This window comes from Trachurus trachurus (genome assembly GCF_905171665.1).
Source record: "Trachurus trachurus genome assembly, chromosome: 8".
NCBI classification, from domain to species: domain Eukaryota; kingdom Metazoa; phylum Chordata; class Actinopteri; order Carangiformes; family Carangidae; genus Trachurus; species Trachurus trachurus.
The window spans coordinates 28,050,271-28,194,449 of record NC_139905.1 but is presented as its reverse complement, the minus strand read 5'-3'; the positions used below and the strand labels follow the sequence as shown (position 1 = coordinate 28,194,449).

Sequence of the window (144,179 nt, the reverse complement as noted above, 5' to 3'; positions counted from 1 at the left end):
TTTTCCCTATGATTTCAACTGCACTGTCTAATTTTTTCATTTTCGTTTACTCCCCATTGTTCTTATTATGTCCTTGACTGTTTAGAAAGGCGTCTATAAATAAATGTATTATTATTATTATTATTAGTATACTACATGTCCATTCAGCTGGGACCTTTTACTTACATATTTTCACTTTGTCCTCTGTCGGTAACATGCACATACTGACTGTGCACACGTGGATACACATGAGCAATTAAATCAGAAAAGAGTAATTTGTTGCGAGACACTACAGGTGAGATTTTGGGCGATTTTTCTTCCTAAACATGTATTCTTTCAGAAAAGTCAAAAGAAATGGTAGAAAATCCACATGAAGGTTTTTATTTTACTTCATTTTGTCTCTTTGGTCAGTAGATTTCTCCCAAATTTACCAAAAGTTAACATGCTGTTGTTGTCTGACCCATGTCATGTCAGGTGTCATTGTAAAGCTCCAAAAATTGTAATTTCCTCCGTATCCGCAACCAATCGTAAAAGTATTATTTACATGAACAATCTAAGGAATTTTACAGTACAAGTCAAGGCTGTTTTCTCAAAAAGAGTTTTTCCTCAGACTCTGAGCTAGAAGTCTCCACTTCAGCAGCTTACAGACACCAAACCCTCCAGTTTTATTCCTGTCTATATTCTGAAGGTTGTTACAGAGGGGGAGCATACATCAGTCCGACTGCCCAAAAGTCAGAAGGCTCATTTCTCCGACTACCCATTCTACAGTGTTGAAGGTTAGGTTTAGGGTAAGGTTAAGGGTTAGGGCTACTTAAGTCAGAGAAGTGGGAGGTCGGACTAATGGACGCAAAAATAAAGAAATGTATGGTCGGAGAAATGGGTAGTCGGACAGACGCCATGCGCCCGTTACAGAGGGGATTGTTGATATATCATTCAATGCCTGATTTATACAACATTTTATTCCTAAAAACAGGGCATTTTTGGGGCTCTTGACAGTATTTTCTCATTTACAGAGTGATAAAAAGAGAGATCCAAAATCCCCCCTGTAGAAACTTCTGATTCTAATATGTCAACAAAATAAAACAAGAATTTTGAAAGGGGCTTTATCCATTGGTAAGATTAGCTTGGGAAGTTTCATGGTGGTGTGTTGGCTAAGTGTCTCCCCTTAATGGACAAAACTTAAAGCAGATATCAGCTTCACGGCCGTTTCGGCTAATGCTGCGTTCAAGGCAGGCTTTTGAAACCGTAAGTTACAGCTTCAAGTCACAACTACGACTTGGTAGCGTTCCAGGTAACCCGTAGCTCGTGTTTTTACCATCCTGTTGTCTGTGAAAGTTCCCTATAACGGCCACTCGTAACTTCCGACCCGTGAACTCGTACCAGATCGAACTGGTATGACTTCACAGGAAGGAAAAACACAAAGTACGAGTTTCTTTGAACGCACCATGAGTTAGCAGCCCCCGCCCTTGTCAGGCATCAATTGGTCCTCGTGCTACGTCACCACATTCACGCGCATCCCTTGGCTGCACACACAGCCCTTCATGCCGTTCTCTCTCCTCATTGGATAACACTTGTATCCCACAAGGAAAATTTTCTCCTCGGGTTACAGCAGAGCAGAGTGACGGAGAGACTCGTGTTTAGGCTGAAATACTTCATGTAAGTGATTGCTGACGGAAAATAGGACTATTTAGGACTTATATTAACAAAAACATTCCACTGATATCTGCTTTAACAGACAGGCAACAAGAATTTCAAGTCTTGCAGTTATAGGCAAAGCAAGGCAATTTTATTTGTATAGCCCATTTTTACAGTCTGTCTCAAATGGCTTTAGCCTACATAGCATCATAACAACATCATCTGCCCTTAGACCCTCACATCCACTGAGAAAAAACTGGCAAGAAAAAACAGGAGTAATCCCATTGTGATGATACTGTACAGGTGCATCTCAATAAAATAGAATATCATAGAAACGTTTATTTATTTCAGTTCAATTCAAATAGTGAAACTCATAGGTTATATTAAATAGACTCATACACATAGACTGAAATATTTCATGTCTTCATTTCTTTTAATTGTAGTGATTATGTCTTACAGTTAATGGAAACCCTAAATTCAGTAAATCAAAACATTTGAATATTGTGAAAAAGTTCACTATTGTAACCTGTTGATGTCACACTCTAATCAGCTGGTTAACTCCAAACACCTGAAAAGGTTTCCTGAGCCTTTAAATGGTCCCTTATGCCCTATTCGCACGGGATTAGTATTACCTGGGGACGTCTGGTAATTTGTAAATTACCCCCCCACGTCTGTGTTTCTTGCGGTGCATTCACACGGGATAAGTGATGTCTGTATTTTTACTCGAATTTACTGACATTAAGGCTCCGATATGACGTCAAAGCTGTGCACGTCGTAACATCCGCTGCTGCATGGACCGCGGAACGCATTTGGAGGGGGGGGCATAACTTCAAGTCAAGCGGGGAGAGGGGGGGGGTATCTTGTACCGGGGGTTATTGTTACCAAGGATACGGAAATAAAAGTAGCGAAGCTCCGGACAGAGTTGCGGTGATTGTATCCACTTTATGAAACATTATAAAAACACATGAGTCACAACAACAGATTTTCCGGGATCGATCAAATCCATTGGATCATCACGCTGATTATCCATACCAGAGGTAGACTGCCGGTTCTCACAGCCCGGACTTCTGACAATAGTTTTTTTTTTTTTTTGGAGGGTGTGTGTGTGTGTGTGTGCGCCGAGCGGACCCGTCTAGAGAGACACGCGTCTATACGTCTTTTATTTAATTTAGAACAAACCTTTATATGCTCAGCAAAGATGGAAATATAGGCTATAGTCTAATATAATAAAATGGTTCTGTTGCACTGTTTAAAAGAGTCAGAATATAAGGAAAGAATCGGATCCAGAGCAGCATCATTTACACTTTACAAGTTTAATCAGCACCAATTAAACTTCTTCTAAATAAACTCAAACTCAATAACTCGGGTCAGGTCGGACCATACGCATGCCGTATTGATAAACAATGCACTTGATAGGCTCACGAATTCAAATCGAAATGCAGCACTCAGTGACAGTTTTTATTTTATCGGCAGCAGTGAAGGTGTGTGTGGTGGTGACTTGGCTCTTAAAAACACATACAACAAAAAATGCCCCTCAATTACTGAGATGCAGATTCGCACGGGACTAGTTTTACCACGGGACGTCGGTCTTTGGTGAAATATAGTAGGTAATTTGCGGGGGAATTTTTACTTACTTTTTTACTGACATGGCGCATTCGCACGGGATTAAGATCACAGACTTCCTCCGCAATTATTACAAATTACCTGAGGTCCCCAGGTAAAACTAATCCCGTGCGAATAGGGCTTTAGTCTGGTTCAGTAGCTCCACTATCATGGAGAAGACTGTGACCTCCATATTCTGCTTTATTGAGATGTGCTTGTAATGAGCAGAGTACAGGGACACACACCCCCTCCACTAAGCCTTCTTCTCCCCCTGTAGTGGCAGCTCTGAACACCATATCACTCACTAGCTCCCCCCTATGCTGCCTCTGTCTCTGAGTCTTGGCATATGGACACTGGATATCACTGGACAAATAATGATGATTAGTGTCATATTTCTCCAAATGTAGTAAGTCAAGAAAACTGTGTTATTGTAAAGTGTGACAACTCTAATTCCATAAAGACTCCACTTCTCTTTCATGTAGCCATTGTTGTGGAGCTAACTGACTAATTAACTAATTAATTCATTTTTGTTTATTTTTCCGTTACCCTATGTTATAGACAGTGTCTGACACAATACCCAATTATTATTATTATTAGTTTGCAGCAGGCTGGTGTTGCTCCAGCATCGACTAAACAATTTTTATGAGAGCGTAGGGAAAAAAAATCTTTGGAAAATAAAACGTATTTCATGAATATTACATTTTTTGCATGTTTTGATGCTGATGCAGCCTTAGTTTGAGTGTTAGTCAGGGTTATATGCAGAATAATTTAGTCATGGAATGCTCACCTTTAACCTTTATTAATCACCTTACACAACTTCTCATGTTTTCTGTTCTCTGTCTGATCCAATAGATAAAGACATCTTGTGCACATTCTTAGTACCATCGCCTGATTCTAATTTTTGACGCCTGTTGCTGACCTTGGTGCATATTGTAATCTATTTCAGAAAGATAAACTCCACTTGTGGGGGGGGGGACACAATCCACAAAATATGCTTTGTTCCACTCCTTGAAGGCTGCAATACATTCTTTATAACTATGAGCCTTCTTTATCAAGGACAGCTCACACCAAAGCTTAAAGGATAATTACCGTTTGTTTTTACAATCTGGACCTTATTTCTAGCATAAAATAAAATACAATAATTTACTCACCCAGATAACTTTGGTGTCATAAGTCGTTCCAATGAAATTAGCTCCGCGTCTATCCATGTAATGTGAGTCTACAGAGCAGCGGAATGCAGCCAAAAAAATAACACATTATCCGCCGCGAAACTCGTTCATTTCACCAATATTTTGTTATGATGCGCTAGTGCTGTTCGCCTCCGAGCCCGTGGTGGCATGTTATCAACATCCGTGGTCTGTAGGTTGACCTAGCCTACTAACCTCTGATCTCCGACCGCTGCCCGGTGCACCTTGTTGCTACCGCTAATGCTATGGTTCGTTTCTGCATGTTTCTGACTTCCTCTCCACAACCTGGAAAGCTCTGGCTAGTTGCGCTAAAAATGGACCTGAAGCGGAATGATTATTATCAGAATGAGCCGGGCACATGATAATATAATACATCCATGGCCAGGCAGCGATAGGAGATGATGACATCATCCAGGTCAGAGGTTAGTAGGTCAACCTACAGACCCATGTAACCCCGGACTCAGAGGAGAATAGCACTAGCGTATCATAACAAAATATTGGTGAAATTAACGAGTTTCGCTGCGGATAATGTGTTATTTAGAGGCTGCATTGTGTGCCCCGTGTTCTTGCATTATACGGATATACGCGGCTCTCGGCTGGATCTACTTTCGTCGGAATGTAATGTAATGACACCAAAGTTATCTGGGTGAGTAAATGATTGTATTTTATGCTAGAAATAAGGTCCAGATTGTAAAAAACGGTAATTACCCTTTAACAGGGCCTTTAGCCCTGTAATATGACATGTGCTAAATGGATGCATACCATCATTAAATTTGTCCATTCATATTGGATTCCATTGACCAAAGTCTTTAAGTCAAACTTGGAAAACCAGGTGGCAGCACTAAACAAAAAGCAATACATTTAAGAATAAGACAACTGGTAATTTAAGATTCTTTAATAGGACGTTAAACATCAAACAGAGGCAACAGGAACTATGTTGTACGACTATTTGGCCAGGATTTTACACAAGACATAAAATGGCAAGGGGCCACAAACAGGAAACGTGTGTGTGTGTGTGTGTGTGTGTGTGTGTGTGTGTGTGTGTGTGTGTGTGTGTGTGTGTGTGTGTTTTCAAGGTTCAAGGTCAGTTACTGTCGTTCTTAAACATGCTTTCACATGAGGAGAACAAAACTCATATTCAGGTAACAGCAGCACGTGTTTTAGCATGTTCCATACAGTGTGTGTGTGCGTGTATGTGTTTATCAGATGTCTTTGATGAGCCTGAATTTATTCACACAGGCGTGATGGCTTTTACGTGTGCGCGTGTGTGGGGCAGAGAGAGACGTGACAGAGATGAAAGAAACAACAGACGAGGAAAGAGCGCAGAGATAATGGACAAAAAGAAAAATAAGTAGGACAGGGGAGTGGAGGAGGAGGAGGGGGGAAGGGGTGCAATTTAAATTACAGATACTGACAATCATACTGACAGAGAGAGGGAGACAGAGAGAGAGAAGAACAGTTATTACTCAGGTGCAAAAACAGCAGTCCAGGTCAAACAGTCCAAGTGGGTCAGAGTTACATCACCACATCAAAACAGCTAAACATGGTGGACTTGGAGGGACCCTGTGGGAAAACTGGGTTGTCACAAAACTGTAACACACACAAGATCAAGTCAAGCAAGAGTGGACAGCTAAACTCACTCCACTGTTCCATCATGTGACTGACCCCTGTCACGTTGCCAGTGATACATTTTCTTTATAGACACATAGGTTATATTAACTTAAAGGTTTGGAAATGGTAGGGGAGACCAGGGTAAGTTGAGCCACTTTTCATATTCAGGATCACTACATCAAGGCAATTAGTTTTGTTACTAACTAATATACCTGCATATACTGTATTTAAGGATGCTGTGCATCCCTAAAAACAAACAGAATGAGTGTAAATGTAACCGTTTTGATAATATAGCATGTCCCCAAAAAAAGTGATCTCGTGGCTCGACTTGCCCCCTACATGGGGTGGGGTGAGCATCCATCTCCCACCTTCCCTATTCAATATTCCACCTGTCCAGGTTGCAGGCTAATACAAACTGATGGGATCTCCTGCTGAGCCACCAACTCACTGAGCTTTGGGGAGTTTTGTGATTCCATTGCACCTCATCTTTCTCTTTGAAAGTAAAGTTTGGCCTCACCATAAACAACTTTACCTTTTCTCAGGTACTAACTTACTGTAATCATAAGCAACCAGAATCTTGATTTAATACTTATAATAGGCCTACTTATAATCTTCATATACAGACAAAATACACTTAGTGTATAGGGCAGGTGAATCAACTTACGCCAGAGCTACCATACTGACTTTGTTGCTAAAATGGTGCACCTTCATGCCTCATGTTGTAGCTCATAGATACCACAACTGATGTATAAAACAAATGTATATTATGTCTTTTGGTTTAAACACAATTCTCATGAAACTTCTGATCGACTGAATTCACCTTAGAGTGAAAAAAATCTTTTGGACATAATTGTCGAACCACTTTACTCTTTAAATGATGCCTTCCTCCTAAATATTTGGTCACATGCTCACAATTTTTTTTCTCAACAGTTTCCTAGTGTAACGGATGTGCACTCACTCCACCCATAAAAGACGTGCTGACCAACCTGCCAAGTGGTTGTTGTGCGGGAGGTCGTGGGATCGAACCCCACCTAGGGCAGGCCGTGAGAAACACAACGCAGAGGGCCAGATATGACATCGGCTACACTAGCAACAAGGGGTGGCTCAAGTTACCCCAGTCTCCCCTCATGAATTATCAAATGAAACCAGTGCTGGTAGAAAACAGGAAGCAGTGGTCTCCCATTTCAAACTCCCACCATTACAGTATGCTTCTTAAACATGCCTGGAAAAACAAAAGCAAGAACCACGTGTATAAACAGATCCACTGCAGTCAAACCTAGAGTCACACATGCTCGGACATGATAGCAAAAGGACACAACCATTGTGGAAATGTCACCCTAAAGAGGCACTATGTAAGTCTGGTCACTTTTCCTCTGTTTTGCTAACCCTCCTCTCAGCAATGTGCATTTGTTTACAAAGAAGCCAGCGAGAAATCAATCAGTAGAGCGGTAGATAATGTTATATATATATATATCATATACGATGTTACAACATGTATATTTGTGTAGTTTAATTAGTCATAAACAACAGGTTACAGGATACAGGCCGTGTTTGTGTCGCGGTGCGCAGAGAAAAGAGCTGGGTAGGTTGCCTTCAAGGTTGGTTTTCAGCCAAGAGACGCTAGGTGGAAGGCAGATGGCCTCCATTCTCCCTGCAACAAGTTAAGCCATTTATTAAACCATCACAATTACTTCATAGCTGTTTAATTACGATATAAATGTAGCATAGTTAAGCTACAACTCCTGCATAGTTCCTCTTTAATATTCTTTTTATGGTGGTCATTAGTCAGACCAGGTCATGAGAAACCAACAGCCTTTGTTGAACTGTCAGTGGATAGTGTGTTGTGTGTTATGTTTTTTTCATTTTTGTACCGGGAGAGACTTCAATGGAATTCAAATGGGATCGCCTGAAATGTCTAGTAGGCTAATTGATTAAAAAAACGACTGATAAAAATATTGTTTTAAAGAGGAACTATGCAGGATTTGTAGCTTAACTCTGCTCAATTTGTACTTTAATGAAGCAGCTTGAGAGTAATAGTGCTGGTTAAATAAATGACTTGTAAGGGAGAATGGAGGCTCTCTGCCTTCCACCTAGCGTCTCTTGGCTGAAAACCAACCTTGTAAGATCAGAGCCTCCGACCCGGTGTCCCAGCTCTCATCTCTGTGGCACCATGACACAAACGCGCCCTGTAACCTGTAATCTCTTGTTTATGACAGATAAAACTACACAAATATACACATGGTAACATCGTATGTGATAAAAAAAACACCTGCTTCGTTGAAAACAAACGCACATGGAGGAGAGGAGGGTTAGAGACACAGAGGAGAAGAGTCGGACTCAGATAGTTCCTCTTTAACTAATTATTATTCTTTTTAAAAATTAGGATTAAAAACACCACACACAATCTTAAACAACTGTCTGCTATACTTTCACTTTCTCAAATGTAAATCGAGTTCAAATAAAATGCAGCATATAAAAATATCTGAGCTGGCGCATCTTGATTGACAGCCAGTCACGTGACTGCACAAGTGTCTCTTGGGTCGCCAGAGATTGCGCCTGCCACAACTGGGGGGGGGGGCAATAACCAGTGGCACAACTCTTTGAAGACACATGCTGCCAAGGCCACAGCAAACACTGATAAATGGCTCAAACATCCAGTTACTGTTGCTCTGGGCTCAGGAGAGGGTTCAGGGGAGCTGAGCGCTACATGTTATGAATGTTAAAAGAGTGTAATAGAACAAAGGCAGGTTTATTATTATTATTTAGCCTATTTTTATTTATTTATCTTATTTTGAAAGCAGACAGATTTTTATTTATTGTTTAAAGGGACAACGAGGAGTTTTGGAAAAGCGAAGCATTTTCACACTACATTTATGAGCCTCCGTGCACCGTGAAATTCTTTGACCGGCGCAAGACAGACTCATGTTTTCATTCATCAAGAATTAAAGTCAGAGGTTCGAAGACGATCACATACCGTCGTAGTTCCGACCATAAACGGCGATTCGGTGGCGTTATTCTCATGCCTCGCCGAGCAGCGTCCGCGAAACCGAAAGTAAGGAAATGCTGGTCGGCTCGACCAGCATTTCCGCCACCACTAATAATAACAAAATAACGATAGAGACAAAACGATATATTTATCGAAAATGGGCCCATTAACAAGTGTGGGTAGCGTAGATTCATCCACATTAATATGAGACTTTTTTATTTTTCGTTCTGCCGATGGAGAAACTCCTCATTGTCCCTTTAATTGTCTAATTTGAGTTCAAAAGAACAGAAATAAAGGAGAATTATTATTTAAATTACAATACACTATAAGTGTATACTGTCTTACAATGTACATGTTGTACAAATGATTCATAATCAGTTGTGTTATGTTTCATATGACCACTTTTGGAGAATCATCAACACATGAGTGAGGGGGACTCGTATGACAAACAGGTTCAGGGGGTTCACAAGACAAAAAAAGTTTGGGAACCCCTAAGATACAGGACACACCTCCATGCTCGCCCTCTTAGGCTCTTCACCAGACTCTCTCCCTGGATGTCCTCCACCTCCTCCTGCAGTTTTTCTCTGACTCATCTCGTAGCCCTGAGCAGCAGAAGTGGAAGAGCAGCACAGCTTGAAAATTAAGAGGTGAGTTTGATACGCAGTAAATTTGGTCGTTGTTTATGCTCTTGGCTGTACGGGAGAAAATTTGGATGGTATTCTGTTTTCTCCCTCACTTGCTGTCTTTGGACAACTGTGGGACCTAAGATGATGCCCAGAGGACTACAGAGGACCCCAGCAACAGAGACAGGGCGGTATACAACTCCAAACCTGAATCAAACAGGGAGCAGAGGAGAATCAAAGGGCAGTTCCCAGTAACAAGTGTAATGAAATGGTGCAGCAGATATACTGTAGATAGATGAGAGAATTCAGCCTCAGAACTCAAAACTGCCTCTAGGTATTGTGCAGCTGGATATGGATATAGTGCTGTTGACATTGAATTATCTGAGAAAGCAGTGCAAGGTAAATTTGTACTTGTCTTTACACTGTCAGCTGATGACATGTGGTTTCACAGGTCCACCCTCATCACTCAGTCTGATATGAGAAAACACTACTGTGGCGTCTTTATCGCAAAGGTGTAGATTTGCATAGGGACGGCAAGGATGACCTCTATTTAACATACTGTATTTCATCCAAAAACAAGTGAATGTTATCAGACTCAGACCCACAAATGCAGACTTGGAGAAAGACAAAAAGTTCAGAGGTGGTCAGTTACAATTAGGCAGAGAGATCAGAATCACTTGGCTTAGGTCACCAGTCATTTAAAGTAACACAATGTAAGATTTAGTACTCTGGTTGAGAAGGGCAACTGTCTGCTGTGTTGTTCCCGGAGAAGCACAGTTCACAGTAGTGCATTTGTTGCCGGAGCTGCTGCCCATTGCCAGAGCTGGTGCCGTTGTCGGTACTTGGTTTGGCCTCGGTCTCTGGATCTTATGGCCCTTTTCCACTGGCGCGACTTGGCTCGGCTCGCAACGGCTCTACTTGATTTTTTTGCTTTTCCCCTAGCACCTGGTACCTGGTACTTTTTTGGTAAAGCCTCAACAGTTGGAGGCTCGAGGTCCGGCCACGAGCGCGACTGCAGCCGCACGGAGACCACACGCTGCTCAGACTCACGTGCGTATTCTTTCCGTGTCAGTCCCGACAGCGATCGACACGGTCCGCCGAGAAAAAATGCAGGTACCGACGTATTTTTCACGTGTCAGGATCGACTTGGTACTGACTAGGTATCAGTTCTCTCACCCTGCAAACCAGCGTTTAAGCACCACGGACAGCGGCTCCATGTCAACACTTATGTAACAGCCGGCCCTGACCTGGGCTCAAACCGCAACTCATCATGACTGACAGGTATCAAGGTGATTGGACAAATTATCATTTCCTCCTCCCATACTAGGCGCTCAGCATTACCTTACCTTACCGGCCCGCCCCAAGCTATTCCACTCACAAAACAGGGGCCTGTGGCAATTCTGGACAGCTGTTTTTTAAGAGTCGCGAGCGTAACTTTCAACACGAGAATCAAACCCACATTTTTTTTTAAACACCCCGGAAACAGCGCCCACTGATCTGAGACTGTTGTTAATCTTTCACCTGTGTTACAGTAAATGACTGTTGTGTAGGAAACCACACTGTGGTCTGTAATCAAGGTGCAGACGAGTGAGTTTGGAGCTGACAAGAGGATGGAAGAAAGAGAGCGAGCGATCTTATGGAGGAACCTTTACTCAATTTGCCACTTTCTTTTTTGTTTTCCTCTTCTTTTGACTTTATTTTTGTGGTGGATACATGCTTTTGGACCAACAACAACAACAATAGCCGCCAGTGTCTGGAATCTTAAAGATTACCTCTCTCTCCCTCCGCCTTTCTCTCCAGTGTAAATGTCTTTCTGCTCTTTACCCTGGCTAAGCTGCAGGGAGCTGCTGCTAAATGACTTTGGCTGATGATATTTGGCCGTGTTTGTTTGATGTGTGTGAATCTGTGTGTGCGTGTGCATGTGTGGTTTAGTTTTACTATATATGTGGGCTCCAGGACAAGGAAAAGTGGAGCGGAAGGAAGGAAAGGGAAGGAGGGATAAAGAGGAGAGAGGATCACAAGGAAGAAAAAAAAATTAGAGGAAATGTGATGATGGCAGGACTTGCCTGACACCACCCATGCTGAATTCTGTACTAAAAGCCAGGTTCCATTCATGGCACAATTCTAAAGGAGGGGGGTCTCTGTTACAGTTGCTACCTTTCTAAAGAAACAGCTGCAGCCCACATGATAAAGACACTACCACCATGTACACACTGTGTTGTGTGTGCGCGGTGGTTGTTCTTGTTTAAAAACTCTTAATGATTTCACACAACCATTAAAGGGATAGTTCACCCAAAATTGAAATTTCACTCATTATCTAGTCACCCTCATGTCGACTAAGGGCTGGGAGAAGTTTCAGAGTTATCTGTAGCTTCTCTGAGTTACGGGGGGTCTCGGCGTAGCAGTGCATGTCCATATGACGGTTGCAAATGGATACCAACTGTCTTCGTAACAAGAAGACACACCAAAAAACATCCAAATACCTCCATGCTGCTCGTATGTAATTTCCGTCTTGTATTGAAGCCCCGAAATGCGAAATTGTCCCGAAAAAAAATTAAATAAGTCAATTTTTCAAGCTTGTTTGTAGCGGAAGCTCCTCTTCCCGGTTCGTCAAATTTGGATGAACCAGGGTCTGTCCTCTTCCCAGTTCGTCCAAATTTGACGAACCGGGAAGAGGAGCTTCCAGAAGCTTCCGCTACAAAACAAGCTTGAAAAATAGACTCTTTTTTTTTCCCGGGACAGTTTCGCATTTCGGGGCTTCAATACAAGACGGACATTACATACGAGCAGCATGGAGGTATTTGGATGTTTTTTGGTGTGTCTTTTTGTTACGAAGACAGTTGCTATCCATTTGCAACCGTCATATGGACATGCACTGCTACACCGAGACCCCCTGTAACTCAGAGAAGCCACGGAGGACTCTGAAACTTTATTAGTCGACGTGAGGTTGAGTAGATAATGAGTGAAATTTCAATTTTGGGTGAACTATCCCTTTAAGAATAACATATCCAGGGCGCTGTTTAGGTCAGTGGGTAGAGCAGGCGCCCCATATGCAGAGGCTTGCTGCAGCTGGCTTCGGATCGAAACCCGACTTGGGTGGCCCTTTGCTGCGTGTCATTCTGCCTCCCCATTTCCTGTCCCCACATTGAGCACAATTACCACATTTATAATTTCCCTCGGGTATATCATTTAAAAATGTGTGTTTGCTGGTATAAAGGACCTCACTAGTTGATCCCTGGGGGGCTTGTTGAAGACCGTTTTAAGTTTTGGGTGGGTTTCGATTATATGCCAATGCTTTCTAACAATTTTTTTTCAATTCAAATCTCATGGGTGAGTATCTGGTAACACAGAAAGGAGAATCACTTTTATTAGTTTTTGTTTTAGATTTGACAAGACATTCTTCTTGAGTGAACTGAAGCGTTCAATAGCGGCATCCACCCACTTTTCCTTGTAAACATGTAACTTATGTCAATCATGTGCCTTCACGTGCTTTCGGCCACAGCAAAAATGAAGCAAGGAAAAAGGAGTTCTGTGTGGGACAATTTCGACCGAAAAGGAGATGAGGTTATTTGCAAAATATGCGGTACAGCACTGAAATATACAAGCAGTACCAGTACAATGCAGTACCACTTGTGAAGCAAACACACAGGATCAGATGATGGAGGACCATCACAGCTAACTTTGCCCTCCATGATGGCAGGGAGAGAAGATGCGACGCGTGGCGAGATAACACAGAAAATGTGTTCAATGGTAGAAAAAGACATTTTGCCTGTCAGTGTGGTCAGTGGCGACGGGTTTCAGGAGCTACTGGGGCTATATCGAGCCTAATTACCAAATTCCATCAAGACCCACCATTACCCGGTGTAGTGGCCTTCTTCAGTCCCAGTGATTGGAAGAAGGCCACGGTAGCTGGTCTGTGGCTGTTCGGACGCGTGCAATCAAACAAAAGTGCCCAAATCGAGAGTCCAATGGTAAAACAACAACATTTATTAACACAATACCTCGTTCATAGTGGCAGGCAGGACACAAGGCACATCAAACACGGTCAAAAGCTAAAAAAAAAAAAAAGGAAGGAGTTCCACCGCACACAAAGGGGTCGTATAAACACTGATTTATTTAAAAAGTCAAGCAGCAACGCGTTTCACCCATGTGGGCTTCATCAGGCTTGTGGCTCAGACACAACCACTGCCACTTGTAGGTTCTTACTGCAATCAGTGGAATAAGCCGCAGCCGGCCATGGGCTGGTCCAGCCTGTCTTCAACTGATCAACTCATCACAAATATACCACAGGTTCCGTAAGTAGGGGTGGGGGGGTCGGTGAAGGAAGGGGAGGGGCGGGGAAGTGCTGCTATTACTCCTCACTTGGTGGCTCATCTGAAAGTATAAGGAACAGATCATGAACTACCGACACAAATGGACCATATGAAGTTGCAAAAAACAAAGGACCTATACAAGTCAATAAACAACTGCATGAATATGCTGAAATAGTATTTTTTGAGAAATCATCACAAAAACATTCTATATACATCGTATGAACTAAAATACTCAACTATTCCCAGTTCCCAAAAAGGGAGAAGCGGTCTCTTGAATATACTACCTGTGTGAAAAGGAGGTAGGAAAATTTTCTAGAGTAAGGGACAACAACATCCAGAAAAACATCAAACAAAGTACATTCATAATTATAGATAAGAGCTTAGCCCTGAAGATTCATTCATGAGCGTTAAGAGTATGAATCCAGTATGCTTCCCTTAGGAGAAGCTTTCGGACTGGATTACCTCCCCTTGGATTGGGCAACACCCTTTCTATGCCAATAAATCTAAGGGAAGCAGCCGAGCCATGATTTCTCTCTCTATAGTGCCTCGCGATAGCATAATCCATATTACCGTTTCTAATGGCAGCTTTGTGCTCTGCTATTCTCGGTTTGAGGTTACGCGGTCAAAAGCTGTTTGCCTTGACCAGCAACACCTGGCACCGATTGCCCTACCTGTTTAAATGCACCCCGTGACCCGAAGTGTGTAACGCCACTTCCGGTGTCAACGGAAGTTATAACAATAAACTTGCCATGTACGAGACACCAAAATAAAAGCTAAAATATGGCTCCTACACCCGGTTAGAGGCTCGTTTTGAGGTGAGGAAAAAATAACTTTTTGTGGCTCGTGGCATGGACTACTGGACCACGCTCACAACAGAGACAATTACATGTCATTACATGGATGAGGACTGGAAAGTTAATTCTGCTGTCCTGTTAACGCAGAGTATGCCAGGTAGACCTCAACAGTCCTGTATTGAATTTGCCTGGGGTGCGCTCGCGCGATCACACGCGTGAACGTCAGAGCGCAATACAGGACACTTTACACGTGAAAAAAAAGTTGTGAGAAGTTTTTTGAGAATAATTTATTGAACTTATTAGGCAGCACTATACAACAGTATTCTATTTTTTCTTCTAGTTTAATAAGTTTATTTGTATCAGGGACAATGTACAAAATAACATTAGTCTTGAGATGAGGGAAGATGCTTTGTACCGGATTTAGCTTACTAGCTACTTTCCATCCATAGTCCCTGGTGAGTAAAATAATTCATTTGACTAAAACATGTAAATTTGGTTTAGAAAAATTCCTATCAACAACAAGCAAATTTATGTTTTGCATTTGGTTTCCTTACTGTACCGAAAATGAACCGAACCAAGACCTCAAAACAGAGGTACGTATCGAACTGTGATTTTTGTGTATCGTTACACCCCTACCAGTTAATAATGATCGACTATGAAGCAAAATGTTCCTTTTTCTTCATGACAAGGATCACAAATGAAGGACTAGTATGAGTCAACAACACCTGAACTCTTTATCATGGCTATAAAGTCAGAACTCTTCAGAGCTCGACTTTAATAATGTGATGGAGAGTTTTCAAGGAGAAAGACCAGAAAGAGGACCGTTGCACAAGGCCTTTCTACACATTGTGCACACAAAGGAGTTATTGTGATGTTACCTTTTACATTTTATGTTATGTTATATTTAGTTACACATTTGTATTGTTGATTCATCAATATTTGAATGTAGAATGTTTTGTGTTTGATATTGTTGGCCTCCTCCTCTGTGTCCTTGTCCTCCTCCTCTGTGCCGTTATGGAGACGTAGCCATGTCTGACATGTGACTTGTGTGTGACTGACAACACTCTCACTATGATATGTAACCTCCTGCAGAGAGCCCTGACATCTGGCACTGTAAGGGTAGCTGTAAATGAGAGATAGGGATGCTGCCCTTCATGGATGAGTGCACAGGGACATGACCTCTAGCATGAGTGTGTGTGGCTTCCTTTGTGTGTGTGCGTGCTATATTTCTCTCTGTTCTCCTCACCTCATAAAGTCTTTTCATTGCTTCATCTTAATGCGATCAGTCTCACCTCTGCGTGTGTGTTTGTGCATGAAGCAACATCAATGCTTATCTGTGTGTAAGCGCCAGTGTGTGTTTGTGTGCGTGAGATAAGTGAGTGTTCCGGTGTGGGACTGTGGCACAGTCTTTGTGTGTATCTCTGAATGCATTCATGAGACTGTGTATGCTTTCATTCATGTGTGTGTGTGTGTGTGCTTCCCCTGCATGGCTGCACACTTGTGTGCTAATGCTGCAGTGTGTGTGTGCACACTTCAGGCTCTTTCCTTTCCAGGATCTAATTCTTTTCACTTTTAATCTGCTTCCCTCAGAGACTGATGGACTCGCTCTTTGTCATGGAGCTGTTACAGTGAACTACCTTAACTTCATATACAGGGTTGGGAGGGGGTCACCCCTATGTTCCCCACTTTGTATGGGACTGGGGAACATAGGACCCTATTTTAGAAAAAGGGTCCTATGTTCCCCGCTTTTCCCCCAAAGGACCCGGGGAACATGCAATTTTTGTTCCCATACCTGGAAGTGGGGTTGTGACTTTGCAGATATTTGCCTTTTGAGTGAGAAGTTGAGTTGTGACTTTGAGCGAGAAGTGGAATTGTCCCATTGGTTGGGTTTAGGCAATGAAGAAAGGAGTTGGTTAAGTTTAGTAAAAAGACCAGGTAGAGGCTAGACAGGCTAGATAGATAAAGTCCAGATAAGTAGAGAGAGTCCATCGACCGGCAACAGTGGTGCCCCAGTATATGTATTGCGACCGGGGAACATTAGGACCCTTTTTCAAAAAGAGGGTATGCTCCCGTTGGGAGGGTTACTTTAAAAATGTATTCCAGTACAATTACAAGTTACCTGTTAAAAAATGTAATTAGTAACTTACTCTAAGTATCACAAAATTGAACGGATTAATTTTAGTTACTTTTGGATTACTTTAATACCAAACATGCAAATTAAGTCACGCAGCCATCACGCATCAATCCACGTAGACTAGATAACTCAGGAAACAGGAAATGAAACGCACCAAGCATCCGGCAAATTTTCAGAATAGTGGACCGTCGGAATGGGGGTCGCCCCCCTTGCTATCCAAGAAGGACGGTCTGGCTTGTTTGCCGACTGTCTACGGCAAAAGTTTTATCTATCAAGCTTGGCCCATAGTCTAAAGTGAGCTAGCGAGGCTGATCCGGTAATATTCTGTAAGTGCACCTTTGCTGTGGCACCGCCCGCAACGATTGTGATTGGTTGAAAGAAATCCAAACACAGCACAGCACACAACATAAAAAAGGTTACACCCCGCCTTTCCGAAAATACACTTCCATTTACGTATTGTAATAGCGAGGTTTTCTATTTTTTCTAAAGACCCCGCTATTCCGAAAAGGCTATTGGGGAAAACCCTCCATTCCGAAACCCCCCCACTCCGAACGGACAGACGGACGCAATCAGAAACCGAGGCTGTGCATTGATCCTTTTTTTCCTTTTTGGGATCAAACGGATCATGTTAACAGCAAAACAAGCACTTGACATATAACGCTCATTATGCTTCTGGCCTTCGGAACAGCTGTGTTTTGGGGGGACGTTAGGAACAGTGGGGTTTCGGAACCAGTGTTGCCAACTCCTCAGTAAGCAAAGTCGCTATTGGCTGTCGTAAAAGTCGCTAAATGACGTCATTATCTCAGCGGGGGGGGGGGGGGGGGGGGGGGGGGGGGGGTGCCGGCGGCGGCGGCAGCAGGCAGCGGCGCTCTTTATGTCTGTGGCGTGGAGCAGTGCGTCTCTGAATGCAGCGGAGGCAGCTTCGTGACACTACTGTGTGTAGGCTGAATACCTGCGAGTGCCCGCGGCAGCGCCCTGCTCGTTGAAAACAGCTGTGATAATGTGATTTCAGGTCCAGAAACGTTTGTAATATCACGGGAAAAAGTCGCTAGATTTGTCGCTAGTCGCTTTTGACAAAAAAAGTCGACAAGAGGGGTTGGAAAGTCGCCAGATTTAGCGACAAAGTCGCCAAGTTGGCAACACTGTTCGGAACAGCGGTGTGTCGGAATGGAGGTGTTTCGGAATGGAGAGCTGCCCCCATAAAAAAAATAGCATGCGTAATGGGGATGAAATCAGAAGCAGCTGTGCGTAAAGGACGCATCGCCAAGCTCCGTGGCCTGGCCCTTGTCGGCGAGCATCTTTCTTTTTCTCTTTTCTTATGAGTTTTCTGAGATGAGATATGCTGAATATATAACTCATTATCTGATGCCTAGGCTGTTTGTGGTTGACTGAGAGAGATGTGAACCACCGAAAATGAGCCAAGTGCAGACCCGATCTGCATACTGCAGTTGTGTCGTGTGGGGGTCATCCCTATGTTCCCACAGCCCTATGTTCCCTCAGCCCTATGTTCCCTCATTTCTAACTTTTGTCGTCACTGAAAATTAGGCCCTATGTTCCCTCAGCCCTATGTTCCCTCATTTCTAACTTTTGTTGTCACTGAAAATTAGGCCCTATTCCCACAGCCCTTTGGTCCCACCATTGGTTGGGTTTAGGCAATGAAGAAAGGAGTTGGTTAAGTTTAGTAAAAAGACCAGGTAGAGGCTAGACAGGCCAGATAGACAGAGTCCAGATAGGTAGAGAGAGTCTAGAGGGAACATAGGGCTGAGGGAACATAGGGCTGAGGGAACATAGGCACACTCCCGTAGTGTGTACCAAACTAAAACTGACGTGGGGAATCTGTTGCACTCTCTGTCATACAACTCACATTCTATCCACTGACACTGAAGGAAAAAGACATAATTTCAAACTTATGTCTGTGGGGAAATAAACAAACCTGGAAGGGTTTCCATCTCAGTGAGGAAAAGGAGGAGGAAAAACGATGTCATCTGCCGTGTTGCTATGGTTTCATCTGTGAGTCTCAACAGGCTCATCCTCATCTATTTTTGTCTTTTGTCATCTCTTTTTCTTTTCTGCCTTCCTTGAACATTATCCTAAAGATGCTGAAAGCCATTCTAGTGAATCAGCTGAAAGTGTAGTATCTGTCTGAAAAATGATTCTCCATGCTGCCTCAGGGAAGAAGCATGAAGATGGATGTATGGAGCGACAGGAGAGGAGGGAGGGAGGGAGAAGAAATGAAATCTGTGGAGGACGAAAGCAAGGAGGGGAAATGGGGAACAGGATTGGAGAGGATGGGTGAGAGATGGAGATCATTACAAACAGAGGAGAGAAAGACTTAAAGGCACAGAAATTTGAGGGGTAAAAGAGAGCAACTTGGAATGAAGGGAGTGAAGGGAGTAATGTAGAGAGTGAAAGGAGGCAAGAGAAAACAAAGCTGCCAATAGACACCTCAGTGGGGACGAGAAAACAAACACACACAGGAGGGAACAAGTGTTTCACAGAGCCCCCTGGTTGTTTTCTGCCCAGGTGGAAAGCAACGATAAGGGAGGAAGCCCCATACTCTGTGTGTGTGTGTGTGTGTGTGTGTGTGTGTGTGTGTGTGTGTGTGTGTGTGTGTGTGTGTGTGTGTGTGTGTGTGTGTGTGTGTGTGTGTGTGTGTGTGTGTGTGTGTGTGTGTGTGTGCGTGTGTGTGTGTGTGCGCGTGTGTGTGTGCGCGTGTCTGAAGGCTTGATAAGGAAGCTCATATTCATATTCATACACAGCACTGCCTGGTGCATTACATTGGGAAAACGCGCGCGCACACACACACACACTATGTCCCCTCTTTCACTCTTCTCACTACAAAATTTTAACTTATATTTGTGCTTCCCATAAATATAGTTAGAATATGTAACATTCTTGTTCTGTTACGTTGTTGATTTACCTTCTGGCATTCTCCCAAATGTTTTCATTAGATCTCAAACCAGAGAACTTTGTATGAATCTGGTCAGAGGTGTAGTGCTTTTTTTGGGGGGGTACTGGAGATATCCGCAGCTGATTGGCTACTACAATCGAGTCTTGATGAAAACAGTAGTTGTGTGGTTATTTGATGGTCCATCGGGATGGACCTTTTCTTGATTACCTGTTCTCCTCCTTTTGCTTGTTAAGGTGCGTTCACACTGGACCTTTTATTTTTGTCGCTGGCGACAAGTTCACATATTAAAGGGATACGCCAACATGTCATGTCTTGCCTCACTCCCGATCCATGACAAGCAGATAGACACCATCCTTTTGACGCACAGAACAAGGGAGAGCCCGTATCGCCCGTAATTAGCTTAGCTCAAACGCTGGAAGTGTATAGGTAGTGTTAGCCTGCCTCCACCTAAAGTCATCAGAGACACTGTTCAGCAACTCTAAACGGAAACCGACGGGCCGATCTTCGTCTCAGGGTTAGGGTTAGCTGACAAAACTCTCCGGTAAGGCATCTCGAGCGGTCAAATGCCGGTAACGGGACGAGATCGGTCAAAACGGAGGGTTTAAGCAAAGACAGTTTATTTTGGTTCAAGCTAGCTACATCGAGGGTAGGTTAGCTTCCTATTTCAAAGTAAAAGCACAAATTCTATCGTCATGGTTTTCTGTAGGCTATGTAAAGGGCAACGCGTGTTTTTTTGTGTGAAAGTAACCAGAAGTGCGTTGGTCACAACGGCTAGCTTGAGTAGTGCCAAATTTGTCCGAACAAAATTGTAAACAGCTGGTATTCAGACAAATTAATGACACACTGCTGATCTAAATGGCTACTTTCTTGCCTAAAAATGTTTGAAATGTCGATAAAGTGATATATTTACAGAGTTTAGAGCTAAAATGAAATCAGCTTCTAACTGCTGATTTCGGCTCGGGTAGGAGGCAGGCTAACACTACCTATGCACTTCCAGCGTTTGAGCTAAGCTAATTAGCGGTGCGCCAGCTCTGCCCGTATCTCCCTTGTTACTGCACGCACAGTCGAAAGGATGGTGTCTGTCTGCTGGTCATGGACTCGGGAGTGAGGCAAGACACGAAAAAGAAATGTTGGCGTATCCCTTTAAGTCAATGCAAACAAGCGAATCGCTCAGGCGAAAAATGCTGGAAGGGTGAGGACTCAACTTTTTTTTATTTTAATATGCACTCAAACATATTCGTCGTGTGACTGTGTGCACGAAACCGTGACCCCGTACCGTGACGGCACAGGACGAATACAAATACCGTTACACCTCAACTAATAATACATCTTACAGTAAATAATGGATTGCTACAAGACAGAGTTGTGACAAGAGTCAGGACTCACTCTTTTTTTTTTTTTTTTTTACCGTGGCCTCAATCCATTTCTGTAGATATCTAAACCCACAGTCTTCTGTCCAGTTTTCAGGACCGTTCACAGACTGAAGATAACTCAGCTCTACAGGTTGTTACACTGTAAGTTAAATAGGTATACAACACATCCCTAGTATCTCTGCCATCATGAACACATGGTTTCCTTATTTTTTTGTGTTTTATTCAAACTAGCTGCAAGAATGAATAAATTGATATTCAGCACACAGCTTTATATTCAGCATGTGAGCTGAAAAAAAGGAATTAAATCATTAACATCCTGTCACTCTGATGGTTCACTGTGGAGGAAGCACTCTCTCTTTCTAGTCGGAGGGACTGAGATGAAAACGTATGAAAGGAGGAGAAGGTGAGTGACTGTCACAATGATGAGGATGATGATGATCATTGATTCAGCCATTTCAACAGCACAGACAGTTTTAAAATCCATCAGCAACCTGAGAACAGACACACTCTCTCTCTCTCTCTCTCTGGTCTGCACATTAATAAATAAATTCTATGAAGGCTGATATTGAAATTTACAGGTCCTCGATGATAGTGTTTGTCTGCGTAGGCACTGCTGCACATTCTCCGACTGACCTATGACCTCATGAATCCACACAGACAGCACGGCTCCAGCTCGACACATCAGCCACATGATCGCAACTGCACATCAACCCGAGTCAACTCCAACATTCCCCTGATGAATTATGAACAGCTATTAGCTGCTCAGGCTCCATGCATGTTTGATAGCACTGCTGATCAAACAAACCACAGAGTCACAAACATCAACATCAAGAGCAGCTTTAAAATGCTTCTGAATTGAATGTGATGTTTTCACTCGCTGCTAACCTTAAACGCCTCCCTCCCCAGCTCAGCTCAGCTCAGACAAGAAGCACTGAACTGGAATAACTCAATGTCAAAACACATTGACGAGACAGAGGAGAGCTGAGGAGAGGAGAGGGGACAGGTGGGGACAGACGGGAGGAGAAGTTCAGGGAAGACAGGAAGGAGAAAGAAGAGGGTGTGCGTGTGTGCATGCACTGTGTAAGAGAGAGAATTTCACGAGTTTTTAAAGGGGACATTTTATGGAAATAGCACTTTTTGAAGGCTCTTTTTGTCTTGCCTTCCGGCCCCCAAAATGTGATAATTGACAAATAAATATGTAATTTTCAGGCTCCATAGGTTGAAATCTATGTGGTTTTACGAGCTTTTCCCTCAGTTGTCTTCCAGTGATGTAACTAGTTTTCTAATTTGCATAATCCCACCCCTATCTGGTACCAGTAGAAGGGGCGGGGCATGCAGTGGTTCATTTGCATTTAAAGGGACAGGCACTGAAACCAGCCGTTCTGAACAGGGCTGTTCTGAGAGGATGAAAAGAGCTGATGTTTGATCCTTGGGGTATTTTGACCAAAGCATGTCACAGACATGTCTTTAAGACACCTGGGAACTATTTTAATTTGTGGAAAGGGCACAGAATATGTCTCCTTTAAGTTCCTCTCTAGACATGTTTTAAATTTAAAATCCTCTTACTATACACCTATATTACACCTACTATTATTTCTCTTACTTTGAGATTGAGAAATCTAGACCAGGCGGTAAGCCCCGCCCACCACCTGCTTGCCTCAGGTTGACAGGTGAAAGAGAGAGCATCAAGGTGGCCAGAGGAGAGAGACTCAGCCACATGTTTGAGCCTCAGTCAGTGGGCACAGACGTGTTTACAAGGTTAAATACCTAGTTTTCATTGGATTGACTCTTTAAAACATCATACAGCAGCAAGCAACTATTTTTATTGTAAAGTTGCAGTGCTGTCATGGCACAAGGATGTCACTCTGTTCTTTGTTTTTGCATGTGCATGTAAATGAGTGTGAGTCCTTACTGTTTAACCATTGACTATGTTGATAGACAAAATGTGCTTGACCAGTGTATTTTCCTATTCAAACAACATGGGAACACGTGTTGGTGTCTGAAGCTGGCAAAGTCACGAGATGTAAGAGAGTTCCCAATGTGTCTCTGAACTAGAATAACCTCTGATGGCTCATTCCTGGGGTTAAGTAGGTTTTTGCTATGCAGCAGTTTAATTATCCACTACCCATTATCCATTATCCTTCTCTCCTCTTTATAATAAACACAGCAGGGGATTAAACCAGCAGAAAAAATCCAAAAAGCAGTTTCACTTCAAAAAAAATCAGAGATTCACTGATGCTCTTCAGTGGACACAGGACAGGACGTATCCAACAGCTGGGAGCTGAGATTTAGATTGTTACTTTGATTACTTGACACACAGTGACTAAAAATTCTTCATCTGGTCCAAATATATATATTTGGAAACAAAGGTGTAAAATGTTTCTGTGGCTTAAAACTTGTAGATCAAAATCAAAGTTGAGCTTCTGTCAGACGAATACACTGACATACGATCATAGAGGCTATAATGTCATGGACAGGCATTAGACATTTCAATGTGAAAAACTAAAATACACAACTTATTTGTGGGGTAATGTACATTTGAAGTTGAACTGGTGATTGTTAGTACTTACTGTTACTGTCATTTGTGATTTCTGCTGGGACCCGAGTATGAAATGTATTCTCTTCATGTGAAAGCATGTTTAGAATTACACAGTGAACCTCGAACCTTACAATAAATCAGATAGTTGTGTAATATTAAAGAGTTATTTGATTATTTGATGATAAAGCCACAAAAGCTCTGCAGTCCCCCCGAGCTCACCAGAGCATCTCAGCCTCTTTTTGCTCATTGTTTTGCAGTTGGTGTCAGATGGTTTATCTCGTATTTCCTGTTTGTCATGTTTTCTTGTGAAATTCCCTGTGCCTTGTCTTCCTGTGCTCTCCCTCCTGTGATTACCTCATGGGTCTCACCTATGTTTGTTTTTCCCACATGAATTGAACCTCCATGCACGTCTGTTTGGCCTCTTGGCCAACTTCCAGACTCTTTGTGCCCTTCTATGCAGCATGTTGGCCGGCCCCCAGAGTTATCGCACGTCTGAGCCCAGCCTCACGGCCGGCCCCCAGGGCCTTGGTGCCTGTCAGCCCAGCCTCCTGGCCGCTAACCAGACTCTGCAGGCCGTGATGCCCAATTCTGATTTATTGCCTATATCTTTTTGACTGTCTATTTACATGTTCTATCAGAAGTGACCCATATCTGATATCTGCATTTACACCTGCTGTGCTTGCATGAAACAACCCGCTGGAAATAAACTAGTGATTTTTTTTTAATATGGGAGATTGTCACTTTATGAGTTCATAATATTTTTAAATGAAGGTGAGTCTGGAGCTCAGAGTTTATATCCAACACGTCACTTACAAAGTGAGCGTCTGTCCTTACAAAATAAAGTTAGTGAAGTGGCTGTGTGGAGCGGAGCTGTGAGATGAGCAGCTGACAGTGACGGTGACAGTTGTGCCACCGTTCGATCCTGTCGTTCACGTAGTGAGGACGGGACAAAGCCTCTTGGACACATTTGTGTACATTGTTTGTTTTTCCTCTCTTGATTTCTTATCGGCTCGGTTCAGTTTTTGCCGGTAGGAAAACATGAAATCTAGTGTTTATCTTGCGCACTCTCTTTTTTTCACACTCCCTCTTGCCCTCGATCTGCATAGAAATGAATGTCACTGTATATGAAAACAAGAACTAGTGAGGGCGGGGGGGAACAGACACTGTAATTCCTGTGACAGTGACCACAGCTGGCCATGGTCGTCCAGGTCAGCCCCACCTGTCAATCATGGGCTACTGAGGTTCAGCGAAACATGTGGGCACAGGAATTAATATTATTATTGATGACGTATGACACGCATTGCCAGGAAAGATCCGATCTGTCTGTTTAGACTGCAGACGTATTGGCAGATATCCGATTTGTATCTTATTTATTTCCACATATAACGGGGGCCTGAATCTGATCTGACAATATCTGATTCCATGTGTATTTGTCCTGTTTACACGTTCATGTTACAGATCCCATCTGAGCCACTTGAGAGGAAAAAATCGGAATTGGGCCACTTGAACCATTGGAAGCCTTGGTGATCATAAGCCCGGCAGCCAACTTCCAGATTCTCCATGCCAATCTTTTGCTTTTGGTGTTTTCCCCTTTTTGGTTTAGATTTTTTTTCCTATTTTTAGAATGTTCTTCTGGTGTTGTTTGGCCCTCGTGTCCCTCCTCTAGACCCCCACCACCCTCTTGAGGTGATGTCCTTGTTTTCTTCCTGTGACCTTGTGTCCTGCTCTTCCAGCTCCACCAAAACGTGACAGAAATGAGTTCACGTTCATGTTCATTCATTCATCTCTGCTGGTTGTTTAAATGGACTAACTGTTTGTTAATTGTTTCCTGTTTCAACATATGTCAGTGGGATGTTCCTGCTTGGCCCGCCATCTGAGTTTGTTCTTTAAAAAAGAATTTCAATGAAAGAAAAAGCAATCTCATTCTGTGATCCAAAATACTTTTGGTGCTGAAGCAGAAATTAAAAGCTTTAGTTCTGGGTAGAATATTTGCTCCAGACAAAAAGGAGGAGGAATTCTCATTACTACCAATAATTTCTGGTTTTTAGAGAAAGCTGGAGGGGGGATTCACATTTTAGTTTGAACTATTTAACTCAGCCATTTATCCAGAGTAGCTCAAACTGAGTAGGCTACAGGTTTAATTCATACGACCCCAAAGGTGTGAGGAGAAACACAGAGGAACTGGAACTGGAGTGAGAAAGAAAGAAAGGAAGATGAAACAACTCAGAGGATGATGTGAGATCAAAATACATTTAACAGTTCATAGTTTGGAAAGGAGAAATGGAAGCTGCAGACGCTTTGCAACCTTTCATCTAACATCCTATGTGTGTGTGTGTGTGTCTTTGGTGTAAATACGCACATCACTGGTAACTAACCTATTCCACCCGCTTTATGATCACGTATGATGAAAGGCTCAAATTCCCAAAGATATTTACTTTCACCACATTAAAAGCCAGTTAATGCAGCGTTCATTCTACCAAAGTGATAAAAGAGAAAGGATGAAACACATAATGACAGTAAGTTTAATTTTTAATCCTGTTCTTCCTCTGGGTTTAAAGAACTTCTGTAAATGTAAAAGCCATAAAACCTTTTTCAAACGATAAAGGTCACATTAGCATTTAGTCTGGGCAACTTACAGCAGTCTGATACAAAGTGATGAATCCTCCAGAAACAGCAGCTGTGAGGCTTCAATTATACATAAAACCTATTAGAAAGTGGACCAGTTTCACATTGAAACATGATGTCAGTTGCATGCATGTAGGCCTGTATTGGATACATATAATACTGAGCTTAAACTGAATAATGCTGCATTGCCTGTGATTTAATTTTTATTTGTCCAAGAACAGATGTGTTATGTCTCCTCTTACTTTGCCACACATAATATGTATTCATGAACGGCTGTTTTAAAGGGATACGCCAACATTTTTTTTCTTTTCATGTCTTGCCTCACTCCCGAGTCCATGACAAGCAGATAGACACCATCCTTTCGACTGTGCGTGTAGTAACAAGGGAGATAGAGCCGTATCGCCCGTAATTAGCTTAGCTCAAACGCTGGAAGTGTATCGGTAGTGTTAGCCTGCCTCCACCTAAAGTCATCAGAGACACTCTTCAGCAACTTTAGATGGAAACCGGCGGTCAAAACGGAGGGTTCAAGCAAAGACGGTTTATTTTGGTTCAAGCTAGCTACATCGAGGGTAGGTTAGCTTCCTATTTCAAAGTAAAAACACAAATTCTATCGTCACGGTTTTCTGTATGTAAAGGGCAACGGGTGTTTTATTTTGTGAAAGTAACCGGAAGTGCGTTGGTCACAACAGCTAGCTTGAGTAGCGCTGAATTCGTCCAAACAAAATTGTAAACAGCGGGTATTTAGACAAATTAACGACACACTGCTGATCTAAACGGCTACTTTAAACACGTCTGAAATGTTGATAAAGTGATATATTTACAGAGTTTAGAGCTAAAATGAAATCAGCTTCTGACTGCTGATTTCGGCTCGGGTAGGAGGCAGGCTAACACTACCTATGCACTTCCAGCGTTTGAGCTAAGCTAATTAGCGGTGCGCCAGCTCTGCCCATATCTCCCTTGTTACTGCACGCACAGTCGAAAGGATGGTGTCTATCTGCTGGTCATGGACTCGGGAGTGAGGCAAGACACACAAATTTTTTTTGGCATATTCCTTTAATTAACAGCTACCGTGCTCTCTTTAGGAGGACTGTGTCTTTCAGGGAAATAGAAACTGAATCACAACATGTTTCCTGGCACATCATCTTAGCACCACAACAGTTATAAGGTGTTGTCCTTAAAGGTGTACAGAAATGGCCGTTTGTCCTGTTTGTCGCGCCGAGTTGTCACGAGCTGCAACACGAGTTTACCCGAGTAAGGAAAACGAATTTGATTGGTCGTTATCGAGCGGGCGGGATATTCAAAGCTTGGGGCGAGACCGAGCTCAGTGTGTGTGTGCGTGTCTCAGACGTTTGAATGACGGATTACAGATCCAATATCAGTGGCTGGTGAATCGTGTACAGGCTGACGTATAATCCGTGCGCCTGCATTATCCAATGCGAAAAAAAAATACACACTTTCATCCCGGATTTACTCAAAAATAGAATTTTGCACAAAGTTTGGCCTACATCGTCTGATAGATGAGTTATTACACTCATTTTATGACCCAGAGTGGGCTTAAATTCTATTTTCTTTTCTGTACACCTTTAATGCTCTGAGGGAGAGCGTTACCCGTCCCAAGATGGTCGCTGTGTGGCTACGCCGTGTCATTGGGCAGCAGCCCAATGTCTTATTCCAGCACTCTACAACTAACCATTTCAGGATGTGATGGGTGGACTCAGTCACTGCCAAGATGGAGACAGCGGAGCAGCTCACTTTGAGCTTCATCCTCAGAAACCTGTGCATTTATTTACAGGCTATGATAACATACCAAAAAGTGGTTATGCAGCAAGTGGACATGTTTAAATACAACTTTTGCAGAGTAATTAGTTAAGTTATTACCTTTTCAATAAGTAATGTAACTGAGTTTACAGTTTTCAGGGAACTTACCTTGCACTGACCGGACAGACAGAAACTCCTGCAGCTTGTGGTGATTCAGATGAGACACCACAGCTCATTTAATGCTATTATTTTTATTGAGAAGCCTGTGTGCACCATTGTGTAAATAAGCACTTCTTTTTTAATTGCTTATTGTGGTGCAGTCTGGCAGGACAAATACTTAGACATAATCACATGGTTCACAGCAGCTAAGGAAGTCTTGTTAATAAGTCTGGACATGGCTTGTTGGATGGAGAATGCCTCAGGTTGGAATGGCAGGGCACCCGACTGCTGCTTCACAAATAATTAGCCTCCCATTAACGGGCTTTATCTTGTTGTTGTTGTCATCGTCAGTGGTGTGTGTATGCGAAGCGGGGAATGGACATTCAGTTTGTGTGCCGTAGCTATGGACAGTGTTTTTCTGTGTGTGAGTTTGTCATTGTGATATCTGTCTGGGCTTTCATTCAAATGATATGTGTGTGTGCCTGTGTGCTATGTGCACATGTCCAGAGGTTGTATGTTTTTGCATGCAGGCATTTCACTATTTATACATTCTGGACAACAGAGAGCCCAGATAAGGAAGCCATTACCTTGACAGTGAGAATGGAACTGCTGGAATTTTTATACTCAGAGAAAACAAATTAAATTTCATGCCCTTTCTTCTTCAGAGGAGGATTGGTGGGTTGGTTGAGGGGAACTGTCTTCATGGCCTCCCTCCTTCATGTAACTGGAGCCTTACACACACATCTCTTACTCATTTTAAGTCTATGGTGCATGTTCTGCTATAATGACCAGAACTTGCTCAGTTTTTGTCCGATTTCCAAATGGTTCGATTTTTTATGAACATTTATGCAGTTATGATGCAGCATACTTAAAATCACAGATTATTTTAATCATGTACTTTTTTTTAAATAAAAGTAACATTATAGTAACATTATGCAAATAGTTAAAGTAATAGCTACATACTGATTTATTTTTCACAGAGTTATGAATAGTTTTTTTAGTGCAGAGGACAGGATCACTCACCTGAATTAATGCAAGTGTGTGGACAACGAGGAGTTTCTCCATCGGCAGAACGAAAAATTCCGCGACAATAAAAAGGTCTCATTAATGTGGATGAATCTACGTTACCCACACTTGTTAATGGGCCCATTTTCGATAAATATATCGTTTTGTTTCTATCGTTATTTTGTTATTATTAGTGGTGGTGGAATTGCTGGGCGAGCCGACCAGCGTTTCCTTACTTTCGCGGACGCTGCCCGGCGGGTCATGAGAATAACGCCGTCGAATCGCCGTTTATGGTTGGAACTACGACGGTAGCTATCTCTGACTTTAATTCTTGATGAATGAAAACATGAGTCTGTCTTGCGGCGGTCAAAGAATTTCATGGTGCGTGCGGAGGCTCATAAATGTAGTGTGAAAACGCTTTGCTTTTCCAAAACTCCTCGTTGTCCCTTTAATATTTATCTGTAAGGGGTCCATGATGATGCTATTAACATGGGTGATCTAATGTCCTTAAATTATTGAAAATACCTAATTTACTCTTTCGCCAACAATGCAGAGATGTAAGTTCTTGGGCACTTTTGCGATACCCATATTTCGCCACCAGGAGGCACTTCCATTTGACCAATGTGTGTCGTTACTCTCTTATTCCAGCACTCTAGTCAGTGGTAACCATATCCTCACCTAGCTGTCACTCAAAGAGGCCACACAGCATCTTTAGAGATGCCATACGGCATAAACGCAGATGTTCATCAGCTCTAGATTCTATAGTAACATTGTGAAGGTGTCAAAGCCTCAGCTCACAGAGAAATGCACACAGCCTGTGTGCACAGACTGAGCTTCAACATGAATGTCAGGATCTCTGTATCTTTGTGATGTCACAGCAGAGCAGTCACCCCTAGGCCCCATGGATCCACATCCATCCTTCAGGATCCGCTGAGTGTTCTCATGAATTCTGTGAGAAATTAAACAACCTGCCTCTAATAAAAGTCTGTTGCCTTCTAGAGTGGAATTTTTAAAAAGAAAAGAGTTAAATAAGGACTAAGCTAATTGAAATGTTATTTTTGAATTTGATGCCAACTTACTGTCAGAGTCAGACTTGGACCCACAGAGCAGATTGGAGGCAAACGGATCCAATACAAAGTATTTTACTTTTCATAATGCAGCAAACATTTTCAAGTGGGGACTTCAGGCAGTACAGAGTCATGACCCTTTAATTCTGCAAAAGGTGCTTTGGCATCGTCTTGCTAAAATAAAAACAATCTTCCCTGAAGAAGACATCTTCAACTTGGCAGCATAGGTTACCCATGCCATGTGCACTAATGCTGATAAGGCTTCTTTTTCTTCTTCTTTACCAAAATAAGCTTTCCAATTAAAGCTTACAAACAGAGAACTGAGGCACTCATGAACTTACGGCCAGATGTCACATGTGACATCTATCTAAATACATTTATTAAATGCAATACCTCTTATATTGTTTACAGGTTTGAGTGCCCATGTGGACATTTCTACATTGGGAGAACAAAGTGAAAATTGAAGGCAAGATTGGCAGAGCATAAGCAAGCAATTAGAACTGGTAATCCACAGTACCCCATGTCCATTATAAAGATGTAAATCATGGTAGTTGTGACTCTTTAAAGATATCAGGCATAGAACATATTGATAACTCAATCAGGGGTGGCGATAGACTCAAAAGACTCCTGCAAAGAGAGTCATTCTGGATATATACATTAAAGGGATAATAGCATTTTTTTTTTTAAAGTGGGGTTGTATGATCTACAAATAGCCCAAATAAATACTGTGTTTTTCCTGCACTTTGAAGGGCTGGAAAAAATTATATTATAGCGAACAATGGAACTGTGTATTTTTTTTCAGGTAAAACCTCTTTTAGGCCGTGAAAATAGGCCGTTTCTTTAGGTCTGTTCACAACACTGTATGTTGTAAATCTCTGGGCAGGGCTATCGGGCTGGTGTTGCTAACGGGAGGAATGCAGAGAGTCTTCTACTGCAATTAAAGTACTTAGGGGCTATTTGTAGATCTACAACCCCACTTTAAAAAAAATATATGCTACTATCCCTTTAAAGGCTACCTGTTACCCAGGGTTGAATGGAGAACTGGATCTTTCTCCCTTTTTGTGAATGTACTCCAGTACTACTGGTATGTTTTGTTGTCTTTTAAGGCTGATCTTTGGAGAGTGATGATGGTTCCTCAGTCTCTTGTTAAGCTCAACATTCATATAGTATATTTTTTGCTTTTATTTTTTATTTTTCTCTTTGATTATTTGTTGAATTAATTGTGTGATGCTGATTCTTCTCCTGTTGTACAGAGTCTCTCACCCTGGTCCTGCTGATCAGGTCATGTGACCTACCTGCTCATACTGAGCAGATGTCTGTAATTACCTATTTAACAGTGAATTGAGCTGTCTGACAAACATTTCATCCTTGCCCTGACGAAGCTGAAACACGTAGGCACGTTTTTATAGATTAGCCATGTATCAATAAAGGCGTTTTTAAGTATCACCCTCATAAGTGCCTCAGTTCTCTGTTTGTAAGCTTTTCCTGGATCTCCCTGACTGAAGAGCACCTGACGGATACCCTTTTTGCTACATCCAAGCAGCACTCCATGCACTGTTCTTGATTGAAGCTTTCCAATTAGTTCAAACTTGCCAAAAAAGAGAACAATTAATATGCCATTCAAATCATTCAATCCCATGGCCCATAATAGATGACTCTTAAACTGATCCGATCCTTAAATGTACTGTCACTGTCAAAGGCAAACTGTAAGGATGGATGAGATTTAAAGAGATTGACTGTGAAAAGACAAGAAGAAAGACAAACACAAGGAAACAGGAGGGGATGATGTCATGCCAGCTTCTGTCAAATACTTTCAACATCACAACTAAAGAAAGACTGACTCACAGCAGATATGACAGAGGGAAAGAAAGGAGCATCAGGAAAACAGGAGGAAAGTGTAAAACCCACCATAATGATGCTGAACAATAGACTAAAGAGACAAGCAGCGTCAGTCAAAGTGAGTAATGTGTCTGACTCTGTCTTAAACACCACCAGAGTGACTCACTGCTTTGTTATCTCCAAGTAATAACTGTCAACCATGACTGCTGGAGTTTGGTTCTCATAGCAGAACAATACCAAAGATATTTCAGCTCTTAATAGAAATATCATTTTTTTTAAGCATGGGATAAACCATGTATATCTCATTTCCCTATGAAGAGTTCATCATAGTCGTTGGTGCAAAGTGACTTATGCTATTGCAATCCAGCCATATTGATTCTTTATAAGTGAACCAGAAACAGCACTGAGACAATCAGACCTAAACATGAAGTGAATAGCACTTTGGACATCTTGACACAGACCTGCAATTTTGAAGTTTTGAATCTGGCTTAGTCGACGATGCCATCTTGGTTTTTTGGAGACAGAAGAAAAAGAATTCCACTTTAACCTGTGTTGTGCTGCTGCATTTGTATTCATGGGGAGCTCAGGTTGAACTTGGAAGTGCCAGGCCAAATGATACCAGAAAGGTGGGAATTCATTTCCTTTATTTTCAAATCCTAGTGTTGACGGATATTGTTACTGCAATCTTTACTTGTATTTATCAGTGTCATTGCTGCAAAGACTCCATTCATTTTGTTTAATAAACTATTCGTCAGTACAGAAAAAAAATGGTTTTTAAAAAAATGGTAATGATATCTATCACAATAGACACATGTCAAAAGAAAATATGTTGAATAGAACTCTCACTGAATTCTGTTAGAAAAAACAGGAAGAAAACCCTGATGGCATTCTGGGGGATCGAGGTCTCTCCCGGCCCAGCTAAGCAGGGTTGGTGGCATGAACAAACTCACTCAGGGACAGACTTCCACTCCGAAACACCGCTGTTCCGAAACGCAATGGTGGAGTTGGTTAAGTTTAGTAAAAAAAGACCAGGTAGAGGCTAGACAGCTGAAGCATAATGAGCATTATATCTTAAGTATTGCTTTAAAGGTTAGAGGTTCTGTTTAAAATAAAAGTATTTAAATTTAAAAAAATGTATCATGTGGGAGGCACTGGCCCATCCAGGCCCATTACTGGCCTGCTTTATCGTGATACATTTTTCAGGGTTACATGCCGTCATTCCGACATCCCACCATTCCGACATACCGCTATTCAGACATCCCATCGTCCCAGCATTCCGACAAGTCTTTCAATATAAGGAAATGTGCGTTACTCAACAGGTGACTCCCTCCTACTTATCTGGACTCTCTCTCTCTATCTGGCCTGTCTAGCCTCTGCCTGTTTTTTTACTAAACTTTTTTTTTTTTTTAAGTATATTTTTTGGGCATTTATGCCTTTATGGATAGTACAGTTAAGACAGACAGGAAACGGGGAGGCAGAGAGAGGGGGAATGACATGCAGCAAATGGTGCCCAACGCGGGATTCGAACCAGGGCCGACTGCAGCGAGGACTGTGCCTCTATACATGGGGTGCCCGCTCTAACCACTACGCCACACGACGCCCCTTTTTTTTTTACTAAACTTAACCAACTCCTTTCTTCATTGCCTAAGCCCAACCAGTGCAAAATCTTTTGGGGGAAAAAATACGCTATTAAAGGAATAGTCAGAAAGGCAGGATGTTTAAAAAGAGAAAAAAATACCGTCATTCCGACCATAGGAGGCAAAAATTGTTGGAATGATATAGCCATAAAACCTATTAGCATCATATTAATTATATTGTGGATCATGTTTACATAGATATTTACAGTGGAGGATATATCTTTATGCACATTCTTTAAAGCCAGCCCTAGGTTTAAACCAAGAGCTGGGACCCTCCATGAAAGAATAAACACTTGCTGCACAGAAAATTGCCCTTGGGGATAATCAAGATTGATTGAACACTAAAATTCCACTAATCTTTTTTATGCTACATATTGTAAAAGGCCATATAAGGAGGTCAACACAAGGAGTGCTTTCCAGTGTTGATTGGGACACACATTCCTGCAGAAGACAAAACAATTTATAAAACAGTGAGTAAATATGATTCATTATGACCTTCGACAAAATTATTTATAATGAAATAATATTTATTTTTACACTCTGATCTGTATTACACCTGCACTTGGAAAAGAATGAAGCTCAGAATTTAGATTTTTTATGAGACCATGCCTGGTCTGTGTCCTTCTGTGTTTCTGTGTCTTGCCTTTTTCTAATTATGAACCCGCCCTGCTGCCAGGCTTTCAGAGGCTAAGGCAGTTATTAATCTGTGTGTGTGTGTGTGTGTGTGTGTATGTGGCCCATACACTGTGTGAAGCAGTTATCAATCTGTCCATGTTCGAGCGAGTCCCTGAATGATATGAAAATGAATGCTCCTCCGCTAAATAGTCATTATTACCTTCTCGCTTCACCAGGCTCGGACTGGAGACATCACCAGAAACAAAGCTCTGCTACAGATAAATGAAAGATCAGCAGTGAGCTCCTCAGCCTAAGAAAGACAATTTCAAAAAAACGACCTTATCTCATCTTTCCTGGTGTTTCTAAAAAATCCAAGCAGCCCCCCCTCCCATCCCAGAGAGGCGTTTTACAACTCCCTGCATGGTGAGCATAATTTTGAAAAATGTCTCATATCTATGTGAGGGAGGAAAAATGTCATCGTGCAGCCTCTGTAAATCTGCGGAGGAAGAGGAGCTGTCATTGTCTCCGATCCTGACTGAAATCACCTGCAGGCCTTTAAAATAAACTAAGATGTCTTTACATTTTTTCATCAATCATTCTGTAAATGCAGATGTCAGATCTCATGATGGAAGGATTTTTAATGAAGTGTCGATTGATGTGATGATGAGTTTTAGAGCTCTACCTCTCTGTGGGTGCGGATCCTGGCAATCCATTCTCCACCACTGCTTTGCATTTCCACACTTTATAAGCTCCTCTTTGGTGTCCCTCGGGCAACTGCTTAGCTCGTAGTTTGTCTGGCGTGGTAGTGTTAGCAGAGTCATAGATGGGGTCAGAGATGGATGGCCGTGAACTGGACTGACCACCTGCCCTGCTTTGGTGGCTGGAACCAAAGGGTTTGTGGAGCAGAGGGAAGGAGGAACTGCATCAACCTACATCAGGGTCATAAGACACAAGTACGGCTACAGTAGGTCATCAGTGTATTTGTGTAACGGAGGTCCGCGGGTATAGTTACAGTCACGAGGTACCAGTAAGTGACAGCGTGTGGCAGTTAGCGGTACTGAAGTTAAACTTGTGCTAATCCATTTGCCAAGTGGTCATTGACCACTTGGTGAAACGGTTAGCATCGTCACAGAACAATGTCGGTCACGTTTGCATATTTATTTGTCAACAGGAATATGGAAAAACTACTGAACCCATTTGCACTGAACTTGGTGGAATGACGTGTCATCAGGCAGGGAAAACCCCTTTCAGTTCCTGTAGCGGCAATCTTTCTTCCTCAGAGTATTCCGCTTTACCACTACTATTAATGGCTCTTACAGTTCCTCTGTTACGTACTGTGTTTTTGTGTCTCTGTGTGGGCGTGTCAGTACGTCCTGTTCTATTCTCTGTCCTCCAGTAGGTGACCTGGTGCACCTGTGCCCATTTTCCTAATCAGGAGCTGTAACCCCCCTGCAGCTGTCCATGGTGCTGAACCGGGAGCGTACCTATGTTCCCCGAAAGATTGTGTAAAGTGTTCTTTGTTTGACCAACCAGTGAAAGTGGACAAGGCAACACAAGACAAAAGGTATGGTTTAAAGGAGTCCTTTTTATTTATAGAAATATATAAAAACTAATCAAGTCTATGGGGGAAGTAATTCAAAAAGTCTGGAAGGGGGTGGCTGAGAGTGTGGCTCCGTGTGGCCTGGTGAGTGGCCGGGCTTCACTCACGCAGGCTGGCTGGATCTGCTGGTCAGTTGGTGTACTGGTTCGGTGTGTGACTCCAGCCTACGCCACATGCCACCTGTCACGGAGAAGATCAGAGGGAGACTCAACACCAGATACATTCAACTTACAATTTCTTAAGACCTCAGACCACATTCACACAGGTACCTGTCACAGAGAAGATCAGAGGGAGACTGAAGGAGAGAGTGTGTGTGTGTGGGTAATTAAGCTGGTTGCCGACCTGTCCAGCACACCTGTTTCCAGTTAGCCCGTCACCATGCAATCACTGCAGACACACTCACTCTGTTAAAACCACACCCACAGCAAAATCCACCACAGTGTCACACAAAATACAAAGATTACTAGCCGATACAGCTTTACCCTGTTACAATTGCCCTCTTTTTGAAAAAGGGTCCTATGTTCCCCGTTTTTCCCCCAAATGGTCCTATGTTCCCCGTTTTTCCCCAAAAGGGTCCTATGTTCCCCGGTCGCAATACATACTGGGGAACATGGGACCTTTTTTTTAAAAAAAAAAAAAAGGGTCCTATGTTCCCCACTGTTGCTGGTCGATGGACTCTCTCTACTTATCTGGACTCTCTCTATCTATCTGGCCTGTCTAGCCTCTACCTGGTCTTTTTACTAAACTTAACCAACTCCTTTCTTTATTGCCTAAACCCAACCAATGGGACAATTCCTCTTCTCTCTCAAAGTCACAACTCAACTTCTCACTCAAAACTGCACTTCCAGGTATGGGACCAAAAATTGCATGTTCCCCGCTTAAAAAAAAAAAAAAGGGTCCTATGTTCCCCACTTTTTTTCCAAAAGGACCCGGGGAAAAGCGGGGAACATAGGACCTTTTTTTTAGAAAAAGGGTCCTATGTTCCCCGGTCCCATACAAAGTGGGGAACATAGGACCTGGGGAACATAGGGATGATCCCTGCTGAACCTGCGTTGTTGTAGCTTGTTTGCGAATCCCTGCTCAGGGACTGGTCAGATCTGTCCCACTTGCTTTCTCCCCCACTCCCCAACATGGCCATTTGCTTAGAGGATTCAGCTGAAGCATAATGAGCATCATTAATATGAAGTATTTGCTTGTTTTGTGGTTAATTATGCATTATTCGCATCGCCGCCGGTGAAAAATGTGAAACCCCGCTTTTACGAAGAATGGAAGTCTATTTTCGAAAAAAAATGGGGAGACTATTTCAATTCTTTTCTTGAAATTTATTTTTATTTGGAAAGGCAAATTTCTATTACATACAATAATTATAGAATTTCCTCGTGTATTTTTAAACCTCAATGATTTTCCATTGTCTTTTGTCGCTTCGTTCTGTCAGAGTTTGGGAAGCACTGGACTCGGATGCAGACATAGACACAAAAACTGGTGTGGTGAAACGAAAAATGTTTGATAACCGACAGGGGTACAAAGGAACATGCAGGACAAGGAGCACTGAACACAGGAACACCTACAGTAGAAACTCACAGGTGATCTCAGGATGAACACAGGGGATCTACACAGGTCAACCGACATGAGACAATGGGAAAACAGGTTAAATACACAAGGAAACTAAACACAGGACACACCACTCGGTGCCTAAATAAAAGAGAAAACACAGTGTTCAGGGTTTGTCCTACCAGAATGTTTTGTTTCATATTTAATGTTTTTCCAAAAAGTAACAGCATTGAGTGTCTCAGTGCACTTGCAGTAAAACCTAAGCAGGGAAAAGTAAAAAAACAAAATTCATTCACACCATTGTACTGGGTCAGGCCACTTCATCCACATCAGACACTATTCTCCCCTGCCAGACGACAGGAGAAGAAACCCAGGTGTGCTGGGAGGACGAAGCACTCGGCAAGAAGGATTGCAGAGAAATAATATTCAACTGGGTTAAGGAATGGGGAGCATGAGTACGAATCTCCTCTCAAACCTCCTGGCTCTGTTGGAAGTCTCTTCCTGTTAACGACCCTCGTGCTTTTCACATGTTCCTGTGGCATTTTTCTGATGCTAGAGGACGTATCAGCAGAAAAGTAAATGCAAAATTGCATTTCTGAGTATTTCTGCCTTCAAATTGCAGTGAACCAACATCTACGCAAACTGTGCATTGCTAAAGAGCTCTGCAGAAGGAGAGCCCCGAGAAATGGCATAGGTTTTGTGATTTTGGCTAAAAAAAATTCATAATCACAATTTAAAGACCACAGAGAATGCTTTAAAGGATTGTTGGAGGGGGACTTTAAAGGAGTCTCTGTCGCCAAGTGCTGAACTATGTGGGAATAGTTGGTGATGAATTCACAGTCTTTACTTCTGGGTGATCATTAACTAATACGAACATGATTAGGAATTCTGTATTAAATTTCTTACCATCTTCCAAGTTGGAATGAACAGCACAGAGTAAACTGCTGTGCTGGTATCTATGATCACAGCTCAGGCAAGCTGTCAGCTCATCCTCCTCATTAACCAGGGAGTAGACATTCTCCACTACAACAGATGGTAGAACAGTTTTGTACTCCTGTTGGTTTTTCTGACAGCAACAACGTTGAAATGTTACATTGCACTAGATAAGACTTTCAGAAATGGCTGTTTGTCCTGTTTGTCGCGGCTCTTTCTACGAGTTTCCACGAGTTGCCGCACGAGTTTACCCGAATAAGGAAAACGAATTTGATTGGTCGTTATCAAGCGGGCGGGATATTCAGTGTTTGGGGCGAGACCGAGCTCGGTGTGTGTAGGCTATGTGTGTCTCAGATGTTTGATTGACCGATGACAGATCCAATATCATTGGCTGATTAATCGTGAGCAACGTGACGCATAATTTGTGCGCCTGCATTATCCAATGCGGAAAAAAACTAACACACTTTCATCCCGGATTTACTCGAAATAGAATTTTGCACAAAGTTTGGGGCTACATCGTCTGATGGATGAGTGATTACACTAATTTTATGACCCAGAGTGGAATCAAATTCATATTTATTTTCTGTACAGCTTTAAGGCCCTTACACACCGGGGACGTGACAAGTAAACAACATGAAATTGCGACATATTTTGCATCAAAACTATTCACACCGACGGCGACACGAATATGTGACAGATAAGACAATTACAAACCAAAGTTTCGCTTTAACACAACTACTCGTTAATTATTCCTCACGTATTCAACACTTGCTGTGCCACTGTCATCTTACCAACTTTACTACATCCAACACAGCAGCTCACTATCTGATCACTGTCTGATCAATATCTGATCACTGTCCTTCATTTCCTTTTCTTTGTAAAGTTTGTGTCCCTTGTCAAACAAGACAAGGTGGTGAACATAGACATAGGAGGTGGTGAAGGCAAAGATAGTACTCTGTTGCTATTTCTAAACCGTCTTTGGTGAGAGACACAGGTTGTTGACATTGTTGTCATGGTGTTGTAACGTACCTCCTTCTCATGCTACATGATGGTGGTGATTAAAGCAGAAGTAAGCAATCCGGTGGTTTTGGCTAACTTCTTGTCAGCCGATGGAGTTAGCAGTCCCCGCCCTCGTCCCTACGTCACCACATTCACGCGCATTCCTTGGCTGCACACACAGAGAGGACCGCCCCTTTATGCCGTTCTCTCTCCTCATTGGATAAAGGTTGTAGGATACAAGGAAAGTTTTCTCCTCGGCTTACAGCAGAGCAGAGTGACTGACAGACCCGTGTTTCAGACCAAACACTCTATATAAGTGATTGCTGTCGGAAGATATAACTATTTAAGACTTATATTAACACAAATATTCCGCTTACTTGCTTTAAAGGGACAACGAGGAGTTTTGGAAAAGTGAAGTGTTTTCACACTACATTTATGAGCCTCCGCGGGCACCGTGAAATTCTTTGACCGGTGCGAGACAGACTCATGTTTTCATTCATCAAGAATTAAAGTCAGAGGTTCGAAGACGATCACATACTGTCGTAGTTCCGACCATAAACGGCGATTCGGCGGCGTTATTCTCATGACCCGCCGCAAAACGTTTGCGGAAAAGTAAGGAAACGCTGGTCAGCTCGACCAGCATTTCCGCCACCACTAATAATAACAAAATAACGATAGAGACAAAACTATATATTTATCAAAAATGGGCCCATTAACAAGTGTGGGTAACGTAGATTCATCCACATTAATATGAGACTTTTTTATTGTTGTGGAATTTTTCGTTCTGCCGATGGAGAAACTCCTCGTTGTCCCTTTAAGGTCGCATATGTCACTGGGAGTTTGGCCGTGAAATGGTTTGTAAGTGAGCAGTAGCTCCTTCTGAACGGGACGGGTAACCAGTGCAGAGTGGTGAGTATGGGTGTAATGGGGCAAGACCTTTGTGACCTTGTGAGTAGTCTGGCAGCTTCATTTTGTACAAGTTGGCGGCCGATGGATGATAAGACATGTGAAAAGTGACTTACAATATAGTCCAGCCTGGATGATATGAAAGCATGTATTGAAATTTCTAGTTATAAATGGGACACTATGGATTGGTGCTGGATCTGTTTCTCAGATGGAAAAAACAGTTTTGAGATTTCAGTTTACATGTTTCTCTAGGTGCATAGATTTGTCGAACTGTACTCCAAGGTTCCTGATGTTTGTGTGGATGTGGTTTTTGAGTGGCCCCAGACGTTCTTGTACCCTGGCTGTCACACTGTCGGAAGCGTCTTTGCAGTGTTTTAACTGCAGGAGGCTGTTTGCCATCCAACCCTCGATAGCTGCCAGGCATCCAAGGAGAGTGCTGAGACTCTGCATTTTTTCCGGTTTAAATGAAAAATGAATACAGCCTAGTCCTGAAAAGTCAGCTGAATGTGAAGAATGATTCAGGCTATCAACTCGTACCTGTCGTCAGATACTCTGACTCATTTGCTTTTTTCTAAAAAAAAAAAAACAGAATAGTTTGTAGTAATATTAAACACATTTTCTTTGAACATTTAGTTTTGTCGACCTCCCTCTGTGGTTGTACTGCTGCGTCAGTGTGCTGTGTTGCTTTTACTGTTGTAATAGCTTTGTGCTCTGCTTGTCTGTTTCAAAACTGTTACGTTCTGTCCACATGTCTTTTTTTTTAACTGTCTCCTGCTGCTCTGTGATGTTCATTGTGATTTTTTTTTAGGTCTTTTGCCTCCTACCAGGCTGTTCCCTTCAATAAGAATGTTTCCTGAGCAGTTTTGTCTGGTTAAATAAAGGTTGACGATGGTGATGATGATGATGATGATGATGATGATGATGATGATGATGATGATGATGATGATGATGATGATGATGATGATGATGATGAAACACAGACAAACCCTTCCAGGCATGCAATCTAGGAACAGTCTCTATACAGTTCCTAGATCTAGGACAAACAGTTGTGTTCCATGGGATTCACCTCCAGCTCAGATGACTAAAACACACAATAGCCTATAGCAAGTTTCACAAGACAAGTGAAACAACAACTAACGGCTATTATGACTGTAGTTATATGATGTAAAGATCCTCTTCTTTTATGTATAGGAAAATGATCAGCTGAAGAAATATGATGCAAGACTCAGCTATAATGCTCATGAACTTGACACATTAGCATGTAGGCCTATGTACATATGTTTGTATGCTTAGATGCATGTAATACAACTTCTGCAACTGAAAAACAATGTGCTTTTTTTTTTTTTTTTTTACTTCTCTCTTCTTACTCCATGTAAATATTAACCGATCCACAAAGCTGGCCCCAACTGATGAGCTACTTAGTGAACACCTCAGGCAGGAGTCGCCCAGTGAGAAGGAAGAACGGACAGGACCATCATGGGAGGACAAACCCCTGCATGGCAGATAGAAGGAGAGGCTGATATCAGAAAACCTAGACCAGTGGCTAAAGGCTGCTCTTTAGGACACCACAGGAGCACTGGTCACAGCAGCACAGGGACGGGCTCTGAGTACAAGACTAGTAGAGGCTGAGGTTTACCACACCAGGTAGGACCCAAGGTGCAGACTGTGCAGAAAGCCTCCTGGGATGAGGTGTAAGATGTTAGCAGGCAGGGCGCATACATGGAACACCACAGGAACATCTGGGCTGAGTAGGCTATCCACAAGTTTCCGAACGTCATCTATGGTCAAACCCGGAAGCCGGTTTTGCCGGTTTGGTGGAATTGTACGTTTACGTTTCCATGGTTTTCAGTCGTTGTCATAGTTGCGGTAAACACATGGATCTATTAACGCTGGCTTTTAACACGGATGTAAATTTGTGTGATATCCACTGTTAAAAGCTGGTGTGATGATCCATGCACTTTACAGATTTTATTGAAAAAAAAAATTAATAAATCCATGCATTTACCGCAACTACCGAAACCATGGAAACGTAAACATAAAATTCCACCGGAAGAGCAAAACCGGCAAAACACCCTTACGTTTTTGACGTTCGGAAAAAGGTGGATAGGCTAGAAGTCCCGAGGTGGAAATGGCACACATCTCTGAAGGTGGTCAGGAATAACAAAGTCAAGATCCTGTGGGATTTCCTAAGCAACAGCAACATTAGTAGTCACTGTGGTAACTGGAACACTCAGGACTGGGAGAGGGGCTCCTGCAGACTTCTGTGTGTGTGTGTGTGTGTGTGTGTGTGTGTGTGTGTGTGTATACAGTACACATATATATTTGTGACCGATGTTGTTCTGACCTGCCCTGTCGAACCCGGGTCTCCCGCACCGTGGGCGACGATGCTAACCGTTTCGCCAAGAGGTCAATGACCGCTTGGCAAGTGGGTTAGCACGTCTTTTATGGGTGAGTGAGTTTAACTTAACTGTCACTTCTCCTTACTGGTACCTCCTGACTGTGACTATACCCGGGGACCTCTGTATATGATATATGCAGTATCTCACAAAAGTGAGTACACCCCTCACATTTTTCTAAATATTTTATTGTATCTTTTCATGGGACAACACTGAAGATGTGACACTTTGATAGGCTACAATGTAAAGTAGTCAGTGTACAGCTTGTATAACAGTGTAAATTCGCTGTCCCCTCAAAATAACTCAACACAGCCATTAATGTCTGAACCACTGGCAACAAAAGTGAGTACATCCCTAAGTGAAAATGTCCAAATTGTGCCCAAAGTGTCAATTTTTTGTGTGGCTACCTTTTTTTTTTTTTTTTCCAGCACTGCCTTAACTGTCTTGGGCATGGAGTTCACTGGAGCTTCACAGGTTGCCACTGGAAACCTCTTCCACTCCTCCATGATGACATCACGGAGCAGAGAGAGAGACTGGATGAGTTATGAACTATTTCAGTTCCACTTTACACATCCCCTGATGGTGTGTGTAATAGAACTATAGATCTACTTTATCTCAGATTGTGTCCCATCACCTTTACACACCCACATCAGACAGTTTCAGATGCACTGACAAATATTTTTATACATCACTAGAATCATTTTGCAGCTCCAGACCTTCCATGTGACCTCTTCAATTTTAAAGCCGAGCTTCTAACAAACAGAGTTCACCACAACAAACACTAATGATGATAATAATAGCTGCATTTTTGTTAAGCCGACAGGACTCCTGACAGCGCCTCTGCTTTTACACTTTAATTCTCTCTGCAGGCTGATGCAGCTTTGTGATGATAATTGGCCTGTGTTTCTTTTATTAGAAAAATAATCCACACACTGACCTACATCAGTATTTTTACTTCATTTTTCAGTTGGCTTTTTATTTCAGTTTAGTTGTCGTAAATTGAACAAGTGGTTAAGCAATTTTAGTATAGTTTTAATTTGAGGAATTGACTAGTTTTGGTTCAGTTTTACTTAGTTTTAGTTTTTCAGATATTAGGAGGAAAGCCTTGATTTGTAGAAGCTGAGTCCCATATTGTGCTGTGGCGTTTTCTTCCTGCAACGTTAGCCATCTCTAGCATCACAAAAGTACAAGATTTTGCTTTTGACTCCACATGCATGTCTACTCTTACTTTTGATTTGAATTTTTTTTATTCTATTTTGAAAATGTGACATTGCACTGTGTTCATCACATAGTGACTTGGTCATTCTCCCACACATCCCAATAGACAAAACACAAATTCAGTATCCAGCACATCTGATTCTGCACTGTGGTCTGATTATCTGCAGCACATGGATCGTCAAATAAAGTCTACACAGTAAGACCTACAAATGTTTGAGTCAGACAATATAGACTGTAATTCACTGTAATGCTGAAGTAACCATTACACAGCTGCTGCACACTTAGAACTTTCTACCTTCCTGCAGTTCCCATTTTCTCAAGTCACTCAGTCATATTTGTCTTTGCGTGTTTGATGTGTGAACACGGTTTTGATGGTTGTAGAGGTTTTTTGGAACAGGTGAGTCAGCGTTCTGAGAGATGACAAATGTTCTGAGAGCTGCAATGAGAGTTGACGTCTCTGATGTGTGAACTGCCTCAAAGCCACCGAGTAAAAACTGCCAATGTGGAATGTGTCTGCTGGAGCCAGTGATTGGTCACAGAGACGCCACTCATCTTCACACATGCACGGTCCTGCCCTGTGACAAGTGTGCCACCCAGAGATGGAAAGCTGTAATACATTCAGTCACATCATCACCAGTAGGTGGCTGTAGATTATTTTCTATGCAGCGACCGAGGAGAGAAGACAGACACCATGAGCTGGTGAAATGAGTTGACAGTACCAGATGGAAACTTCAAACTGTATGATAAACTGACCTTCATATATCACACATGTGACCATATAGGAGCAAACCTGAGGACTGTTTTTCTACAATTTGTGCTGTTCTTAAAAAACATAAACAAGTGCATTTGACTTGTCATGTTATTGATTTAAAACCTTGTATCTGATACTTAGCTTGGAGAATGTAAATCAGAGCAGCCAGATGTCTGTAGCCTGTGAAAGCACATTCTTCTTTCAAGTAACAGTAGCTGTCATATTGGATAATTGATATTTTAACAAAAATGTCCAACATTTTCTTTGTAATGCATTGTAAATCATATCATTATTCAATGAAGTTTGTAAAACTGACATTAAACTATACGTTTTCAGACACAACCTAATCAAATGTTTCTGATATAATAAAGTAAGTATATTATATACCATTATATAATATTTCTCAAAGAAAACCGGTTTCATTTTTGCCCAGTGAAAGTCCACTGTGCCTAAAAGGTTACAGGGGAGTTTTTCTCTAGACGTGTTTTTTTTTTCTTTTTTAATCTCTGTCCAATCCCTCTGCTATGATTCAGATTTTGTTGGAATGGGTGTTCACACATACAAATAGGTCTGAAGTTCACCTCCTCTGATTTACTGATTGAGAATTCAGACCATATGCCCCGTCTACTGCCTGCTTGTTCCAGACAGGTAAAAGAGCAGAGATCATCAGGATGGTTGGAGGAGGAAACATGGGAGACTCAGCCTCATGTTTGAGCCTCAGAATCAGAGACAGTCACATCTGAATGGTTAGATGTTTATTATTGTGTCCTTTGGAAATTTGTAAAGAAACTGTGTAGTCATGGCATCCTGAGCAGAGAACCAAGTCACACCCATGTTTCTCTGTTCTTCTTTGGTTTTCAATCGATCGATGAATAAGTCAAAGTGCAATCCAAAGTGATTTACATGTAATTGTAAATACAAACTGAAATGGCCATGAATACAATGAAGTAAAGGGAGCTGAGGTCAAAAGAAGAAGAGGAAAACCTCAGAAAGCTTCAGATCAGTGTGCAGGTCTGCATGGGACTGCAGATGAGCTGCAGAAGGTTTGACTGACAGGGATGATGGTGCTTCCAAACACTCATGCAACACTGATCAGAGGGAAAACTTAATCTCCTCACAACCCCTGAAGTCTGCAAAACAACACTAGGAACAGCCAGAGTCAGACTGAGAACAGGTGCTGTGGACCAAAGGTGTGTGTGATGAAAAAGAAGCAGTATTTTTTCTTTCTTTTGTCAGATTCCTATAATTATTTTGCGCATTGTACTGTGTAGGCTGGAAAAAAACAACAACCAGAAAAAGAAACATCTCTTGTGTGCCTCCATTATGATTGGATTCAAATAACATCCCCTTCAAATTTCTTATCAGCGGCCTGTGAAGGTGTTTTGATTAACTCACCCTCACTTCTTCTCTCTGGACCATACTGTACCCACAACAAATGTGGATTAGTTTAGTGATATAGTGTATTTGGCAGAGGGGCAGAGTCAAGAATAGAATCGTTAATGCATTTGTAATTGAACTAAAATGTCAGAATGTACCACATTTTCCAACTTCTCTTTCAGTAAATGACATCTAGACTCCATATTATTTGGTTGTTATTTTTCTTTATATTGATTTTGGGGTTTCTTTATTCAGCCGTTATGACACATTTTCATACAAATGTATCATGTTTTTTATTACTCTGGACAAAGAGATGTAACCTGAAGCTGGTCTAAGTGGAGGCACTAATTCTAGTAGTTTTATTGTTCATTTATAAACCTGCATAAGTTGTGATTTCATACTCACATTTCTCTGGAGACAGGACATTCAAGCATCAGAGTCAGGAGCTGTAACTCAGTGGAAAAAGACATCAGCAGCACTGAGGTTATATATGTTATATAACAGTGTGTGAGTGTCTGTCACAGACTGTAAGTGATTCATCATTCACATGATGAATGTGAGGTGATTCTCTCTGATAATACTGATGCTCCATCAGTGTAACGAGGAGTGAGCCAGTGGATAAAGTCATTAGGCCTAATATTTTAAGGAAAGAGTTGATATGTGATTCAACATATAAATCTAGACACTTTTTGTATCATGACTTTGAGGTGAAACAATCACAACCACAGTAAATGAATCCAGATGTATCTGATGCAAACACACCATGGAATAGTGAGATACTATAGCAGCAGGGTTTCCTGTAATGATGCTCTGTCACTACTCCCCACACTACACGCATGTGAGGATCCTCACGTAGGCCTATACAGCTGCACTGACTGGGCGTTGACTCAGCCCTCAGCTTTACCTTACAGGGAAACACCACTTCTTTTGTAACATGGGGCTGTTGCGCAAAAACCTAAAGAGCAGATTAAACTGTGATTTTCTGTTCTTCCTGGTTGAGTTTAGCTTGGACTTATTTGCAACTGTTAACTATTACATGTAATAGTCATAGTAAGGCTATATCTATGAAAACCGCTGTTGACATTGCTGTTATAGCCTACTTATCATTGCAGGTTTTGGGATTATTAGAAATGTTTAATGACATTGCAAAAGTGGTTCATCATCTTGGACTGCAGAAGTGCCTGTTTTTATATTTGACCTTCATTTGTTGCCAGGTCCTCTTTTCGTCCAGGCGTGTTTGTTCTGTATGAGCATCAATTAATTGTGATGATTATTTTTTGACTGCACATTTTTCATCAATTTACACTGCTCACAGTAAAGTGTATAACTGGAAAACTTAGACTAATTAGGCCTAATCCCAGTTCTCCCCCTTAGCCCTAACTAACTGTCTCCTTGAATTGTGATGATAGAATTTCAGCGTGGCAGTGGTTAGAAAGTGTTGCTAGCCTAAATATATATTTCTGACATCTTAACATGGTTCCCTATTGACCACCAGGCTTTTTTCTCTCATCCTAGCAGTGACAAACTTCAATTCTCTTTCCTTTTTAATTGTTTGTGTTTTTTTGCACTATATTCCCACTTTAAAAATTGACTTTAATCACAGTCTCTGTAATCTTTCCCACAATTGTTGATAGACTGGGCTATAGAGGGCTTAACTCTCTGTTCTCCTCAGTTACAGCCAGATAGAATTCGAGAAGAATCTCGAGAAGACTATTTGAGGTGTTACTAGTTATCTGTAAGACAAGCAGCAGGGTTTATTTCACCCTGAAGCTGCAGCATCATCGCTCAGGTCGTCGAAGGCCGACGACACAACCCGACATCCTCCTACTGGAGGAAACCTTGCGTCATCCTGCTGAACGCGGCGCTCTGATTGGACGACGCCCGTCGCGACCACGCCCTCCGCCTCTGCCCTCTTCGCCCTTCTCACCGTCTCCTCCATCTCTCTTCTGTTACAACAGCAGCTTCCTGCATCTGAGACAGACCTTTTCTCTGTGACTGCGCAGCCAAAACCCGGTGAGTTTTACTCTCTCAAGAATCATTCAGAGCAGCAGGCGAGGGGAGGAAACATAACATAACATCACTGCTCATCTCACACACTGTTTATTAGTCCAGCATGTCGCGTCCGAATTACTGCATTTATCCATCACTTTGTAATGCCTCTGTTTTGATAACGATAATAACGACTATATTGTGTACAAAGCTATGATATTCTAACTTAGTCTAGTCGAACTAAACCCTGGAGTTTTTCTGGGGCCGTGGTACTAGTCAAAGTCATCCAGACTGCACGAGGACGCGGAAGTGCGGTCACGAGAGCTGCACTCTAATAACTGTTAGTGCATTTTATAATGAGAAGTAGAAGCTGTTGTTGTCTCCAGTGTTTCAGTGGTTAAACCCGCTGACAGGAGACAGAGTCCTCCACGGTAAACCAAGTCAGAGCTGGTGAAGTTTGACAGTTACTACGTTACTACGTTACTACTCCTCACGAGCCGTGACGCACGCTCTTCCATGGGAGCTCGTGCGATCCTCACGTCCCTGGGGATGGTACAGATATAGTCTATGGTACAGAATCTCAGTGACATGATGTGAAACAGTTTTATGTCAAGTAAAAGTCAAAGTAGTGTGGTATTAGTAGACAAGTAGTGACTGTACAGAGTTTCTATCTATCTTACATCATAGGCTTGTTACTCAATTGCATGTATTTGACTTAGTTATATGTTGTACCCCAGATTCATTAAAATCCTGTCTGTCTCTAGATTGCTCCATAGCCTGCTGTAAAGGCAAATAAAAAGATTGAAAAGGGTCTAGTTAGAAAAAAAGGTTGCATGGTCTCTGTTCCTCAAGAATATAATGGAGTTACTCAAGAGTAAGTCAACACTGGTATCTGTCCTTCTCCACAGTCACCAACCATGACTCACGCGTATCCCTTCCTGAGTGCGGAGCAGAAGAAGGAGCTGAGCGACATCGCTCAGAGGATCGTGGCTCCTGGGAAAGGCATCCTGGCAGCTGATGAATCCACAGGTACGACAGCCACACTGTGTGACCCACACAGAGGGAGGAGTAACTGAAGAACGGCCCTGCAGTAGATCACACACTTCCTGTTAACCACCGTGATCAACCACATTCCACTTCAGTAATTCAATAGAAACGGAACATACAGCCAATGCTGGCTACATGTGTAGAGCCAAAGACACTAGAATAACTTCAATTTAAGCCGAGCGGCTCAGAGATATGCTACGGAGGCTAATGGAATTTCTTGGTTTCCCTCATCAAACTCATCAAATACACAATCCAACAACTCCAAAACGCTTTCGTGGACAAGTTATAACCTGCACACTATGAGATAATAACAGAACGTTACGAGGCGGAGTTGTTTTAGAGGCAAATTCATGCAAAACCGCTGATGTGCGTTGCCTTCAGGGACAGTTTTTCAGCAAGCAGTCTCTGCATTTACCTGGAAAACAACTCTGTCTGGTAACGTTCCGTTATTATCTCATAGCGTGGTGAATGTGCAGCTCACAACTTGTCCACCAGAGCGTTTTGGAGTTGTTGGATTGTGTATTTGATTGTGTATTCCGCCTCGTAACGTTCTGTTATTATCTCATAGTGTGCAGGTTATAACTTGTCCACGAAAGCGTTTTGGAGTTGTTGGATTGTGTATTTGATGAGTTTGATGAGGGAAACCAAGAAATCCCTTTAGCCTCCGTAGTGTAGCTCTGAGCAGCTCGCGGCTCTGCTCCACCGTTCTAAAAATAGCTTGCACCGACAATTAAAGGTAACAAACCTACTGCTATGACTATAGCGATTACAATGGGCCAATTTGCCAAAATGTTGAACTATCCCTTTAAAAGTCACAAGTCTAAATATCAATTAAATATTATTTTGACTCTGGATAAAAATCATACACAGCAATACACAGATCATTTTAAGAATATTACACATGATGGACTATATACTGTATTATGAGTCTCATGCACTCTGTCAAAGTTCCATGTGACCAACATGTTTTTTATATTTTGGCAGCCTGTCACACACTGGCAACAGTGTATAAAGTAGAGGTAGGACTGGAATGCACAGCACAGTGTGTTCATCACAGTTTTTAAGGTAATTGGTGACTAGAAGCATGTATGTTAATCTGGTCGATCATGTTGGCTGATCAGTCAGGGCATCATGAATTGTGCTGTATAAATAATGTTCATTACTATCATTGTAATCCCTAGTAAAATGTAGGTTAGGTGAAATTGCATTTCCCTTCCAGAAATGTCCGCCATCTTGAAAATGGTAACAAGTTGTGAATTTTTGAGAGGCTAATAAGTAATAACACCCCAGGTTTATATAAATGAAAGATTTATACTTAAACTCGCAGCTATTTGCTGTCATCAGATGTATTTCTTCTTCAAATCATACTGTCATACTTCTGTTCTGTTCTGCGGGATAAAGGTTTGTTTTGTGAAACAAGGACAAAGTGACACAAACACCACAGAAAAGATGAAGACACTTAGAGGAGAACTCTGAACTGACAGTTTTAAGGTTTCATAATATGTGCGTGTCTTCTTGCACTTCAGGATGTAGTTGTGTCACATTTGATTGACACATCATCTCATAAGCTAATAATTTTTCATCCAGCAATGCCACCGGTATAACCACTGTGTGAACCTGCTCTTCTTCTAACAACCACAAGGTGATCCATCCACAGTTTCCCACACCAGACATACACTGTAGCTAAAGGTGAACGTAGCCTCTGTGACATCACCCACCAAATGAATGTAGAGGAAACACTGGATTTTATTCAATTGTAACGCAAAAGTTATTTTTCCTGGTAATTACTGTAGTTAGGCTACTTTTATAATGTAGTAATTCAGTTACTAACTCAGTTACTTTATGGGGAAAGTAACTAATAGATATAACTACTTTTTAAAAGTTACATGCCCAACGCTGCCCACCTGTCACACGTTTTACCATGGGAGTCTATGGGGGCCGAGTCTGTTGGAGCCACACTCTAGTGGTCATTAAAGGAACTGCAGCTTTAACCTGTAGGGTTAGTCCATTCAGACACTCCCAGCTTCTCTTTCACTATACTGTAATTACCAATGAGTATGATGATGTGATCTGACCATTTTAATGTGATGATGGTTATTGTTATAATGAATTATTCTTTGATAGGATTGGAGAGAACTATCACCCTGTGGTTGTTCTGTAGTTTGGTGGATCACGACAGTCGTATGTCTCCTGTGGCGGTTGAACTGCCTCGTGTCTTTGAAGTAACAGTTTGTAAAGTGGCATTTATCATTTCTTGCCTTGTCCCCGTGTCTCCGCTCCAGGCAGCATGGCCAAGCGCTTCCAGGGCATCAACACTGAGAACACAGAGGAGAACAGGCGCCTCTACCGCCAGCTCCTCTTCACCTCCGACGATCGGGTCAAGCCCTGCATCGGCGGCGTCATCTTCTTCCACGAGACGCTCTACCAGAAGACGGACGACGGCAAGCTCTTCCCCCAGCTGGTGAAAGAGAAGGGCATGGTGGTGGGCATTAAAGTGGACAAAGGTGTGGTTCCCCTTGCCGGCACCAACGGAGAGACCACCACTCAAGGTAGCCTACACACTCGTTCTTTTCTCTGTCGCTCTTTCCTCAGGAAACATAGTGAAGGGTATGGATTAGAGATCAGATCTACTGTCACTGTGGGTGCTGCAGTAGACACAGAGAAACCCAGTCAATACATGTTATACAAACCTGAGCAACAAAATGAAGACAGGCAATAAATCATTACATCAGTGAGTAGGACGGACAAAGGGAAAGATGGGAGGAAAGAAGGAAGGGGAAAAGGAAGGAACGATAGTGGGAGGGAGGGAACAGATTGGGCCAATTGGGTCAAAAAGGAAGGAAGAAGTAAGGACGAAGGGAAGAAAGGAAGGAAAGGAGGGGAAAAGGATTGTGGAAAGAAAGAAAGAAAGAAAGAAAGAAAGAAAGAAAGAAAGAAGGGAGGGAACAGATTCATTCAAGGAAGGAAGAAGAAGGAAGAAGGGAAAGAAGGAAGGGGAAAAGGGAGGAAAGAAAGGTGGAGGGAGGGAACAGATCAGGTCAATTGGGTCAAAAGAGGAAGGAAGGAAAGAAGGAAGGGAAAAAGGATTGTGGAAAGAAGGAAGGGAGAAAGGAAAGAAGGAAGGATGGAGGAAGGGAACAGATTGAAGGACAACAGGAGGGTTAAATACACAACAAACTGTGCTGCACTGTGTGTTCTGACAGCTTTCTATCAGAAGCAGCATGAACTCGTTCAGCAGTCTGAGCAACAGTAGCTGGTCTGTTATCTATGAGCCTGTGGCCGCTTCACCACTCGTCCTTCCTTGGACCACTTCTTTTTTTTTATAGACATGTATTTATTGAGTTTTAACAGTTCACAAAAATGCATTTTAATAAATTTAACAAGGCATTTAACAGTCAAACTATAAAATAATCCACCCTCCCCACCCCAATGGAAAAATAAATAGATAAAGAAAAAACAGAACTAAGAACAAAACTGGGTAACGGCATTATGTAATCATACACATTCCACCTTCAAGTTACCAGAGCTTCTTCAACTTCACAGTTCTTTAAGAAATGCAAGAAAGGGATTCCAGATCTCTTTGAATTTGGCTGATTTATTTTTCATTGTGTATGTTGACTTTTCAAGGACAAGGCATGCTGGTAGTTCTTTCAGCCAGCGACCAATCGAAGGGCTCTTGACATCTTTCCAGCAAAGAGAAATCAAGCATCTAGCTTGTACTAAACATAAATCAGTCGTTTTCTTCTCTTTGCTGTTTAGCACACAGTCCTTTGGATACAAATTAAGAATACAAAGTATAGGGACAGTCGGGTACTGGATTCAAGGTCATCTGAGAAATGTATTTTATAACTTCATTCCAGAACTTTCATATCTCAGGACAGTCCCACAGACAGTGAACGAAGGTGCCCTTTTCCACATTGCATTTAACACAGATATCAGGAATATTTGTATTCATCTTATTCAGTCTATCCGGAGTAATATAAGTTCTCATAATCCAATTATATTGCATCTGTCTGAGACCTTGGACTGCTTCTGATAGATCCTGACCACTGCAGACCGGGAACAGCCCACAAGAGCTGCAGCCTTTCACATGAGAGACCTAGTCGTCCTTGTCAAACTGTTACGTCTAATTGGTGTATATAGGACAGGAAGTGTAGGGCTGAGCTTCTCAGAATCACAGTGGTTGGGACCAGTCAGCTTCCTGTGAGGGAGGGGCTTCTGCGGCCACAGAGAAGCCACAGACTGTTTGGGTTAATCGTTCCGTTTACACTCTAATTTCTACTCGTGAGTGTTTTTAGTCCTGTAATCTCTCTGAAGAGATATATTATGAGGAGAAAATGTTTTTTTATTGTGAGATAATATTCATGTTATCTAGAGATGACGAAAGTTGTTTTCACATCGTAACATCATAACTTTGTTAATCAGGGATCAGATGTGCCAAGCCAGCATGCAGATTACACAGTGATCAATGCATGAGGGAATATTTCAGTCAAGTGCAGAAACCACAGTGTCTTTTATACAAGAGTCTTACTAATCACTATTATTGCTACCAAATCAACTTTCTGAAGTCCTGTCCTGACAAGCTCGTCACACTGCAGGTTGTTGTTCTGTTTCCTCTCCGATGGCTTCATCCAATCACCTGCCAGCCCATAACATCCGCCTGAAGCGTCAGTTTGAGAGCAGCAGTAAATACAAACTGCATTGACATATTGATTGAAGGCTGTTTCCATTCAGCTCTGACAGTGGCCTTCTCTGATTGGCTAGAAGGGCAGTGTTAGTGCTCTGGTGGTGAGCAGCACCTCTCCACATTCCGATTTTGTTTTTGATTTTTTACCACAAAGCAGTGAAACAATGTAGCTTTATTGAAGCTTCACCCACAGGTCCGGCCACACTTAAAGCAATAGTTCAACGTTTTGGCAAATTGGCCTATTGCCATAACCCCTATAGTCATAGCAGCAGGTTCATTACCTTTAATTATCGGTGCAAGCTGTTTTTAGATCGGCGGGGCAGAGACGCGAGCTACACGCTATTTCCACGTTTCCCTCATCAAACTAAATACACAATCTAACAACTCTTTTTCAAAGGAGGTTAAATCGAAAGCAACAGTTGCTTTCGATTTAACCTCCTTTGAAATACTATGACCTGGACAAATGAGAATATGCACCGGCTTAATCTAACAACTCCAAAATGCTCTGTGGACAAGTTGTGACCTGCACATTCACCACGCTATGAAATAATAACGTAAAATTATGTAACATTACAACACATGAAGCAAATACGCAGAACTACTTTCCCAAGTGCTTTCGAAGTCACTCCGCCCAGCAGCCGTGTCTGGAATGTAGTTCCGGCTACGCATTTGCATCGGAAACAACTCTATCTCGTAATGTTACATTATTATTTCATAGCCTGATAAATTTGCAGGTCACAATATCTCCATGGGAGTGTTTTGGAGTTGTTGGATTGTGTATTTGATGAGTTTGATGAGAGAAAGGCGAAAGTACCATGCGCCTCCATTGTGTTAGCTGAGCAGCTCGCGTCTCTGCCCCGCCAATCTAAAATCATCTTGCACCGATAATTAAAGGTAATTAACCTAACCGCTATACAGTAACTATAGGGATTATGGCAATAGGCAAATTTGCCAAAATGTTGAACTATCCCTTTAACACTGAATTTACTATAGTGGAACTCAAGCATGGCTCGGACTGCAGCTGTGTGTTTGTGTTTAGGACATGTCACTGTGGCTGCACTTGGCCTCTTTTTCTTCCGCCTCATGAATGTCTGCAGCGTCTTTCATCCGTCCAACCTGCTGTCTGTCTGTCTGTCTGTCCCTGTCTGTGTGTGTGTCAGGTTTGGACGGGCTCTACGAGCGCTGTGCACAGTACAAGAAGGACGGCGCCGACTTTGCCAAGTGGCGCTGTGTGCTGAAGATCACCTCCACCACTCCATCCCAGCTGGCCATCATGGAGAATGCCAATGTGCTGGCCCGCTACGCCAGCATCTGTCAGATGGTTAGTCACACACACACACACACACACACACACACACACACACACACACACACACACACACTTATACACAACTCATGTTCAGTCAGCTTCCTCAGTTTCCTCTTACAGCACATTGTTGGCCCATCTTCTTCCCTTCCAACTAACTGTTGGTACACCACTCACAGCCTCAGGAGAGGAAGTGTCTCCTGGCTGTTGTCATGACGCTTGTCACCTAACGCTTCCCCTTCCCTGTCCCCCTCAGCACGGCATTGTGCCCATTGTGGAGCCTGAGATTCTCCCAGACGGTGACCATGACCTGGAGCGCTGCCAGTATGTGACTGAGAAGGTGAGTGATGCTGAGACGGATCGATCCATCAAAGATCAAGGAATAAATAAAAATGTAGCTAAGATACCAGTGAATCTCTATGGGGATACTAAGGTAAAGTAGAGCAGAGTGATGAAGATAAAATAATACAATACTCAAACAGAGCGTATTCAAGAGATAAACAATGTAAACAGATGTATGGTACATACCGAGATAGTAGAGTTTAGAATAACAGGCTGACATTGTGGTGGTCTACTTTTAACACAACAGAGAGGATACAAGTGTCTTCCTAATGCAGAGCAGTGTCACACAGATCTGAAATCAGTGCAGGAATCTGATGAACAAACACTCACACCTCCCTGATTCACCACTGCCTGCATGTAGGGGCATGTAGGAACTTGTTGGGCATACTTTCGTTTAAATTCCGTGGTTGTTCTTAGGATGATAAGTCTCATATATATCCGCAGCTTTATCAATACCAATGTCAAAATTACATAAAACTGTCAAAGTGACATGGTTGACATGTATAAAAACTAAAACATTAGTGAGGAAGCGCTGGATGTTATTGTTTGGTATGAAAAGATAAGTTGAGAGCAGGGCAGAGAGGCAGCAGAACTGCCTGGACCTGCCTCGCCGAAGGCAAGGCCAATGTGTTTGTATAGCACATTATCAGATACAGAGGTCATTCAGTGTGCCAAACGGAAATAAAAGAAACTCAAGGTCAAACAATGAGAAGAGACCAGAACAAAAACACATTATAAAATAGATATTATCTTATTTAAACATAGGATTAGAGGATAGAATAATAAGGCAGAGAAGCATAGATCAGCTTTACCCCAATACTGTCAACATAGAACCAACTTATTCGTCAAACTCTAACTCTATGAAAAGTACAACTGGAGTCATCTGCTCTGTTTTCTGAGTCAGAACCAGTTGTATCAGAGTAAGCAATGAGATCAGCTCTGGAGGATATGAATGAGTTTCTATGAGTCTTGGTTTAATGTGAGGTTTTTGACCCTAGATCTGTTTTTAAGATGCCAAAACCCAGATTTGTAGCTTTGGTCCCTGAAATTGAAAGACCCAATCCCCTAAACACACACATCAAATGCAATGTACATTTATTGTTACACACATACGCTACCTGGCTTGTCGGTGTTGTTTCAAATCCCGGTTCCCTCTCCAGCTGTTCCTCTCCTACTGTTTCCCACAGAGCTCTGCCCCAAGATGTAGAACGTGTTTTATAGAAGAGAAACACACATTTCAGGACCACTGACTTGTATAATCAGAACAGACATGTCCTGTGATTTTCAGCCTCCTTTCATATTTAATAGAGGGGGGACAATACCTGACAGTAATGATTTCAGCTATCAGGATGATAGAAGCTAAAAACCGACTATTTTCATGAAGAGTGGGAAACACAGTTTGTTTTACGACTGTAAAGAATGAAAGAATTAATGTTACAAAACATGAGTAAATGTCAGTCATTATATAAAAGTAGAATATAATAGAATAGAATAGAATAGAATAGAATAGAAAGACTTTATTGTCCACCGTAGTGGAAATTTGTCTTTGGCCTCTCCAAGACAACCAAGCATAAAACAATCAAAGCACCCCCCATGAAGGACAGATGGAAACAGCTGTCCCTGTGTGTCTCAGGTGCTGGCTGCTGTCTACAAGGCTCTGTCTGACCACCATGTCTACCTGGAGGGCACGCTGCTCAAACCCAACATGGTGACCGCTGGCCACTCCTGCCCCAAGAAATACAAGCCTCAGCAGATCGCCATGGCAACTGTCACTGCCCTGCGTCGCAGCGTACCCCCGGCGGTGCCAGGTGAGATCTCTGTGTGTGTGTGTGTGTGTGTGTGTGTGTACATATGTTATGCACATAAACATGAATATGGTTATCACATGTATGCATTACCCACCCTCCCCCCAGGTGTGACCTTCCTGTCCGGAGGGCAGAGTGAGGAGGAGGCCACCCTCAACCTGAACGCTATGAACCAGTGCCACCTGCACCGACCCTGGGCCCTCACCTTCTCCTACGGCCGGGCCCTGCAGGCCTCTGCGCTGAAGGCCTGGGGGGGCAAGAAGGAGAACGGGAAGGCCTGTCAGGAGCAGTACATCACGAGAGCTCTGGTAAGGAGGACAGGAAAAAGACACAGGGTTTAAGGGTTACAAGAGACAAAAGTACTACAAATGGCAGTTAAAACTCAAGAGCATCATTCATATTCACATTAAAGCAGAAGTAAGCGGAATGTTTGTGTTAATATAAGTCTTAAATAGTTATATCTTCCGACAGCAATCACTTATATAGAGCGTTTGGTCTGAAACACGGGTCTGTCAGTCACTCTGCTCTGCTGTAAGCCGAGGAGAAAACTTTCCTTGTATCCTACAACCTTTATCCAATGAGGAGAGAGAACGGCATAAAGGGGCGGTCCTCTCTGTGTGTGCAGCCAAGGGATGCACATGAATGTGGTGACGTAGGGACAAGGGCGGGGACTGCTAACTCCATCGGCTGACAAGAAGTTAGCCAAAACGACCGGATCGCTTACTTCTGCTTTAAGTTATGAGAATGATATTCCCAGTGATGGGAATAACGTCGTTATAAAATAACAGCGTTACTAACAGTGCTACTTTTTTCAGTAACGAGTAATCAAAAAAAGTTACTGTTTCCCCGTTACAACGCCGTATAACGCCTTTACTGTACTGTTACTGACAATAAAATGCGTCGTTACTTGACTCAAGAAGTCCCATCACAAAGTAATACACCTGTTAAAGTGTACGATACGCTTTTTTTAATGTCCACCAACTAGTCGGAAAAGAAGCTATGAATCTGAGTTGTTGTTTGTTGTCCAGATAAACAGGTTAGTGTTATGGTTAGGAGGTTGGGGGGAGCAAGTCCAAGTAATTTGACACATGAACATTTATAAAAAAGTAATGCAATAGTTACTTTTCCTGGTAATTAGTTACTTTTATAATGTAGTAATGCAGTTACTAACGCAGTTACTTTTTTGGGGAAAGTAATGACAAATTACTTAAAAGTAACATGCCTAACATTTCATTTTCCTGATACACTGAGGTCTAGTTTGATACCAGTTCTTAATATTCAGCTTGCTTCATACAGGGTGTCTAATAGGTTAACTACTGGCTTTGGTAATGTTTAGAAAATTTGTCATAAATGTCATATACAACAATGAAGACCAGTGAGAAACTCAGATGTGTAAATGTTATAACTGTTTAGGTAGGAGCTCTCAGCTTTAAGACAGCAGCTGCTACAGGAAACCAGCTCTTACTTTGAACTAACTTGATAAATGTGGCATTCATTCAGCTCCATGCAGCACTGAAGTAAGCTCAAATGATAAGGCCCTGAAGGTGGCTGCTGCATATTTGCCTGATTGGATTAACGTCTTTAAATATCTTGATTATGATTTTTTGTGTGTGTTGGATGAATCATTTATATCCGTTAAAGTAACTTCAGTGTCTCCCTGTTCCTGAAGGAGCTCATGTGAATAATAGTGAGTCTGTATGAAATGGATACGCTGTGGATGAGTGTGTGACAGAGAAGCTGAGGCCTGCTGTGCTTTGTGTGTGTGTCCACAGAACAACAGCAAGGCAGCTGTGGGGAAGTACGTGTCCTCTGGAGATAAGGGAGCGGCGGCTCAGGAGTCTCTGTTTGTGGCAGACCACGCCTACTGAGGTCCGCCCCTCAGCACACAGCAGCAGCACCACCACCCCCACCCCCCCACCAACACCCTTCACTGTGCACTTCATCCGCATTCCAACAACAGGCACTCCACTGCTTCCTGTCCCAGGCAGCAGGGCTCCTCAGTCCCACAGTCGAATCCACATTAATTCCAACGAGTTCCTGATAGAGAAACATGAGGACCTAAAAAAAAAAAAAAAAAAAAAAAAAAGCCTCAGGCGTGTCGTGTCCTACCTTTGAGTTTGACTTGTGAAGTCAGTGTTACTGTACTGAACCAGTGTGTTGTCACTTTATTTTGTGTTTGTGCACTTAAACCCCACTGAGACAGAGAGAGATATATAGAGAGAGCGAAAAAGAAAGAAGAAAGAGAGAGAGAGAGAGGTCCTCTGCAGAGTCCCCCTCCTGTAGTCACACTGACACGTCTCTGACCTTGTCTTAATACATCCAATCATGTGCCTTGATCTATCAACCGAACCAGCTGTTGAAGGGAGACTCTGTAGAGAACGTTATGATGCACTAAACCTTTATTTACATTTCTTTAAACAGAAAATACACAACAATCAAAACTAGATATGTGCAGCACAAAGACCGAGAGCAATTTTCCCAAAATGAGTGTTTGCACTTGAATTGTGAAATGAGTTTGAGAGCAGTTTTAAAAGGAAGACTGAATATACAGTGACTCTTTAGGGCCTTATAGATAAATGGAAACTAATGTCTGTCACTATATGTGTGTCACCAGGTGTGAGTGATGAACTGAATCTCAGTGTTTAAAGGTGGTGTGTGCATCATGTTCCTCTCTGCTTCTACATTTGGTCTTGTTTATATATAGTCTTCTTTGAGTTCAGGGCTGATTTCAAATTTTAAAGTATTAGAATGTAAACACTGGAAAGACTTTCAAAATAAAAGAATCCACTAATAATTTTGTCCTGTTTTGTTTTCATTCATTGATATCAGTTAGTGGAAAATATTATGCCCCCTTCCTGAATTCTTTTCTCTTTTTTTGCTGTTTATTTGTCACGTTTTAATGTTTAAAATCATTAAACAAATTTTAGTAATAGACAAAGATAACCCAAGTACATATCATATGGCTCTCACAGTAAGTTCATGATTTAACAAGGTGGGGCAATTACTGTTACACTTTTCTCCCTTGATAAATGAAATTATTAATTATGTTTGATGAACTAAAATATTTAAGTTAAGTTGACACAATCTTAGCTTTAGCTCTGGTTTAAACCTGAACCCAGAGCACAGCTTCAACTAAACCAGTTTAAACTGACCCTATGCTGAGTTGGACCCAGGACTGGTTTGGTTTGGCTTATAGAGAGCAGAGCAGACAGTCGGACTGAGACTGAGAATAAAGCTGCTGTTGTCAGTATAAAAAATCAAGGAAGCACATCCAGCCGTTCAGCTCTGTTTGCTCCAGCAGGAAATGTCTGTATTTTGGAGCAAATCAAGAGTTTTCTCTGTAAGATAAACCTTTTCTCACGGATGTTTTACTTTAGAAACTCAACAAACAGGTAATAAAACGTATGGAAGATAAGGAGAAAAACACTGCAGTCTATTGTCATTCTCTCTCCTTAGTGTTAGCAAACCACCATGCTCTCTTGCTGTTTGATTGGTGCTAACGGTCAGCAGCACTTAAATAAATTGATGGTTACCATGGATACATTGGTCTGAGGTAGTGTGTGGGGGTGTTAAGTGTTTCTGGCTTAAAATGAGTCTGTCTTTATTTCTATTAAAACACTCTGACTAACATCAGCCTGCTGTCAGCTAAATCCAGACTGGAACACCACAGGCCAGTTAGACACATGTCTGTGACTCCAGCCCTGGTTTCTCATCAGGTCTGCATCATGACAGGTTCATTAAAGTAGTAGCTGGGAGTCGGTGGCTCCGGGTTAGTGATCATCATGTTTTAACTAATGAAGAAACTCCACTGAAACACGTGACATTGTGGATTGTTATTTCTAGTTTTGTAGTTGTAAAAAAAAATCTGATATAAATGTAAATCATACAGCTACACCCATACATTAAGTCTTTGATACAGACTGCTGCTGAAACAGTGATGTAAATGTCAAACAAGCTCACCTGGCTTTAGTGGGATCTCTGGGAGCCTAATGACCAGGGAGAAAGGTGATGATAATTCTAGGGGCCCAGCGCCCAGTAGGGCCCACAAAAAACCCCAGTAGTCTAATCTTTGTATGACTATTCTGCATAAGACCCTGTAATGCTGCATTAGCATCAAAACAAAGTAGGCTAAATAAAAAAGTATAATACGTACGTAGTCTAAGAAAAAAAGTGGAAAAGTCAGGGGGCAGGGGCCCACTTTAGTATTCTTTCAGGAGGCCCAGGTTTCCTAGCAACAGCCCTGCTAATGTCTGTAGATCACTGAACAAGTTAAGTCCAGCTTTATGGTACTGAAGCAATATGCACACAAGAGCTGTGGGTTGTTGAAGAATTCTGAAGTTTTGTGCTAATGTAACGGAGGGTCCGGGTGCACTCACTCACTCATAAAGGACGTGCAAACCCAACTGCTAAGCGGTCATTGACCTCTTGGCACAACGGTTTGCATCGTCGCCTGCCATTGAAACATAATGCAGAGGGCAGTGGCTACACTAACACTGGTAAACCTCATCAGTCTAGTCTAGTTGTCTGTTGTCACATTCTTTAAACATCTTGATTTCAGGATTTCTTCATTCTTCTCAGCAGATCCTCTTGAGACTCTCAGGTTGGATGTTGGCAGATGTCTTCAGCTCTGCCCGATGTTGGGATAGGCTCATTTCTTGTGTTGTCTGGTGAAGTGAGCTTTCAGCCCAGTCTCGGGTCCTGAGCCCTGCATCAGTCTTAACCAGTTTGTCTGGTCCACTGCGCTGCCCCCATCAGCCCTCATTGTTGGGATGGAGGTGAATGGTGTCTGGTTTCCTCCAGACATGCCTTGATTAAGACAGTCCACCACACGCACACACACCACAGAGGAAGCTGCTGCTCTCCAAAGAAACATCACAGTCATCTAGGATCATGTCAGGGTTCAGGAGAAGCTGGACAAAGTGAGTCCACCTTCTGGGGTGGTCTGGTCAGTACAGACCTGAATCCAGGAGAGAAGCCGTGTTCAGGTTCAACCAGTTATTAAAGCCAAGGTTCACTGTTTCCAGCAGAACTGAATGTTTAATGGCCCAGTTCAATAAAGACACAGGAGATCATCATCATATCATTTGTGTGATATCACATCAAGCACATTGCAATTGTGTGAATTGCATCACAGTTTATGAGCAGTTCATGCAGAAAACATGACATCACTGTAGAGTGGAGACAACGGAGCTCCACCCTCCCTCTCATTTGGCCCAAAACAATCATTACCTGCTGTTCCGTTGTCATTGTTAACATACAAAAACAAGCAGTGGGTGTATGTTTTGGTAGGTGGTTTTATTTTAAAAGGTTGTTTCTCTTAATGAGGCCTCCATCATGTGTAAGCAAAACAAAGTGCATCTCCTACCGGTAACTTACAGCGTCAGAGCTGCGCTAGCTTCAAAAAACACTTCCATCCTGTTCAAACCATCAGACTAACAAAAGGTTTGGTTCCTCGCGTGGAGGACACAGGGATCATCAGAGAACACCAGAGTCTTTACATGGGAGGTGGGATGGTTGGGTCGGGTTGGTGCTGATGTGTGTCTGCAGAGACACGGAGGACGTCCTCCTCACATGTTGGTGCTCATCCTGGTCTGGCTGTTGGCTGGCGTCAGTTCCCCCTGGCTGCCTTCTCTGGGTGGAGACTGAGGAGAGGAAACAACGTGTTTAATATCAAAAACACAGTGAAGATTTATTTATCTTTTCATTTTATCTTGATTTAGTATATACATATGTATATTTAGACTTTATTTTTTATTATTTATTTATTTTTCTACCAACATGATTCTTATAGTACACATGCTGTGATACTTTGTTTGGTGGGTAGAACTGTCCATGGACGCACAGATTATATTATTATACAATTAGGGCGCTTTCACACTGTCCTCGTTTGGTGTGCCGTGGACCAAATGTACGTAGTGCATTATGTAGTGACGATATACACAGTGCATCTTGGGTAGAGGAAGAAAGATCATCGTACAATCTGCACACGTCAAACTTCGTATATCGTATCAAAGATTATTAGATCCATGTTGCATAGTGTGTCATGCAATAGTCTTATAAGACTGCTAAAATCGCACAGTGCATAGAGGCCATTACTGTATCTGTACCACTATTTGGAGTGAAGTCTGAGCATGCAGCTCTTGTCAGTTCAACACTGAGCAGGAAGTGTGATGAGTAGAAAACACAGTGATTCACCTTGACGTGGATCTGGTTGCGCAGCACAGCGGCTCGGAGGATCATGGCTTTGGCTCGTCTCTGGAACTCTTTGCCCATGTGGAGCGACTTCTCGAACGTCGTGCTCCTCTGGTCGACGTCCCTGGCGTAGAGGATCTGTCAAGAGTGTGAGAACAGAAGTTTGTTATCGTCTACGGCGAGATGCGGCTCGTTTGGTGGCTGCCGGCGTGTGTGTGTGGGTTTCTCACCTTGCTGTGGGAGTCGATCCGAGCGTTGATGAGCCCCTCCAGTATGAGCTGGGTGAGCTCGTCCTCCAGAGCTGCTACTGTGGTGTTGAAGGCCTGGGCCATTTTAGTCATGTCTGCCGACACGTAGGGGCTGAAATACTGAGCACACACACACACACGCTCATATTCATGAAAAAGAACGACCATGGCTTAGGCAAGGCTGTTGCATTATGTCAGTATCAGTCTCTGTTTGCACTAACAGTTTTGCACGTAGGCTATCGTTTGCACTTAAAACAAAAGAAATATTTTATTTTATTTTATTTGTGGAAAGAAGTTCAACAGTTAAAAGTTCATGCTTAGGTCATGCATGCAAAGTTAGAAAACATTTCAAAATGCACCTGCATTGTTTTGTGAGTTAAATAAAAAGGTCTGTTTGTCCAGTCAGTTATTTTGTCATTGTAGTTCTCTTAAAAGTAATGTTAAAATATCATCTTGTCTCGTGGACCCAATATGGTGCATCGTCTCGTCTTTTGAGCCAAGTGTATCGTCACACCCCTAGTCAACAGTGAATTGAAGGGGAATTGCCGTTTGTTTACAATCTGGACCTTATTTCTAGCATAAAATACGATCATTTACTCACCCAGATAACTTTGGTGTCATTACAAGTCGTTCCGATGAAATTAGCTCCAGCCGAGAGCCGCGTATATCCATATAATGTGAGTCTACAGGGCAGCGGAATGCAGCCTCTAAATAACACATTACCTGCTGTGAAACTCGTTCATTTCACCAATATTTTGTTATGATACGCTAGTGCTATTCCCCTCTGAGTCCGCTGTTAGCTGTTATCAACATCCGGGGTCTGTAGGTTGACCTACTGACCTCTGACCTGGATGATGTCATCTCTGAGCGCTGCCCGGCTCATTCTGATAATAATCATTCCACTTCGCCATTCGGGTCCATTTTTAGTGCAACTAGCCAGAGCTTTAGTAAGTCCAGGTTGCAGAGAGGAAGCCTGTGGAAGCTGAACAGCTAATAGCTAACAGCTAACCCAGAGGGGAATAGCACTAGCGTATCATAACAAAATATTGGTGAACTGAATGAGTTTCACAGCAGATAATGTGTTATTTAGAGGCTGCATTCCGCTGCCCTGTAGACTCACATTATATGGATATAAACGGCTCTCGGCTGGATCTGATTTCGTCGGAACGACTTGTAATGACACCAAAGTTATCTGGGTGAGTAAATGATGGTATTTTATGCTAGAAATAAGGTCCAGATTGTAAACAAACGGCAATTCCCCTTTAAAGCGTCTTCTCCACAGGTAAGAAGGTGTGGAGGTGGTGTCCCCAGGCTGACTCACCTGAATGAGGGCTCTGTTCCTGATCTGGCTGTACAGAGTCTTGACATGAGGAGCCAAGTACATGTCCAACAGGAGGTTGTCCTGCAGGAGACACAACAACTCATGTCAATACATAGACTCTCACGCTGTGTCGACATCCCTCAGGCTGACTGACTGACTGTTTCACATTGGCACATGGAGACTGTCCTACCTTCTTTCACACTTTCCCAAGTGTCACAGAGTGCCAGTGGTGAGAAAAGAAATGGCAACAGATAGCCTAAAGATCACACTGATAAATAAAGTAGAATTATGTTTTAGCTCAACTCTAATCTAATCTAATCTAAAACCCACAACTTTAAACCTTAAGTGTTTGCGAAAACAAGTTGCTAGGGTGGAGGAACTGAGCTTTGCAGTAGCAACAGCGATAAAGGCCCACACCATCATCAGTCGCATCACACAAAGGATGTGGCCCTTGCATAGGGACACGGCCTCTATGAACTGACATGTCTCATGCTGCCAAAGTGACACATTATTCGGTCATAGCTTTACGAGTTCTGCTCCAACCTTCATCTCATCCAGCAGCTTGAGACAGGACGCGTACTTGGACTCATAGAACTTGAAGATGATGTCACGGATCTGAGGTTCCAACTCTAGAAATAATTTAAAGGAGCTGAGGAGAGGGGGGAAAAAAAGGATCATGAACACACAATGCCCCACCATGTGTTTCAGTTCATCAGATTGTGAAAAGCTGGCAAAGTAAATACAATGCAGGTCATATTCAGCCAACCACTGCCTCCTACCTGCTTGAGATGACATTACGTTGGAGCTCCTGTCTGTCAAACGTGGCCAGAGCACACAAGCCTCCGTACACGGCTACATTACTGGGCGACAGAAGCTGCAAGAGGACACACACAAAACACACACGCATTTAATCAGGTTTTTAACACAGCTAAACATTTGACCAGTGGCTGATGCTACTGAGGCTACGTCCATCTTCATTAACAGTCTGTGGTGTGGACATGAGCTCACCTCTGGACAGTCACAGTGGTCAAAGGACGCTTGCAGGAAGCACTTGGCAGCTGGTTTGTATTTCCGGGAGGCCAACTCTGCAAGGCCTGAAACACAAATAACCAAGAGGCTGTAAATCATTTAAACTAAACTAGAAAACAATAGCAAGCACTTTGAGGTTTAACTGCTTGATATTCATCCATACTTGAAGAAAAGGTAAGCTTAAAGGAGAATTCCGGTCATTTTTGACCCCTAAATCGTTGTCCTGATGGTCACCCACCCAGCAAAAAACGCAACTAAAATTGATGCAGGCAAACTGGAGTTACACCATGGCTAGACGGCGCTAGGAAAATAAACAGTCAGATATATTATGGACATTACCACTGCACTGCTCGACTGTTTATTTTTGTAAAGAAATCATCACAACAAGGAAAAAGTGTTTGTTTCTGTGGCGGGGAGAGCAGGCGCTCTGCGATCGGATAGTAATGTCTTTCCAGGATGTTTCAGAGTTCGGCTGTCTGAGGTGAGTGACTACATGCAAAAACACAAAGTTTATACTGTTTATACTGTACACTATATGAGTTCAGTGGTGTGTCGTAAGGATTCCAGTCATGTACCATAGATATTTGATTGTTTTTTGTTGTGGTTGAAAGAATTGCCCCCATACTTTAGCGTTGTGGCTATCATTAGCGCCGTCTAGCCATGGTGTAACTCCGGTTTGCCTGCATCCATTTTAGTCGCGTTTTTTGCTCCCCCCCAACACTGGGTGACCATCGGGAAAACGATTTTAGGGGTCAAAAATCACCGGAATTCTCCTTTAAGCATTTCAGAGACAAAAGTGAAATCTTACCTGCAGCACACTTTAATTTGGTGAGGACAGCTTGATTTTGGCTATCTCGCTCTCCTCTTTGCTAAAAACAAACAAAAAGAAATCATTAGGCATCTCATTACATAACAAACTTTGAAAAAGAAAATCTGGGTATAAAAGGTTTCTCTTCCAGACACATGAAAGCCTGCACATATTAAACACAGAGTCACAGTGGGGAACTAGATGGAGGTTGTGTGACAGAGCGATGCTCACCTCTGCTATCTCTGGTGTGGATTCTGCCTTGTTGACGTAGCTCAGTACATGGGACCAGTTCTGTAGGTAAACACTAACCTGTGGGCAAAGAGAGAGACCATTCACTCACACACTCCATCTTAATTTCACACATAAAACCTCTACACACAGCCTGTGTACAACATGTTTACGTAAATAGAAATGAAAGTAGTGAAGCACAACAAGGCTTCATAACTCCAGCCTCCAGTTTGATAAAGCAGAGTGTTGTGGTTCCATCATGTGGTACCTTGATGACATTCAGACACATGTTGATGACATGCTTAGCACTGGTGCAGTAGTCTCTGGCTCGGGAGTAGCACTTAAGGGCGTTACTGAGGTCACCACAGTCCAGGTAGTGGTCCCCCAGGTCATCATGGCCCCTCCTGAGCAGAATGGACAGAGAGGACAGAGGGTGAGGACATGAATAGTTGGTAACAGGCTGGAGGTCACATAAAAAAAGAGACTGACCAGTAATCAGCCAGAAAAACCAACTGTAAAAACACGAACACTCAGGTTATACACCATCCATCTGTACTTGTATTGTTTCTTTAAAGATCTGGACCACTTTGCTACCAGAGCTATTCTGAACAAACACGGTGCCTGTGCCATTTACTGAACCATTCTAACCTACATTATTGGCTGTGCCATTATAAAAGGAGTATTAAAGGGGTTAGCTACAACTTTAATTCCTCCTGGCCAGTAGGTATCGCACTCACACTCGCCCAATCTCGCTCCAACCTTCAATTGTACTGGTTGCCAGGTACGCCAGCTAAAGCTAAGCTAACGCTCGGCTAGTAGCTAAAGCTAATCTAACACTAATCGTATTTAACAAGCAGCAGCTCTAGTGTTGACAGTACCAGCTGATCTATAGTTAGCATTAGCACTAGCACGATGCTAATATTAATGACAGCACGATCTTTCTCCCCCTGAGCTCCATGTCACATACTAATGCTGTTGGTGTAGAGATAATTTCCCGTTGCCGTTGCCAACGTAAGCAGATGTAAATATACGGTATATATTTTGGACCCGTCAAAAATTGTAAAACAATTATTTCTACACTACCCCATTTTTTTTTTGTAAAATTAATACTTTTATTCTGCACTCCTCTAGACTCTGTGGATGTATTATTTTTGAAAAATGTTTTAATGAAAAAGTTGTAGCTATAACCTTTAAGGCTGCAATCTGGGATAAAAATTAAATTTCATGAATAAAGTCCTAAAAGAAAATGTAATTTTAGAAGATATGTTGTGTAAGGGGGGTTCATTAAAAGAGCAGCAACCATAACCTGCTTTAAAATGAACAGCATGAAGCAGCTTTAGCACAGCTTTCACAAATAAGGAGATTCTTTGTCTTTTGGCTCATCTGCATCACAACGTCATCATCAGATTGTGTCTATTTTTCTAATATTATGGTACTATTTTTTCCTGGTAGTATGACTTTTTCTCGAATTAATATTATATTCAGATTTGATTCTCCTTTGTCACACCATTAACCAATTTAAATAACTTTATCAAAGTCTTTCATCTCCATCACACCTGATGCTCTCCTTGATGGAGTTTCCCTTGTAGTTCTTGAGATCAGTGTCCAGTTTCTCCAGTTTGAGCAGAGCCTTTTTCCTGGTGGACTCGGCCCATGCTGAGTCCAGGGGAGGGGGAACAGCCCCACCTTCAGGCACTGTGTCTGGCACACCTTGTACTTCCCTAAAGGAAAGATTAAATACAAACAAAACAAACCAATCAAATTACATGTGGACTAATTCATAGAAAAAATTATGCATCTGCATTCAGATTCTGTTTCAGTTGGGATTCACAAACATTAGGTCTGGGTTGGAAACCAGCCCAGGTCCTGCTTCAGCAAAAAAAAAAAAAAAAATCAATAGCCATTGGTGCATCAAAAGTAAATCCACAGTCCTAGCAAGCTCTCTAGGGCTGAAGCAAGGCTGAAGAACCCTTTGCACGTTGTAAAGATACCATAATACCAGGGGGACGAGACAGCAGTCTGTGGCTACAGCTGCTGTCCAGCTAACATGCAGCTGCATAATGGTGACAGCTCTCTGGGTATGACAGCTAAGTGTCTGTGGTAGGTCATTAAACCATACACAAATGTGAATTCAGAACCTGCCTGCTGACTACACAGTCGAGGTTAGCTGTCATTTAAGAAAATTAGACGATACAGACCCAAACGCCCTGTAATTCTGATTGGCTGAAACAGTGTTGTGTATCTATCTAGTATCTAGTCCAACTTATTTGTGTAGGGACACATTTTTTAAAGAACACAAACAGAACAGCTAATGAACTGTACACTGGATTAGAATCACTTACTTCACCAAAGGGTGTAGATGTTGATTTTAGTTAAACAGGGTGTTAACAAAACATACATCTCTACAACATCACTCCTCCTAACGTGAGCCTGCTTTCTTAAATCAATCCTGCTCCCTCTGAAAGCCCTGAAGCCATGCAGCCAGGCAGTAAGTGGAATACCGTGTGGCCTCGGTGAGTTTGCGGTGGATCTCTTCATAAGTGTCGACGTTGAAGGTTCTCTGGACGAAGGTGAGGGCCATCTTCAAGGCTTCCACTCGGAGCTGAGGACAATGCTCGGCAATGAACTGAAGCCTCTCTATGCGCATTAATCCACTGTAACTGGTGGCATACTGCTCCAGGTCCTGTAGAAGATGAGGAACATCGTTTTAAACTAATATAAAAGCTTTACTGTTGCTGTGACATCATGTGTCTGGGCTCTCAGAGCCAGACATGAGAACAGTGACACCCTGGCAAATGTTGCCAACAGTTGCTTTTGTAGTTAGGTGCTGTTATCCTGCAGAGAGGCAGGGCTATTAATTACAAGGTTATTAAATAAAATAGCACAGATGTGATGTTAATGGCGCTACTGATTCAACTGATATGAGTTTGGGTAGGTTTGCGTCAACCGTCCAATTTCAAAACTTTTTTCCTTGTATGTTTTTCGTAGTACCCTGGACATTAACTTCTGGAAATGTAATAAAAGGTGGAAAACATAACTTTGTAGTAGTAAGCCACCATCATGGAGCACAGTGTGAACAGTGTGTTAATGATGGAAATACATAAGTTGTGTTGCGTTACCAGTGTTGGGTTCTCCACTATGTAGTTTGTGTCTGGAGCATTCTGCTGGTCTTCCTGGGGGTCTGCATCAATCTGCATTGGCTCCACAGACCCCTGAGGGGAAAAAAACACCAGACACAGGCTTCAGCAAACATCACAACATTATTGCTTTATGACATAAACATAAAATGACAACAAATTATACTATAACAAGAGGTATCAACCAGTGAACTCTAACAACCAAAGACGGCAAAGACGGTGGTTCCAGCAGAAGAGTGTCATGAACACTTTGAAGCTAAACTCTGTTGTTGAAGATGAAGCTGACTTCTGATGTAAACATGAGTTCAACTTTGTCTGTCTTACTAGATCTGGATTCACTGAACGTAAAACCAGTCATCCTAGATAACCTGCAAGGTTTTCAACTAACTCAAATGGCACAAGATATTCCTCTCACATGAATCGGGAGGGATTATTTAACAGTGACATATCGCCTCAGGCTAATGTTGAACTGACTGCTTGTTTGTCTGATGATGAAAACACACTGGAATTATCATATCTTCTAGAAATACAGTTTGGCTGCCAAGTTCACCATTTTAACAATAAATACTCTCAGCAGGTCTCAAGTCTTCTTAAACAAGATGTATGACACCTTATTGTCACGTTACAAGCTGAATACCTTCAGAGACGTTAGCCTGAGCTAGCCTGAGCTAGCTAAATGAGCTTCTTTACAGGCTAGTGTTTGTGCGGGACACTCACACATGCATTACTGACGTTGAAATAATAAAAACTTTAGTAAGTGTAACTTCTTGCTAGTTTGGTATCAACTGCTGTACACATGGTAGCACTGCCCGCTGTTTAGAGGTGATTTGACAGACTGCTAGTGACAAAACCTAGCTTGGCAATGCTAGCTGTTATTAGCTGCAGGGTACAGTAACCTAACTGACACACGCCGTGCCTTAAATTACGGTGTAGTTTGTATTAACTTAGCTAAATAACCTAAAGAACGACGTCTCTACCTGTGTGCGACCTGACCACTAGCGCCATTTGTTGTTTAGCCGGTGTACGTTAACGTCACTGTTGATGTTATTAGCCGGTGGAGGCCTTCAACCAGTTGTTAGCCACAGTCTGTCAGTTTAAAATGCTTTAGCTTGCTAACAAACATCTATGCATTTAGATTAATTAGTGACATTCTGGGCGGGATTCTTCAATTTGGCATAAACAAATGCTCCAACGAGTGATTATCTCATTTAATATAGCCATCTCTGGCTATTCCTTCGTTTCCTTTGCACCAATATAGACTGTAACCAGGCTAGAGAGGTAAGTTAGCATTAGCAAATTAAAATGTCTACCAATCTTTAAACTGAAATTTAGAGGTCACTGTTTGCAAATGACTGTGTGCTAAATATATTGGGAGGAACTAATAATGCCGAGTGCTCTTGTGTTGTGATTTCTTATCACGATAACAGTAGTTCCTTTAGCTTAGCCTAACTTAGCTAACTAACATGCTATCTGCTGGCTCTGTGGATGCATGTTCAGTTTCCAGGAATCTTTGTTGACAAAATGACACAGAGAACAGCGGCTGACACTCACCTGGAAGTTAAACACTTGCACGGGTAAAGGCATCTTCTGCTCTCACTTGAACGTCGTTGTCGTTTTGGGGGAACTGTAGCATACAGATGTTTGACGTGTGGTGTGCAGCCCAGAAGCCGAGTCTGGGTGGGTTGGTCTGACCGGCTACCAGGTCTAGAGCAGAGAGAACCACCTCGCTACGGGTCGCTGGAGGGCGCAGTTTGACCGAGTTTGGTTTGACGCCTCTCTTCTTCTTCGCCTTCCCCCCTCTTCACCTTTTACAGTCTATGCTCTTCACCTTCTGATATTGCCATAGGATATTGCTGATAACATCATTTAAGTGCATTGCCGCCACCATTTGAAATGGAGTGTGGCATAGATCTCTGTGCACTAAATAAGACCATGAAATCGGTAACTTTTCAACTTTGAAAAGTTAAAATTTAAACTATATTTAATTGCTATTTTTTAAGTAGCCAGGAATGAAAGAAATTTTAAAATGACAAGAAATTATGTTGTGCCATCTCAGGCTGTGGAATTTAATATTTTATTACAGTTTTAATGTTTTCCTAATCTACCTACATAAACTTTACAATATAGTACAGTATTTCTAGTTAGAGATTATTGAGAATATTTTCTATATAGTCTATATAGTTTTAATTATAATGGTAACAGTTGAAATTCAATTTTTTAAAACATTTTTATCAAATTAATGACAACAACAGGGTTGAAGTTATGGGTTGACAAGAGTAATAGATGACAGGACACACATTCTATTGTCTACACTGCAAAGGTAACAGGGTTGACAGTAACAGGGTTGACTATTTCAAGCTAATTTGCCCATTGCTAGCTGAAATAAATGCTAGCTAAAGGGCAAACTGTGTACTTTGAAAGGTAATTACCTGTAGATATTGAATATATTATGAGAAATAGAAAATTGTTTAGATTTGTATGTTAAAAAGTGGTAACAGGGTTGACGTTGTATGCTTGTCCCCCCCGGTCCAACCTTGAAAAACCATCAAAAATAGCACATAAGAGATGAGAGAAAGCTACTTGTTACTGAGCTGTTAGCATCCTGGGTAAGAGATGATGCAAACTCCTGTCAACCATGTCAAATCTGGGATGTACCATTGTTTTTCTAGGGTTTTTTGGTTAGGGTAACAGGGTTGACATAAAATCAGGGGGCACCGATAAATTGGTAAATATTTATAATAATTGATATATATTATTACCAAAAACACTGTTTTACAATAAGATCATACTTAAAACAATATGTAAATGTGAACATTTTAACATTTTGCCAACATGTTACATATTAAAAGTCCTGTTGACGTACAACAACAACAGTGAGGGACAGGCCAAAAACCTCACCCTCATCAGCATTATAAAAGTCATTTTAATTATTTAAAATTATATTTAATTTACTTTAATTTGATGTTATAGTAAGGAGAGAAGACATGGTAATGTTATATTTTTTAAATTACATATTAATTTGTTGTTATCATAATTTTATAACTGATTACTTCTTGGGGACGCAAAAGTTACCGATTTCATGGAATGACCATTATGTAGTTTTTAGATGCAATCAAAGCTCTTGACTGCTAGCTGTTCATAACACCGCAAAAGCGATACAGTAGCTACACCAATCAAACCAAGAAGGTTAGGGGGCAGGGCAATATCATCCAGCTTTCCTTACCAATAGAGTTAGATAGGGGGGATATGTCACCTGTCATTAATTTATGGACGGACTGTCACAGAAATGACAAAATTACAAAAAATATGCTCATCAATCATCTGATGCATGGCCTACAGCAACTATGACTGTGTGCTGAATATGGAGTGCAATATTCAATTTAATCCCAAGAAGAGTGGTTATAACTAGAACTAAGGGGGATCAAAAGTGAATGTTTCCTCCTTTTTATCTATCTGAGTAAGAACTTAATGTTGTCACCACCAAGGTTAATATACCTGGGGCATTTTATTCAAGATAACCTAGTCTGTGATAATGATGATGTGCAACGTCAATGCTGTAAGATGTATGCTCAAGCATGCCTGCACGCAAATTTCACAGAAGATGTTAAGGTTACTCTCTTTAGAGGCTAGCCTATTGTACGCCACTGTATACAGCACACCTCTGGTGCAACTGTAATAAAGGAAAGATGAATAAGATTAAGGATGCGTATAATGACGCCCTTTGAATCTTATTAAGGTAAAGTGGGAAAGTGCCAGTCATATATTTATCACCTGTAATGTCCCCACATTCTATGCCTTGCTAAGGAATTTTATATTTAAGTTTATGTTGATTTGATCAAAGAATGGATAATGTCTCTGAGTGACTCAAGATACACCTCTATGTTTGGGCAACTGCACCTTTTTTTTTTTTTTTTTTTACTTGTGTGGACAGACAGTGTGCTATCTATAAGTGTTTTTAGTTTTGTTTGTTTGTTTGTTTTATTTTTTTAAGATTTTCTGATTGTACTTGGAGTCTGTAAATAAAATTCACATTGAATTATGATTCTTCTGTTTATTCCAGTCTTTTCTAAAAAAGAATTATATACCCACATCCCCTAAATTCATTTGCAGTTAATTTTTAATTTAAGGTTGATACAATTCTATTCAGCCCAATTTGTGAGAATCCCCCTTTTAAATTGCAATACTCGTGCAAACCTGTGGTATGTTTAAGCAGGTCACACATGTCACATGTCATCAAAAGCACCTTAATGTCTGATGTGATATGGGGGACAATGAAATGAAACTAAATTTGATGAAATATTATCAAATTCCCTGGACCTAATTACGATTCCAGCTGCAGCACACTGGACCATTTGGAGACTTTTAATTCGAGCACGTGGCAGGCCAGAAAGCAGACTTGAACAGTAGTCAAGTCTAGATGAAACAAATATGTGAAACTATGTTATGCAGGTGAAAGAAGTGATCAAAAGAGAGGGTAGGATCGACTGTAACACCTAAATTCAGACTAAGTCACACAGTTGTCAAGGGTCACTATACTTTATCAAACTTTTGTTACAAAATTTCCTCCAGCCTACTCTCTTTTAGCTGTTTTTATTGTAATCTTAACCCCTGCTCTTCTTTTATACTGCATCAAATTCTAAACATTATGTGATTTCTTTATGATTTTAAATGCCAATAACTTCATTGTTTGATTTCAAATGTTACACATTTCTTTTAGGATTGATTGTTTTTCTACATCTTTGCACTGATCACCTTGCACTTTCTCCTCGCACTGGCACTTATGCTGAATGTGACGCTGCTGGGTATTGTCCTCCCCGTACAGTACATGCATTGTACGACGTTATGTGTATTATTTATTGTGGTGTATGTGGTGGGAGTACTGTATTGTTTTTCTATGAGAGCAAAAACCAAGACACATTCCTATCAACTTGATTTTACTTGTTGACATGGCAATAAACTCTTTGAATCTTGAATCATTCTGAAATCAGTTCAATTTCCTACTCAAGATTTACTTTTTCAAATTTTCGTCACTTAATGCTCAATATTTTTCCCTTCTGTCTCTTACTTCTTTGTACTCCGGAATCCACACACACTGGGTAATGATCACTACCCATTTGTTCCAGTCAATAATTGTGACCATACTGAGATCTATTGCTGAGTCTGTGCCCTTCAACAAAATTCACTATTGCCCCTATTTCATCATTCTTCATTTGTTAACTCCTTATTCCGATTCCTCCATTCAAATCTTCTTGTTGATTCTACACTGCCACGGCAGATAATATAACTCCTTCAATGTGCCAGTATTGCTTCTAGCTTTTCTTTCTCTAGCTTTTTGCATCGGTTATGAGAATGACCTGAACTACAGTCTGGATTCTGTCTGTATTTGTATTGTATCTGCTCACCCCCAGTGGTTTAAGCCAATAGGACATCTCTCATCTCATCTCTGAAGTGCAATGCACACCGTTGGACCTGGCTGAACGGATACTGTAGCTGTCTTCAGAACCTTCACATCACCTTTTTCTGAAACACTTCCATTGTGTTGTGAGTTTCTGCAATGTATAGGGGCAAAAAACAACAACCTTAAGAACAAAGTGATAAAGAAACAGGGACACACTTGTTATTTAGTGCTTTTGACTTGGTCCTCAAAATTGCAAATTGGGCCCTGAAGTCTTGGCCAGGTTCATCACTTTTTTATTGTGTCCTGGAAACACTTTTGCTGTGAGTATTTGCAGTATGCCCATATGACACACTGATTGAGATGTTATCTGTTTGCATTATGTGCATGTGCATTCTTAAGCTGCAGTATCATGAGCTCTCAGGGCCACCATAGTTGTGTTACAGACCTAGGGTATGTATGCTTATTATGTCAACACAGGGAAAATAGTCACCATGCATCCATGTGAGACTGGACTACCTTGAACAGGGACCAGACTCTGACCCCTGCTCTTTGTCAGGTCATTGGCAGCTTACAATAAACTATTGGGTGAGGTCTTTGACACCAATAAGGATCTGTGTGAAACACTGACCGTTATAATCTCTCTCTCGCCGGTCTCTATCCTGTGAATGCTGACCAGACACTTCACTATCCTCTGCTGCACGTCACAGCTCACAATCCCCATTATTAATGCTATTAATAGCCAATAAGCTATCATAGGTTCAATTTACTCACACAGTGCTGCAGGACTGCCAACTAAAATACAACATTAATGTTCAGCTCTTTGTGGTGTAGGTGTTATCTCTGCAACATGGACAGAAATGCATGCTTTTGTCTCATACACTACCAAAGGAGTGAATGTTAAAATACACTGGGCTGAGAAGTTACTTTGTGAGTTAGGATTATAAAATAAAATGTGATATTGAAATGTTTTTATTCAACACAAAGAACCTATCAACATAATTGTTGTGCAAATTAAGTAAAAACTATATTATCTTGAGAAATTGGAAGTGTTACACCTGATCCATGTTAAACCGTCTCCCCTGGCTCAGTCTGGTATTGTTAATTGTTTTCTTCTGGTTGATTTGTCAACAATATTCTGCATTCAATATGTGTTCTACTATTATATTAATAAATTGCAATCCAAAAATAAACAAAGCAGTAAAATAAGGGTCAGTCTAGACAGCAGGATGGAGACTGCAAAATATAATTTTCTGAATTTTATGTATGGTGGGAAATATTGGCTCATTTATTGGTTTTCTTCTGATGGGGGCCACCAGACCTTATGCTGAAATAAAACACAATTCAGATGTTTGCTTAACACTGTTAGTCTGAGACACATTGATGTGTTCCCACAAGCCTTGAAGAAATCCCTGATCTGTCTTTGTCCAAGCATATAACAGAATATGACATGTGTGCAAGTCAAAAACATAGTTATATAAGTGAATAAAAATAGCCATAATTACATTTTTCTCAAACATCATCCACCTCCCTGTTCTTAAAGACAAGCTCAAAGAATTGCAGATGAGGCCCTGCTTCACAATAAATTAATTATAGCCTACACTATAGATAAAATCAAATTGTTTGGTTATTCATGATGCAAGCTCACGATCTAGCAAGGAGCCCATACTGTGTAAGAAACACATCAAAATGTATTGTTAGGTTATCTATAGCCTAACTGGAAATTATGAGTCTTTCAGTAATTCAACTGAACAATTTACAATGAATCTTTTTTTTTTTTTTTAACATTTACATGTAGCCTAACTCATAACACAGGCCACAAATATGTGAATAGTGTGAAAAAGAACAGCCCCAACTGTAGCTATAGCCTTCTCTATCAGTAGAAAAAAAAAAAATAGCTGCACATGATCCATAGAGTGTTTACGAGCCAATTAATACATTTGTTGTAAATCATTCATAAATCCTTTACAAGGGTAGTTCCCGCTACTTCTCCCTCTCTCCCTGTGCCGGTGGTGAGCTGCCGTGAGCGCGCGCGCTGCCTGGAGATGCCGTGGACTCGTGTGATGCAGCAGAGCTGAGCACCGTCACAGACAGAGGTGCACTCACCGACTCTGCCCCCTTCACATTCTGGTTGTAGCCTAGACTTCTCAACTGACCGGGTACCGACGGTAAAATACGCTACAGACAGGGAGCGGGCCTCACGTGAGTCAGTGTGAGCGCGTGGACAGATGTTGTTTGAGAGACTGCGGTAAAAAAAAAAAAAAAAAAAAAAAAAAAGACCGGCTGTTCGTCATCCGCGCGCTCCCTCTGTGACGGAAACATCTGAGACAGCTGAGGGATTTGGAGCAGAGTAACTGACACGAGGATTAATCTCACGCGAGCTCGTCTAAAGCCGCATCCATCCCTCCATCCCTCCATCCATCCTCCCGCGAGGCACGTTCGCCGGCAGAGGACGCGGCGGGAAGCGCGCGGTGCTCCGGTCTCTCCTGGAACAGGGAGATACCTACCTCAGCTCGGTTGCCACAGCGTTAAATGCTCGGCTGTGACATCGACAGTCGACCAGTACCGAACACCGGCTTCCTCTCTTTCACATGGGCGAAGACGAGGAGGGGTTCAACGTCCGGACCCGCCGCGGAGGAGCCGAAGAGAACGGAGGCAGCAGCGAGGGGTCTCTGGACCCGGACAGAGAGAGGAGATATGCCGAGCTGTTCGAGCAGCTGGACCTGAATAAAGATGGCAGGGTAGACATTAACGAGCTGAGGACCGGACTGGCCGCTCTTGGTTTGCACCAGGGAGAAGCAGAGGAGGTGAGGAGACGGGACAGGTGCACACACACACTTAAGTCTTAATAAGAGGCTTTATTATCCTGCAGGAAAATGACTGGTACCAGTATTAACACGAAGAATATAGCAAGAAATGTAGACTACATCTGTTATATAGACGGCTAAATGAGAGATAAGCCTAACAATATGTTACACCAACTAATTTCTATAAAGAAGGCTAATGAAGAAGAGTAGGCTAGCTAGGCTACTAGTTCCTCCAGGCAGGAACATGAAGCTAGCACTGAAGAACCAAAAACTGCAGTTCCTCTAATGACCACTAGAGTGTGGCTGCGACAGAGAGTCAGTCCCCATTGACTCCCATGTTGATATGGCAAACTTTACAGCAGAAATAAACATGTTTACATAGATTTTATGTTCACAGCCTGATGGACAGTGATGCGTTATAAAATAAAATGGCGCTACTTTTTTTTTTTCCAGTAGCCTAACTGAAATAATAATTGAAAAGTTACTGTTTCCCCCGTTATAATGCCGTTGCCGTTATTGACAATAAAATGCGCCTTTACTCGAGTTACTTGACTCAAGAAGTCCCGTCACAAAATAATACATACATTAAAGTGTACAATACTTTTTTTCTCAGTCAGGTGGGTTAGAGAGGTGAGTCCAAGTAATTTGACATATTTGAGCATTTTATAAATAAGTAAAGCAACAGTTAGGCCTACTTTTCCTGGTAATTAGCTACTTATAGCCTAATGTAGTAATTTAGTTGCTAACTCGGTTATTTTTTGGGGAAAGTAACTGGTAGCCTAACTATTACTGATTATTTTGTAAAAGTAATGTGCCCAAGACTGCTGATGGAACAATAGTTTTGGTGTCTACTGGATAGCTGATTTGCTCCTTCATTACAGCTGTATGGAGGATGGATAACTATTATACTCATTTAAAGTTTGGTTAAAAAATGAATGGCATCGAGCCTGCGAGTGACACACAGCCCTTAGCCAGTACTGAAGTCTTGGCTCCATAGGCGTCTCTCGTCTCTGTCTGTCTTTGTGGCTTAGGCCTATTAGCAGAGAGACGGCAGTGGAGGCACAGGCAAGCTGGTGACAGTGTAACAGCCCACTTTGCCCTCAAAAAACCTCTCGCAATCTATAGATGGCATCACAGAGGCTACATCTATGTATACTTACAGTCCATGGTTCATAGTTTCATTAGCTACTCAAATATACTGAGCCTCATGTGAAATGAACCTTTGACTGCATTCCAGTTTTTAGATTTAAATGTCACATCATTATGTTAGGTTTCTGCGATTTATAGACAACACATGGAAAAAAGACTGCCATGTAATCTGTCTCTTCTCCTGCCTGGAATACTTAACATATACTGTACTCTGCCATCATTAATAAGACCACTTTGTGGCCGGATGCCTAGCAACAATATTCTCACATCATGTTTAACCACCTGAATGCCGGAGTGTTACGAATTCACCTGAGGAAACTAAGTTTTAATCCTAACTGTCAATCTACCGTGTTCAAATTGTGGTCTACAATTTCTTATAGAATCTCAGAAACCCTAACAAAGTCTAAAAAATTATAATGTGGCAATCATAAAGAGATTTATGAGTCTTTAATCTTATAGTAGCCTATCACTCAACCAGCATAAATGCCTGATAAGCATTCAGGGATAATTTGCACATTTGATCATTCATTTTAGGTATTCCATCCAAACCTTCATAAGCCTGATATTTAAAGTAACAATTATCAAGTAGGGATGTCACAATTACTTATTTTCGCAATTAATTGCGGTATTAAACACCACAATTAATTGATTGTAAAGATTCCTAAATACCATCACTTTCCAAAAAAAGATTATGTATGAACCGTATCGGCAGATGTGCTGCAAAGTAAAGGTAAATGCACAGATACTGGTCCATTTACCTAACGTAACATTGAATTGGTAGGAATTTAAATGCTAGAGTGTCATTTGTAATAAAAATAAATAAAAAAAAAGATTAAAATTAACTTAAACATTGGTATCGATGACAATTAAAGCAGAAGTGAGTGATCCGGTCGTTTTCGCTAATGCTGCGTTCCAGGCAGGCTTTTGAAATCGTAAATTACAGCTTCAAGTCACAACTTACGACTTTGTAGCGTTCCAGGCAACCCACTCGTGTTTTTCCGACCTGTTTTACCGGTGAAAGTCACTATAACGGCCACTCGTAACTTCCGACCGGTGAACTCGTACCAGATCGAACTGGTACCACTTCACGGTCGGAAAAATACGAGTTTCCTTGAACGCACCATAACAGTCCTCGTCGCTACGTCACCACATTCACGGCGTTCCTTGGCTGCACACACAGCCCTGCATGCCGTTCTCTCTCCTCATTGGATAAAAACTGTAGGATACGATAAATGTTTTCTCTTCGGCTCAGAGCAGAGCAGAGGGACTGAGAGACCCGTGTTTCAGTCCAAACACTCTATGTAAGTGATTGCTGTCGGAAGATATAACAATTTAAGACTTATATTAACACAAATATATCACTCACTTCTGCTTTAATGACTTGAATATTTCAATCACTTCCCCTGGGAGATGAATAATCGGTCATATTTTAATAGATACTTTAAATATTTTGTTTAAATAATTAGTAATGTATATTTGAACTATATTTGATTTTACACTTTAATAGTGTTGTGAAATTAATTAATGCATAATAATAATCGTAATACCGTGATTATTTCTCTGACAATAGGCCTAATCGTACCAAGAAAATCTATAATCATGACATCCCTAATATCAAGATATTTGGACTGGATTGTGAGAGATAATAGCCTAAATATTGGATATTGCCTAAAGATAAGGAGATGTTACATGCAAAAAAAATTCTGAATGAAACTTTTCATAAATGCAAAATTTTGAATGTAGAACATCAGGAACAAACCTGAATATGGAAGCAGACGTTGAGCCTGGGAAGCTTCTCAGCAACGTGCACAGACCTTTCTGACTCACCCTGAGGTGAAATGTTCTATCAATTAAGTATGAGAGTGGTGAGTGTGTGGGGTTACAGTGGGGTTACCCTGTTTCCCTCATCACAACCAAGGCAGCCACAACAGTGTCAGCATCACAGGACCTTGGTATACAAACGTCACAGATGAAGTGAAGTTGTTCCATCCCAGTGGTCTTAACCTCAAGTTGGCAAAGTTTCATTTCATTATCATTCACAGGGTGATAAGTTCTGAGCCAGCCACACTCTGTATAGATTGCCCTCTCTCAAAGGATAGGAGGAAAAGTTACACCTCTCCACTGCCACTGTCAAAAGTTTCAGAATCCAACCACAGATTTCTTTAAATATACATAATGTGCTGTTCTGCCTTTTAACAGTAGTATGAGTAGTTGTACCAGTCAAGTCCCGGGGGTGAGAGTGTCATTAATCAACCTCTAACGGTTGCTAATTTGTGTGGCCTGGTTTTGACACCATATAAAGACGGCCTGTTCCAGTTTGCAGAGGAATTGAACCCTTTATGGATGAATATTTTAACAGTCTGTGTAACACAAATCCTGTAACACTTCTGACCTTGGCTGTTAGGCGAGCTCCTTTACATCATTTTACATTTGACTGCATCAAACAGTAATTTGATTTGTTGTGATTCAAGATGTTTCTTTCCTCCAGACGCCAGACCTAACCCACCACCCAGACCCAGACACAGAGACTCAGACCCCTTCTCTGCTGCAGAGCTGAACCCTGTGGTTCGCTTTATTTTTGTTTTCACAGGAGGAAAAAAAATGGAAAAAGTCAGGATAAATAAGAGTTTAGTTTAGATTTTATAGATAAATATTTCTTCTTTTTACCTTTAAGTTTGATTTGGCCAATATTCCATAACATAACATTGTGTCTCACTAATTTTCCTGCAAAGCAAACGAGCTGCAGCAACTCTGTCCGAACAGCTCTGACCCAGAGACATTTCAAAACTTAACCTTCAAGCCATAAAAGACCTTGACAGTGGAAAACAAAGAAATCCTTTGAACGAATCCAGGATCGGCACCAAACTCTCCTCGTTCACACTCTACTCTGCTTCTCTGTCGTCCATCCTCCACCAGCTCTCACTGAAGTTTTCAATTTCCTGGAAACAAACAAGTATCCGGCAACTGAATCCAATAAACCTTTGTGATGAGTCACTCTCTATTTTACAGGTCTATAATTCCTAAATAAATTTATAATGTAACTTAGCAAAGTAAGTCATGTTGTTATGTCTCTGTACAGTAAAATATGGAAGCTCTGAGAAAACATTTCTACAGAGAGGGAACACACAATTTATACATACCTTATACCTTTAACAAATTAAACAGTTATGTGCACTTAGTTTAGTGTGTTGAGTTCGGTACAATAGACATAGATAGATATAAAAGTATAGATACAAAACAAATCAAAACAAACACAACTAAGCAATGCTTAGTTTTGCTAATGCAAAGACACATTTGACCGAAAAGGCGTAGCCTGAATTTAGCATCAGCTTATTTTGCCTACCCTTCTTAAATTAACATTTTCCGTTCCCTCATTTAAAACATTTTGACAGAACAAAAAACCTGAATATTCTACATGAGCACACTGGTATTTATAATTCAGGTTTATATTTATTAAAGGAGCATTATCGCAAATCCAAATTCTTAATTCGGCCACTAGATGGAGCCAGGTGAAGCTTATCAGATATAAACAAGTGGGCAGCTGTCAGAGAGAGAGAGCAGCCTCGTTTAGTCCCCCCCCCTCCTCCTCCTCCTCCCTCCTCCCTCCTCCCTCCTCCCCCCTCCTCCTCCCTCACCAGGCTGAATGAACGTGCAATCGCGGGAAAAAGAAAACTCGCTAGTGGAAGCGGCAGCTCTACGTCGCGCACAACCACAACAACGACAACAACAGCAACTGCAACTTCCTCCTCCTTAATAACGCTGAGAGGACAGCTGAAGAAAGACACGGGACATGGAGACAAAGTGTTCTACCGAGCGATTCAGTGACTGTAAGCAGCCTGACACTGCTACATTACTATTTACTGTTGCATATTTGTCCGGTTCGGAGGTCGGATTTGCGAGTTCCGAGTGCAATTGAACGCAGCAAGCGCCGGGCCGGCTTGGATCATAACAAAGACAAATTCTGCATTTGCCCCACAGACACTATACTGTTGCCGATTTTTTTTGTAAATTTAGTTATGGCTCCCCCCGACCCATCTTTTGCATATTTCAGCTTATTTTATGCTATTACTGCTGTATTTGCGATAATGCTCCTTTAATAATATAATTTTTAAATACGTTTTTGAATCTGTTACACAGCTTGATTTCTAATTCTAGATTATTCCATTGTTCGACTCCTTTAATTGATATACTCTTTGTTTCACATGTTCGTACCTTTGCCATTGTCATAATCCCTATAGTCATAGCAGTAGGTTCGCTACCTTTATTTGTCAGTGTAAGCTATTTTTAGAACGGCGGAGCAGAGCCACCAGCTGCTCAGAGCTACGCTACGGAGGCTAATGGGATTTCTTGGTTTCCCTCATCAAATACTCAATCCAACAACTCCAAAACGCTCTGGTGGACAAGTTGTGACCTGGACATTCACCACGCTATGAGATAATAATGCTGATGTTTTTCAGCAAGCAGTCTCTGCATTTGCCTCGAAAACAACTCTGCCTCGTAACGTTCCGTTATTATCTCATAGCGTGGTGAATGTCCAGGTCACAACTTGTCCACCAGAGCGTTTTGGAGTTGTTGGATTGTGTATTTGATGAGTTTGATGAGGGAAACCAAGAAATCCCATCAGCCTCCGTAGCATAGCTCTGAGCAGCTCACGGCTCTGCTCCACCGTTCTAAAAATAGCTTGCACCGACAACCTACTGCTATGACTATAGGGATTATGGCAATGAGCCAATTTGCCAAAATGTTGAACTATCCCTTTAAAGAAAACTGTTTTTCCGTTGGTGATTTTTTAATGGCCTTTTCATCTGTGACAAGGAGACAAGTGGAAATAAGCTTATGCAGATAAAACTATCTCTGTAACCGTGCTTGTACTAAGGCACAGAACTCTTAACAATGCCTGAGTGTATTTTTCCTCCTCTCTGTGCACAGGAACTAGTTGTGTATTCTCTGTCTCTCTTTCTAGAGAGGAGAGGTTGTGTTTGCAGACAGGTAGGATGTGTTTTACTTCTTGACTTTCACAGGGAGCACAGAGCCTTACATCCTGTCCTCACTCATCCCCCCCACCTTGCCCACCACACCTCCATGCCATCTTCACCTGTGCACACCTCCCTCCACCATCTCCGCCCTCTGTCTCCACCCTGCTGAATCCTCTGACGTCTTTTTTTTGCCGCAGATCGTCCTCGAGAGCGACATCAATCACGATGGCTTGCTGGACTTCCAGGAGTTCTCTCAGTACCTGTGGGCTCACGAGAAGAGGCTGCGGCTCATCTTTCACAACCTCGACCGCAACAATGATGGTGCGTGCGGGCCGGGCATGCAAAACATACACAAATATACACACACACACACACACACACACACACACACACACACACACACACACACACACACACACACACACACACACACACACACACACACACAAACTCTCTATCCACACCTGTTCCTTGTTTTTTCATGAGTAAACATGAGACACATTGAATATCCTCCTTGGACTGGACAAACACCTTCTCTTTCTGCTCTGTAGGTCGAATTGATGTGGCAGAGATCCAGCACTCACTGCACAAGCTGGGAGTGGAGGTCACCATGGAGCAGGCCACCAGAATACTGCAGAGGTGAAGAGTTTGTGTGTGTGTGTGTGTGTGTGTGTGTGTGTGTGTGTGTGTGTGTGTGTGTGTGTGTGTGTGTGTGTGTGTGTGTGTGTGTGTGTGTGTGTGTGTGTGCAGGCAAATCAAAACTAAAATTAGCTTCCTTGTGATGTCTGTCTCCTCCACTCACACTGGTGTCATGTTACCGTGCATCTTTTTGTTGTTGTTGTTGAGAGAGTTCTTTGAAAGGGTCTCTCACAAAACCACATTTTGACCTTAAATTTTGTCCTTAAAGGAATAGTTCACCAAAAAAATGAAATTCAGTCATTAGTGACTCACCCTCATGCTGATGAATGAGTTTTTAATTCCTCAAAGTGCATCTGGAGACCCGGAAGGCCGGTTCGTAGTCCAACAAAAACTTTATATGAGAGTAATAGGGCCTGACACAAAAACGTCCATAAAACTACACAAAAACCATTTAGTATTCCTCCACACTGCTCGTCCACTGCAATCCAAGTGTCCTGAAGGGATATAGTCCTGAGTTTACTCGAAACAACGTCATTGAAGCAAGTCCGGTCACGTCCGCGTGCGTCGCGTGAACGCGAGAGCGTGCACTAGGCAAATTCAATACAGGACTGTTTAGGCTGTAAAAATGTCCTAAATGACGTCATTTCGGGTAAACTCTGGACTATCTCCCTTCAGGACACTTGGATTGCAGCAGACGAGCAGTGTGGAGGAATATTAAATGGTTTTTTGTGTAGTTTTATGGACGTTTTTGTGTCAGGCCCTATTACTCTCATATAAAGTTTTCGTTGGACTACGGACCGGCCTCCCGGGTCTCCAGATGCACTGTGAGGAATAAAAAACTACTCCGGAGTATTCATCAGCATGAGGGTGAGTCACTAATGACTGAATTTCATTTTTTGGTGAACTATTCCTTTAGGCTGGATTGCACCAACAAGATTTAATTTAATCTAAGATTAGCTCTAATCAGAGATCAGTAAAACTAGATTTAAAATGAGTTAATCCAGGTTTAAAATTAACCAGAGCTCTGTTGAACAATTTAAAATTAATCTCAGTTTAGTGAAACTCAGTTTATATATTTAAACTGAATTTAAACGGATCTTAAACTGATTTAAATCAATAGGGACAAGTGTGAATATCGAATTACAAATTAAATATGTAATTACATTTTCAGTTATATAAATAAATAAAATATATTCCCTCCGCTGAAAAAGAGAAGGGGAATAACTGTTAAATTAATCCTAGATCACAGTTTAAACCGGAGTTTAAAGTTCTGGTGCAACAGAATTAAAAAAAAATTAAACTGAGGTTTAAAAAGAGGTTTAAATTTAATCTGTTTTAATTTTAAACTAGGTTTAAAATTTGGTGCAACAGAATTTAAACTTAAACCATGATTTAATCTGGTTTTAAAGTTAAACCTTGTTAGTGCAATCCAGGCTTAATCAGTTCATCCATGAGGTCTAGTGAATGTTTTTGCCAAATTTTTAGAAGTTTTGTCGTTGTTCACCCACACAGATGTTTCCTTATCAAACCATGTGTGTGTGTGGGTGATGTGTGTGTACAGATTCAATTTTGAGTGACAGCTATCTGACGGTCTGATTAGTCATGTGTGTGAAGGATCTTGCAGGTTCAGTGCAATGACGCAGGTTTATGAATGGGCTGTTTTTAATACAGCTATCGTCCAGTAAATAGGCCCTCCTCATTTTGCAATTTTTCAAAGCATTCTGCTTAAAGAGGGATGTAAGTCATGTGATCAGTGATGACACAGTGCTGTCTGTGTTCTCTGTCTCCAGTATGGACAGGGACGGCACTATGACCATAGACTGGAGTGAATGGCGAGATCACTTCCTGTTCAACCCTTTCCATAACATGGAGGAGATTGTCCACCACTGGAAACACTCCCATGTGAGTCATCAGCTCCCAGGTTTAATTATAATAACAGTAATTACATCTCAAAGGCGTTTACATTTCTGAAAAGAGAATCAGAAAGTGGCAATATTATAATCATAAAAACACAACAGCAGGAGAGAAGTAATGTATAGATGAGAGATGGTTAAGCAGCATATGGTGTTAACTAGTTGCTGTGTTAATTAATATTTATAAACATAGACTTAGATTGATGTGACATTTCTATTGACATTAGTTCAGAAGAAGAACTGTAGACCCTATAACCTTTGTGCCTTCAATTCCTGACGTTTCAGATGTTTGACATTGGGGAACATCTGACGGTGCCAGATGAGTTCTCAGAGCAGGAGCGGCGCTCGGGTCTGGTGTGGAGGCAGCTTGTTGCTGGAGCCATGGCAGGAGCAGTGTCCCGAACAGGGACCGCTCCTCTGGACCGCCTCAAAGTCTTCCTGCAGGTGGGTCGCTTTGTTTCTCTAAAGTAAACTGTACTTTATGTCATTCAATCGGCTCGGCTCTGATCGGCTTGCAGTGGGAACGCCAGACCCGGGTCAACCCGAGTGTTACATCAGGTCGAGACTGTATCTAAAAAAGCAAACCAGCGCATGTATTTCCTTCGGAAGCTCAGGAACATAAACGTTGACTCCAAGTTCATGGAAATGTTTTATTCTTGTTTTATTGAATCTGTCCTGACATTTGCTTTTATCTGCTGGTTTGGGTCAATTAACCTGAAAAACCGCAACAGGCTTCAGGGCATAGTCAGAGTGTGCAGTACAATTGTTGGTACTCCACTCACAGACATCACTCTAAAACTAAAAGGCTGAAGATGAGAAAACACAGTCAGTTAGTTAATAAATAAAAGTACCAGAAATGATGACATGACATCATTTCTAGTACTGTAACATGGTTAAAGAAAGTGACATAGTGGCATTACTCATTATCGGTGGTCATGTTTGCAGCTTTGTTAACTAAGTAGCTAGTTTTGAATGTGGCATACGTATTACAGTCTCTTATCATAACGGGTAAGCTATTCCAGATGCGACTGCCTGCGACTGACAGCACTGTCACACACGGTACTGAGGCGGTGGGATTTGGAGAGTGATGATTTGGATCCGATGAGAAGAATTTCACTTTTATTGCCATTGAGTTTTAACTTGTTGTTTGACATCCAGTTTGTGATGGTTTGCAGGCAGTCCATAAGGGCTAGTAGTGTCCGGTTTGGTGGTGATGTAGATTTGGTGTAAAATGCACAGGATGTTGACAGTATTAGCAGCTGTAGCAGTTGTAGCAACATTTTAAGTCTGATGCTCACTCTGCTCTGATATTCACTTACACTCAGAGAACAGAGATGAAGCACATGGTGGGAGGTGTGGGTAGGTGGTTGGAGCCTGTCCAACTCCTCCCATGTTCAAATCCTGAAATATCACAAACCATTTAGATAACAGAGAATAACTGAAACTGATCAGCTCATTTGTTATCATCAGTTTGTGAAGCGAGGTCGTGAAATAAATGACTAAACAATAAAAGGTTTGAACCCATTCACCTTAGCATTATTTATTTTACACTAATATAACTAGAGTAAGTGCAGTGCTCAAGTAAATGTACTTTGTTATTCTCCACTCTTTGTAATGAGATGAGCGTCCTGCCCTTTCTTGTGTGTGCAGGTTCATGGTTCCACGTCTCGAGGCATCAATCTGTGGTCTGGGCTGAGGGGGATGGTCCAGGAGGGAGGTGTCTCCTCGCTCTGGAGGGGAAATGGGATCAATGTCCTCAAGATTGCACCTGAATCTGCCATAAAGTTTATGGCCTACGAACAGGTCAGCACACCAACTTATACTGTACATTTCTTCAATGTGAAGATGAAGAAATGTTCATCCAGGGGAAACCCTGCCTCAGATACAGTGAAGCAACATTTCCATGTACCAATTACTGTGTATGCCTTTGCACGTCCTTCTCATGCTGCATTGCACAGTATCACTGATTCTCGTCTGTGTCCTCCCAACATCCTCCTCCTCCTCCTCCTCCTCCTCCTCCTCCTCCTCTTCCTCCTCCTCCTGCTCCCTTCTCTTCTCTTCTCTTCCTCCAGATCAAGTGGGTGATCCGAGGCAGTAAGGAGGGGGGCAGTTTAAGGGTGCAGGAGAGGTTCATTGCTGGCTCTCTGGCAGGAGCTACTGCTCAGACCATCATCTACCCCATGGAGGTCAGTGTGAAGTTTGTGTTCATTTATCAGTCATTTCAGCTCTATGATTAGTCTCTTCCTTTTCTCTGTATGCTATGTACATACTCAATCTTTAATTGCTAGGTTTGTCTTACCTAAAATATGAATGAATGCAAATTAAGCTGAGGCGCAAGCACCAATTCAACTCAGCTTGAAGACCTGGTTAGTTAAAGTGTGGAAGCTGATGCACACCTAAAAAATCTTGAAAAACAGGTGCGTTGGAGCATAGGTAGGGAGTGAACAAAGGAAAAAAGGGTCTCCCGCACACTGTCAAGTCACTTGCAAAAGACTTGGTTAGTTGAAATTCAGAACTGCATTCATGTTCTCTAGTGTTTTTGGTAATTTGCTGCCATATGAAATCTGATATACGTATGTAGGGTATCTGATTCTGCAAATGATGATACTTTAAGTTGCTACAGTAAGAAATGTACGGCAGTTAATCAGAAAATTGTAGCAGTATTTTTGAATTTGACTGCAGCAACAGTTTTGGCCACAGTCTTACATATGGCTCCTTTAAAGGGATAGTTCACCCAAAATTCAAATTCCACTCATTATCTACTCACCCTCATGTCGACTAAGGGCTGGGAGAAGTTTCAGAGTCCTCCGTTCCTTCTCTGAGTTACAGGGCGGCTCGGCGCAGCACTGCATGTCCATATGACGGTTGCGAACGGAGCTCACTTTTCTTCGTCCAAAAAGACACACAAAAAGACTCTAGCCCAGGGGTGCTCACACTTTTTCAGCCTGAGAGCTACTTTTAAAGTGACCAAGTCAAAATGATCTACCAATTTTTGGTCGTCCAGTTGGTCGGACTATGCGGCGGGGAGGGGGGGGGGGGGGGCAGCAGCTGCATTTACCGTGCGCCCCTGTCTGTATGTGAACCTGTGTCTGTCTATGTGCGGGCAGAGATGAGAGATGGTGTTTTTTTTAATAATCATGCTAGCTTTTCACCATCTCTCATCTGTCAGCTGTCAGCCTCTCAACCTGCCGCCTCTCTCGCGTGCGCACCGCACGTAAACACACGTGAGGAGAAAAAAACTTTTTTTTTTCTGTTAGTGGGAAACACTGATCAAGCTGTGCGTACGCACAACTCTGCGCAATATTCCATTGATAAATCACACCGGACCCAAGAATGGTGCGGACATGAACACACCTCATACTCCACCCCCAGAATGCCTCAGCACAACCATAGTGGTCAGCACGTGCATAATTAAGTAGCCATGTGCGCTCTGTGGAGCGGCAACAAATTAACAACAAAGACAACGGGCGGAGAGCTTGATTCACCCGGAATGATGCTTCGGCGGACCTGCCCTCGCTTTTGAGGTCGGTTCTTTTACAGTCTATGGGTCGGTTGTGAGAAAAATGCCTGCTGTCCAGACAACTGTGTTTTTAATTTTTTTTTTTTGTTCTTCATCACGCGATCGACCCAAATGTCTTCGCGATCGACCGGTCGATCGCGATCGACGTAATGAGCACCCCTGCTCTAGCCTGTCCAACTCCTCCTATGTTAAAATCTAACATGTGCGGAAGCTCCCAGCACTGCTCTTCCTGGTCCGTCCAAATCTTGCGCGATTTGCATTGACACCCTGTTCACGACTCCGCAATCGCGCGAGATTCCGGCAGAGCAATACTGGAAGCTTCCACTACAAACAAACTTAAAACATATACTTATTTAATTTTTTTCGGAACAATTTCTCATGTTGGGGCTTCAATACAAGAGGGACATTACAGACGAGCACTATGGAGGTATTTGGATGTTTTTTGGTGTGTCTTTTTGGACAAAGAAAAGTCAGCTCCGTTCTCAACCGTCATATGGACATGCAGTGCTGCACGGAGCCCCGCTGTAACTTAGAGAAGCCACGGATAACTCTGAAACTTCTCCCAGCCCTTAGTCGACATGAGAGTGAGTAGATAATGAGTGAAATTTGAATTTTGGGTGAACTATCCCTTTAATCTTCTACAGTAACATCCCCAGACTGAGCTCTGCCAGGTGGAAGAACATCACAGCCTGGAATATCTGATGCGGTTTTATGTGGATTTCTTTATGTTTGTCACAATTTTCCTCTTATGAATTTGCATGAGCTGTGTCTTTTATAAAGACTGAATCAACACCCACTCCCAACTTGGGGAGGTAGAGACAAAGGATCACGATGCAGGACTCCTTCAAGGCACTGTGCCTGGATTGAATACAGGTGTAGGTGGGTGTAGACTGGGGGCTCTGAATAGTGGCTGGAGCATCTTTGAGGGCCACAGTCTGGACAGGGAGTCAGGGGGCATCCAGTAGTTAAAATCAGGACGTCTTTGTCCAGAATTGAGCAGCTGAGGTACAGCTTACATTCAGTAATGTAGATTTGCAGCATTGATTGAAAAGTCTTTCTAAAACTTGTAGAAATGTTTCTTTGCATGTTTCATATTTGTTAGTGTCCAGTTCTTGGTGGCATTCAACCTTTGGTGAGTCTGGAATCTGAGGATTTGATGACAGCAATGATTTCCTCAGATGATGTGTGAGTTTCTCTGTTTTCTCATGAAGACAGAGAACTGTAGTCCTCTAGCAGCTCAGAGGATATATACAGCATCAATGTCATGAGTAGGAAAGGATTGGCTGAAGCGAAGCGACCAGAGGATGTGGAACCATTAAAGATGGGGCTAATTTTTAAAAAAGATGTTGGATTCTTACTGAAAATGCGTTAAAAGATGTGTACACATTGAGGATATGGACAGGAGATCTGACTGCTCAGATCAGAGTTGGATCTTTAGTTTTTGGCAGGTAGAGGAGGTGTTCACAAAAGTTGGGACAGATCCAGGTCGGGTGCTAAAAGGCTCATCAGCTTGAACTTTTCTAAAAGCTCAGTCTTTCTTTTTCTTTGAACTGAAACACGTTGCAATTAGGGCTGTCAAATCGAATTAAAAAATGAACTAATTAATCGCACAGTTTTCTGTAATTAATCGTGATTAATTTATCAACGAATACACTGCATTTGTTCACTTATGACTTCAGCTTATAACGAATATTTATTTATGCATAATCATCAAATTAGTCTAGTATGAACACAAAGAAAGTATATATTCAAAGACTATTTTAAAGGAGCTTGAGGCAAGATCAAGGAATAAAACTCATTAGCGATACAACGGCCGTAGCGGCCGTCAGGGTTACTGCAGCCATCAGCCAAGCTGGTGCGGGAGCGCGCATCAACTCTCCACAGCAGTGCAGCTGATGCTGTGACATTGATGCTGTGACAGTGACACTGTGGCTGAATTGGAAACGGCGTAACGTTACTATACCAGTCAGTGGCGCAAAAAGTGGGTTTGCACTATATGCGGCGCATAGGGGCGCCGCGCTAGAGGGGGCGCCAAAACGATGGGGGAAAAATGATTTTGAGTCGGCATTTTCTGTAGCCTATTTAACAGCTGTTTGTGTAAATGATATGATCAATAACAGAGAGGCATGTCACTAGTTAGGCGCCCCTCCGCTCCCTCACCCCCCCTCCTCTCAGGGCCGGTTTGTGAGGGCGCAGGAGCGCTCTCCAAAAAAAAAAAAAACCCAAAAAAACTCGCCAGTTTTCTTAACTACCGCTCATTTCCACGTCAAGTTAGTGGAGTGGGCGCCCTATGTCACCTTGCTGCTGAGAGTCATGTTGTGTGTGTGTGTCAGAAGAGGCAAGGGGTTGGGGGGGGGTCAACTTGCGACTGCTGAGGTTGTATCAGAGTCTCACGTCGGATGCTCCGCCGGCCCAGAGCGCTCTCATGCGGGGAAAGAAAGGAGGGTTAAGCGCTAAACTCCTCGCCCGTCTCCGCTGAAGTTGGCTTCATTTTGATAATGTTGCTATGGGATGCCCAGCAATATTCCTCTTCTTCCTCTTCAGTGTCCGGTCTCTGGTAAACAACATTAATAAACTGCAACAGGATCACGTTGTTAAAAGGACCCTGGACTGTCGTGATGTTTATAATGAGCGTAGTTTAACGGCAACGTCACGCTGTTTCCAAAACCACACCGACTTCAGCAGAGAAGTGAGTTTAGGTAGGTTTTTAGAGTTAGCCTACAGGTTTAACAGTGGCTCCTGTCATTGCTTTATTTTCAAAATATCATGTTGCTGGCCCTACACTCACAAACAAAACCTATTTTAAATTGTGTATTTTTTGGAGGGTATTCTTGTATTAGAGGTTCAGAGGCTGTAGTCTGGACTGTGAGCAGAGAAAGCTGCCCAGCTTTAATATAACCTAAGCCTGATTGGCTATTTAAAAAATCATTTAAATATTATTTAATTTAAAGGAGCCACTGTAGCCTATAAGATCATGTGTAAGATTAAATTCAGTGTTAAAGGCGCCCAGCAGGGCCGGCTCTACGCAGGGGCAAGAGGGGGCAGCGCCCCCTCAAATAAACGTTTTGCCCACTCAAATCAAAATTTTAGAAGTTGAGAAAGCACATTTTTGTATAGGCCTACTCAAAAAATGTGTACATTACAAGTTGACAAAATTATCTGCAGTAGCACAAAAATCCGACGAAAAAGGGACACTGTCCTGTTCTAAAATGTTCTGTTCTTTTTTTTTTTTTTAGTATTCGTAAGACTAGCTTTCCGTTTTGTAAATCTTGACCATAGTAGAACCCCCCCCCCCCCCCATCTCAGAGTACACCAGAATGCTTCACTCACATGTTAATATCACAAAAATTTTCGGGGGGGGATGCCCCCAGACCCCCCTACAGGGGTTTAGCTACTGACCTTTTTCACCCCCTCTGGGTTTGCAATGCATCTTCAGGTACAGTATATGCACCCCTAACCCCCCATATAATGTGGCTCTTTACATTACGACAGTAAGGACACCCCTGCCCCTAGTTGGACAGGTCTGAAGGTAGAGGCCTAAGACCCTGGTTGGCCCCCCCGGCCCCTAGTTGGACAGGTCTGAAGGTAGAGGCCTAAGACCCTGGTTGGTCCCCCGGCCCCTAGTTGGACAGGTCTGAAGGTAGAGGCCTAAGACCCTGGTTGGCCCCCCGGCCCCTAGTTGGACAGGTCTGAAGGTAGAGGCCTAAGACCCTGGTTGGCCCCCCGGCCCCGAGTTGGACAGGTCTGAAGGTAGAGGCCTGACAAAGTGCAATCCATTTCTCCAGGTTGGGGTTGGACACATAGCCAACAACCCAATTCAATGAAGAAAACACTGTTACTATAAGCACGGAGAAAAAAAAAGTGCTGGAGCATGATGTGTTCACATGATGCCCCCTTCACATTTCTGACTGCCCCCTCATATATGCCTGCCTAGAACCGGCCCTGGCGCCCAGGCAGGCGATTTTGAAGTAAGAAGTAATCCAATAAGCAGCCTATTCAGAATACATTACTTTGAGTCATCCAAATATTACCGATAACAGATTTTGTAATCAGTAATCTGTAGGGGAATACATTTTACAAGTAATCCTCCCAACACTGATTGTAGGCTATATAATAAAATAACACAAATAATATAATATATTCTTGTGTTTGTTTGTTGGTGGGGCGCCAAGCGATTGTTCGCCCACGGGGGGGGGGGGGGGGGGCCTGTGATATGTCTGCATACCCCCCAGAAAGTAGGTAGTTGCGCCCCTGATACCAGTGTTTTCCATTAATCAGCCGCCACAGTTTCGTTTGGGTCCGCCGCAGCAGTCTCTCACAGAAAAAAAGAACAGCTTTCACTCTCTCATCTCTGCCAATCAGCCCCTCTACCTGCTGTCTCTCTCACGACACACACACACACACACACACACACACACACGTCGCGCTTGGATGTTAATAAACAGTAAATGGGTAGGCCGCCGCCTCTGAGCCGCTGGTGCTGCTCGGCTGCTCTAGTGGCTCTGCACTCCTCCGAACACGTCGGAGAATTTCCTTACAGGCGTTGTTTGGATAAACTGACCACGGATGAATCAATCGGCTCATTGTAAAACTATTTATTTATTTATTGAAGTAGCCTAAATATGGTGATTTTTGTACGTACAGAGCCCCAAGGCTGCGCTGCTCACACACACCTGAAGCTTCACTTTTCATTCAAATGAACTAATGCGACTGCCACAGTGCCACTGTTAGATATCATCAATGAGACCAGCATTTATCTCCTAAAAACAATTCAACCAGCCGGCAGAAAACCTCTAAAAACCTGTGGGGAAGTTACTCGGCTGGTTTTCTTCCCTGGGAGGAGAACAGAGGTTGCCCGGCCGATGAGCTCAGCTCCCCGGCTGCAGCCTCTGTGACGAGCCGCTGCTGCCGCTCATGTGTGGCTCTGCACTCCTCCGAAAAATGTCGGAGCAAACCTACTTACAGACGTTATTTGGATAAACTGACAACAGATTGGGAATCTAAACTGTCACTTTCTCGCATGAAAAAATATAAAAATTTAAGAAAGTGACGTTATTTCTCTACTCGCTGCTCACATAACTGTTCAGGCTGCAAGACATCCGCCGACCGCCGCTGGTCGCAAGTGGTGGAAAGCTGTCGAGGACGCGCATGCAGCGTCATTTGACGTCACATCCGCGGACAGCGCGGGAAATTCGGACCCAGAATTGCAGCGCATTTTGCAGCACACAGCCTGTTCAAGGCAACGGAGAGATACGCGAGTGGGCTCATTCTTTTTGGTTTTGAACGCTTCATCGCCCATTAGCAGTAAAAAACGTAAAACGCATGTGCATTTCTTCACAAATCTTGCCTCATGAACCTTTAATGGCTTTCTTTAAACTTTGAACACAGTTTCTCTCCTGTGAAGTACAAATTTGGCACAAAAAAGGCACCTTGCTTATATCCTCCAACAGAAATAATAACAAAACCCAGGCCTACATGTGTTGAAGTGCAGGTTGAATATCAAAACCATCCAGACCACTTAGGCGCATGCACCAACATATTTTGTTTTTCCTTTTTTTCTACCAAGCTGTGCACCGCAGACGTGCACAAAAAAACAACCACATCACACTGAATTTCCCTCTGTAAATTAAATTGAACAGCTATAGACCTATCGGTTCATTGTAAAACTTTTATTTATTGATCTATAGGTGGTGATTTCCTTACACACAGAGCCCCATGCAGCTGCTCTTCTGTCCAGTTCACACATGAAGCTTCACTTTTCATTCAAACAAACTAATCAACAACTTAAACATTCAACAACTAATCAATGAGACCAAAATTAATCTCCTAAAAAGAATTAAACCAGCCGACGGTAAACCTCTAAAGACCTGCGGGTAATTTAATCGGCTCTCTGTCGCTATGTCACCAAAGGTTACGGGTCAGCCGCCACCGGAAGTAAACAAAACAGCGTTGTGTTAATTTTTTTAAGTTAACTTTGACAGCACTAGTTGCAAGACAATGACAAAACAGACAAACCTGATTCCAACCACATTTCATTAAAACCGATGTACTGTTTTACCACAGAGGTAACTCCCCTACCTGCTGTCACCTCACAAAGCACCTGACATCACGAGTAAGAACAGAGGCAAAAAGAAGCAAACACTGATCAAAGTTTTCAATTTGCCAGTTTGTCACAGAGTTGATCCAGAAATTTCAAAGCTATTTGTTAGTTTTGCTGTTTGCTTGTTACTGTAACTAAATGCAACCATGGCTGCAGTCAGTGCTACAATGACCAAGGAGCAGGAAATGGATGGAAAAACTTCTAGTTGTGTCCTCTTTGTCCAGCTAAAGAAAAACCCTGTGTGTTTTTTTTGTCTGTCTTTGTTCTGGGTAGGTGCTGAAGACTCGTCTCACATTAAGAAAGACGGGACAGTACGAGGGAATGGCTGATTGTGCCAGACAGATCCTAAAGACAGAGGGGGTTCGAGCTTTCTACAGGGGCTACCTGCCAAACACACTGGGCATCATCCCCTACGCTGGCATCGACCTGGCTGTGTATGAGGTGTGTGTGCGCAAGTGTCTACAATACAGTGTGTGAGTGGACAGGTTTGAACTGGTTTGAGAATTTCTTAAGTATAAAGGAAAAGCTTGTAATCCAGGCCAAAGAAATCAAGAGGCTGGTCAAATTCTCCAAAGCAGTGGGTGATAAGAAGGGTTTTCCTTTTTTCTTTTTTTTTTACTTTACAGAGGTCATAGAGTATGTTTGAGAAATTGTGTCTATGTTTGTTCATAGCATGTGATGAGAGAACACACTGGAAGCAATAATTAAATCCCAGCTCTACTGCTCTGTACTGTTTGTGTTAGTAGTGGTTTGTTGTTTTAATTCCTATTTTTAGATTGTTCGTCTGAAGTGGCCAAATGTATCAGTCACTGCAGCTTTAGCTGGGAAGTCCAGTCAATAAAAATATCAGGTGGTGAGTAGGAGATGCCCAGTACATGAGGAAATGTACAAAAATAACTTAATAAAGAAAAATAATATAATGTCTATTCATTAAACCAGAAAAATAATTAACATATCATTAACAGTAAAATCACATTTGTTTTTTTCTGTCTCTTATTAGTATTAACAGCTTATTTCTTTGAACTTCTTTGAATTTAGTTTATCCTAAGAGAAAAAAGAATCAATCAATGTTCAGTGAATGACATCCCAGTCCCACCCACACTGCAGTAATGACAGATCTGCAGCACAAATAACTACAACACTTAAGATGTCACAGATTAGAATTTAAATGTTATACTATTTTATTTTTAATTAATTCAAATGGATTGATTTTCTTGTCTTTTTCATCTTTTCCATGTTTGTTGTCTTGCTTCAGACCCTGAAGAACGCCTGGCTCCAGAGGTTCTGTGTGGATTCAGCTGATCCAGGAGTTCTGGTCCTGCTAGGCTGTGGCACCATCTCCAGCACCTGCGGCCAGCTGGCATCCTATCCGCTCGCTCTCATCCGGACACGCATGCAGGCACAGGGTGAGCCGTAGACATAGACATTTTTACAAACTTACTACACTCTTAGAAATAAGAGTGTTAAGTAGAACCGTATAAGGTTCTTCGGCTTGTCCTCATAGGAGAACCCTTTTTGGCTCCTTGTAGAACCTTTTATAAAGATTCCACCTCGGAGGATAGAACCCAACATAAAGGGTTATACCTAGAGCCATCTGTGAAAGGTTATACCCAGAACCCCCAATGAGAGGTTTTACAGAAAACCCTTCTATGGTGTATTGGTTTCACCCAGAACCCTTACTAGGGGTTCCATCCAGAACCTTTCAACAATCCCTGAAGAACTCTTTCTTCCAAAAAAAAAAGGGTTCTCTGAATCAAAATGGTTCTTACTGTTACTTAGTGTTACCAAGAACTAGGTAACACTAAGGGTTCCAGTAAGAACCATTTTGATCCAAAAAACCCTTTAAAACCCCTTTCCTGAAAAAATGTTTTTTCAGAAGTAAATGGTTCCAGGTAGAACCTCAGCCCTTCTAGAAGAACCCTTATTTCTAAGAGTGTAGTACTTCTATGAGCCTGTGTAACATCCATTGCTCCTCTCCCTCAGCCGTCATTGAAGGGAAACCCAAGCTGACCATGGTGGGACAGTTCAAATACATCATATCCCATGAAGGTGTGCCGGGCCTGTATCGTGGCATCACCCCCAACTTCCTCAAAGTCATTCCTGCTGTCAGCATCTCCTACGTGGTGTATGAGCACATGAAGAAAGTCCTGGGGGTGGGGTATTACTAGACTGAGACAAGCAACAAAAAAAGAGACAGAGAACAGAGATGGATTTGCTGGTGGAGAGGCGACGAAGCAGCTTCTCTGTTGTTCAGGAGGAGAAATGAAGAGGAAGGAACCATGGCTCTGCTGTATACTGCACTTCCTGTTGACTCATTCAGGTTTGAGCTTGTGTAACCTGCAGGTAGTTTGCCAGTAGATGAAATTCATGTGTGGAGGTTGGAGAAGAGGACGAGGCTACCATTCAACACTATTATACCACATTCATACAAGCCATACATCAAGTCATCAAGTGTCTGTATTTAACTAACATCTTAAATTTTTTCCACAGTTGAACAGTTGTTGTTTGATAAATGTTTGAGCAGCCACACTGTAAGTGGTTCCACATACAGAAACAGACAATCAGACCAGGAGTTCTGAGGCTTATCAAATGCTAAAATGCTGCAAAGTGGTTCACAACTCGTTAAGTACTTTAAATATGGAGGAAATGTCCAGAAAGGTGTGTATTCACCTGATTAACCAGTGCAGTAATTGTCTGGATGACATTCCTGTTTGGTTGAAGTTGAAGTCAGGAGTCGTCTGTATTAGGACTGCTGCTGTATCCACTGCAGTGTTTCACTCTGTGCTGCAATGGATGTGAATGACACAGCCTTAAAATGCAAACAATGAGGAAAAAAAGAAAAAAAAAATACTGACATTTTTCTTAGTTTTTAGTCTTAAGTACTTTACAGTCAGAAGTTATGGTTGCTGTTTTCAGATTGCTTCAGCTGCTCCTCAGAAACCATGTACAGTCAGTTAAATGCACACAGGAGATTTTATTATTATTTTTATAAGTTATACATTCTATACCAGCAGTGCACATGTTGATTCATATGAATAGTCTAGGAGCAACATCAGTATCAAACCATGATTATTCACACTGGGCCAATTACCACTGTTTAACATATATGTTAAACTTAGCAACTGCTAAAGGAGAGTTGTGCATTCCTTCTGTTTGGGATAACAGAAGTTAAAACACCCAGACTTCAAGACAAGTTCATTTTATCCACTCCTTATGAACCTGTTGTGATGTGATAAAATACTTCCTGAATACAGCCACAGGCATTTTGCACAATACAATCTCCTGTTAGTTTCACAGCAGGTACAACCAGAAAGGACATTTACAGTAAACCCATGGTCATAGAAACACATGGGAACCGACTGTGGATGCATAATGTTTCCCCACAATACCAAGGGCATCAGCATCTCTGTGCAAAAAAAGAATCCTGAGATGACATCAACAGTTCTGGAGGAGATGAGTAAGCAGCAATTAACACACTGGAGTTTTGTTTCTGAATAATTTGACTGAGAAATGCTGCAGTCCTTGACTTTATGAAACGTTGCTGTCCAAATACTGGTATGACTCATGGGTGTAACTGTCACTCACTGGTGAGGTGCAAGTACTGTAAGCGGCCTCTAGTTTCATGATGGTGTGGTTCCAAGCCGGCAGTAACACGACTGACCAGAGGAGATGTAATTCAAAAGCCATCACTGACACAATGTAGCTCATCGCAGTCTAACAGCTTTTGAGTGCTATCACACAGCAAATGTAGTTTGCTTAGTTGTCATGGAGATGGCAGTGTTGACATAAAAACTCAGCATCTCCCTTAAGAGCTTCAAAGCTAGGTTTGAAATCTCATAGAAATAGTCATTTGAGCGAGACAATCCCAACTCCACTCAAAGTCCACTTATCTGTGTGAGGTGGTGGCAACTAAGAAAACTGTATCTGCTGATGAAAGCCTTAGAGAACTCTGATCATAGCCATAATAGCATCAGAGAAGGTTGACTGCTGTCTATTTCTTCTTCTTTCTATGATAACCTGTCAGTGTCCCTCTGGCCCTTTACTCAAAAGTAGAGGTTGTTTGAGATTACAGTAATCATTTGTTATCTTTGTTGTAAATATATATATATATTTTAATACTGGGGCAAAAGACCCAGCTCCCTGCCCACCACAACACTGGGACCAGCCTTATAAAATGTGAATGTGGCTGACTGACTGAGTGATGAAGTTACACTATTGTTTGAGTGCTGTGTAACTGAGTGATAAGGGCCCACAACTGGTTGGCAATCAGAGTGATGGAGTTTCCCAATTGGTCCTCCTTCAAAAATAACTTGGCAAGAACAAGCAGTGTTGTATAGTGTTATACATTCAGCAGCTGTTGTCAGGTGTCTAGCTAAGTCTAAACACTATCTAGACCGGGGGTGTCAAACTCATTTTTAGTTCAGTGGACACATACAGCACAATTTGATCATAAGTGGGCCAGACCAGTAAAATAATAGCATAATGACCTATAAATAAAAAAGGGTGACTTTTTTTCTCTTTGTTTTAGTGCAAATATGTATGGGTACATTATTAAGATATTTACATTAAATGAACTATCCTTTTACAAAACATTATAAACATGAATTTTGTTGAGAAAAACATGTACAATATATCAATATTACCTCTCCTGTTGTCGATGTAATTTTAACGCTTGGCAAATGTTGGGCTGGATTGGACCCTCTGGTGGGCCGGTTTTGGCCTGCGGGCCACATGTTTGACACCCCTGATCTGGACCAATCTAAGCTGCTTCCTGAGGAAAAGAGTTCTCTGTATCTTGTGCAGTCCACACTGAGTTGTTTTGGAGGTCCAGAAAGGCTTTCAGATTCAACTTGAGTATAGTTATCGTTCATCATATTAAACTGTCCCATACGTAGTGTTGTCATTGTCATATAATATTATAAGGGCTGTCAGCGTCTGCTCTGTTACTGTATCTGTTTACCACCGTGAGACTAGAGGCCAGTGCATTCTGTGTGTATTAATATGGATGTTGAGTCATCACAAATGTTTCACACCCTCTGATTGTCAGATTTAGAATATATTTTGTAAATTTAAAGTATATTGAGCTATTTTCAATACCAAAAACCTGAACCCTAGCTGTACGTGTGATAAAAAGAGGACGGGGTCAGTAAGACAAGTGACTGAGTGTGTATCTGTGCATGGTTTTTAAAAATCATATTTAGGTATGACTTGAATATGAACTGCATAAATACTATATTTAAAGTAGTGTGCGGGTGCAGTTGGGGGGCAGCTGCATGTGCAGGGAGTGGTGTTCCACCCCCATAGACCCTGAATGTCATTATTTGCATAGTAGGCTAATTTATATCATCTATTATTATTATGCTATGAATGCCTGATTCCCTTAAGAGTTTTTCTGTTTGGTTTTGCAAGCGTACTTGACATGATGGATGCTTGTCGCCACTGGGGCCTTGCAAGCATGATGTACAATACATTGAAAGCATGAATGCATGTTCAAAAAAACAAAAACAAAGCTATTGTAGAATGAGTTTGATAAGATGACAAAAAGAGCTTTCTAGTTTTGATAAATCTGTGTGCACTTTACATGCCTCCATGATGGAATTAAACTTGTGACAAATGAGAGGATGATGTTGGACATGTTTCCATCTGCATGCCACTTTAATCCATAAATAAATAAATGCAAGCATGAAATTCACAAAATACATACATAGATTATATTAAAAAAAGAGATGATTAGGGAATACATTTAGAAATAAATACAAATAAATGAGTAAATAAATAAAATAATAATACATACATACATATTTTTTTACATTATGAATGACCTTTTTATTTATTTCAGGGGGCATTGATTTTATTTACTCCACATTTTAATTCCAAATGGTATATTTGTTTCAATCCATTATATTCCAGTGAGGGAGGGTAATAGCGGATATAATTATTTCATGATTTATTTCATAGCTATATGTATTTATTTGTATGTATTTATCTATTTATTTGATATTGATGAGCATTCTATAGCCTATTATCTGTGTGTCTGCTGTTTGGAGCTGGACTGATATACAAGTGGTTTATCTACAACAGCATATAAGAGCCACATTGAAGAAGTCTAAAGAACAATATTTAAAAGAGGTACCTGCTATGGTGAGTAAGGGACACATGTAGAGAGGATAGGTGAACTGTGTAGTTTGTTCAGGGAAAAGGTAAATGCTACAAATAAATGGTAAATACATGATTTTTAGTATTTTTAAACTGAAAAATTAAAACTCAACTCTAAATTTGACTTTTTAATTGGTCTTCAGCACAAAACCACAATGCAAATGTGACTGAGGTGAACTGTATCTGTCAAGGAGTTGAAGAGTCTTTAAATAAAGGAAAATAAATAAATAAAACAATGTTAAAGGGGAACTGGCTCATTTCCTGTACTATATTATTATTATTCTGGGACTCAGTTAGTACAGTGTATAATTCACAATCCAAAAAACGCCACCGTAAGAGGCCTGCTTAAAAGCTTTCTTCTAATTGGCCAAACATCTGGCTGCTTCATGCTAGAAATACTTTATTTAATCCCCGAGGGGAAATTTAACCACCAATATCCTAGAGCACTGAAGTTGTTTGTGGCTGTCATGTTGATGAAACCGGTTTGTGACATGGAGCATTATCCTCCTGGAAGTCTCCAATAGAAGACGGTGAACTGAGGCCTTTAGTTTAGTTACTTTATTGTCTTCCTTGGGAGAAATTTGTCTTGGCCAGAAGAGAAAATGTCTGTTCACATATAACAGCACAAAACACAAGAGACAATACACACATTCTGACCCTTTGATCTGCTCATAGACTGTAAAAAGAATGGACGTGGCACCCGTGGCGTCACCCATTGGTTTGGGGGAGTCTGTTTTGTGCTCCTACTACGGGCATTTGAACTGCGCCATCTTGGATTTTAGTGGGAATATACTTTCCACATATGGAGGAGCCGGCTGAGAACCCGCCCACTGAACTCGAACCAGCTAATAGCAACCTAAGCTAATTAGCGGTGCGCCAGCTCTGCCCGTATCTCCCTTGTTACTGCACGCACAGTCGAAAGGATGGTGTCTATCTGCTTGTCATGGACTCGGGAGTGAGGCAAGACACGAAAAAAAATGTTGGCGTATCCCTTTAAACAGTCATATCAGCTAGGTTTAAAGGATGTAGCCTACTGTAACCTGCAATAGCAACTCCCAAAGTTCCATTTGTTAAGATAGACATGCCTGGCCATGGTAACAGCTAGCTGGGGCCTTATGCCAGCTCCGATCCTCTCCACAATGTTAATGAGGAGAAGGTATTAACTCCTGCTGACAGTCGTTAATGGCAAAGAACAACTCTGCAGAGAACTGGACAATCACCAGATGAACAGCATCCAACCGTGCTGCCTCCCGCCTCCTGCTCTGTTTGATTTTTCATGTAACCGTGACACAGCTCTCAAACTATTATTTGCACAGTAAGCGTCACAGAGATAATTCAATAATGAATACCGACCTTTAGCCTTGAACTTTAATATTTAGTTTGAAGGTTTACACTTTGTAAAGCTTAAGTTGTTTGTAAGATTCTCAATCAATCAATCAATTTATTTATTTCGGGCATGTCAATTTAAATCATCATCATCACACTTCATCTTAGTTCAATAATACAATGCACATGGCCGAAAGGGAAAGCGGGAGAAGCAAAAGCTTATCTAGTCCCGCCCCCATTACCCACAGAATAAAATCTTTATCATAATCTTTTCTCCTTTTTTTTTTTTTTTAACATTCTTTTACTTATCACGTTTTGACATAATATGTTACGGCATAAGTATAAGATCATATCATAGTCTTTTCTTTTCTTTTTGCTTTTTTCTGTTTTTTACATTTTGATATAACATATTTTACTTATGACATTCGATATAACATGTTGGCAACAGGTAGTAAGCAGAGCTGAAGTTTAGCTCTAGACAGTACATAGATTAGATGTGTGTTTGCACATGTGTCCATATTTGTCCGTCATGAGTGAACAACAGTCTCATCTTGTAGCTTGGCATGTCACAAAGTCATAGAATGGTCCAATCGACAGTGAGCAACGTCCAATGTACTTATTATTTTTGGGATGGTGTATGCTGTGGTGTAAGAGCCCTTTTTTGCCATATTCTTTTATTCATCCGTCTCCTCTGCAGCCTTAGCCGCGCTTAACCTCGCCATATCCTCCCGAGTTTTGGCCATGTCAGCTCGTAATATTGACACAAATTCACGAACTGCTGTGATGTCGGAACGCATCCCGACCACAGCACCTCGAGTAGTGGCGTTGTCCGCCCTGGCATTGGTCTGCTCAGAGGCGATCTTCCTCATTTTCCGATATTGCATGAAAATTCCGCATCCTAGGGTGAACATCCCAATTGTCATGAACGTGAAAATGTACACGTCTTCGACGTCCTCAACATCGAGTGCGGCAAGGCAGAGGACTCTCCACTTTTCCCATCCATCCAAGATGTAGCCGGAGATGAAGGTCCCGTCCGGGCATTTGGGCTCACCAGAACCCGCACGCCTTGTTGAGAACACTCTGTCAATGGCATTCAGTGACCAGCTCAGCAAATCCATCGTGGACCAGTTGATTGAACTCAGCTTGTCAGTTACAGGGCTCAGTTGAATTCTGCAGTACTCTGATCTCTCAGTCATGTTACAGCATGCATTAGTACCTTAATTTATCTCCACCTTGTTGATAGACATTATAACAACATCCTGCACAAACAGCCTGGTGTAGACCTTTGACATACAATTTTCTCTGGTTAAACGTATTGTTTGGGAACAGAATGTTATTGTTATGCTCCCATGCCGTCTCAGCACAGTGTCTGTTGATTCGTGTCTCTGACCTTTATCAGCCCTCCTGTGTTATTTTGTACCGGTTAATAGTTGAGTTGACATACTTTCTCTTAAAGACATTAAATGTCTCTGATGTTTTGACATCATCTTCTAATGCATTCCATTGTTTGACACCTGTGATCGACAAGCAAAAGGATTTTAACGTAGTTCGAACATTTCTTTGTCTGAGAATCTTTTTCCCTCTAAGATTGTGTCTCCCTTCTCTTTCCAGGAAAAGTATTTGCAGATTTTTGGGGAGGCTTTTATTAGCGGCCTTATACATTATTTGTATTGTGCGGTAATTTATCAAGTCATATAGTTTGAGTATTCTTGAGTCCACGAATAACTGATTTGTGTGTGCCCTGTAGTTGGCATAATGCAAGATTCTCAGAGCTCTTTTTTGGAGTATTAACAAGGGATGTGTGGAGCCTTTATAAGTGTGACCCCACACCTCTGCGCAGTATTGCAGGTGTGGAGAGACTAGTGCCCAATACAGCAGGTGAAGTGCTTTTTGATTTATTATTTTTTGTGCTTTCCATAGTATGGACACACTCCTGGCTAACTTGCTTTTTAAGTGTCTTATGTGTGGTTTCCAACTTAGCATGTCATCAATAATTACTCCCAGTACTTTGTTCTCACTGACCCTTTCAATATTCACTCCATTTACTTGGATGTTAATACTCGTATTACAACCTTTTTTCCCATATAGCATGTATTTAGTTTTCCCTAGATTTAGTGATAATTTGTTTACATTGAACCACACATGAAGCTTAGCCATTTCCTGGTTTACCGTTTCCACAAGTTGGTTCAAATCACCCCCAGAACAGAAGATATTGGTATCATCCGCGAATAATATTAGTTTCAGAATATTGGACACATTGCATATATCATTTATGTATAGTATGAATAGCTTTGGACCCAGAACTGACCCCTGTGGGACCCCACAGATTAAGTCCAGGCAAGTTGATGTGTTATCACCTATTTTCACATATTGGGACCTTTTGTGTAAGTAGCTCTTAACCCACTCCAGAACTACACCTCTAATGCCATATCTCTCCAGTTTAGCTATTAAAATATTGTGGTTAATGGTGTCAAATGCTTTTTTCAGGTCAATGAAAATACCTATGGAATGTAGTTTTCGGTCAATAGCGTCAGTAATGATTTCCACCGACTCAGTTAGAGCTAAGGCAGTCGAGTTCTACAACCTAACAAGTGTAGGCTAACTCCATCTTACCACTTCGAAGCCGAGGAGCAGCTGTGCTCAGTGGATCATTGACTGACTTGTTTACTCAGAGTCACCTGCTGGGCTGGGACACTTGGCATGTATAACAATGAACACATTTATGAGTGTGTGTTTGGGTTAGAAGCAGCTCCCTCTCAGACAGGCAGATTAATGCTTGTGTAGTGGCCTCTCTTAGAGGATTTAGCTTTGGTGGTACACTCAGTCACATCAATCTGTGAAGACTCCTTGAAAACCCATTCTAAAAAGAGTAGGTCACCCATAACTAAGCTGTTAGAGTTTTAAAGGAGGAACTGCAGAGAAATGAATGAGATCACGCTGCCTCCATGTGCAGCTCCTCTTTCAGTGTTTACAGGCTTTTAATAGTCAAGAGTATCAGAGATCTGTAACTTTTATGCATCTAATTATCTAATAACAACTAAACCTATGTTTTATGTTGTCAGTGTGTTCAACCATCATCACAAATGTTTCCATTTAATCATGGTAATGGTATTATTGGTGGCTTGTCAATGACATCACATCCTCTGATCCTGTTTCAGTATTGTGTTTGTCTGGCTGAAGCTCACCATTGTGATTGGGCGTCAGAATCTTAAAGGGATAGTTCAACATTTTTGAAAATTGGCCCATCGCCATGATCCCCCTAGTAATAGCAGTGGGTTCGTTACCTTTAATTGTTGGTCCAAGCTGCTTTTAGATCGGGGGAGAAGAATACCGAGCGGCGCAGCTACACTACGGAGGCTAATGGAATTTCTTGGTTTTGCTCATCAAACTCAGCAAATACACAACCAAAAAACTCAAAAACGCTGTGGTGGACAAGTTGTGACCTGCACATTTACCACGCTATGAGATAATAGCGGAAAGTTGTGAGATGGAGTTGTTTTAGAGGCAAAGTCGGACTTTACACTCTAGACGGCTGCTCGGCGGAGTGATTTCAAAAGCGCCTGTTTACTGCAGCTACGTCCGTATACTACGGCACTGGCTGAGGTGCGCACACTGTGTCCCTCCGACCAGTGGTTCACTGAAGAAAGTAGTTCCGAGTATTTGCTTCACTTCTCTTAACTTTCCGCTATTATCTCATAGCGTGGTAAATGTGCAGGTCACAACTTGTCCACCACAGCGTTTTTGAGTTTTTTGGTTGTGTATTTGCTGAGTTTGATGAGCAAAACCAAGAAATTCCATTAGCCTCCGTAGTGTAGCTGCGCCGCTCGGTATTCTTCTCCCCCGATCTAAAAGCAGCTTGGACCAACAATTAAAGGTAACAAACCTACTGCTATTACTAGGGGGATCATGGCGATGGGCCAATTTTCAAAAATGTTGAACTATCCCTTTAAAGCCCCAGTATTTGGCAAAAATCAAATATTGCTTTCATAACATGCAGCGTCTGTTGTCTGTTTGACGTCTGCCCGATTTCACGTGAATGCAACATCAACAATACGTTCCGATATGAAACCGCACCGCTAGATGGGGGAATTCCTACATATTATACCTTTAAGTTATCAAAGGAAATAAATTGAGTATACAGTAGCCTATGTGTTTCAACATTTTCAACATTAGACTGTTTTATGTAGTGTTTCAGTGGTGAAGACAACAACTCCCATGATTCCATGCTATGGGACTCCTAGAGGCAGACAATACAGATTGTTGCTGCTACAAATGGTGTATGCATTTAAAGTCTTGTCCTGTGTGTGTCCCAGAGGAGGAGGCTGGGATGAGCAACAGGGCATCGTATACTAGATTCTCACACGCTCTTTGTTTGTGTGAGGACCAGAGTGACTGACATCAGAAGATGGATGATACAGATACAAATATATCCCCTCTCCCATCTGCTTCTTGGATTTTTCATTGCCTTGACTTTTACTAATTAATAGGGCATCATTTAAAGGGAGATTTCAACATTTTGGCAAATTCACCTATAGCCATAATCCCTATAGTTTTAGGAGTGGGGTTATTACCTTTAATTGTTGGTGCAAGCTGCTTAGCTAACGCTACGGAGGCTCATGGTATTTCCACGTTTCCCTTATCAAACTAAATACACAATCCAACAACTGCAAAACGCTCTCGTGGACAAGTTGTGACCTGCACATTCACCACGCTATGAAATATTGTATAATTATGTAACATTACGACACATTAAGTTAATACTCGGAACTACTTGTGCTTTTGAAATCACTGGGATGTCGTCCCGGCTACGCATTTGCCCTCGAAAACTATGTCTCCTTACGTTGCATTATGGTGAATGTGCAAGTCACTTGTCCACCACAGTGTTTTAGAGTTGGTGGATTGTGTAGCTAGCCTATTCGATGAGTTTGATGAGGAAAAGGCAAAAATACAGCACGGTGCAGAGCTCTGCCCCGCTGATCTAAAAACAGCTTGCACAAACAATTAAAGGGATAGTTCAACATTTTGGCAAAATGGCCCATTGCCATAATAGCTATAGTCATAGTAGTAGGTTCGTTACCTTTATTTGTCGGTGCAAGCTATTTTTAGAACGGAGGAGCGGAGCGGCAGGCTGCTCAGAGCTACGCTACGGAGGCTAATGGGATTTCTTGGTTTCCCTCATCAAACTCATCAAATACAAAATCCCCAAACTCCAAAACGCTTCCGTGGACAAGTTGTGACCTGCACAACCACCACGCTATGAGATAATAATGGAACGTTACGAAACGGAGACGTTTTCGAGGTAAATACCTGTAGGGTAAATACAGAGACTGCTTGCTGAAAAACTGTCCCTGAACGCAACGCACATCAGCGGTTTTGCATGAATTTACCTCTAAAACAACTCCGTCTCGTAACATTCCATTATTATCTCATAGCGTGGTGATTGTGCAGCTCACAACTTGTCCACGACAGCCTTTTGGAGTTGTTGGGTTGTGTATTTGATGAGTTTGATGAGGAAAACCAAGAAATTCCCTTAGCCTCCATAGCGTAGCCCTGAGCAGCCTTCTGCTCCGCTCCTCCGTTCTAAGAATAGCTTACACTGACAATTAAAGGTAACGAACCTACTGCTATGACTATAGCGATTATGGCAATAGGCCAATTTGCCAAAATGTTGAACTATCCCTTTAAAGGTAATGAACCTACTCCTAAGACTATGGATTATGGCAATAGGTGAATTTGCCAAAATGTTGAAATATCCCTTTAAATTATGCCCTATTGATAGAATTTTGCACAAAGTTTGGACTACATCGTCTGATAGAAGAGTTATTACACTAATGTTAAGAGCCACAGTGGGCTCTTCAATTTTCTTAAGTGTGGGTAACGTAGAGATTCATCCACATTGAGACTTCTTTATAACCCAATACCAATACAAACTCCTCGTTGTCCCTTTAAAATGTGTTATTTTTTTATTTTATTTTGGAGAACAGAGGACTAGAGGCTGACTGGCGTGCAGTCGCCTCACACCTGGAAAGAGTCGCAGGTGGGACAGATGTCCTGTAGGACCTTAAGAAAAAGACATCAACAACCCTAATGCGAATTTTTTTTGCCATGAACAAGAGCCTCAATTTCTGATAGCCTAACGTGTCTTCTATTTTATTATAATGGTTTAATTTACGTGAATAAAAATAAAGATAGTAATAAAAAAAATCCGCCGTCGTCATCAGTTACCTCCTGACTGGCCAGTTCTGCCGAGCGTGACGTCGGCGATGCCAGCGTGGAATCACGTCAAGCGGCAGTCCAGGAAGTAAACTGTCCGGTTCAGCCTGCAGGACACACACACGCCAGCGCACTGACTACGTGTCTCTGTGGACCCTTTTCAACGCGCCTGTCCTCGCCACTGACTCTCAGCGTCCTCGGACGAACCGTCAGCCGTGTGCAGTGAAGGTAAGGGCTCCGTGGAATCGAGCAGGGACCGCGGTGTGAAGCTGTGCTGTCTGTGTAGCTAGCTCTCCGCTCCGCTTGTGTTGTGTCCTGCTCTGCGGGCTGTCTGTGTGAAACACGGACTTGACTGCAGCAGCAGCAGCTGTCCGACTCCTCGCCTCATTTCTAATGTCCGCTGTGAGACAGGCAGAGAAGCCGGGGACACTGCGGCTGTCCGTGGACTGGAGGACGCAGCAGTTGACAGGCGGAGGAGCCTCTTGTCCCCCTCCTGTCCTCCTCCTGTCCTCCTCCTAGCCGGACAGCAGCAGTGCACCTGTCTCAGCCACCACCAGGAAGATGTGTGCCAATGACAGATGTTGTTACACAGGACGGCTGATAGTATCTGTAATCTAACTGCCTAGAAACCCTGCAATACTGCTACAACAACATATCAGTGATGTTACAACTAGACCCAGACTGGACTAGTGTGTGCTGTACTTCAACCTTAAAAGGTAGTTTTCATATGTATATTCATTTATACGTATATTTGATATTCAAAGCGCCTCCTACTGCTCAGTATAGAGAATGTTAGACAATGTAGGGTTGACATTAACAATATAGTGGACAAGTGGGCGTGTCCTGAATCCTGAATTTCAGGTACTTGAGTGGAATTTTCAATTTGAGTGTGGCATACAGTACCGTCTGAAACGCTCGTATCACCATGACAACGCAGTCTGGGATGGTGACATGTGAGATAAATAAAACACTTAAACAATAAACCAGTGAAAATGACATGCACAAGATTTGTTCAGGCAACTCCAATTTAAGACACACCAAAGAGTAGCGAGGCTAACGTTAGCTTGTGTATGCTAACGTTAGCTTTTGAAGGCTAACCTAGCATAGCAACAGCTACTAACATGTCTGTCCAGTCACAATAGCTACAACACTGACTTTCAATAGTTTTACAGTAATAGTCTGACAAGTCACGGGTACACTGAGGTGAGGGGTGTGTGTGTATGTTGCAGCACACTGCTTCCAGTCTTACTCGGATGTCAAAACTACCATATTTCTGATATAATGACATCTATATAGGGATCATGAGGAGGTTTCAGAGCAGCAGAGTTAGTCTGTGATCACAGCAGAGGGACACTGTGCTGCTGTGTCTCATACATCCTTCAGTTGCTGGCTAGTTCAATTCAAACTGCTGCAGCACAATTTATCCATTTATCCATGGATGAATGTATTTGAGTGAGTGCAGCAGGGTTCTTCTTCCCACTGCATGGATTCATCATGTTCCCTGTTGGTAATTGATCTCCAGAAACATGTTGAATGACTGCAGCTCAGTGTGTTCATCTTGTGTCTGAGGCAGCGTACGGTAGCAGCCTGCAGCACTGTAGTAGTTTTTAATGATGTAGACAGGCATACGGAATCTGGATCAAGAGACAGCTAAAAAACCACAGCATCTCAATGTATTATAGTTGTGATTATATTACTGCAGTTGCTGTTACTTTCATCCTGACACCACTTCTGGTCCTGTTAAGTGTTTATAGATGTATAATTGAAATATTGGCATTATTTTATGTAATGGACCTTGTTAGATTCTACACAGGACTCATGTGGTCTGGGGTTCCTGGGTCACAGAGGTCTAGTTACACCAGCACATTTCACTTTTCAAACTTGGTAGTGTTAAAATGGGACAGTGCACCTTAATGGACAAAAAAACATGTAAATGTACCAGATTGTAGCAAGGTGCTAATTTCCGTCTGGAGTCCCATAAACATAAAAAAGGTTCAATAACAGTACACATAATAATGTAGACAACACAAAAAGACAAAAAGGTGACTATGACAATGAAGAACATATTGATAAACACATTCCACACTAGGGGGACCATGAGAGACAGGCAGAGCATAAGACTAAAGACATAATAGAGCAAAGACAGAGCTAGCCACGCCCCCCACACATTTGTAAAACCTCAAGGATACACACACTGAATGTAAACAGAAGTTTTAAAAAAGAAAACCCCAGGTGAACATAAAATAAGCATGACCAATGAAATAAATACAAAACAAAATGCAAGTATATGACTGGCAGATCAGCTGTGGTTGCTGCTCTGGTGTTTGCAGCTGGGAGAAGCACTGAGCTGTGTGATGTAATCCCACTTCCCACCTTTTCCACAGACACCACCTGTAACTCCACGTTTCCTTTTTTGGCTCTGACACAGTCTACACACCATTCATCTGGGCTTGACAGTAGTTTAGCTTTATTAGGAGTGTGAAAAGATGTTTCACAGTAGAATCACAATTCTGTCTCTGCCAATTCAGAATCAGTTCATAAATGCCAAGAAATCAGCTAATGTTTTTCAGTCTTGTAACAGTGTCAGTTCACTTTCCAGAGAGGGCGCGGTGTCAGGTTCTGCCCAGGTATTCCTCCTCGGTGTGGGAGAGAACAAAGTGCAGCCTGAGCTATGGGAAACATAAAGGAAAAAGTAATTCAAGCTGCTCTGGCTTGAGTGGAGTAGCTATTGGACACATTTCAGACTTTACAACCTGGAGGAGAAGAAGGAGCTTGATAAGAACCACCATATCTGAAGTGTAAAGAGCCTATTAGATCTGATCATCAATAAAGCCAGTCATGTAGAGAGCTGATAAAAAACCAATGAGATGGATTAACATTGTCATTTTGACATCAAAGATGTATTGTTTGATTTCCTGTTATCAGTTATGCATTATAAGTAGCACACAAGAAAACCTTAAAGTGATAGTTCAACATTTTGCCAAATTGGCCCATTGCCATAATCCCTATAGTTTTAGGAATAGGTTCATTACCTTTAATTGTCGGTGCAAGCTGTTTTTTGATCAGCGGGACAGAGACGTGAGCTGCACGGTACTTTTGCCTTTCTCTCATCAAACTAAACACACAATCCAACAACTCCAAAACACTGTGGTGGACAAGTTGTGACCTGCACATTCACCACGCTATGATAACGCATAATTATGTAACATTACGACACATGACGCAAATATTCTGAACTACTTGCTTTTGAAATCACTCCGCCCAGCACCCGTATAGTATATATCTTTTCTCAACTATATTTAAGTTCCATGTTAAAGGCCAACCTTCAATTTTGTAAATTTTTGGTTTATTCTGGTTTATTCCCATACATTCCTGTTAACCGGAAAGTTTCCAACCCGACTAATTAGGAAGGAGTCAGCCTGTCAGACCTGGACATATTGAGCTGCTGGAAATGAAAACAAGCTTCTCTGTGTTTTCAGCCTAGCTTGTTAGCTTAGCTTGAGCTGGTCATAGTTGTTGGTACAAAGCCTTGTTATTGACCTCTCTCCTGCTCTATTTGCTTGTGTTTCACTATGTATTTCCTTTCTTTTGTAATAATGAAATAGTGAACACCTCCATTTTATTTATTCATTCATTTATGTGTTTATTTTTAACAGGGACAGTGCACAGCTCTCAGCCCTACCAGAATTAGCTCCAGCTAAATTTCATCTGAGGTCCTGGACAGGAAACAGAAAACATATCTGCTACATACAATAACAATAACAAGATTTCACTAAATTAAAAAACAAACAAACATTGCAACTACAGCAATGTAGTTTCACACTGATGATTGGGTTGATTTTAGCCATGATTCCATCTTGGTTTTAAAGCCAGTAAAGCTGTTTTTACTCTTGTGTTGACTTCCAGTCATTTGTAGCTCTAACAGAGAAGGCTGATCTACCAAACTCTATACTACACAGTCACACAGTTGTCCCCCTGTTATCTAAGTGTTATAAACTCTTTTAATGGAGGAGGTTTACTACTATATACACTAGAGTAACACGAGCAAGACACACAAAGCTGTCAAAAGTTATTGGAACTGTTCCTTTGTTTCCCTGCAGTTCCAGAGCAGCCAGGAAACCTGTAGACTCCTGTAGACTGTCTCAGCACTCTGCTGTGTGGTGTGTGTGTAGAGTTACCATCTCATAGTCGGCCACTCAGGGAACATCCAGGATCATCGTAATCATAAAAATAAAATAAAAATTCTAGCTCTGAACCAGTATTTGCTGTGACAGTTCAGTCATACAGTGATAGGAAAGTCTTAATTTTTAATGACATTTAGAGGTCTCTATTTGAACATGTTTGCTGTTATTCTCTCAGCCTACCCTGCGTCTTTATGACACCAGAGAGGTGTACTGTACTACCAAACACCTGTTCTCATTTGATTCCAAATAATCAGTAAAGGTCCAGTTAAATCAGTGTTTTTCAACCTTGGGGTCAGGACCCCACGTGGGGTCGCCTGAAATTCAAATGGGGTCGCCTGAAATTTCTGATAAAAATCTTTTTTAAATAATTATTATTCTTTTTTAAATTCTGATTAAAAACACCACACACAATCTTAAACAACAGTATTCTATACTTTCACTTTCTTGAATATAAATTGAGTTCAAATAAAATGCAGCATATAAAAATATCTGAGCTGGCCCCAAAAAAATGTTGGTGTCACCAAAAATCTGTCATGTCAAAATGGGGTCACGAGTCAAGAAAGGTCGGCAACCACTGAGTTAAATGGTTCATGTCAGCTACTGTTACAGTATCACAGGTGTGGTGTGCTCACTACACACTGTCTGTCTACATTTGTGTCTGTGCGTGTGTGTACTGATTGATTTTAATCTGTTTGTTTTCATATTCTTGTCCCAGCACACACCCACACACACACACACACACACACACACACACACACCCACACCTACACACACATACACTATAGATGATGGTGGACTCCATGCTGGTTCAAGTGGGCAAGAATCTGAGTGAGGCCATGAAGATCCTGGAAGATGGACAGAGGTAAAAGGAGACTTTTTTTTTTTCTTCGTTTTGTATTTAATACAAGTCAGATGATTCTGTGGCATCTCAATCATGGAAAATGGAAAAAAAAGTCCATTCAAGGTTGAATTTCCAGCGAAAGAGCACAAGAATGTAAGATGACAGTATATATCAGAGCGGAGCGTCTTCACATTTTTGCGTTTGTGTCCATCTGTATAGAGAGGTGGGGTCAGAGAGACGTTTCAGCAGGACCAACATCCCTGGACCGCTGCAGGGAGAGTAAGACACACACACACATACACCTCCATCAGTCTCTGAAGGAAGTGACTGGAAACAAAAGAAAATGATTGTTATTGTGGAGAGGAGGCGAGGAGCTGAAGATGATCATTAGTTTCTTTTTCTCTGTGCAGTGGTCAGGATGTCGCCACTATTCTGCACTTAGTTCACAGCCTCATTCATGAAGAGGAGGAGACGGAGGACAAGCCCAGCCAACAGTAAGGAATAATAGTGTGATATTTAATAAAAAGTGCCTATACATAAAAGAACAAAGGCGGAAATATACAAGAACTATGACAGAAGAACCAAAAACACTGGCATAAAATGCATGAAAGCCCAAGCAAGCTACACAGGCCACACAAGAATCCTACAACATAAGTTGAGAGCAGGAGCAACACAGTAAGGTGATGAATGTAATGATGCAATTAAATGAGATAGAACTAATGAAGTGAGATAACAAGAGATAAGAAGTGATAAAACAGAATGAAACAAGTCGGGACATAAAAGTAAAAGCAGTATGAAACAGATCAGAACAGAGTACCTGGAGAGGAAAAAGCTTATACAGTAGGATAAAATATAAATTTTACTGCAGTGAAAGCTATAAAACACAGTTGAATCAATTAAGTTTATTTTCATATTTCTTATTTTGAAGCTTAGTATCTGAGTTGTGTCCTCAGCGTACAGTTTTGGTGTCTCCAGTAGGATGCAGAATGTGGGTGAACAGGGTCACATGGCGCTGCTGGGTCACAGCCTGGCGGCCTACATCTCGGTGCTGGACAGAGAGCGCCTGCGCAAGCTGACCACCCGGATCCTGTCTGACACCACGCTGTGGATCTGCAGACTGTTCAGGTACGACTGAGGCCACAGACGATCACAATCTACTGTCACAACACTAACTATTCATGTGCAGAGAAGTTCTATATCATTCTAAATATGCTAAAAATGCCTAGTCCCTCAAGATGGCAAATATTTCAACTCTAGATAAAAACACTATAAATCATCTTCATGAATGAACTTTGTTTTTTCTACAATTTTCTACAATTTTCCACTTGTGTACTGAGAGACCTCTGGGCTCTGCTTCCTGTATTTGAATGATCTTCCTTCACTGGATGAAGGCGTATGTGATACTAAATCCTGCAGTAGTATGTTCTTCTAATGCTGGAAGCTGAAGTTTAGGACATTTCTGTTGTGCACCAGGATAGACAGTATAAAGCAGCACATGCTCAAATATGCAGACTTTAACCTTCAGTGAAATTTAATCAAGTAACTTGTATAAAATTTCAGTCCCTGTACAGTTGCCATGAAGGAGGAAATGAACCGTAGAGACCAGAGTTTTTTTTTTTTTTTTTTACCAGGCTGTAGACATGTTTATTTCTGCTGTTACAGTCTTTTTTTATGATCGCTATTAGTGTTAGTCAACACTTTAAACACTTTTTCAAAACTGTTAAACAAAACAGTTAATTTCATGCTCATGAGGTTTTCTGTTTTGACAAACTGTGAAAGCAAATGAAAATGTATCAGTTAACATCTACTGTTTTGGTCATAGTTGAGCTTGTGTGTAAAAGAAGTTAAAGGGGAATTGCCGTTTTTTACAATCTGGACCTTATTTCTAGCATAAAATATGATCATTTACTCACCCAGATAACTTTGGTGTCATTACAAGTCGTTCCGACAAAATTAGCTCCAGCCGAGAGCCGTGTATATCCATATAATGAAAGTCTACAGGGCAGCAGAATGCAGCCTCTAAATAACACATTATCTGCTGTGAAACTCATTCATTTCACCAATATTTTGTTATGATACACTAGTGCTATTCCCCTCTGAGTCCGGGGTTAGCTGTTATCAACATCCGGGGTCTGTAGGTTGAACTACTAACCTCTGACCTGGATGATGTCATCGCTGTGCGCTGCCCGGCTCATTCTGATAATAATGATTCCACTTCGCCATTCGGGTCCATTTTTAGTGCAACTAGCCGGAGCTTTAGTGAGTCCAGGTTGCGGAGAGGAAGCCTGTGGAAGCTGAACTTCGTCCAGCTGCTCATTTTGTTCTGACAAGTCGGAAACACGCAGAAACGAACCGTAGCATTAGCAGTAGCAACAAGCCGCGCGGCGCTCAGAGATGACATCATCCAGGTTAGAGGTTAGTAGGTCAACCTACAGACCCCGGATGTTGATAACAGCTAACCCCGGACTCAGAGGGGAACAGCACTAGCGTATCATAAAAATATAGGTGAAATGAACGAGTATGGGAAAAAATGTGTTAATTGTATAGCCCACACAGGCTGATGTTGTGGTAACTGTGTGAAGAGTTTTGAAAAAGTGTTAAAGTACTGAACAACGGGTCCTAGCGATCGTAAAAAAAACTGTAAGTTGGATATTTTAACATGGGAGTCTATGGAGACTGACTCACTCAGACTCACAGAAGGCTCCTGTTTACCATACATGGTTTCAGTAAATGTATTATTTTATTCTGAATATGGCAGATGGGTAAAAATTCTAAACTTATAAAATAGTTTCTTTGGCCTGAAGCAGACTATTGTGTGTAATATATTTATAAGAGCTGTCATAGGCACACTATTAATGAGATACAGTAATAACATGTCTTTCAGTCTGAGCAGCTCAACACTCAGGGTCTTGTCTTGGCTGTCAGTATTGAGTCTTTCCACCTGGATGTGACGTGTCCCTCAGGTATGACAACGCCTCGGCCTACTTCCATGAGGACAACAGGGACGGCCTGGTTAAAGTGTGTCGGCTCATCATCAACGCCCGCTATGAGGAGTACGCCTCTGAAGGTTATTCAGTGCTGAGCGCCAAACAGCCCATCATCTACCAGAGTGCGTCCTCCAGGCCTGGACTGGGACAACACCTCTGCAGCCAGGTAGACACACACACATACGTACATGCATACAGAAACACAAAACTTACAAATAGCTGCTTTAAATCCAGTATGGATGGAACCTTCATTAGAATATTGTTATAGAATAACAGTTGAGGCAATCCCAGATCCAACCCTCTGCCTTTGCTGTAAGACACATACATATATTATTATTATATTGCAGTTTCAGGTAGAACAATTGAAATGATGATGATAACTATCATTTAAATATTATGCAGTACATACTGTATAGATGGATGGATGGATGGGTGGGTGGATGGATTTATTTATTGTCCATCTTAGTGGAAATTTGTCTTTTGCATACATTCATGGCACATTAAATCATACCTACACCTGCAGAAAACAGCAGCAACAGGTGGGAATAAATCATATCATATAAGTATACATATTAATAGATAGATAGATACTTTAATTATTCTTCACAGGACTGTATTCCATCTGTTTGCATACCCAATAGAAACTGACTGTCTCTCTCTGTGTCCTCAGCTCGGCCTTCCTCTCTCCAGTTTGTGCACAGTCCCATGCAACACCCTCTTTGGATCCCAGCACCAAATGGTAGGAGAGCACAGATGAAACACACACACACACACACACAACAGAGCAGGTAGATGGAGTGAGAGTGACTGTGGCTCATGTCCTGTGTGTGTGTCCTTGTCAGGATGTCGCCCTGTTGGACAAACTGATCAGAGAGGATGTGGAGGCTGGGAAGCTGCCTCTGCTGTTGATCGCTAACGCAGGTGAAGGACACTCACAGACAGACACTCGCTCTGTCTGCGTGTTATGCAAGTTGTCCATGTCAGCAGTTACAGACATTATTGATCATTGTAATAGTCGATCGACAGATAAGTTTAGTACTATCGAACGAATCGCCTTGTTGTTTACAACTACTTCTGGGTAGAAAACCAGCATGAGAACAATAGTGACGGATGAGTTTAGCTATATCAAATTTTTCACGTCACTATATCGCCGTTTAGACTAATCTGATGCTTGTAAAGTTTATAAAACCAGTGATTGGACAAACATTACTATTTATGTGTGCACATTTTTGTAATTAGTCATGGTTATCATAGATTAGCTGGGCTAACAGTTACCTGTTTAACTTTAATAACTCAGTGACTCAATAAACGTCTGAAAAAATATTTTCTCCAGCGGATATCTGAGTTACAACATGACTGAGCTAACTGAAGTAGTTTCATGTCGTGTCCGACAATGGGAGGGTTTTAACAGCTGACCTCCTGATGTTAGCTTAGCTGCTGCTGTTAGCTTAGCTACTGCCGTTAGCTGTCCCTGTCAGCTGCAGCCACTGATGCTTTCTAGACGCTTTCTAGATTCCCCCAAACTGAATAAATACAACACATAGCAACACAAAACACACACAGAGAAATAGTAGTGTTTCTTCAATCATTTCAGATTTGTCTAAACGGTGACAGGACGTGAAAAATATGATATATATAGCTAAACTCTCGTTCATTACTACTGTTCTCATTCAAATTACGTGCTGGTTTTCTACCCGGAAGTAGTTGTAAACAACAAGGCGATTCGGTCTATTACAGATTACTATTTTTTCCGTAGTTTAAATGTTACTTGAATTCTGTGTGTGTGTTTACCCCCCCAGGCACCCCCGGGGCAGGTCATACAGACAAGTTGGGTCGCCTGAAGGACCTGTGTGATCAGTACAACATCTGGCTTCATGTGGAGGGGTGAGTCAGTCCTACAACATCTCATCAGCATGTGGTTATCTCCTGTGGTTGTGATAGGATAGTCACACAGAAACATTCACTTGGACTGAAATATGAGCTGAATAGACTTTGATGGTCAAAGGTCATAGATCCAGTATATCAGGAGCTTGTTGAGGGAATTTCATCACTGTCACACTGTGACCTCACATAAACACAAATGCATAGACTAATTATGATGTAATTTTACAAAAATGTCTACAAGGATGAAAATAAGTTCTGACATTTTATGTTAAAGTGGTAAAAAGTCATCTTCACTGTGACATTGTAATGTTTTTAGATACTGTAACCCAGGATGGAGAGACTGTGATCATATTTCCTGATATTTGTCCGGTTGGTGAAGGTGACTGGTTTCAAATGACAGCCAGCATCACTTCATCAGTCCATTCTGTAAAACCACATCAGCATTGTTGCTTTGATATTGTCGGGTCTAATAAGTGTCTGAAGTCTCCCAGCTCCATCATCATCATCATCATCATTGTTGTTTGTTGTTGCTCTGCAGGGTCAACCTGGCAACCCTGGCACTGGGTCAGACCACATCTGCTGTCATGGTAATCTCACATTCAAATGTTTGATTCACACACCCAGCATAAAACAAATACTCTCAGGTTAACAAAAGGCTGCACAAAACACAGGTCTAAATACACACAGACAAGGTCAATATGTGCACTGTTAAAGGTAGAGTCTGGAGTTTTGTTCGTTGCAGTTTGTAAACAAAATATTGAAACTGGGCCCCTCCTCTCGGGCTCAACTGTGTAGCCTCCTGCCCCTGACAGCAGCAGTTGTCAGGACCGCAAAGGAAAGCAAATACAGTCCGAGTGAAGCGCTGGAGCCGTGGGACAACACCCAGCCGTCACCAACATCGGGAGCCTCCAGTGTTATGTTGTTATACCGTTGTGGTGAGCTGGGAAGCGGGTGTTAGCGGCGGATGCTAACCGCTACTGCTAGCCGAAGCTCCAGCACTTCACTCGGGCTGTGTTTCTTTTTCTTTGCACTCCTGACTGCTGCTGAGAGAGAGAGACGTGCTAGCACTCGCTAACATCCAGGACAGCTCGTGCGACTAGCAGCCCTGAGCCTCCTACTCTGCTGCACGTAGCTTCACCTGAGCTCTGTCATTGGCTGGAGAGAAAACAGCGACTCTCTCGCTTTCTCCACCCAGAAACGTCCACGTGCACAAAAAAACAAAGCAAAAGACCAAAATACTGGCAGGGGGAGGGGCGCTGCAGACATAGCTACCACCACACAGGACTAGAAGCCCATAGGTGGTGACTAAGATGAATTTCATTTCACAAGTCTAATGTTTATTTTTAGGCACAAAACTCCAGACTGAACCTTTAAAACATTATCATTCTATTATTGCAAATGAAAAGAACATCAGCACCGTGCATTCTTATGTCAGAGGTTGCTGCTCCCCTTGTTTTGCTTTGCAATGGCAAAAAGATGTGAAACAAACCTAAGGATCATAGTTTATGAACAATGGTGCAGCCTGTGAGAGAACTTTCACCATCTTGTTTCACTCTTGATTGATTTTCTTTGTATTTGTGTGTATCGTTCCAGGCGGCCACCAGAAGTGATAGTATGACACTGACACCAGGCCAGTGGCTGGGGCTGCCTGCTGTGACTGCAGTCACCCTCTACAGACATGAAGATCCCGCTCTGGTAAGGTCCCTTCATGGAGCCATGCATGAATTTGTAACTTTGGACTTGGTGGAGATTTTCTACTAACTTCGAAATCAGGTGTTTAAGTATCACTATGGTGACCTCAGTGTTTTAGAACAGAATAGAATAGAATACTTTATTGTCATTTCATGTGACCATACAACGAGATACTGAGTGAGTTGGTCAGTTCCAGATGAACGCGAGGTTAGAGGGGCGAGTCCAAGTAATTTGACATATTTGAGCATTTTATAAAAAAGTAACTCAATGGTTACTTTTACTGGTAATTAGTTACTTTTATAATGTAGTAATTCAGTTACTTTTTGAGAAAAGTAACCAGTAACTATAACTAATTACTTTTTTAAAATAGCATGCCCAACACTGTCTGTGTGAGAGACAGAAAAATAATAATAAGATGGATTAGCTGTTTATCTCTTCACCTGCCTAACTGCTCAATGTGTGTGTGTGTTTGTGTGTTTCTCAGTCTTTGGCAGCTGGGCTGACCTCCAGTCAGCCGGTGGAGAAGCTGCGAGCGCTGCCTCTCTGGCTCTCTCTGCAGTACCTTGGTCATAATGGGATCGTCCAGAAGATCAAACATGCCACTGCACTGGTGAGCTTCACTAAACCTCCTCTAAACCACACACAGTCGCAGTCTCTAGGGATGGGAATCGAAAACCGCTTCCTCTTCAGAACCGGTTCCAACTTGGATCAATTCTTGGGATTGATTGATTTTTTGCAAATGCGCGAGTTTCCGAACCAAACAACACGGCGTCGAGACAGAAGCCTCTAAAGTGTGGGGGTTGATTGAGTGATTTGACAGTATCGCCTGTTTGTAAAAACAGGCTATACAAATAAAATTGCCTTGCCTTGCCTGTTTGTTTTGTAACCCGACACTTTGTCGTGCGGACACATGCTGCTCTCACGTCGAGAGTCGATGTCGCTGTTTACTGGATTGTTATTTTTGCGAGCCTTTAGTTTATCAGCTCGCGGGGCCTGTTGTTCGAAACCTAGATAAGGGATTAAGCCGGGCTATGTTGGTTATGGTCTGTTATCCTGGCTTAATTTAGCCTCAAGTCAGTTGTTCGAAAGCAGGTTACATTTATCCTGATCAAGTTACTATGGTGATTTATTCTCTGCAGCTAGCCTGCTCCAGACCAGGCTAACAGCCAGGCTTAGATGATTCTGTTGTCTTTATCTGTGAAGTCAGCAGTCACTCTGATCAGAAATCAATGTGTTTCATACAGTTATTGTTGTTATGTACATATTGGCCTGATTTCTAAACAAATAATAACAATAATCAAAAAACATGAAACATTTACAATATTTATTAGGCTTTTTTTTTTCATAATTAGGCCTTCTAAATTATTTTCATAACATAAGTTACAAAATATATTGGCCTAAATATTGGTTGAGGTAAGAAAATAAGAATAAAATTGAGTGAGTGTGAGCACCTTCCAAATAATTTATAGACCTCATCATTGTTATTGGCAATTTATTGAAGCACCAAACAGCATAATGTTCTAATATTTAATTAATTTTCACCTGTTGGCTATGTGCTGTATAAACTTTACTTTAGATGTGTGCAATGAATCAGCTTCCACTGCTCATCATTAAGGCAAAGTGCACAAGGGTCACCTGCCGCCTATGATCAGAATCGTTAAATTCTTATCAATGCCCATCCCTAACAGTCGCTACATGTGTTTTTGTGTGCCGAGACTAATCAAATGAGACACATGCTAAGCTAGGCTAAACCGCACCTTGAATTCATCAGATGTGATGACGTTCAGCAAGTTGAAACTGTACAGAAATGTAATGTGGTGTGTCACGTCTCTCTCTCCTCCAGAGCCAACAACTCCTACAGAAACTGAAGTCACTGTCTTCCATCAAGACATCGGTAGGTGATCTTCCTTCACTGCTCACATAATGTCCACAATAATAAAAGACCATCAGGCCTAATGAGGATAGATGATAGAGGATTCTCCTCTGTGAGTGAAGTCGTTGGGGTTTTTAGTGGTAGTTAGTTTTATATCACTATTCATAAATCTGTCAGCACCTGCACCGGAGAACAGAGCTCTGTATCATGTTCGCACCACTGCCCACAACCTAGAAAGATGACACTGAGGAAATAAAATCATCATCAAGACCAATATTATAGGTGTGCAACAGAGTATTATGAAATTAAATATCACAACTACCAGTGGTAGTAAACTCCAGTAGGGGTAGTGGTCTTGAATGCTGGGTGTTTTAAAGCTGCAGTTGCACCAGTGACTTCTCTGTTCAGTGAAGAGACTCTACTAATGTGTGATTGGTGGCTCCAACAGAACATTACAGTTTTTCTCCGTCGCTTTGATTGGTGCATTTCTCACATCACTATTAACATTTGCACAACAGTTAGTGCATTTCTCAAAACAATTAGTACAAACTGCAAAACCTAGTGGATAACCTGCAAAAGTGCATCACTTGCTCAAAATGGATAGCTCATTCCTCAAAAGCAAGTATTCAGTTTCAGTTTAGTTTATTTGAAAAGGGACAATGCACATTAATAAACATTGTATGAAAAACACATGTAAATGCACCCGAATTAGCTTAAAAAGCTAGTTTTCATCGACAGTCCCTCTGCCAAAAGAACAACAGTGGAATACAATATTGTACCACATAGGATAGAACACATACACATACTAACTGTCCGTAAATACATACATGAATACATATTTGGACGACAACAAGGTAATCACACATTTATTTCTTTATATTTCATGTCAATGAAACTGTCAGTGTCATCAAAATGAGAAGTCTTGACACCATCGTTTATGAACAAGATTTTGTCATGTTTTCATTATGACAGTTTAGTTTACTCTGTCAGTGTTTTTCAATGCAAAAAAAAAATTGACACTGGTGACGCAATTTGGTGAAAATATACTTAAAAAAAAAAAGAAAAAAGAGTGAGGGTCATTTTGTGCATCCTGTCCACAGGCTCCTCACATACAGAGAAGTCACTGCAGTATCTGCTCTTATTCCATGTCTTCTTATTGCCATGAAACGATGAGTGTGTCTCTCAGCACCTCCTGACATCACAACGACATGTGTGTGTCTCACAGTCATGAGTCAAAATACAGAACAAGACTGGTCATATTCTATTTGATATTAATGCCACAAAAAAACAAAACAAGCCAACAATATCTCTCAAAAGTGACTTACTGCCACGTTTGAAGTATACAGTACAGGTATACTTCTGTTGTACTCTGCATTAGCATAGAATTTCGTCCAATCACATATTTGAATTAGGGCTAACTGTCTAAAAATGTTAGTGGAGTAAAATAAAGACAAATTGAATACTGTTACAGTCAAGGTCAATACATCTAAAGTACAAAGGGTTGTTATAATGTAATATATCACTCTGAAGCCGATTATTCACTGAGCGGGACACGGGTGACCTCTGACTGTCACTAAACAGTCAGAGGTCACAACAACAAATACAACAGAATAAGTCACAGTTTATTTATTTAATCTACTCTCTGTTTCATTCACTAGTGCTTAACTGTTAGCAACTAGATAGATAGATAGATAGATAGATAGATAGATAGATAGATAGATAGATAGATAGATAGATAGATAGATAGATAGATAGATAGATAGATAGATAGATAGATAGATAGTACTTTATTAATCCCTTGGGAGGTTACCCTCAGGGAAATTGAGGCTCCAGCAGCAGCACAGCACCGATCATACATTAAAAAGATATTATTCCTCAGCTCATTGTAAATGATAATGTAAATATCTATTCATTGTTGGTTTTGTTTTTCCATTACATAGGTTGATGGCAATAAAGAAATCTAGAATATCACCATCTTTTGATCCATAAAGAGATTATAGTGGATGTTCTGGAGCAAGCAGGGGGTCAATCTGAGCTGCTGATAGATCTCAGTGGTGAACTGCAATTAGAGTGATAAACGTCAGGCCCATCAAACTGTGACGGCAGCTGGAGGGAACATCCACTTAGATCTTTGTTTTTAATGAGCCCCATCTCATCAGAGCTGACACGCCGCCATGAGACTGAAGGTGCTTGTGTCTGTATGGATAATTACACCCATCACAAAACAGATATGGTGACCCATAGAGCCCAGTGCACTGCAACTTGGGAAAACATGCAAATAATAAACTGACGTGCTGCAAGTGCAATCCCACAACACAACAGGAGTGGACACGAAGGTGGAGTGGGGGTGAGTTACCATGAAGGTGCTCTCTCTCTCTCTCCTTATCTCTATCACTATCCCAATTGCTATCTCTATCTCTATCACTATCTCTATTTCTATCTCTATTGCAATCTTTATCGCTATCTCTATGGCTGTCTCTATTTCTATCTATTTCTAAAGCTATCTCTATTTCTATCGCTATCTGTCTCTATGGCTATGGCTATCGCAATCTCTATTGCTATCTCTGTCTCTATCGCTATCTATAGCTATATCTATCTATCTATCTATAGCTATTACTATCTCTATCGCAATCTTTATCGCTATTTCTATCGCTATCTCTGTCTGTATCTCTATCGCTGTCTCTTTCTCTATCGCTATCTCTATTAGGGGCCGTGTCCACCAAGCGCGTTTTTAGCTCTGACAGCGCTTAGCGCTCTCTATCTCCCTCGTCAGAATGCCACTATTGCTAGGTTACAAAACGAGTCCTCTGACACTTCCGTGTTCCTGCCTTGTTTAAAGCAACATTGCGGAGTTTCAGCTCAGTGCTTCCACCATCTGGTTGAGAAGCGCTATCGTCTGGGGGGAAAAACGAAAACGAAACTTATCAGCGAGCGCATCCAGCGTTTATTCCCATTAATAAACGACAGTATTTCCCACATGTTTGCAAGGAGACTGTGTGGTGGGTGGTCGGGGGAGGGGGTGTGTGGGGTGGGGGGGCGGCGGCGGCGGCAACAACGGCGAGGACGAGCGGAGGAGAACCGTAGTTTCGCTTTTACCCACCACGTCTCTCCCTCGGCGCAGAGGGGAGGGGGAGGAGGGGGGAGAAGGGGGGGCGGTGTTTCGTACCCGTGCAGGGAAGTTACATAGTGCAGTTTCAGCCGACGCGACCCCGCTCAGGCTGCGGCGGCAGCACCATTCATCCTATTAACCATTTTTCTACCATTGCAATGAGTCTGGAAACATTATTTTAAGGCCGAAAAACTCTGCAATGTTACTTTAATGTAAACACTACAACGAGTGTCAGAAATACACAACAGCATTAGCGGCAGCTTTTGACATGGACCCTGAGGTCGGCTACCTTCAATACAAGTGTGGGTCATGATATAAACCGAGCCACGTCTCCGGTTGTGTTGCTGTCGGTAACGTAAGTCCCGCCCCTTCTTGATTCTGATTGGTCAGTGCGGGGAAAAGTGACATTGACGAGCGCGGCGCTGTTCTAAAAGTTGAACAGATTTCAACTCGAAGCGCTCTGACCGCCGCGACATAAAGAAGCGCCGAGGGCGTTTTTCCGCCGAGGGCACTGAGCGCTGTGAGCGCCCAACTCAATAGGGTTTGAATGTAAAATAGACGCCCAGAGCGCTGAAAACGCGTCTGGTGGACACGGCCCCTTACTATCTCTATCGCAATCTTTATCGCTATCTCTGTCTCTATCGCTATCTCTGTCTGTATCTCTATCGCTATCTCTGTCTGTATCTCTATCGCTATCTCTGTCTCTATCGCTATCTCTGTCTCTATCGCTGTCTCTATCGCTATCGATATCTCAAGGCAAAAAAAAATACAAATGAAGAAGAAAGTGATGAACCTTGTTCCTTGTTATTCAATAACTTCAAAAGACACATTTGGAAATACAAGTATCTGCAGCTCATGTGTTGTGTGATTGATCCAGCTCATTTATGCATTTGCATGTGTTCTTAAATGACAGTACACTGAGTTCTCCAGCCCACTGTACATGGAAGAACTTACAAAACTGTGGTGCATTTATTTTATTATAATCAAACATGTTGATGAATTTATGATGTTTTTTTATATGAAGGGCAGCTTTGGTGTTTTGTTATATTTGGTGAGAAAGTCCACAGGTGCAGAGAGGATCAGAAGCTCTTCATGTGTTAACTTGACTCCAAGAGTTGAAAGATGAACCCCATGTGTGTTTGTAGGATGTGACAGAGACAGAGATCTCTCTCGTGGAGGCTTTGACCATGGTAACACACAGTTGTGTTGATACTGACAACAGTCTTAGGGGCTACAGACCTGACATGAAGCTTGTTCACTGGCATCCACCACATGAACACTGTATCCATGCAGCCACTCAGTAGCACAATATGACATGATACATTCAAACTACTGTGAGCCAGATGCAGTGAACAATCAGAATGCCTCTTTGTTGGTGAGATGTGAGGTGTGCGTGCGTCTGCGAGTGTGTGCGTGTGAGTGCATGTCTGTGTGTGTGTACAGCTGTAGCCATAGTCAGTGTGGATTGCCTTGGTTCCAGGGCGTGGTGCCGTCGATCCCGCCTATCTCCGGGGCTTCACTGCGGGACGTTCTGGGCTCTCTCATGCTCTCTATTGTAGGTGGGACCAAGCCTCTGCCTGTACCCTCCACCCCCAGCCCCCAGCCCCCTCCCCCTTTACCCTCCCCTCTCTCCCTTTTCTTTCTTCCTGTCACTCCTGACCATCTTCCTTCACCCACATCAGCTTAGCGGTTTTTGGGTCTCTCCATTGGCTGACGGACTGTTCACTTCTTCCTAATTGTTTAGGATGTGGACCACTCAGGCATGTCCTTTGAGGTACTTCAGGGAATGCCTCTCCACACTCAATATGTTTTGTTGACTTTTGAAGAAATACAAGGGTCATGAATAATTAATGAATATGTCGTGCTGTTGTGTCCAATGACTTCCTTGTTAGAAAAAATCTCATTTGATGAGTAAAAAATGATTTGAAAACTTCCAACTGAAATATCCAGACTTGATACTGTTAAAGGATAATTACCGTTTCTTACAATCTGGACCTTATTTCTAGCATAAAATACGATCATTTACTCACCCAGATAACTTTGGTGTCATTATCTGCTGTGAAACTCGTTCATTTCACCAATATTTTGTTATGATACGCTAGTGCTATTCCCCTCTGAGTCCGGGGTTAGCTGTTACTAACTACCGGTAACCTCTGACCTGGATGAAATATTGGTGAAATGAACGAGTTTCACAGCAGATAATGTGTTATTTAGAGGCTGCATTCCGCTGCCCTGTAGACTTTCATTATATGGATATACACGGCTCTCGGCTGGAACTAATTTCATTGGAACGACATGTAATGACACCAAAGTTATCTGGGTGAGTAAATGATCGTATTTTATGCTAGAAATAAGGTCCAGGATGTAAAAAACGGTAATTATCCTTTAAGGACACATGGTTTACTCCTGAGCCTGACGGCTTTAGTCATTTAGTCAACAGTAAATTGTTGAGGTTCTCCTCCTTTTCAAATGTGGGCAGTCAACAATTTATTATTTACTGAAAGGGAGTGTGTGGAAAATGATTATCAAGAATACAAAGTTAAAAGTAGTTGTTAAATGTAGCTATAAGAAGCTCTTGGGTGCAAATATACAAATGTGCAGTGCAGCGACAGTATGCTGTAAACAAGGCTAAGGATTAATGCCAGCTCTTGACCGGGCCGTTCTCTCTTGGACTACGACAGCGCTCCTCTGCTGGGCTTCCGTCCAGAACTCGTCCAGATGATCCAAAACGTAGCAGCCTGTTCTTCATTCATCCTGAAAGGCCATGTCACTCTGCTTTCAGTGAGACGTCTGGGTCTGGGACGTGTCGTGCTCTTTCTTAGACTGTGTTCCTCAAAAAGGAATTTGGTCTGACATCACCATCACCTGTACACAAGATAATCCAGACTGTTCTGCTCTGTGGTTCCCTGGGCATCCCTCTACCTTCAGGAATTTCTTTCTTCTTCTCTTCAGAGAGCATCTCCTCTCTCAGTCCCCAACACCTCTAACTAGCTCTCGTTGTGCACTTTTGTGTTACTTCCTTCTACCATCAGGTTGTGTTTGTTTCAACAACTTAGCAGTCAATATTGTGTCCATGACATCCATGGCAATCTTATAATAAACTTATATGTTTATTATGACTACTTTATACTCACTACAGTTGCCTTTCTGTTTCTGCGCTGGCCACAATCAGACCTGGGCTCATCTTGTTTTCAGGTTTTGTGTCCATCTGTCTCATTCTCACAGACATACAGAGTGAGGGGGACCGGGGACCTGTACCGTTGTGTTCACTGAGCAGCTCACGTCTCTGCCCCGCTGATCTCAAAACAACATTGATAATTAAAAGTAATGAACCTACTGCTATGACTATAGGGATTAAACCAGGGACCAAAATGTTGAACTATCCCTTTTAACAAAATTAGACAAATGGTTCATATTTTGTATTACTCTGGAAAAAAGGGATGTAAGTTGAAACTAGTCTGAGTTGAGGCAGATGAGGATGATGATGATGATATTTGTTGTCATAGTCGGGGATTTTCATGGCATGGTTTTGTTTTTCTCTTTTTGCTCAGCTCTCCTTCGTCTCCTCCACTGTTTCTCCTTCCTGCTCATCTGATAACTTCATTAGTTGTATGTTTTGGCTTCTGAGTCTGAAGTTGTCTTTGTTAGCTCTGCCTGTTGTTAAGTCCTGGGTGCTGTGTGAGACTGCTTCATCTAGTGTTGGCCCGCCACTAGAGGGAAAACGCCCCAGCGATCTGAGCAATCCTGCAGGCAGCGCACCGAGAGTCTAGCTACTGTACATCAGATACACTGAAAGCCTTAAAGGTATTCAGAAAAGAAAATTGAATTTGAGCCCACTATGGGTCTTAACATTAGTGTAATCACTCATCTATCAGATGATGTAGCCCAAACTTTGTGCAAAATTCTATTTTTGAGTAAATCTGGGGTGAAAGTGGGGTAGTTTTTTTTCCGCATTGGCCTCACTAGCTAAGTTAGCAAGCTATAACATAGCAAGCCTACTAGCTAACAGTTAGCTACGTTAGCTTAACACACTCGCACACACACACATACCGAGCTCGGTCCATTGAATATCCCGCCCGCTCGATAACGCCCAATTAAATTTGTTTTCCTTACTCGGGTAAACTCGTGGGGCAACTCTTGGAAACTCATGGAAGGAGGCGCGACAAACAGGACAAACGGCCATTTCTGAAAACGTTTAAGGTCTTTGGCCACTTCAGACAGACTATGATCATGTCTGAAGGTTGAAGTCTCCACATTCACAGGTGGTGTTGATAGAGAGGGGCAAGATATGATGGATAGGTATTCACGGTGTTACACTCATTGTAACTTTGATCAGACCAAGCCTGGATGAAACTACCATTCGACAAACAGACATTTCTTTTTCTAGTTTTCTGACCCGACAACACCACACACATGCATGTGAATTATTCATGACCCTCACATCTACACCTCAGAAACACTAGCCCTCATCTCAGTCCCACCCAGGCATGATGCTTGCCTTAACCCCTCACCTGGATGTCATCAATGATCAGCTTCACTCTGGGTTTTATATCCTGTCTTAGTGTTGTATCATATGGAACTCCCAGGGGATCAGCTGTTTGCTGACGGTTTGTCTCTGGGCTCCCGAAATTAAAAACCAGAACAAAAGACAGCGTTTGGTGATGTTGTGATGTTGTGAAAGATTATGGGAGTTGTACTGCCATCACTGTGTTCATCAGGCTCATTGATTATCCAGAAAATTATCGTCCTCTACAAAACAAATGGACCAAGTGAGTAGAAGCATTTAAATGTTAGCAAACCAAGCTGACGTTAAGCTTTGCTCAGCTTGTTCCACTGATAAGTTATGGTCCAGATATCTGGAGGTTCTTACCAGCGCAACTGATGGAAACACTGACTAAAGCAGTAAAATGTTAAAGATCAGTGATTGACTGACGCAGTGCACACAGGACAGGACGTCTCCAGCAGCTGGAAGCTGAGCTCTCTGATATTTCCTCAGCTTGTTTCTCTGATAACTTCATGTCCAGACGTCCGATGACTAAATCTTTCATCTAGTTCAAATGTAGACCCACCATGTATTTATCTATTAAGTGCAGGTGGATTAAAACAAGATAAAAGTTATTTTGAGCTTCTGGTTAGACAAACATACTGACACATGATCATGATGTCACTAACAGACAACCAATGACATGTTGCCATGATTAAAGTCACAGCTTTTGGGAGAACGTAAGAACACAACTCATCAACATTTTTAGAAACTCTAATCTGGCGAAGTTGCGTATTCCGGCTTTAAAGGGTAATTGCTGTTTCTTTTTACAATCTGGACCTTATTTCTTGCATAAAATACGATCATTTACTTACCCAGATAACTTTGGTGTCATTACAAGTCGTTCCGACAAAATTAGATCCAGCCGAGAGCCGCGTATCCGTATAATGGGAGTCTACAGGGCAGCGGAATGCAGCCTCTAAATAACACATTATCTGCTGTGAAACTCGTTCATTTCACCAATATTTTGTTATGATACGCTAGTGCTATTCCCCTCTGAGTCCGGGGTTAGCTGTTATCAACATCCGGGGTCTGTAGTTGACCTACTGACCTCTGACCTGGATGATGTCATCTCTGACCGCCTTACGGCACGGCTTGTTGCTACCGCTAATGCTATGGTTTGTTTCTGCTTGTTTCTGACTTGTCAGAACAAAATGAGCAGCTGGTTGAAGTTCAGCTTCCACAGGCTTCCTCTCCACAACCTGGACTTACTAAAGCTCTGGCTAGTTGCACTAAAAATTAACTCGAATGCCGAAGTGGAATCATTATTATCAGAATGAGCTGCGCGGCGCTCAGAGATGACATCATCCAGGTCAGAGGTTAGTAGGTCAACCTACAGACCCCGGATGTTGATAACAGCTAACCCCGGACTCAGAGGGGAATAGCACTAGCGTATCATAACAAAATATTGGTGAAATGAACGAGTTTCGCGGCAGATAATGTGTTATTTAGAGGCTGCATTCCGCTGCCCTGTAGACTCACATTATACGGATATACGCGGCTCTCGGCTGGAGCTAATTTCATCAGAACGACTTGTAATGACACCAAAGTTATCTGGGTGAGTCAATGATCGTATTTCATGCTAGAAATAAGGTCCAGATTGTAAAAAAAAAAAAAAAAAGGCAATTCCTCTTTAAATGATACAGGTGAATTTGACATGAACATTAAGATGATGCTAAACAGGAGACAACCCTGGGTGATGTACTCAAAAACCCAGTCATGGTGCAGCCTGCATCAGTAATTTTTTTGCATGGTTCATGGACTTTATTTTGAAATATGTTTGCAGTGATAATGGAGAAATTGTTATGTCCAGTGCACTTTACTGATGAGTTAGTTCTTTAATGTTACATAAATCAAGTGTCAGCTTGGTCTTGGGTCACTCCAAGTCCTGACAACTGGAGTTGTAACTCAGCTTTGGGCTGCTCCATAACACTCAGAGCACCACCACTTCCACACAACATTTGTGACAGTTCCAATGACCATGGACATAACTTACAGTGCAGCTTCAATACACATACACTCAGAGCAAGCTCTTAAATACATTGCGCCATTTCAATGTATGGTAATTGTTTTGCATGTCATTAAGAATGTTTATTGACCAGATCTATGTAATGAAATGAATGCCTCAGGTTGTCTGAGTGGTTTGTCTGTGTGTCCAACAGGTGGAGGATGAACTCAACTCTCCTGTGGTTCTGTTCAAGTTCTCCCAGGAGATGAGTGCCGGTGAGGGTCACCTGACTAACATGGTGGAGACGAGACAAGACCCTGTTTTTTATTGAATTTTATGATGGCATTTTTGTCTTAGATTAGATGAGGCCAAGAAATGAAGTCATTGCGTACAACACAATCATAATATGTTTGGTTTTTGCTTTCTTTCCCTTTGTGCTGTGTTGTAGCATCCAGTGGAGGCTCAGTGGAGGGATACTGCGCCGGGGAGAAAGAGGTCATGGATGCCTTCAACAGATGGGTGAGTGTGTGTTCTGTTTTTTTTGAAAGTCAGTCTGACAACGACCGGTCCTGACCTTGGTGAAGGTTGGACAGATGTTAGTGTGGGTCAAATGAATTAACTCGCTGTGATTTAATAAATATAAACCATTCATGGCATTATGTTTGACAGGGTCTTCACTTTCAGCATTTCACTTCATATCCTAGTTGGATACTCTGTCACTGAATGAGAAATGACTTGGTACCGTTTATGTCATGGTGATAGATTTTTCTTTCCAACCTCATTTGACTATGTTGAGACCTGCTGAAAGGTTTTGTATGTTTAGATTTTTAACCGTGATTATATTCCACAACTGTGTACTTTTTGTTTGACTGTTGATCAAGGAGATGAATATCATTATGTAATTGTTTGTCCCTTCTTGAATAAAGACAGAAAGGAGTTTATTAGAAAATAAAAGTAAATCCAAATACATTTCAAAAGCTAATATCATTTCGCAATGCAAAGATTTTGCTAAAAAAAAAATTAAACTCTTAAAGAAAATCTTATGTATTTTCTCTTGAGTGTTTATTGAGTTGTTTGTATGTACATTTACTCTGGTTCATTTCATGTTGTTGTACACTGGCCGCTGCTGCTCTGATTTGTTCGGAGGGGTCAAATGGAAAGAAAATGAAAAAAATAAGAGTTTGGCAGAACTGAACCCTTCCTGACAAAATCAAACAGGCAGTTTTGTTGTCAGTGCTTTAACACGAACGTGTCATAATTGACCAATCACTCAGTCCACGTTTATCCTGTTAAATGTCCGTAGCTGGGTGAGCAGCTCTCTCAGCTGGTTCCTACCAGTGGAGTAGAAGTGGTGGAGCTGGAGGACGAGGGAACCTGTGTTCGCTTCAGCCCCCTCCTGACTGCTGCAGGTAACACACACACACACACACACACACACACACCAACACAACCTGTATGCTGGCGACAGTGGGAGTCGGGGACTTCCATTGTCCCATTCTTTTGGACATATCTCAGTCTTGCTGAGGGAATTTCTTCAAACTTCACACAAGCGCTCATTTTGTCTCAAAACTGAACTGAACAGATTTCAGTGATCAAAGGTCAGGTTTTGGTTCACTGGGGTCTCAACATCAGCTCTTACAAAAACCTTCACAGTCAACACAACATCAACACAGGTCCTCAGCAGCACAACTGCCAAGGTTTTTAAAAAAAAATTAAATTCAAGAGATTTAAACTGTCAGCGGGAAACACTCAGGTCTGTGACTTGTCCCTCCCACCCAGTGCTGGGGACCCAGCAGCAGGATGTGGAGGACCTGGTGGAGAAGCTGATGGAGCTGGTGCCGGTGATGAGCTCCACAATGAGCCTCCGACAGGACTTCAGAGAGGAGAGCCTGCGACACGCCGCCTCCCTCAGATACATGGAGGACCTGAGCTGGCCCGGCCTGGGAGCCGTCCGGTAAGACCTCTGCTGTCTGTCACAAAACAAACTCAGATTAATGAACCCTCAGCTGCTTCAGAGTAATCTGATATCAGATCAGTTTGTCAGAGTATGCACTCGGGGTCAGTGTATCTTTTGGTCATTGGATTCTTTTTTTCTTTTTCTTTTTTAAAATGGGAATTAAAAAACAAATTTCACACATTTCATTTTGTAATACAAAAAATAAAATTGAAACAGAAAGCGTTCTTCTTGTGGAGTGTCAAAAAGAAATTTACTAAAATTGAAAAGACAGTTTGATTTTCATGTTGTATTTCATATAACAAAAGATAAAATCACTAGACAACAGGAACTAAAAAAAACAGACCAAAAACACAGTTTTTTCACATTCGGACATCAGATGTTGTTATTTTCAAGGCGATAGTTCCAATGAGCAGTGAGCACTAAGGTACCTGTGGTCCTGTAGGCTAAAATGTCTTTGAAGCCCTACACAGATATGATTTTAGACATGGCAAACGAGGCCTGAAATATGTGCACATATCAGATGAAAGTGAGGGCGGAAGAGGATTTTTAAACAAATTTGGTGGGATGTTGAGCTGAAAATAACATAAGCTTGATGATTGGAGTCCCCAACGTACATCTGGAGTTAGAGGCTTATTGTTATCTATTTGTATGGTCTGTCTGTCCGTCTTTAAATGTGAGGACTACGGATGGAAATTAGCTTTGAGCTAAATCCAGCATATTTACATGACGTGATGTGCGCGTCACTAATTGTTCATTAATGTGCATTGTCCTCGTCAAATAAACAATAAAAAAAAAGGTGGCAAAAGTCATAACCGGGGTATGGACCTGCGATATCTTCCCTTTTCCCTCCTTCTGCTCTGTATGTGGTGAATGTGTGTGTGTGTGCATGTGAAGACTCTTGCCTTATAAATGATTTTAGGTGTCAGAATATGAAAATGTTTTTGGTCTGTTTCTTTATTTCTGAAATAGAACATAAGTAAAGCAGAACATTAGTCAATTTCTTTTTGACACTCAAAAAGAAGAACGCTTTGTGTTTCAATTTTATTTTTTATATTTCAACATGAAAATCAAATAAACCAATGGTATTTTGTTTTTTAATTCCTATTCATCAAAAGAAAATCCAATGACCAAAAGATACACTGTCAGTCCTACAATTTTCACTTTCATGCATAAAGTTAGGTCTTGACCTTGCCCTCTAAAGTGCCTTGAGATAATAATGTGCATTAGGATTTGATGCTCTACAAGTCAAAGTGGATTGAACTGATGTGTTGATGTTCAGGTATGAGCCACAGACTGAAGGAATGGATGAGAGCAGGAAGAAGCAGGAGCTGGAGAAAATGAACACGGAGCTGCTGAAGAAACTTGAGGAGCTCGACACTGACATCATCTTCTCCACTGGTTCGTCCTACACACACCTGCAGCTGTGCAACAGTGTCACTTCCAGCCTGCATGTTACTCTACTCCATACCTGTTCTCCTCCTCTTCTCCCAGGTCCTGAGTTTAGCACCGAGGAGCACTGTATCTTCGTTGGCATGGTGACTGAGGATGTTGATGTTTCAGAGCTGGTGGATACAATAGCTGCCCTGGGGAGGGACATAGAGGAGAGTGGAAGGGTAACTGTTTCATTCATTTTATCTGATCATTAGATCATTAGAGAGTGTGGACGTTGTGTAATTACTGCCCATCTTTAAATGATGAAAAATCATGAAAGAATGGAATGTTCATTCATTAAAACAAATGAATGGACCAGAATATTCTCAACAGACTCACATCGGGCCAAAGGTCCTCAATTAGAAAGTGAATCTCTGAGCAGTAATGAAGAGACGAAATAGAAAGTGAGAATAACCAAGGGGACGGTTGTTCTTTTTATTGAAACAAATCAGCTACAAATTGTGCAGCGAATAAAGGACAGCCAGTCTACACCTACTGTCAGAATGCAGCTGCCAGCGTTGTAACTAGTGTCGCTACGTTGGCTTCCGCTAAATTTTAGAATTGATGTTTGTCTTTTCAATCAATTTTTTATTTTATTTCATTACATTTTCATTCATCTAGACCCCTTGTCCCAGGGGTGACATTAATTACGGACAATTACAGGGGAAAAAGGAAACAAAAAATAAGAAATAAATAAATAAAAAATAAAAATAATTGATGTTTTAATCTTAATGCTGGCTTGTAAGGTCATACTCGAGCCAGGAGCCAGCTGGTGTTCTCAGGTCAGCTGGAACAGGCCATCCAGGAGCCTTCACGCTGCGGGCTGCTGCTGCAACATGCTGCCTGATCGTGTTAGAGCTGCTGCTACACCAGTGTGTTTTAAATCTCAACTGGTCTTTTATTCCCACTTTTCATTTCAGCTCCTAATTATTTGTTTTTCTAATGGTTGTATTTCTGTGTTGTTTTAATTGGAGATTAGTCTAATGCGTCATTTTCACAATATACGCATAGTCTTTCCTCCTTGTTAACTCGAGCTGTGTGCAGCACACCTGGAATGAAATGAAATGTGCTGTATGAATAAAACCAGAAAGGTCAGGTGGATGTCAGCTCAGGCAGGGCCGTTGCTAGGAATTCTGGGCCCCCTGAAAGAATACTAAAGTGGGCCCCTGACTTTTCCACTTTTTTTCTCAGACTATGTATGCATTATCATTTTTTATTTAGCCTACTTTGTTTTAATGCTAATGCAGCATTACTATGAGTATTAGTCAGGGTCTAAGCAGAATAATTCAGTCATACAAAGATTAGACTACTGGGGGTTTTTGTGGGCCCTACTGGGCGCTGGGCCCCTAGAATTATCATCACCTTTCTCCCCTGTACAACGGCCCTGGCTCAGGTCCAGAGGAGTTTGATGGTGGGAGAGCTTTAGACTTCTAAACAATAAGTCAGAAAGATGTCAACTGTAAAATGCTGCTGCACAGGAAACAGATTCAGATTTTAGAAGAAGTTTATTCGTCCTTTCCAGGAAAATCGTTTTCACATTCTGTATAAAAACCCTCACTGAGGAGGAGGAATTCCCACTCAATTCCCACCTTCACAGTGGTTAAGGTCCAGATGTTTACAGATGTTGATGTTAATTTAATTTTCACCTTTGTAATGGCTGTGACTCCCTCCTCGCAGCTGTTGGAGAACATGACGGAGGTGGTGAGGAAAGGCATCCTGGAGGCGGAGCTGCAGCTCCAGAAGGCCAATGATGAGAAACTCATGGAGGAGGTGTGTAGATGAACACTTTTGTTTGCTCTCTTGCTTTATAAATTGTGAGTATGGTTTTGTGTGTGTATAATAAAACAAATCTAGGTTAATCTACTGACATTTTGTGTGTGTGTGTGTGTGTGTGTGTGTGTGTGTGTGTGTGTGTGTGTGTGTGTGTGTGTGTGTGTGTGTGTGTGTGTGTGTGTTTTAGGGGATGCTGCGACAGCTTCCTCTGGTTGGCTCTGTTTTGAACTGGTTCTCTCCAGTGCAAAGCTCCATAAAGGGACAGACCTTTAACCTGGCTGCAGGTATGTATGTGTGTGTGTGTGTGTGATTCATACTGTAAATAAGACCAATGATTCATCTGAATTCACACAGACAAACTCTACCGCTTTACTGTTGGTGTGTCTCTCTTTCACACTCATGCTGTGATGTCTGGGTCGGTGATTATAGCTCAACACTCTTCTACTGTCCAGGGGACAATTAAAAGTGGTGAACCCAGCTGGGACCACATTTGTGCTACAGTCAAAAAGTCAAAATAATCTACTTTCCCATCATCTCTCCTCAAGCTCTAAAGAAGTTGTCATGAGGTCAAGGAAAGATGAGGAGTTCAGTAGAATTCATAAAGACAACAATAAAATATGTCTGCACTTAGACTAAGATTTTTAAATACTTAAAAAATATATATAATTTAATGACAATAAATCATCCTTCTTGAACCACAAAAATAAAGATTATATGAATGAAAAATACAAATAGAGAAAGTTGAGCCTTTAAAATAATGATAAGATAGAAACGGAGAACTGAGCAAGAGGTCAGAATAAATTCTGTTCAGACAAAAATACAGATGTACAGTTTTCTGGCATAAGTGTATCTTAGTGCATCAAGTAGAGGAAATGAAGGGAGAGGATAAGTGTACAACATTATATCAATGTTATAGTATTGTTAAAGAGAGAATAAATCCATATTTATGGATTTCCATTGGTTCTGGATAATATTTGAACTGCAGCTTTATCAATACTTGACATTTGAAGTAAAAAAAAAAAACATGAAACACCAAGTGTGTTCCGCTCTGGTTCATCACTGTCCATGTCTCGCATGTAAACGTCTTCTGTACGTGTCTAAATAGATCAATATAATATTTGGGGCTACACACAGGCAACTTTGCTCTTATGAGAGTATATATCAAGGTATGTGAATCTTCGTCAGTCAATGTGTATCATACGTGTTCATGTTCATGTTCATGGTGTGTGTGTGTGTGTGTGTGCAGGTTCCCTGGACTCCTCAGAGGAGACATACTCCACCAAGGCGCAGGCAGGCAGGTCGCCCATGCAGGACACCCCCGCCTCCTCCTCCAGGAGACTGCCAGGTAGGTCACTAACCTCTGTACATTCTCATTATGTACTATAGAGCAGTGGTCGCCAACCCGTCCATCTTGGAGACCGTTCCAGTCGCTCTCGTCTCGATAATACCGGAAAAATGAATTCATAAACACATTATGCCCGATTGATGTTCAGCTTGCTTTTTTTTGTGTATTTCTTTTGAGCGGATGGGTGCTGCATTAAAGGGATAGTTCAACATTTTGGCAAATTGGCCCATTGCCATAATCGCTGTAGTCATAGCAGTAGGTTGGTTACCTTTATTTGTCGGTGTAAGTTATTTTTAGAACGGCAGAGCAGAACTGCGAGCTGCTCAGAGCTATGCTACGGAGGCTAATGGGATTTCTTGGTTTCCCTCATCAAACTCATCAAATACACAATCTAACAACTCCAAAACGCTCTGGTGGACAAGTTGTGACCTGCACATTCACCACGCTATGAGATAATAACGGATCGTTGCGAGACGGAGTTGTTTTAGAGGTAAATTCAGAGACTGCTTGCTGAAAAACTGTCCCTGAAGGCAACACGCATCAGCGGTTTTGCATTAATTTCCCTCTAAAACAACTCTGTCTGGTAACGTTCTGTTATTATCTCATAGCGTGGTGAATGTGCAGGTCACAACTTGTCCACCAGAGCGTTTTGGAGTTGTTGGATTGTGTATTTGATGAGTTTGATGAGGGAAACCAAGAAATCCCATGAGCCTCCGTAGCGTAGCTCTGAGTAGCTCACGACTCTGTGCTGCCGTTCTGAAAATAGATTGCACCGACAATTAAAGGTAACGAACCTACTGCTATGACTATAGCGATTATGGCAATGGGCCAAAATGTTGAACTATCCCTTTAATGCAGCACCCATCCGCTAAAAAAAATACACAAACTGGTTTTCTGACGTGCCCTAAAGATTCTCTGCTGCTGTGGGTCATCGTTCACTTCTTCATGTCTCCTCTCAGGACAAAGGTTATTCCGCCGCTCAGGGGCCAGCTCTGACTCCTTCAGTGAGACCAGCTCGGTCGGACAAGCTGACGAAGGGACCGGGGAGGAGAGCACCACCGTGAGCAGCAGCATCCACCCTCCCCCCACTCCCCCCACTCCTCCCACTCCGCCTCCGCCTGCACCAGAGGAGCACTCGCAAACTGGAAGCGAAGTCTCGCCACAGGAAGTCCAGGAGTCCTCTGAGCAGGAGCAGGAGCAGGAGCAGGAGCAGGCTCAGGAGGAAAGTGAGGAGGCCTCAGAGGAGAGGCCTTCTGAAGACCAAGAGGTGGAGCAGAGTGAGAGATAGGACCGGTCTCAGGTGTCTTCCAACTGGTACCAGCCTAACAGTTGTTTTAAAAGGGATTATCACAGTGAGAATTTAACTCTTCCAAATGTGGAGGAAAAGCAGTGGAGCAGATGAACCTGTCTGTCTCCTCTGATGTGTCAGGACAGAGAGGATGTCAAAGTTAAAGGAGGAATCCACCCACACGTACACTTACACTGTAGCCAGAGTATTCTCCCACAGGTTTCTAAGCGCCTTGAATCTGGACATAAACAAGTTGTTTTCATTTAATTCACCTACATAAGGAAGTGAAATGAGGTTAACAGGTCAATGAAAATGTTCTGCTATCAAACTCCCAAAAAATATCTCTGACTCACATCATCTCTGATTGACCATGTGTTCAGTAATACACTCCTCGCCCCACACGGTGGAGTGAAGAGTTTCTGGGTGGATTTTTCCTTTAAACATATTTTATATGGAGTTCAGCCCAACTCTGTTCAGATTTTCACACTGATGATTGTGTCGTGATCGTAGAGCTGAGGAGCAGCTGTATTGCACACAGATGTTTTTTTGTTTTTTTTCTTCTTTTGATTTAAAGAGAAATATGATTAATCAACACTCCGTTCACCTGAAATGAAGCATCTCAATGCTAAAGCAATTAGTGTTGCTGAAATTACAATGTTTAGAGTCCTCACTGTAAATAGTCTACACGCAAATATGTATCTAACGTGCCCGATAACTGATTATAATAATTTATTATCTAATAAATCTGTAGAGGAAGAGAAGTATTTAATTAAAAATGGCTCCTGATGAGAGCCGGCCCCCTCCTACCCGAGCTTCAAACACTCCCTTCATGTGATGGCGCGTTAGAGCCACTGCTGCAGGAAAACAAATGTTACAAATATGGAAGAAAAAAAAGGACACAATTACAGGAATTTTCCAATAGAAATGTTACAACATAAAGTTGTGATTATATGAAAAAATATACATTAATACAATTACATTACAAGGCAAATTTGACATTAACAGGTCATGTTCGAAAAATAAAAGTGTTTTACAAAAGAGGGACATAGTTCTAACTATGAGAGCAAAGAAATGACAACAGAAATTTGTAATTTTACAAAAACAGTCAATTATCTTGTTAATTGGCTGTTTTATTAAAATTACAAATTTCAGTCGGATAAAAAGACAGCTGTCGTTTTATAATCAAGACACGTTATATGTTACATGTCATGTTTTTAGACATGTAAAAACATCCTGTTGTATCACTGGACTGTGTACAGTCAGATACGCAGCTCTGTTGTCTGTGCACTAGTGACATGACACCAGTGTCTTTACACAGGTGAAGTGTTGCACTGTCTCACACTGGGCTACACTCAGTTTGCAATGAGCTGCTGAAACCTGAAACCTTCAAATCCTCCACATTCTGTCCCACTCTGCTGCTCTGTTTGCTACAACAGAGAATTCAAATTATTATCAATGTCAAACATTATCTAAAACTAAAAGGTAACAGTAACAACATTGATCTCATAATATCACAACTTTTATTTTGGAAATTACGAGTCGCAATGTTGCTTTTTTTTTCTTTTTAAATTCTGACTTGTGTCCAAACATTAAGACAAAGCTGAAACTTCATCCTTTTTTCTTCTTTTTTTTCAGTGGCTCTAGCGCTCCATCACAGTAGAATCTCTAACTACAGCTTTATTGCCTTTACAACTGGGGTCAAAGTTATAACATGTTTTTATGTAAATGTATCTTATTTTGTGAGCAGAAAGTGGCCTACTGCCACAGAGGGGCGGGGCTTGTCATGTATTTACTGTATGTGGACATTTTTGTTTCTTTGCCAAAAACATCCTGCCAGACCTCAGTCCAACTACTTCCTGTCCTGCACCACCCTGTGGCTCACACGTGCCGTGGTAGACCAGGTTTTGGCCAGGTGTAGACCAGGTGTAAACCAGGTGTAGGCCAGGTGTGGACCAGGTTTTGACCAGGTGTAGACCAGGTGTAGGCCAGGTGTAGGCCAGGTGTAGACCAGGTGTAGACCAGGTGTAGGCCAGGTGTAGGCCAGGTGTAGACCAGGTGTAGGCCAGGTGTAGACCAGGTGTAGGCCAGGTGTAGACCAGGTGTAGGCCAGGTGTAGACCAGGTGTAGACCAGGTGTAGGCCAGGTGTAGACCAGGTGTAGACCAGGTGTAGGCCAGGTGTAGGCCAGGTGTAGACCAGGTGTAGACCAGGTGTAGACCAGGTGTAGGCCAGGTGTAGACCAGGTGTAGACCAGGTGTCGGCCAGGTGTGGACCAGGTTTTGACCAGGTGTAGACCAGGTGTAGGCCAGGTGTAGGCCAGGTGTAGACCAGGTGTAGACCAGGTGTAGACCAGGTGTAGGCCAGGTGTAGGCCAGGTGTAGACCAGGTGTAGGCCAGGTGTAGACCAGGTGTAGGCCAGGTGTAGACCAGGTGTAGACCAGGTGTAGGCCAGGTGTAGACCAGGTGTAGGCCAGGTGTAGACCAGGTGTAGACCAGGTGTAGGCCAGGTGTAGACCAGGTGTAGACCAGGTGTAGACCAGGTGTAGGCCAGGTGTAGACCAGGTGTAGACCAGGTGTAGACCAGGTGTCGGCCAGGTGTGGACCAGGTGTAGACCAGGTTTTGACCAGGTGTAGGCCAGGTGTAGACCAGGTTTTGACCAGGTGTAGACCAGGTGTAGACCAGGTGTAGACCAGGTTTTGACCAGGTGTAGACCAGGTGTAGACCAGGTGTGGACCAGGTGTAGACCAGGTGTAAACCAGGTGTAGACCCGGCGTGACAGTGTGGCTGGTGTGGTTTTTACCTTGTGGGCTGTTAATCAAACTCTGATCTAATTGACTGTACGGCCAAGTGTAATATCCAAATCACAAG

General features: G+C 42.0%; 4 protein-coding genes across 5 annotated transcripts; 3 read left to right on the top strand and 1 right to left on the bottom strand.

Moving 5' to 3' along the window:
- Positions 1 to 48,004: 48,004 nt before the first annotated feature.
- Positions 48,005 to 60,081, top strand: LOC310990207 (fructose-bisphosphate aldolase A-like). The gene is made up of 8 exons (XM_083977489.1): positions 48,005 to 48,136; positions 49,021 to 49,141; positions 51,442 to 51,708; positions 55,007 to 55,167; positions 55,409 to 55,492; positions 57,128 to 57,302; positions 57,408 to 57,607; positions 59,072 to 60,081. The coding sequence occupies exons 2-8, from the start codon at positions 49,030 to 49,032 to the stop codon at positions 59,165 to 59,167; spliced, it is 1,095 nt and encodes a 364-aa protein (XP_083833615.1). The 5' UTR covers positions 48,005 to 48,136; positions 49,021 to 49,029; the 3' UTR covers positions 59,168 to 60,081.
- A 2,494-nt stretch (positions 60,082 to 62,575) lies between these two features.
- Positions 62,576 to 72,005, bottom strand: gps1 (G protein pathway suppressor 1). Its single transcript, XM_083978087.1, has 14 exons — positions 71,814 to 72,005; positions 70,245 to 70,337; positions 69,627 to 69,808; positions 68,682 to 68,846; positions 67,394 to 67,529; positions 67,129 to 67,206; positions 66,898 to 66,958; positions 66,069 to 66,154; positions 65,840 to 65,934; positions 65,604 to 65,709; positions 65,061 to 65,141; positions 63,722 to 63,859; positions 63,495 to 63,629; positions 62,576 to 62,941 (listed from the first exon to the last, which is right to left on the bottom strand). The coding sequence occupies exons 1-14, from the start codon at positions 71,844 to 71,846 to the stop codon at positions 62,867 to 62,869; spliced, it is 1,464 nt and encodes a 487-aa protein (XP_083834213.1). The 5' UTR covers positions 71,847 to 72,005; the 3' UTR covers positions 62,576 to 62,866.
- Positions 72,006 to 78,248: 6,243 nt separating this feature from the next.
- On the top strand, positions 78,249 to 98,929 carry LOC310989745 (mitochondrial adenyl nucleotide antiporter SLC25A23-like; the record flags this gene model as incomplete). Its single annotated transcript, XM_083976891.1, has 10 exons — positions 78,249 to 78,464; positions 84,787 to 84,910; positions 85,141 to 85,228; positions 87,019 to 87,130; positions 87,427 to 87,585; positions 88,792 to 88,944; positions 89,214 to 89,327; positions 97,035 to 97,202; positions 98,017 to 98,167; positions 98,745 to 98,929. The coding sequence occupies 10 exons, from the start codon at positions 78,249 to 78,251 to the stop codon at positions 98,927 to 98,929; spliced, it is 1,470 nt and encodes a 489-aa protein (XP_083833017.1).
- A 16,450-nt stretch (positions 98,930 to 115,379) lies between these two features.
- Positions 115,380 to 142,357, top strand: pdxdc1 (pyridoxal-dependent decarboxylase domain containing 1). Of its 2 annotated transcripts, none has more exons than XM_083978049.1 (22): positions 115,380 to 115,502; positions 115,701 to 115,760; positions 115,892 to 115,975; positions 116,460 to 116,606; positions 118,445 to 118,634; positions 119,139 to 119,207; positions 119,311 to 119,389; positions 120,268 to 120,352; positions 120,891 to 120,939; positions 121,946 to 122,047; positions 122,529 to 122,654; positions 123,888 to 123,938; positions 133,732 to 133,792; positions 133,966 to 134,036; positions 134,821 to 134,926; positions 135,297 to 135,471; positions 136,754 to 136,872; positions 136,966 to 137,087; positions 138,583 to 138,675; positions 138,866 to 138,962; positions 139,925 to 140,023; positions 140,983 to 142,357. In XM_083978049.1, the coding sequence occupies exons 1-22, from the start codon at positions 115,426 to 115,428 to the stop codon at positions 141,309 to 141,311; spliced, it is 2,391 nt and encodes a 796-aa protein (XP_083834175.1). In that variant the 5' UTR covers positions 115,380 to 115,425; the 3' UTR covers positions 141,312 to 142,357. The 2 variants fall into 2 exon arrangements, with proteins under 2 accessions (XP_083834175.1, XP_083834174.1); XM_083978048.1 differs by having other exon boundaries at positions 116,457 to 116,606.
- The last annotated feature ends 1,822 nt before the right edge of the window (positions 142,358 to 144,179 follow it).

Excerpts from the sequence above, each read along its gene's own strand:
- pdxdc1 (XM_083978048.1), top strand. The coding sequence starts at position 115,426 with ATGATGGTGGACTCCATGCTGGTTCAAGTGGGCAAGAATCTGAGTGAG. Across the intron at positions 115,761-115,891 it reads CCTGGACCGCTGCAGGGAGA|TGGTCAGGATGTCGCCACTA; the intron begins GTAAGACACACA and ends TTCTCTGTGCAG. Across the intron at positions 118,635-119,138 it reads GACAACACCTCTGCAGCCAG|CTCGGCCTTCCTCTCTCCAG; the intron begins GTAGACACACAC and ends CTGTGTCCTCAG.
- LOC310990207 (XM_083977489.1), top strand. The coding sequence starts at position 49,030 with ATGACTCACGCGTATCCCTTCCTGAGTGCGGAGCAGAAGAAGGAGCTG. Across the intron at positions 49,142-51,441 it reads GGCAGCTGATGAATCCACAG|GCAGCATGGCCAAGCGCTTC; the intron begins GTACGACAGCCA and ends TCTCCGCTCCAG. Across the intron at positions 57,608-59,071 it reads AGTACATCACGAGAGCTCTG|AACAACAGCAAGGCAGCTGT; the intron begins GTAAGGAGGACA and ends GTGTGTCCACAG.
- gps1 (XM_083978087.1), bottom strand. The coding sequence starts at position 71,846 with ATGCCTTTACCCGTGCAAGTGTTTAACTTCCAG. Across the intron at positions 70,338-71,813 it reads TGCAAGTGTTTAACTTCCAG|GGGTCTGTGGAGCCAATGCA; the intron begins GTGAGTGTCAGC and ends TTTTCCCCTCAG. Across the intron at positions 68,847-69,626 it reads AAACTCACCGAGGCCACACG|GGAAGTACAAGGTGTGCCAG; the intron begins GTATTCCACTTA and ends TCTTTCCTTTAG.